This window comes from Eleutherodactylus coqui, chromosome 12, assembly GCF_035609145.1.
Source record: "Eleutherodactylus coqui strain aEleCoq1 chromosome 12, aEleCoq1.hap1, whole genome shotgun sequence".
NCBI lineage: Eukaryota > Metazoa > Chordata > Amphibia > Anura > Eleutherodactylidae > Eleutherodactylus > Eleutherodactylus coqui.
The window spans coordinates 71,264,701-71,384,850 of record NC_089848.1 but is presented as its reverse complement, the minus strand read 5'-3'; the positions used below and the strand labels follow the sequence as shown (position 1 = coordinate 71,384,850).

The window sequence follows — 120,150 nt, the reverse complement described above, 5'->3', positions numbered from 1 at the left end:
TTGCAACTCCCAGCATGCCCTGACTATTGCAGACCAATAGCATGCTAGGAGTTGTAGTAGGCTGAACTCCACCAGTAGCATTTAACCCCCTAATCATCCCTCCTCCTCTGATGTTACCCCCCTTCACCCCTATATGTGATGCTGGAGGCAGCTATACCGGCTCCTCTCTTACCTCCACCGCAGACTGCTGAGGGTTTACATGATGAAGGACCTGTGATGGTCATGTGACTGATGTCACTGCAGCTCCTTCATCCACTGTAGCCTCCTGTCTGCACTGACAGTAGAGGGCAGTATTATCAGTGCAGTTTATACTGTGTAGTGATGGCCGGCGGATTATCAGTCGAGGCCTAGTATATGGTTGAGGAGGTGGGCGAAGGGCGGGAAATGCTTCCTCCTGCCTGGTACTGCAGGTCAACGTTCCAAAACCAAGGCTGTCCTATAAAACCTGGGATGGTTGGGAGGCCACATAAACCTGCAGCCAGACCTAATACACAGTAATAATATCCAATGAGTGGGTCTTCTCTGCTCAGAACCCGTTAGCTCTTCCATCTCCGCCATACTGCATTACATCCGGCAGCACCAGATGGAATGATTCTGCTGGGTGTGGAGGGTGCAGCAAACGGTGCAAGAGGCGTTGCGGGTTCAACACGAAGACAAGACTTGTGCAGCTCCTCAATGCACCAACAGCAGAATAGTGGCAGTTGGACAACTTTTTATAATGTGGCAGAAGATTACACCTTTAGTGGAGTCTGCCATCAGGTTCATGCTGCCCGAAACACGGGGCATCCCTGTCCCGGGTTCATGCTACCCTTGGTTCGGGCACCATGAATCCGATGACAGAATTCCTTTGGGGTACGTTTCTAAGTAGCAGAAATGTTGCAGAATTTCACTACTGGTGCAGGTTTTGTCTCAAAATCAGATGTGTATCCCCAGCAGATTCCAGAAGATACTGCGCTCCCCTTACCTCCGAAGTCTTCTCGCTGTCAGCATTCCCTGGTACCCGGCAGCCTCAATTGAGCACAGTGCCGCTGGTCAGGTGATGTGGAAGTGGCATCACTTGACCAGGGGCTCACTAGATGCCGCCGGGTACCGGGGAACGCTGACAGCCCGTAGACTTCAGAAGTGAGAGGAGTGTGGTATCTTCTGGAATCAGCTGGGGATACGCAGCTGATTTTGAATCAAAATCCACGCTAATGGTGCAGATTTTGATTCTGTTTTGGATGCGGAAATGCTACGGAATTTGATGCAGAATTTTCAGCATTTCCGCTATTAAAGTTCCATGCCAACTAAAAATCAAGATGATGGAGCTTTAGTGGAGCCGGGTAAGTTGAGACTAACGTGTTATGTCCCCTGTTGTCCGTACTGGTGGTAGGATGGAGTGAGGCTCGTTCTCATGACACAAGGATGATGATGAAGAAGCCACCAGCATCAAAACGGCAACATTTTACAGTATCAGGTGTGCGGATGGGGTTTTCAAACCTTAAGATCTCAACCTAGCTCCAAGGTTAAATCTGTACCAGGGCCACCACCTACCATGTGCCATTTATAATACCGCTGTCTTATGTGGTACCGGGTTCTTTGGGACCCTTTGACACATGAGTGCTACCACTTCCCGCCTAAAAGCTACACTGTTGTGGCTTCCTACGTCATGTATATTGGTTTTAGGTGACCACCGCTTCACTCAGTGGAGTTCACATATTTTTAGGTTGGGATGTGCAGACATTTCTACATCCTACTGTCAGAAGCTGGTGAGGTCGGCAGGATATGAGGGATTCGACCTTCTCACTTGGCTCCGTTACAGCCATTCTCATAGTGATCAGGAGACAATGGCCAGTTGGTGGGAACATCAATGATGTGAGGAAACCCAGTGCTAGAATAACAAGCCAGCAGCTTACTACGCTGCTTCCCGACCCCTGACCCTATTGTATGACAATGTATGGAGGGCTCTCCACTCTCGAACACCTGAACAGCACAACATGGTTTCCAAGACCATCATCTCCTGATCTCACAGGAAACAGTGTGATACCTGCTAAGCCCTCATCCAGGCAGATGAGCTTCATTACCGGTCGGGTGGTCACCGGGATCAGATGATCCTCATCCATCTACATAGGCCGTAGCTATGGATCAGAGGAAATCAAGTGCCTCTGTGGACGGAATAACACATGACTGGGGTGTGGGAAATGGGCATGAGAGGGTAATGTTATGGGATTGGGTTTAACAGGGTTGGGGGTGCCCTTATAAGGAGGGGTGGGACCGTGGAGCGCCATTTTCATTGAACCTGTGGTAGTAGCTTCCTTCCCCGGGTGGAGGCTTTGTGGGCACAGGTACCTGCAGCCGCTACTGGCTATGGCCTTGCCTGGCTACAATTGCAGATTGAGCACCTTATGAGGGGTGGGTAGGGGAAACCCGCTGGGCATAGCCGTGATGGGAGGATTGCAGGTCAATGAGGTGGAGCAGTTGTAAGATGGGTTGCTGTTCTGGTTGCCGAGGTCTAAGGCTGATCAGGTAGGTCGTTTCCAGTGGCCTGTCTGTTTTTTTTACTATGATTTGTTCTGTCATGGTGGACTGTGGTGCAGGGTTCTTTGTTGGTACGATTTTTAGGTGGCTTTATCCCGTTTTTAATTAGTGTTTTGGGCCTGCCGGTGAGGAGGCCGGGTCATTTAATATGCATTTGTTTTGGATTGGGTCTGCTCGGTGGGGTTTGGGTCCGGTGGTGGTTCATCGGGTAGGGTGTTGGGAGTCTGACTATTACAAATTGTATGTACGTCCTCACCTGCTTTCAGCTGTTGATGTTTACGGTTGTTTTGTTTTCTCAGCTTTGTTTCAGAGCGGCGGATTTGCCTTGTCTGTATTATGAGGTACTCGCCCGTGTATAGGGGAGCGTTGTGGGCGGATGTCTGGCAGTTGGGTAGGCAAATGGGTTTACGCAGGAATGAGGCAAGTATTTGATGGTTAAAGAGCCTCATGTGGCGCAGAGTGTTAAGGCAGCAGAAATGCAATCCTAAACTCTCGCTCATGACCTGAAGGTCGTGTGTTCAATCCCCATTTGGGTAAAGTAAGCCGGCTCAAGGTTGACTCAGCCTTCCATCCTCCTGAGGTCAATAAAATGAGTACCAAACCTGCTGTGGGGGTAAAGATGACTGGGAAAGGCAATGGCAAAGCGCCCCGCAAAAACAGCCACAATGTGACATCAGAGTCAGTCATTACTCTGTGCTTGCACCAGGGGCTTTAGCTTTAACCTAGGGATTCGGGGAGTGGAGCAAGCTATTACTAGAGTTTTAACCCTTTCCAATCCACTGTCAGACCTCTGAAGACATAATGATTTAAGGCTGTACAGCTCCGATGTTGGAAGACGTCCGTCGGTGTTCTCTTACTGTATATTGCCAGCCTCTCTGCTGTTGGAGCCTATCCAACGTGTCACCTCATGCAGTACTGGCTTTAGCCAGCAGATAGCACTGTTGTATAACAGCAGAAAAATAGTAAGCCCCCTAGGAAAACCAGGATACAAATTGGATTGGAAAGCGTTAAGCCCCATTTACGGGGCAAGTGTCGGGCAAACGATACTACAGAGCTGCACTCACTATTCTGCTGGTGGAGTTACAGTGTACATGTATTACATTACTTATCCTGTACTGATCCTGAGTTACATCCTGTATTATGCTCTTGAGCTGCACGCACTATTCTGCGGCTTCAGTGTGAAAATCTCCCAGCATTCTTTGCTTGTTTAGCATTTGCATGCTCAATCTGGTCATTTAAATTTTGGGAAGTGTCATCTTTCCACTGGACTCTGTACAATTATATGATGTAGGCAAAGCAACCCCCCCAACCCCCTTCCCCCATATTATAGCAACAAGTTTTTAGGGGTTGTCAATTTAGGAGCAGCAGGATAGTGAGCGCATTTTTCCATTAGGGCTTCTTCAGATGAGCGTATGTGCAAAAATAGTCACCTGAGTGCAACATATCTGCGCAGTGAACAACGTTGATTTGCACGCATGTCTGCACATAGCACTGTACATTTTTGCACAAGCAGGCTCTTTTCATATGCGCGCAATACACCTCCATCCTGATTTAAAAGGCTATTTAGCCTAACGAGGTCCAGATGGAGAATCGCACAGTGTAGTGCGGATCTGCGCACCTCCCATAGACTTTATGGGACCTTAGCTGGACAAATACGCAGAAGGGTAGAGCAAGTCCTATTTTTTTGCGCACAACCGAAATGCACGCAAATAAATAATTCATGTGAAAGAAGCCATTGACATCAATGGGTTCTATCCTCTGCATATTGCACACGCAAATATGTCCGCCTAAAGAAGCCGTTGTTCGCAGATACTACATTGCGTCGTTTGGTGCTGTCACTACTTACTAGGACTATCAGCTTCATCACGTCCACAAATGGGTTTTGGTCCTTCAGAAACAAGACATATCTGGGTCCCCCTGGAGGCGTCCGTGTAGACCCCGCCGTCTCCCCCCCATCCCCGTTTCTCAGCATTGCTCTGTGGGATCTGCGCTCCTTCTTTCATCTGTTATTGTATATTTGACCTTATTTGCTTTTTCTCTACCGGGAATCTTGAAATTATATCAGATGAGATTAAATTTTTTCCTTGCATTTTCCAATTCTTCGGTCACATCCGGAATTCGTCATTTTCAATTAAGTTGTGCATTCCGTTCGTGGGAGGGCCTGGTGCCACCTTCGCTTGATGGAAGCGCCACTCTTCCCGGCCGCCGCAGATGAGGGTAATTCTGCCCAGCATTTATTTTCCCACTTCCTCTCAGTTTTCGATGGTGACTTTAGTATTTTCCTTTCCATCCTGACTTCCTGCGAGCGCTGATAGGGGGTCACAGGTTGATGCTTTTGGCTCCGTTCACCTCATTATGAATCCGTCCGTAATGGCTTCTTCCTTTCAGTGGAAATGGAGGGTGTCACCTGGATGGACTTGAAACAACGAGGTGACCTACGGCAGCTAAGAGGTTAACACGAATTCAGCTCTGACAGAATAATAATCAGCAGAGACACAAATCGCAGGAGGCGCACATTCAACCCGAAAGGTAGGTTCAACCATCATGGCAAATTCGGCGCCAAAATTCATGTGAACCAACACACAGCCCCAGTAAACGCTAGGCTGGGTGCATATAGCAGTGGGTAGTGTGCCACGTGGCAAAGTGGGGGCAGATCACTGAAAATTGTTGCAGCTTCACAGCAAGCGCAGGTGAAACACGTGTTTTTATGCCAGTACTAAAAATGAGAGAATACGGGCGCAGCTTGAATTTAAAAAAATACCCAAAAAGTAGGTGCTGCAAGGCATCACACCGGAAACACAGGCTGCTTTCACATCTGCGTCGGGGTTCCGTTTTCCTGCTTTATTTGGGGGTAACATAACATAGTTTGTTAGGCCGAATGAAGACAATGTCCATCTAGTCCAGCCTGTCTACCCTCCTGTGTTGATCCAACCAAACAACCTTGAACGGACACGATCGATTATAAGACTGTGATGTGCACTGATCGTGGCGTGTATGGGGTTAACAGCGGGGATCGTAGTTATGAACGATCCCCGCTGTTGCAGTGGGAGGCCGGCTATCAGTCACAGTCGGCTCGCTTACGTCATCTTGTGTTAGGTACCGTACGCTCAGGACGTAAACTTACGTCCTGCAGCGTTAAGGGGTTAATAAAGTTTGTTATAGTGACCTTCTTCGGGTTACATTCATATTGGCGCGCTGAGGTTTTTATATACATACTGGTTACTCTCTTTTTTTGTCTGCCACGTGTTTTTATCCCGGCAGTCTCCACAAAACCGCGGTGATTCACAGTAAACCACAAGCGGCACTGCTGATCTACACGTGTAACCCAGCTTGAAGGCATGAGCACATGAGCTATTACGCTCACCGCTACGGAGCTTATTGGCGCATTCACGGGGGGAATGACTATTAAAACTCCGCACTGTTGCATGTGCGTTTGAAGTTAAAAACAGGAAAATAGGTCAAAAAAACTATGTGCGAGAAAGACAGGGCAAGTTGGATCTTTTCTTGTGCGTAATATTAACGTCTGAGAATTCTGATCCTGAAAACGAAATTACTGAAATCAATAGTTTTGTTTTGTCCTGTTATATTGCCGTGATTTTCACAGCTGCATAACGGGACAAAAACACGCCCTTCTGTTTAAGCCCTCAGATGGCAAAATAAATGTGTGCGAGTGCGCTATGCATTACTTGGCTGGACTGCAAGACAGATGGGCTCTCATAATATAATCAAAATGTGCGCTGAGGACCTCACAGTTCCATACACTGTAAATATGGCAGCAATGCATGCAGTCAGTGTTGGCATATTACTTGGCACTTGGAGCGTGCTGCTGCATCCAGAGCTGCACTCACAATTCTGCTGCTGCATTACGTCTCTCGCTGTAGTCATATTCAGCTACCTGCTGTGTGGCTCCTATTAGGGCTCCTTCACACGGGCAAAATTTATGAGCGCAATAAGCTGAGAATAAACCCCACTGATTCCAATGGGTTAGTTCACATTTCTGTATTTAGTGCATGTATTTCGGACACGCAAAAAAAAGCAGCTGCTTTACTCTTCTGCACATCTGTGCACCAAGCTTCTCATAGAAGTCAATGGGGGATGCGCAAGATAGGAGGTGCCCCTTAACTGTGCTGGTTAGTAAGGGTCACAGGATCCATCCTAAGTAATATCCATATATTTAACTCCTTATGGCTCATGTCCACAAGCAAAATTGAATTGCGGTGCCCCACGCGGATGTTCCGCAGTTCAAGAAGTCCATAGAGATGAATGAGGCGTCCGCACTTAATTAAACACCTGCAGATTTGATTTGCGGATGGCACGCTCGGAAAAGAAATCGCAGCATGCTCCACTTTACCGCGGATGACGTGTGGATGGGCTCCATTCATCTCTATGGGAGCGATTGATCCGCAGTGCATCTGCAAATACAATTGCGGATGCACTGCTGATTTGAAGGTTAAATTCAATTAGGAAGGTGGGGAAAAGGCTGGGAGGTTAAAAAAAAACGCGATCACCCGTAAGCAATCAAAAATCAGTTTAACGATGACTCGCAGTGCATCCGCTGCGGAAATCTGCAGGAACAATTCGTTCTGCCTTCACACGTGCAATCGCGATATTGTTGCGTTTTTTTTAACGCAAATGTCATTAGCACTTTGTAATGTTAAAAACACATCGCATAAAAATCGCAAAGCATAAACTTGCGATTTTTGTGCAATGCGCTTTTAACATTAGAAAGTCCTATTGACATTTGCCTTACAAAAAACACAGTGATAGCGCGACTGCAAGTGTGAAGGCGCCTTGGCTGGCTCCACGCGGATTATAAAATCACGCGGTTTTTGCACGATTTTCGCAGGCTGCTATAGTCAGTAAAAAAAGCAGAATAGGAAACCAATGATTTACAATGGTTTCCTTCCCACTGCGATGTTTTCACTCATGCGATGTTGAGAGAACAAAAAATCGCGTCTGCCCTATCTTTCTGCGATGTGTGGTTTGTTTTTGTTTTTTTTGTTTTTTTTTAAATCTCCCATGTATTCCTATAGAGCCTTCTTTTTATGGCATCGCAACGCTACAAACACGCGATGTGATGCGATTTTAACATTACAAAGTCCCATTGACTTATGCAATAAAAAATTGCGCAAATTTATCTATTTATTGTCATGCGATATGATCGCTGGCGGCAAGGATGCAAGATTATTCTCCAAAAAAAGCATTGCTGATGCTCACAAATGGTAGTGAATAAAGATGCGATTTTGCCACAATTTTCTGGCGGCAAATCCGCGATCACCCATGTGGAGCAAGCCTTTTTTGGTGATCCTTTTTTTCAATTTTTGTTTTTTCCTCCCCATTTTAAAAAAAAATCGTAGCTCTTATTCATCCACTGACGTCACTGTATGAGGGCTTGCTGTTTGCGGGACGAGTTGTATTTTTCAATGATGTATGTAATATACCATATAATGGACTGAAAAACTTGTAAAAATTTTGAAGCGGAGTAAAATTTAAAAAAAACCTCACAATTCTGCCATCTTTGGGGGCGGGGTGTCTTGTTTCTACGCTATACGCACTGCATTTTTTATTAGAATTATAGTAACAGGGCAGGGGTACATTTTTATTACCTTTCAGGCCTCCTTCACACGGGCAGATTTGCATTGCGGAATCCGCGGCGGGCGTCCACACCAGAGATCCATAGCGCAGAATGTTAATAGCATGCTATGGGAAATCGCTTCTTCCTGCACACCAGCGGATATCAACTGTGATTTTCCGCTCAAAGAGGAAAAATTGCAGACTGCTCTATTTTTGTGCGGTGCCCGCACGGACGGCCTGCGTTGAAGTCAATGGAAGCCGTCTGAACCGCGGACCTTCCATAATTGGCGTTGCAGAAAAGTCGCGGGTAACAGGAAACATTTTATTTAAAAAATCTGTACTGCACATGCCCAACGGCGACCAGCCGCAGTACAGAAAATGAAGAAGAGAAGCAGGTACACAGGGTCGCCGGCTGGGGTCAGAGACGGGTTCCGCTGCGGGCTCCGGCATGTGGACTCCGGCTCCGCCATGTGCAGGCGGCCTAAATTATCCCAATAATAATAAAACTTTGTAAGACTGACTTTTCCATTTCTTCGTAGTCCCTACAGACGACTTGAACTTCTGACTGACTAGTGCACAGCTATCAGCAACATTCCTTTTTAAATGAACAGAGGCGGTGCTGCGCACACATGACCGCCGCTCACTGCATTTGGTCATTCAACCCTACAGATATCTGTTCCCTATTTTGGAGATGAGAGAAGTACTTGTCTTAGTAAACCGCTTTACCCCCTTATAAGACAGGTGGACATAGCTGTTCTCTGATGACCCCGTTCTCATATGTATATATGGGCCCTGCAGAGAACTACTTCTCATATGTATATATGGGCCATGCACAGCACTACGTCTGATATGTATATATGGGCCCTGCACAGTACTACTTCTCATATGTATATATGGGCCATGCACAGTACTACTTCTCATATGTATATATGGGCCCTGCACAGTACTACTTCTCATATGTATATATGGGCCATGCACAGTACTACTTCTCATATGTATATATGGGCCCTGCACAGTACTACTTCTCATATGTATATATGGGCCCTGCACAGTACTACTTCTCATATGTATATATGGGCCCTGCAGAGTACTACTTCTCATATGTATATATGGGCCCTGCACAGTACTACTTCTCATATGTATATATGGGCCATGCACAGCACTACGTCTGATATGTATATATGGGCCCTGCACAGTACTACTTATCATATTAATATATGGGCCATGCACAGTACTACTTCTCATATGTATATATGGGCCCTGCACAGTACTACTTCTCATATGTATATATGGGCCCTGCATAGCACTACTTCTCATATGTATATATGAGCCATGCACAGCACTACTTCTCACATGTATATATGTGCCCTGCACAGCACTACTTCTCGTATGTATATATGGGCCCTGCATAGCACTACTTCTCGTATGTATATATGGGCCATGCACAGCACTACGTCTGATATGTATATATGGGCCCTGCACAGTACTACTTATCATATGTATATATGGGCCCTGCACAGTACTACTTCTCATATGTATATATGGGCCCTGCACAGTACTACTTCTCATATGTATATATGGGCCATGCACAGTACTACTTCTCATATGTATATATGGGCCCTGCACAGTACTACTTCTCATATGTATATATGGGCCCTGCACAGTACTACTTCTCATATGTATATATGGGCCCTGCACAGTACTACTTCTCATATGTATATATGGGCCCTGCACAGTACTACTTCTCATATGTATATATGGGCCATGCACAGCACTACGTCTGATATGTATATATGGGCCCTGCACAGTACTACTTATCATATTAATATATGGGCCATGCACAGTACTACTTCTCATATGTATATATGGGCCCTGCACAGTACTACTTCTCATATGTATATATGGGCCCTGCATAGCACTACTTCTCATATGTATATATGAGCCATGCACAGCACTACTTCTCACATGTATATATGTGCCCTGCACAGCACTACTTCTCGTATGTATATATGGGCCCTGCATAGCACTACTTCTCGTATGTATATATGGGCCCTGCACAGTACTACTTCTCATATGTATATATGGGCCCTGCACAGTACTACTTCTCATATGTATATATGGGCCATGCACAGCACTACGTCTGATATGTATATATGGGCCCTGCACAGTACTACTTATCATATTAATATATGGGCCATGCACAGTACTACTTCTCATATGTATATATGGGCCCTGCACAGTACTACTTCTCATATGTATATATGGGCCCTGCATAGCACTACTTCTCATATGTATATATGAGCCATGCACAGCACTACTTCTCACATGTATATATGTGCCCTGCACAGCACTACTTCTCGTATGTATATATGGGCCCTGCATAGCACTACTTCTCGTATGTATATATGGGCCCTGCACAGTACTACTTCTCATATGTATATATGGGCCCTGCACAGTACTACTTATCATATGTATATATGGGCCATGCACAGCACTACGACTTATATGTATATATAGGCCCTGCACAGTACTACTTCTCATATGTATATATGGGCCATGCACAGCACTACGTCTTATATGTATATGTGGGCCCTGCAGAGTACTACTTATCATATGTATATATGGGCCATGCACAGCACTACGTCTTATATGTATATATAGGCCCTGCACAGTACTACTTCTCATATGTATATATGGGCCCTGCACAGTACTACTTATCATATTAATATATGGGCCATGCACAGTACTACTTCTCATATGTATATATGGGCCCTGCACAGTACTACTTCTCATATGTATATATGGGCCCTGCATAGCACTACTTCTCATATGTATATATGAGCCATGCACAGCACTACTTCTCACATGTATATATGTGCCCTGCACAGCACTACTTCTCGTATGTATATATGTGCCCTGCATAGCACTACTTCTCGTATGTATATATGGGCCCTGCACAGTACTACTTCTCATATGTATATATGGGCCCTGCACAGTACTACTTCTCATATGTATATATGGGCCATGCACAGCACTACGTCTTATATGTATATATGGGCCCTGCAGAGTACTACTTATCATATGTATATATGGGCCATGCACAGCACTACGACTTATATGTATATATGGGCCCTGCAGAGTACTACTTCTCATATGTATATATGGGCCATGCACAGCACTACGTCTTATATGTATATATGGGCCCTGCAGAGTACTACTTATCATATGTATATATGGGCCATGCACAGCACTACGACTTATATGTATATATGGGCCCTGCAGAGTACTACTTATCATATGTATATATGGGCCCTGCACAGTACTACTTCTCATATGTATATATGGGCCCTGCACAGTACTACTTATCATATGTATATATGGGCCATGCACAGCACTACGACTTATATGTATATATAGGCCCTGCACAGTACTACTTCTCATATGTATATATGGGCCATGCACAGCACTACGTCTTATATGTATATGTGGGCCCTGCAGAGTACTACTTATCATATGTATATATGGGCCATGCACAGCACTACGTCTTATATGTATATATAGGCCCTGCACAGTACTACTCATATGTATATATGGGCCCTGCACAGTACTACTTCTCATATGTATATATGGGCCATGCACAGCACTACGTCTTATATGTATATATGGGCCCTGCAGAGTACTACTTATCATATGTATATATGGGCCATGCACAGCACTACGACTTATATGTATATATGGGCCCTGCAGAGTACTACTTCTCATATGTATATATGGGCCATGCACAGCACTACGTCTTATATGTATATATGGGCCCTGCAGAGTACTACTTATCATATGTATATATGGGCCATGCACAGCACTACGACTTATATGTATATATGGGCCCTGCAGAGTACTACTTATCATATGTATATATGGGCCCTGCACAGTACTACTTCTCATATGTATATATGGGCCCTGCACAGCACTACGTCTTATATGTATATATGGGCCCTGCAGAGTACTACTTCTCATATGTATATATGGGCCATGCACAGCACTACGTCTGATATGTATATATGGGCCCTGCACAGTACTACTTATCATATGTATATATGGGCCATGCACAGTACTACTTCTCATATGTATATATGGGCCCTGCACAGTACTACTTCTCATATGTATATATGGGCCATGCACAGTACTACTTCTCATATGTATATATGGGCCCTGCACAGTACTACTTCTCATATGTATATATGGGCCCTGCACAGTACTACTTCTCATATGTATATATGGGCCCTGCACAGTACTACTTCTCATATGTATATATGGGCCCTGCACAGTACTACTTCTCATATGTATATATGGGCCATGCACAGCACTACGTCTGATATGTATATATGGGCCCTGCACAGTACTACTTATCATATTAATATATGGGCCATGCACAGTACTACTTCTCATATGTATATATGGGCCCTGCACAGTACTACTTCTCATATGTATATATGGGCCCTGCATAGCACTACTTCTCATATGTATATATGAGCCATGCACAGCACTACTTCTCACATGTATATATGTGCCCTGCACAGCACTACTTCTCGTATGTATATATGTGCCCTGCATAGCACTACTTCTCGTATGTATATATGGGCCCTGCACAGTACTACTTCTCATATGTATATATGGGCCCTGCACAGTACTACTTATCATATGTATATATGGGCCATGCACAGCACTACGTCTTATATGTATATATGGGCCCTGCAAAGTACTACTTATCATATGTATATATGGGCCATGCACAGCACTACGACTTATATGTATATATGGGCCCTGCAGAGTACTACTTCTCATATGTATATATGGGCCATGCACAGCACTACGTCTTATATGTATATATGGGCCCTGCAGAGTACTACTTATCATATGTATATATGGGCCATGCACAGCACTACGACTTATATGTATATATGGGCCCTGCAGAGTACTACTTATCATATGTATATATGGGCCCTGCACAGTACTACTTCTCATATGTATATATGGGCCCTGCACAGCACTACGTCTTATATGTATATATGGGCCCTGCAGAGTACTACTTCTCATATGTATATATGGGCCATGCACAGCAATACGTCTTATATGTATATATGGGCCCTGCATAGCACTACTTCTCATATGTATGTATGGGCCCTGCATAGCACTACTTCTCATATGTATGTATGGGCCCTGCATAGCACTACTTCTCATATGTATTTATGGGCCATGCACAGCACTACGTCTTATATGTATGTATGGGCCCTGCACAGCACTACTTCTCAGATGTATATATGGGCCCTGCAGAGTACTACTTCTCATATGTATATATGGGCCCTGCATAGCACTACTTCTCATATGTATATATGAGCCATGCACAGCACTACTTCTCACATGTATATATGTGCCCTACACAGCACTACTTCTCGTGTGTATATATAGGCCCTGCATAGCACTACTTCTTGTATGTATATATGGGTCCTGCACAGTACTACTTCTCGTATGTATATATGGGCCCTGCACAGTACTACTTCTCATATGTATATATGGGCCCTGCACAGTACTACTTATCATATGTATATATGGGCCATGCACAGCACTACGTCTGATATGTATATATGGGCCCTGCACAGCACTACGTCTTATATGTATATATGGGCCCTGCAGAGTACTACTTATCATATGTATATATGGGCCATGCACAGCACTACGTCTTATATGTATATATGGGCCCTGCACAGTACTACTTCCCATATGTATATATGGGCCCTGCACAGTACTACTTCTAATAGGTATATATGGGCCATGCACAGCACTACGTCTTATATGTATATATGGGCCCTGCACAGTACTACTTCTCATATGTATATATGGGCCCTGCACAGTACTACGTCTTATATGTATATATGGGCCCTGCACAGTACTACTTCTCATATGTATATATGGGCCCTGCACAGCACTACGTCTTATATGTATATATGGGCCCTGCAGAGTACTACTTCTCATATGTATATATGCGCCATGCACAGCACTACGTCTGATATGTATATATGGGCCCTGCACAGTACTACTTCTCATATGTATATATGGGCCCTGCACAGTACTACTTCTCATATGTATATATGGGCCATGCACAGCACTACGTCTTTTATGTATATATGGGCCCTGCAGAGTACTACTTATCATATGTATATATGGGCCATGCACAGCACTACGTCTTTTATGTATATATGGGCCCTGCAGAGTACTACTTATCATATGTATATATGGGCCATGCACAGCACTACGTCTTATATGTATATATAGGCCCTGCACAGTACTACTTATCATATGTATATATGGGCCATGCACAGCACTACGTCTTATATGTATATATAGGCCCTGCACAGCACTACTCATATGTATGTATGGGCCCTGCAGAGTACTACTTCTCATATGTATGTATGGGCCCTGAACAGCACTACTTCTCATATGTGTATATGTGCCCTGAACAGCACTTCTTCTCATATGTATGTATGGGCCCTGCACAGCACTACTTCTCACATGTATATATGGGCCCTGAACAGCACTACTTCTCATATGTATATATGGGCCCTGCATAGCACTACTTCTCATATGTATATATGGGCCCTGCACAGTACTACGTCTCATATGTATATATTGGCACTGCATAGCACTACTTCTCATATGTATATATGGGCCCTGCACAGCACTACTTCTCACATGTATATATGTGCCCTGCACAGCACTACTTCTCATATGTATATATGGGCCCTGCACAGTACTACGTCTCATATGTATATATTGGCACTGCGCAGCACTACTTCTCATATGTATATATGGGCCCTGCACAGTACTACTTCTCATATTTATATACTAGCTGATATACCCGGCTTTGCCTGTGTTAATTCGGTAGAGGAAAATTTTCATAAAGCCATGATTACTTCAGAGGAACCGAGGAATAAATATGTATCACATAAAGGAGCGTTAGATTCTCCTCGGACTGCATGTACCGACGTCCCTCTGCAGAATGTGCCACCCCTCCCACTCTCCTCATTTGTGCCAAATTTCATGCTTGCACGACACTGGAAAGTTACATTACATCGGGCTGCACTTACTATTGCAATTAGCATTTGAATAATCACATTGTGACCCCTTTACTTTTCCTATTTAAGACCTAAAAAATGCTCTTAACAAATTTCAGCCTTGTACGACACCAGGAAGTTAGGGTCCATTTACATGGGACAAATGTCAGGCAAACGATGCCCGACACTCGTCCCTGTGTGTCCTCGCTTCCGTACTCCAGGAGCTAGTAGTGTTGGCTCACTCACAGAGCGTCCAGCATGGGGCAGGGAGGTTGCAGGAAATTTCTCTCCTCACGCGACCCCTGCCCCTCTCCACTGAATTAACATATCAGGCATTCAGTACTGATTGTTTAAGCAGCATAAACGATGGACGATGAGCCAATCACTCATTGTTCAGTGTAAATAGCAGCCGTTCAGTACTGATTGGCCACTATGTTAACTCAATGGAGAGGGGCAGGGGAGCACGTGGAGAGAAATCTCCTACAGCCTTCCCACTGAGAGGAAATGATACTAGCTCCCGTACAGGAGCATGGGAGCTAGTATGTGCGGGGACAAGTGTTGGGCATCGTTTGCCCTACATTCTTCCTGTCTAAAAGGGCCTTTACATTACATAGGGGTGCACTTACTTTTGCAATTCGCAATGTCCTTCAGCCAAGTACCTGGAAATAGTTCTGACAGTCACACTGGTGTAACGATGATGCTACCTGACTCTGTAAGGTGGACAACTAAGCAGTTGGAGACGATTGTGTAATGGCCCAGTTAATAGGGCCCCTCCATAATGTTCGATGTCTGTCTTAGGTCAGTGTCTTGTTTGTAGAGTGCATCAAGTTATGTGTATTGCATGGCTGAATGGGTTAATGTCTGGTATGTTTGGCCCTGTCTGAAAATGTATCCTTTAGTATGTGTCATGTGACGTTGTATATATGTGTTGTGCAAGAATGCAAGGAAGAAAGAACAGAAGCAAAAAGGAGAGCAAGAGAAATGGAAGAGACAGAGAGGTGGTCTGCTGTTCCCGCCAGGGCCTGGCTCCGCAAAGAGACTACTTATGGCTCCCATGTGTAGAGAGAGAGAGAGAGCCCGGACATGATGGAAACGTGTGGGTGTGCAGCATCGGTAACGCATCGGAACATGTATATATGACAGGAGAGAGTGAGATTGCTGGGAGAGAAATCTCACAGATAACTTAGACTGTGGATACAAATGCCCTGAGGATCCTCCCTGCTGCACCATGGTTATCGTCTACTGTACAATGACTGTTGTATTGGAATGTAAGTTCAAGTGTTGAAGTAAACGAACAGAATCGACCGTTCCTGGTTCTTATTCAGAAAATACCCTGTGTGTGGACTACTTTATTGCATCTGTGAGATCCGCCGCAGAGGATGGAACGGTGGCGTCACGAGTGATAATTGGACTACAGGTAACCTCTGTTACTATCCCCTTGATCTCCCCCAGCGGCACCAAGCTACCCCCAGGGAAGGAAATGGTAGAGCCCCAAGGCAAGGCCTTTCTCTACCCTGCTATCTCCTCGGCTGTGGGCCCACTCCTCGGATGCTGCACTTGTGATGGTCAGATAATCAGACGATTCTCTCTACTGGTGGTCTGTCATAGAGGCGTATAGTGGTCAACAAGCTCTACACAAGCGGAAAAATAGGTCAATACACACAAGGAGCTTCTAAGAACCTTCTTATAGGCCAAGGGTGGAACCGCTTTTAGGGCCTCAGGTGGCAAGACCGTTCATCTAATCACATCTCACCTCTAATCATTTGGATACCTAACTGAGATGTAACTGCATGTCGTGTTTTTCAGCAAAATTACTTCTAGGTGCTTGATTTTGTTTTTTACAAAGAGAATGTATGCATGAATGCTGAGTAGTACCATTTTCAGATGTATGGACACAGCACAGTACTACTTCTTATATGTATGGCCACTGCTTAGTACCACTTCTTATATTTATGTACCCTGCACAGTACCATTTCTCATATGTATGTATTGGCACTGCTCAGTATAACTTGTGTGTAAGTTCAGTGAGTCCATCTGCTGAGCTGTGTATTTAATCCTAGCATGTGTGATACTGTCTGGGTGAACCACACATAGCCATCATGTATTGTTGGAGATGTTTGGGATTTCTGCTCCCACCTGCAGACCATTATTTCTGGTGTTGCACTGGTTGTGGCATGTGGTGGGTGCCCATTACGGTTCCTATTCTCACAGGTTTACTCTCCACTCCTGCTGAGTCTCTTGAGCAGGTAGTAGATCATGTGACCAGTGCTATGTATGTAGCTCATCTTAGGGTCTTTTCAGGGAGACCTGTCGTTAGTCCTGATGTCATAAAACATGTTAACCCCTGACATCCCAGGAATGAGAAGAGGTGTCGGGAAGTTTCACAGATTTTTTTTTCTTATAAAAACAGAAATAAATTGAACAAATAAACGTTACAATTAGAAACATAATAACAATCAGAACATTTCCCAGTCTGTACCCCAATAATGTGCAAATGTGAACCGGGGTCTCCACCACTCATCTGCTGATTAGAGATCTAGTCCATAGAAAAAGCTCAGAACCCCCAAGGGATCCATTATCCCACCTCCTGATATAAGGAAAATATTGTTTTCTTCTGGTTAGAAATGTAGATATGTAATAAGATAGATTAGATAAGAATCTGTTAGGTTGTGTTCAGCAATGAGCGGAGGAGCCTGTACTGACTTCAGAGCATGTTCCAGGTTATATCCAAACAGAAGTCTTCCCATCTTTGCTGCTGGTGCTGCCTTTATCTGAACCAGCCTTAGGCCTTGCTCCTTCCTTTTCATGAGCGGTATTGACCCGGTTCTGCTCCACTACTGTCCCCCCGGATGCTGGGCTGCTGGTCCGAGACGTTTGGCCATTGACCTGAGAGTTATAGGATTGGAAGGCTATATCCAACTGCTCCTGGGCCACCCTCAAATGTTTATGTAAAGAGTTGAGGTCTGTGGGCAGGTTGTCATCGGGGCTTGTACATTGGTGCTCTTGAGCCACATTGGCCAAGTTCTGCTCATGGGCCATAACGCTGTTCGGGAGTTTGGTGGACTTTTCTGATTTAACCACCATATTGTACTCTGGGGGACACGTTATGTTTTTTGGGTATGAGTAATTATAGGGCGGTTGTCTGGCGGTCTTAGTCCTCCTACTACGAATGGCATCTTTTATGGTGCCGAAGCCAAGGTGGAACATCTCACAGATATTTAGCACCAGGCACAGGCAGCTGACCACGTACATGATGAGGAGAAAGATGGTTTTTTCTGTGGGTCTGGAGACAAAGCAGTCCACAGTGTAAGGACAAGGTGATGTGCTGCACTGAAAGGAAGGTAGAACCCGGAATCCATATAAGAAATATTGTCCAGTCAGGAAGGCAACTTCAAAAATGGCCCGGGAAAGTAGCTGGAAGACGTAGATCTTCATCAGGCCTTCTTCCTTTATTCGTTTGCGTCCGTCGTGCTTCTTATTCTCCTTTTCTTTACTCTCCACCTTCTCCGTCTCTTCTGCACCCTCATAGATCATAGGCTCCTCTTCTTCATTCTCCGGATCTTCTACGTTCTCACCCGTTCTCCATCTTGAGAAGGATTTCTTCTTCTTTTTGAGGTCGTGTTTCCTTCTGTCGTCCTCAGATATGCGGGCAATTCTATGAATGGCATAGCCAAGATACATGACGGATGGAGCTGATATCATGATGATCTGGAAAACCCAGAAGCGCACGTGCGAGAGCGGAGCGAAGGAGTCATAGCAGACGTTATCGCAGCCCGGCTGCTTCGTGTTGCACATGAATTTACTTTGTTCATCTGAGTAGATGGATTCTCCACCCACTGCGGTCAGAACTATCCGGAAGACGATGAGGACGGTGAGCCATACCTTCCCCACAAAGGTGGAGTGATTGTGAATTTCTTCTAGGAGACGGGTTAAGAAACTCCAGCTCATATTGGGCATAAGGGCTGTTCATTTATAACCTGCAAAAATACAAAAATAACCTGATGAGACGAGCATCCGGACAATGATGACATCATCATCATCATCAATTATCATCGTCAATCAATTAATTTCATCATCTATGTTCATCGTTACGGTAATCATCAATCAAGGGCTCCTTTTAGGTGTAGGAAGACTTAAAAGGCCATGCAATGCTCTACTTGGAGATTTAATAAGCAAGTGGAAGATGGTGCAATGCCTCAAGAGCGCCACCTATTAGAAGGCAGCATTTCTGCAAGTCAATGTCAGATCTTTTAAGAAGACTTGCAACATGACTGGGAATGTAAACGAAAGCCAGAGTCTTCTCCAGAAGGAAGGATTACCATGTGCGGACAGGCTTTATGCGTATCAGCAGTGTGCAGTAGGTTGCTGGCTGGGGCAGAGATGTATGATTTGGGCAGGAAGGGTAAACGTTCTCTCTGCTAAGACCACCTAGTAGGTGTGAGGAAACTTATTTGTTATCTTTTCCTTCTGAAGAAGACTTTTGGCTTATATTCACAGTCATTGTTCCAAGGCTGGTTAAAAGGTCAGATATTCACTTGCAGGACTGCTGCCTTCCAATAGGTGGCGCTGTAGAGGAATAGTTCCATCTCCCATACGCATATATAATCATCATCATCATCAATCATCCATAGATGTGGCATACTGTGGCCTCTGCTGATAAACATGGAGTAGGTAGTCATTATAGAGGCTGTTCAGGATAAGAAAAGCAAGGCTGTTTTCTTTCAGGAAGAGCGCCACATCTGTCCACAGGTCATGTGTAGTATTACAGTCCAGACTTTTTTACTTCAGTGGAGCTGAGTTGCAATACAAGACACAAGTTTGTGGCGCTGTTTCTGGAAGAAAGCAGCCATGTTTTTCTAACCCTCTTTAACTCGTTTAGGGACTTTTCACACAAGCCAATATTTAGGCACCGCAACACGAAGTGACCGCTGCAGCCGGCTGCGCCAAAATCCACATGGCTACCTGTAGATTTTGATTCGGAATCGCCAGCAGAATTCGGCCACTTTCACACGACCGACAAAATCGTGCAAGATTTGTGATCCCCCATACTGCATCTCCTGATTGTATTGTCTTCTACTCCACTTACATCCAGAGCTGCAACCTAAGATCTCAGGCAAACAGAGCGGTCAGTATTCTCTAGCGCACTACACCTCCCACAACACTCCACAAAGTGTATATTTTTATGGACACTGATCCCGCAGAGATATGAAATTCTGAGAATTAACAGGAATGAAGCAGAATTGTGACTGCAGCTCTGGATGTGACCAGAGTAGAATATATAATTCAACAGTACAATAGTGAATACAGCCTCTGGGTGTGACTGGAGTATAAAACATAATATAACAGGAGACTGGTGACTACAACTCTGGATCTGACTGGAGTAGACAACATGATGTAACTGCAGACTTGTGCCTACTGCTCTGGAAGTGACTGGAGTGTAAGACGTGATGTAACTGATGACTACAGCTCTGGATGTGACTAGAGTAGACAACATGATGTAACTGCAGACTTGTGACTACAGCACTGGATGTGCCTGGAGTATAAAACATAATATAACAGGAAACTGGTGACTACAGCTCTGGATGTGACTGGAGTATAAAACATAATATAACAGGAAACTGGTGACTACAGCTCTGGATGTTACTGGAGTATAAGACGTGATGTAACTGATGACAACAGCTCTAGATGTGACTGAAGTATATAACATGATGTAACTGATGACTACAGCTCTGGATGTGACTGGGGTATGTAACATGATGTAACAGAAGACTGGTGACTACAGCTCTGGATGTTAGTTGAGTATACAACATGATGTAACAGGAGACTGGGGACTAGAGCTCTGGATGTGAATGGAGTATACAACATGATGTAACAGGAGACTGGTGACTACAGCTCTGGATGTGAATGGAGTATATAACATGATGTAACAGGAGACTGGTAAATACAGCTCTAGATGTGAATGGAGTATACAACATGATGTAACAGGAGACTGGTGACTACAGCTCTGGATGTGAATGGAGTATACAACATGCTGTAACCCATGACTACAGCTCTGGATGTGACTGGAGTATGTAACATGATGTAACAGAAGACTGGTGACTACAGCTCTGGATGTGAATGGAGCATACAATATGATGTAACAGGAGACTGGTGACTACAGCTCTGGATGTGAATGGAGCATACAATATGATGTAACAGGAGACTGGTGACTACAGCTCTGCATGTGAATGGAGTATACAACATGATGTAACAGGAGACTGGTAAATACAGCTCTAGATGTGAATGGAGTATACAACATGATGTAACAGGAGACTGGTGACTACAGCTCTGGATGTGATTGGAGTATACAACATGATGTAACAGGAGACTGGTGACTACAGCTCTGGATGTGAATGGAGTATACAACATGATGTAACAGGAGACTGGTGACTACAGCTCTAGATGTGAATGGAGTATACAACATGATGTAACAGAAGACTGGTGACTACAGCTCTGGATGTGAGTTGAGTATACAACATGATGTAACAGGAGACTGGTGACTACAGCTCTGGATGTGAATGGAGTATACAACATGATGTAACAGGAGACTGGTGACTACAGCTCTGGATGTGATTGGAATATAAGGCTGCGGTCACATGGGGTGTAAATCCTGCGGAAATCTCACGGAATGACAGCAGTGGTACCGCACGGAAATACCGCAAGATTTCAACGGCAGAAGTGCAGCTTCAAAACTCGCGCCATTCTGCCGCAGCCATCTCTTCCCATAGAAAGGAAAGATGGCCGCAGTGGAGATGGCGATAAAGTTGTCATGCCACAGCTATCAGTTCCACGCGGCCGGTCAGTCTCATTGCGGCTCGGCCACAACAGCTTCTCCGCAGCGTGCGGATGAGACTATTACAACTCTGGTCCAGCTTGCTGCTTTATCCCAGGATAAAAACTGCTGGTGGAAAGTCTGCACAGAAATGCCACGGCAATTCCTCCCCGTGGGAACCCAGCCTCATACTTAATGTAACTGGTAACTGCAGCTCTGGAAGGGACTGGATCATAAGACATGTGAGCGCAGCTCTGGATGTGAATGGAGTATAAAAGAATGTAACTAGTGACTACAGCTCTGGATGTGACTGGAGTATACACCATGATGTAACTGATGACTACAGCTCTGGATGTGACTGGAGTATACACCATGATGTAACTGCAGACCTGTCACTACAGCTCTGGGTGTGACTGGAGTGTACAACATGATGTGACTGAAGACTTGTGACTACAGCTCTGGATGTGACTGGAGTAGACGACATGATGTAACTGCAGACTTTTGACTACAGCTCTGGATGTGACTGCAGTACATAACATGATGTAACTGTAGACTTGTGACTACAGCTCTGGATGTGACTGGAGTATACGGCATGATGTAACTGTAGACTTGTGACTACAGCTCTGGATGTGACTGGAGTATACCACATGATGTAACTGATGACTACAGCTCTGGATGTGACTGGAGTATACAACATGATGTAACTGCAGACCTGTGACTACAGCTCTGGATGTGACTGCAGTATACAACATGATGTAACTGCAGATTTCTGACTACAGCACTGGATGTGACTGGAGTATACACCATGATGTAACTGTAGACTTGTGACTACAGCTCTGGATGTGACTGGAGTATACAACATGATGTAACTGTAGACTACAGCTCTAGATGTGACTGGAGTATACAACATGATGTAACTGCAGACTTGTGACTACAGCTCTGGATGTGACTGTAGTATACACCATGATGTAACTCAGTATCAGTACCGGATTAGGTCGCCTCCACCGATTACATGCTACGATTTATCCCTGTGCCACATTGCTTCTTACAGTTTGCGCTGTGACTAGTGGCGGATCGCAATGTGGAATCTCGGGGCTTTGATATGAGAGGATTTCCCCTCCGTGTTTTCCTTGGCGCTGACTCTGCACTGAACATCTATGCTCTAAATTCTGGGATTTCTCCAAATCAAGCTGTCAGAAACGTGGAGGCTCGAGAGCGGCGCCTGCGACAACGCTGAATCCACGGTGCACATATAAGGGAATCATGTCTCAAGCTGGAAGAGAAATAACCCCTTCAGTGCTGCAGACCTTACACCAGGAGGAACTGAGCCTGTCTATATACAAGGACTCTATACCTTCTATATACCAACACGCGTATATACAGTACACTTCACTATATGCAGGACTTCATATATACATAGACTCACCGTCACACACACCATACACATATAATATATACCCAGTGTGTATGCAGAACTCTACACTCTATGTAATATTATATATATTGTATGTACATATCTACTCAGCTAACTTTGGCGGTCCCATAGAAGTGCATTGAGTTGTGGTGCGTATGCACGGCCACCACTGCCGTACACTTCAGGGAGAGCTGCAGTTGGGCTATCACCATGACAAGGTAAACCTGGCGTGAGACGAACCCTTTAAGGAACCAACCAAGCCAACATTCTGGCATATCTTACTCTCGCTTGTTCACAGGCTCAGGCTGCTCTTCTGTCCTCCTTAATGCTTTACACTGCAGCTCTGCTCGGTTAAGGCACAGCTGTGATTACCATCTCCAGCATTACGTACATTGTCTATAGGAGTCTATGGATAGTCTGACATCCAGCTCCTGAGGCTCACGCTGCTGCTATGTCCCATCCCCATGCTTTACACTGCAGTTCAATTTAAAGGCAGAACATTTAAAGACTTATCATTTTTACCCTCGCTGTAATATAATTAACTGCAAGGAACTGAACCGGAAATAAGATTTTCAGGTGGCCACCACGAATAGACTAAGGGAGCCTCAATAGGGAAGAGGGGCATGGAGAGATGGTTTAATCATCATATAATGAAAAATGTATTCAGATTGCACCTAAAGGGATTGTTCAGTTGTAAGGGCGCCCACCCACTGGCGTTTTTTTTTTCAGTCCGTTGCAATTTTTAACATAGGAACTGTCAGTTGCATATGTGTCCTTATTTTTCTCTTAATGCACCCATGAATGTCAATGTAAATTAACGGAAAAAGCCGCGAAAAAGCCGCGGAAAAGCCGCGGAAAACGCTGCGTTTTTCACGCACGAAAATCGCAAACGCCAGTGGGTGGGCGCCCTAAAGATGAACTATCCTCAGCATAGGTCATCAATAGTAGATCGGTGGGAGTCTGACTCCTGAGACCCCTGCTGATCAGCTGTTCGCCAGGCCGGAATAGTTTTGTACTGAGAAGGTTTCTGGAGGAAGCAGATAGCTCTGTTCTTACTGCAGTGGTCACACTTGGTATTGCAGGCCAAGTTCCCATTGAAATAAATAAGAACCTTACCTGCAATACCAAGCATGACCTCTGCAATAAGAACAGAGCTATCTGCTTCCTGCAGAATTCAGCTCATTGCACAAATACAGCAGCCCGGTGAACAGTTTATTGGTGGGGCTCTGGGCGACAGACCCCCGCTCATCTAATATTGATGATCTGTGCTGAGGATTGTCCATCAATAGTTTACAACTGGGCAACCTCCTTAAAGGGGTTTTCTGGGCAAATACTATTGAGCAGCAGAGAATCAGCTGATGGGGCAACCACTCTCAGTGCCACAACACACAGGAGTATGGAGTGAAAGTGTACTGGTGCAATATGTCTCCACCGGAACTAGGGGTGGAGACGTGGGTTAGCCTGGATCAATGATCCAGGCCAACGTCACGCCCCCAGATGTGGATTGGCTAGTGGCGCTGTGTTCAGCTTCGGACTTTGTGAAGCTGCTGCTCCGACCACCGGTCCGAATCTGTGGTTGCGGCTGTGGTTCTGGCCGTTTCCTGTCAGTGATCCAGGCCAACCCATGTCTCCACCCCTAGTTCTGGTGAAGACATAGTGCCCCAGTACCGAGCGGAAGAAGTTAGGTTGACCCTATGTACTGACTGGGGCTCATAATTGTAGGCACAGCTGTCATTAAAATCATGGAGAGCTATGCCCGCAATTACCTGCGCTGGTCACTACACAGGGGTCAGAGCTATCTGCTTCCACTCCATATCTGTGTGCTGTGGCACTGGAGACCTCACGTCTTATAAATTCCCTGGAAGGCTATTAGCCGCCACCTTGTGAACCGCGGGTTCCTCTTTACATGAAAGCGTTTCCTTCACTGGAGCGAATGACATCTGGAGAACATAATAACTAACCGCTAATAATACTGGATGTCAGCAGGGTCAGCGGAGGAAGCCACACCGCGCCATGCCACAACCAGGAGAGCGGAAGAGCGACCTGCGACAAAACCACCGTGTGTGTATATATGAGTGCATACGTACAGTATATGTAGGCGATCACACGGTGCGGTCCGCTAAACCTCTGTATCTACAGGTGCTTTCAGACGGAACGATTATCATTCAAACAAGCGAAAGTGAACTATAATCGTTTGGTCTAAATTAATGACGAATGAATCGTTCACTTTTCATTTTTCATTCACTTTATGCAGTATAAAACCCATGGTTTGAACGATGACTGAATGAGCCGATTAAACAACAATCGTTCGGTCGTTCTCAGTCACTGATACAGCGAATGTGAGCAACTGAGCGATTTCTGGCTTAAACAAGTCGATGATTTATCCGCCTGTATTATCGGACTACACGAGAGCCAACGAGCCAGCGGTGACGTCATTCGCTCATTCAAATGAGAATTGGCTCATCTAAAGGACCCCAATATTACCATATGTGATTATGTCTGCTGTATCTAATCCTTTCATGCATAATTCTGTCTGCTGAGCTGCTTTATCTAATCCTATCATGTGTGATACTGACTGCTGATCCATGTATATATCTAGTCCTATGATATGTGATACTGTCTGCTGATCCATGTATATATCTAATCCTATCATGTGTGATACTGTCTGCTGATCCATGTCTGTATCTCATGCAATCATGTGTGATATTGTCTGCTGATCCGTGTATATATCTAATGCTATCATGGGTGATATTGTCTGCTGATCCATGTATATATCTAGTCCTATGATATGTGATACTGTCTGCTGATCCATGTATATATCTAATCCTATCATGTGTGATACTGTCTGTGATCCATGTCTGTATCTCATGCAATCATGTGTGATATTGTCTGCTGATCCGTGTATATATCTAATGCTATCATGGGTGATATTGTTTGCTGATCCATGTTTATATCTAATCCTATCATGTGTGATACTGTCTGCTGATCTATGTATATATCCAGTCCTATCATGTGTGATACTGTCTGCTGATCCATGTTTATATCTAATCCTATCATGTGTGATACTGTCTGCTGATCCATATTTATATTTAATTCTATCATGTGTGATACTGTCTGCTGATCCATGTCTGTATCTAATGCTATCATGTGTGATACTGTCTGCTGATCCATGTATATATCTAGTCCTATGATATGTGATACAGTCTGCTGATCCATGTTTATATCTAATCCTATCATGTGTGATACTGTCTGCTGATCCATGTCTGTATCTAATGCTATCGTGTGTGATATTGTCTGCTGATCCGTGTATATATTTAATCCCATCGTGTGTGATACAGTCTGCTGATCCATGTATATATCCAGTCCTATCATGTGTGATACTGTCTGCTGATCCATGTATATATCTAATCCTATCATGTGTGGATACTGTCTGCTGATCCATGTTTATATCTAATCCTATCATGTGTGGATACGGTCTGCTGATCCATGTTTATATCTAATCCTATCATGTGTGATACTGTCTGCTGATCCATGTATATATCCAGTCCTATCATGTGTGATACTGTCTGCTGATCCATATTTATATTTAATTCTATCATGTGTGATACTGTCTGCTGATCCATGTCTGTATTTAATGCTATCATGTGTGATATTGTCTGCTGATCCATGTTTATATCTAATCCTATCATGTGTAATACTGTCTGCTGATCCATGTTTATATCTAATCCTATCATGTGTGATACTGTCTGCTGATCCATGTATATATCCAGTACTATCATGTGTGATACTGTCTGCTGATCCATGTTTATATCTAATCCTATCATGTGTGATACTGTCTGCTGATCCATATTTATATTTAATTCTATCATGTGTGATACTGTCTGCTGATCCATGTCTGTATCTAATGCTATCATGTGTGATACTGTCTGCTGATCCATGTATATATCTAGTCCTATGATATGTGATACAGTCTGCTGATCCATGTTTATATCTAATCCTATCATGTGTGATACTGTCTGCTGATCCATGTCTGTATCTAATGCTATCGTGTGTGATATTGTCTGCTGATCCGTGTATATATTTAATCCCATCGTGTGTGATACAGTCTGCTAATCCATGTATAGATCTAATCCCATTGTGTGTGATACAGTCTGCTGATCCATGTATATATCCAGTCCTATCATGTGTGATACTGTCTGCTGATCCATGTATGTATCTAATCACATCATGTGTGATACTGTCTGCTAATCCATGTATATATCTAATCCTATCATGTGTGATACTGTCTTCTGATCCATGTATATATAATCCTATCATGTGCTATACGGTCTGCTGATACATGCATGTATCTAAGCACACCATGTGTGATACTGTCTGCTGATCCATGTATATATCTAATCCCAACATGTGTGATACAGTCTACTGATCCATGTATGTATCTAGTCCTATCATGTGTGATACTGTCTGCTGATCCATATATGTATCTAATCCCATCATGTGTGATACTGTCTGCTGATCCATGTGTATATCTAATCCTATCATGTGTGATACAGTCTCCTGATCCATGTATATATCTAATCCCAATATGTGTGATATTGTCTGCTAATCCATGCGTGTATCTAATCACATCATGTGTGATACTGTCTGCTGATCCATGTATGTATCTAATCCCATTATGTGTGATACGGTCTGCTGCTCCATGTATATATCTAATCCCATCATGTGTGATACTGTCTGCTGATCCATGTATAGATCTAATCCCATTGTGTGTGATACAGTCTGCTGATCCATGTATATATCCCGTCCTATCATGTGTGATATTGTCTGCTGATCCATGTATGTATCTAATCACATCATGTGTGATACTGTCTGCTGATCCATGTATGCATCCAATGCTATCATATGTGATACTGTCTGCTAATCCATGTATGTATCTAATCCTATCATGTGTGATATTGTCTTCTGATCCATGTATATATAATCCTATCATGTGTGATATGGTCTGCTGATACATGCATGTATCTAAGCACACCATGTGTGATACTGTCTGCTGATCCATGTATATATCTAATCCCAACATGTGTGATACAGTCTACTGATCCATGTATGTATCTAGTCCTATCATGTGTGATACTGTCTGCTGATCTATGTATGTATCTAACCCCATTATCTGTGATACTGTCTGCTGATCCATGTGTATATCTAATCCTATCATGTGTGATACAGTCTCCTGATCCATGTATATATCTAATCCTAATATGTGTGATATTGTCTGCTAATCCATGTATGTATCTAATCCCATTATGTGTGATACGGTCTGCTGCTCCATGTATATATCTAATCCTATCATGTGTGGATACTGTCTGCTGCTCCATGTATGTATCTCATCCCATTATGTGTGATACGGTCTGCTGCTCCATGTATAGATCTAATCCCATCATGTGTGATACAGTCTGCTGATCCATGTATATATCTAATCCCATTATGTGTGATACTGTCTGCTGATCCATGTATGTATCTAATCCCATTATGTGTGATACTGTCTGCTACTCCATGTATATATCTAACCCTATCATGTGTGATACAGTCTGCTGATCCATGTATGTATCTAATCCCATTATGTGTGATACTGTCTGCTAATCCATGTATATATCTAATCCTATCATGTGTGATAATGTCTGCTGATCCATGTATGTATCTAATCCCATTATGTGTGATACTGTCTGCTGATCCATGTATATATCTAATCCTATCATGTGTGATAATGTCCGCTGTATCTAATCCTATTGTGATACTGCTTGCTGAGCTGCTGTATCTAATCCTATCATGTATAACTGGTGTGTCTAAGTATCTCAAATTGATTCTGTGTATAACATAATTTCCTAGAGTCTCCTTTCCGCTCCGCACAGAGATCCGCCTGCTGGGACAGGAACCTCTGCCCCCTGTGCTGAGAGTGTATCTAACCTTTCACTTACAGCTCAGCAGTGCAGCTGAGATAGAGTCAGGAGGTTAGATACACTGTGGTGAGATTACTGGTTTGTACACCCATGATGTATTAGCTGCTCCCCCCGCCATACAGTGTATAATGTTACACTGCGTCCTCAAACAAGATATGTGATACCATATATGTCCCGGGACAAATCCTCCTGTCACTGCTTCTGCCAGGAAGACCTATCCAAGCTATTCTTCACAGGAAGAGGAAGCTGCACCTGTACCACTGACCGGCTGCTTACATGTAAATCACTGCTTTAGGGCTTAGACAGATGAGCGCATTCGCAAATACGCCTGCCGCTATGGAGCGGGTTTGCGCATAAACAAGTCATTGAAATCAATGGGTTTGTTTTAGCATGTTTTGCAGACGTGTTTTTCACAGGCGAAAAACGTGACAAAATCACCTTAGTCTGTTTAAGGCCTTAGTCACAGGAAAGGATACTGAAGACATCACCGTTATGGAGGCGCTGTGGATGTCACCAGGGAGGTCCACACAGCGTTATTGTACACGCTACCTCATATAACTACGCTCCGGGGTTCCGTAATGGCTGCTAAAAACAGCGCTATGATAGAATCCCTGGACGGAAAAAAAGGGGGCCATTCACTGCTATTGTGAAGCGGCGCCTCTTACATGCAGATACGATATTCATGTGAGCGCAATGTCATTTTTTTTTTTTTTGCATATTAGGCACAAGAAAATCGCTTGTGCAGCAATGCGAATCGTATTTCTCGCAAAACGCATCACACCTGCAGAGAAAATAGCAGGTTAACGAGCGCCATATTGGACAGAGTTTCTCAGATCGATATCGCGCTCACCTGTGTGAATACATCCTTATGGACTACTGTGGTGGCATTGTTATGGGGGTGCTGTGGATTCTTGCCCTGAGGAAGGACCCTGAGTGGTTGGAAAGCTCTCTATAACATCATGTATTTTTGTTAGCCATTAAAAGGTATCCTATCTACGAGATAACTTGGTTTCTCCTGCTGGGAACATTCACATGGATGTGACTGTTATAGGGGGGCACTATGACGGTCACTGTTATGGGGACACATCTGATGGAACTTTCTGTGGCTAGTTTGTTAGGAGGCTCTAGGCATCTGAAGGGTCACGCGTACCACAGTTGGCATTGCGTCTTTCTTGTCTCTTAAAGTTGGGTATTATGACTAATCGGCGTTGCGGACTCAAGACATTCATAACCCTCGTTCTTAGGAGAGACCCCCTACGTCGGGAAGAGGGATCATGTTCATATCTGTCATATGTCTGGTGGGTCTGGAAACACTTTAGGATAGTTAGAAAACTAACGTATAGCTGAACAAACTTTGGGTCTACGTAAGTGAGAAGATGATGATGGTGGAGTCAATGTTGGGGAGATATTTGCCTGATGTGTGCTTCCCTATGGGGCTACACTGGATGAATGGATGGTGACTGGCCGATGTGCTCTCTGGGTGGCCGTCATCTCTCGCCATGGCCTCTTCCTCGGGACTGTGGTGTTAGCAGCTCAGGCCTGGTGTCTACAGAGGATGTAGTGAAGGCGATGATATCTTCAAGTTACAGAACTCACACTCCTTGTTTACAGTCTCTTTACAGATATAAGCCCTACAGATCTGAGGTTCCGGGGTCCCCGTGTAGAAGAAGCCCCCATATTCTAGTATGTGCAGGTCAACAGCAACAACCCTATCTGAATAGAACGTTGCGAGTGACACTTTTCTGCAGTCTTCCAAACTCAAGATGGAAGGGGGAGACGACACAGAACTGGATATTTCACCTTAACTAGCAGTTTTTGTTATATTTTTAGCTCATTTTTCCAAATTATACGCTTTATATAACCAAAACATTCACGGCTCTTAAAAAAAACTTCTGCAGCCGACTCAACACTTTGATGTCCGTGTGGGAAACGAGTCATTTCTCTGCCACTAATTTCCATGTGTTAAACATCAACCATGAGAAAAGCGTTCAATGTCTGCTGAGTCTTATCCGACTTTCTGTCCCCCCCCCCCCCCCCCCGAATCCCAAACCATTTCCCTTCCAGAAGAAAAACCCAATTACTCACCTCACCGGACACCGTCATGAAAAATCGTTCACTCCTCGCCGTGTCCCAGCGAAGTTTCCATCCGGAGATTCAAAAAGAAACAAAAAAGAAAAATTTCAAAAATATCTGTAGAACATAACGGTGGAAGCGAGAAGAAGAAGTGAGCGTGTGAGCGGAGCCTGGGAGTGAGTGTTGTACATCCTGCCTGTCACCCGTCTCCATACATCCTGCCCCAGCACATTTACATTCTTCCTGTACGGCCGCTATATAAAAGTAACGTTCCATGGAGCCCGAGGAAGATCCATCCCTGCACCCCAAAACAGCCACACTGACAGCGGGAATGAAGGGCGAAGGAACCGAGAGACAAGTTCTGGAATCTGCTGCCTTATCCCTCCTTCCTTTCTTCTTCGTCTTCCCCCTGAGAGTAAACAAATGATCCGAGCGCAGGGAGCAGCTAATAAGAACCATGCACAGGAAGGGAGCGCGCTCCACGTGTCAGGCACAACTCTGTGGCCTCAAGCCTCCCAAAAAAGAGCAAAAAAACTTGGCCAAAAATGGAAGCTGGAAGAAGAGAAGTTCAGGTTATTAATGTCTACGGTGCATCGTCTCCTGACGCACTGGATACATCATTGTGGAATAAGATAAACTTCACGTCATCTTCTGATATTATTCGGCTCAGTTTAATGGAGTTAATGGTTTCCTAAAAAAAACTAATTTCTCATCTTTTTGGAATTGACCGTAGACTGGGATGTACTGGGGCAGATTTATCAATGTCAAGATCGGTATAAGGGGTCCGGAAATGTGACCACACACAGTGGGCTCTGTGGTATCACAGCATATATTCAGGATACGATGCAGACGAAGGAGTTACAAAAATACACAGTATTTATTTACCAGCAAAAGAATGAAAATGAATTGCAGTAATAACAAATAAGCAATTAAATGGTTACCGTAGAATCTCCTATCGCTAGCTAAATCCAGGATCAATAGCGTTCTGTGCACAATATGAAGTAATGCAGGCTCAACGAGATTACTAATACAGTACATGGAGTAAGCTTGTGGAACAGAAAGACAAGCGATGTAACGTAATGCACAGTTCGTATTTAAGGGAACAACATTTCATGTTTCACAGTTTGAAAAATCTGAAATGCAACTTAGACTAATGCTAATAACAATGTCTCTGCGATTTCAGGCCCGACTCTGTTTAATGTCACTCCCTCAGTCCACTTGAGCCCAGAATAGGTAATGGCCGTTCAAGTTACAAGTGTCATATGCTCACTAAAGTTCTCCTATCACTGATTGCAGCAGGTCTACTGACTAACTATTCACTTTCTAGTAGTGTGCAAACTTAATGCCTTTACTGAGGTCGGTCTCACTTACAACTCAGTGCTAACGGACTCCAAAGTATCCTCCTTGGATTCTGATCTATGTGTGCTATAATGCAGTCCTGTACTCTCTCTGTTTCCAGGACAGTGGCCAAGCTCCAGTCTCTCAATGCAATCCCTACTATCCTCCAGGCACTCTCCCTCTCCGAATCTCAACTCTTACAGTCCTTACCCTTGGCTCAGTGGCGTAGCAAGGTCAGGTGGTACCCGGTGCGGAAATTTTTTTTGTCACCCTCCCCCCTTATGCATTGACTATGAAGCACAGGACGCTTTGTCTGTGGACTCGCAGCCTGGATAGAGCAAAGCCGGCTGCAGTGGGTACAGAGCCTGCACACGCCCCTGCTGCCCCATGAGCCACCGTAACCTGCAGGCATGAGGATCTCCTGGTCCAGATCAGCTCCACAGAAGGACATGAAGCACCGCCTGCTGCGCCTGGCTGGGGACTAAGCCAGTGGCGCAGCAAGGTTAGGTGGTACCTAGTGTGGAAAAAATTTTTTGTCACCCCCTCCCCACCACCACCACCTCAGTGATAGCACCAGGGTGGCCTACCTTCCTACGCCACTGAGCTGAACAACAAGCCCTAGACCCGCTGGGTGTTAAGCACTGTGGACCTTCCCTTGCTGGTAGCGCACAGACTGCAGGACATGTGCTAAGTGATGTCGCCTTACAACCAATCAGTGAGGAGTCCGGCAGAACCATGCGTGCCTATTGGTGACAGCTGTGTCGGTGCTGATCGGTTCCCATGCTGGCAAAATCCTCTCAGCGCACCGGAGGGGACATATAGATTAAGTTTTTTTTGTCACCCCCTCAGTCATAGCACCCAGGGATGCCTGCACCTGCCGCACCACCCTTCCTACTCTACTGCCTTGCCTGTTTCTCAGCAGCAGTAGTTTTACTTTTTATAACTGTTCCTGTGCTCTGTCTTTTGCTGGTGCAATGGTAAATCTTTGTATATCGTGTATGAGGCACCAAGAAGTTTCAAGCTCTCCAGGAAGTGGGGCTAACTTTAGCGCTTACAGCGCTATAAATCTTCTGGCACTTCTTGCGCCTAAAACTCACTGCTGCGCATCTACTTCTGGTGCACAGTGGTCTTTTCACTCCTCCATTTCCCCCTGCCATCCCAGCCAGAGCTGCCACAAGCCGCTATAAGAAGATGGAAGAGCGGTCAGCACGTCCCTACTTACACCATACAGCAGCTTCCGTTATAAGCTACCGGATATTGTACAGCGGATAACCCCACTACTTGTAGACCTCATTGAATTACTATAGGGGCTCCTGAGGTTCCATCATGGTGTCCTCCATTTCATGGGAACTTTAATGGTGCATTCAAATCTGATGGAACTCACAGCAGGGGCTCTAACCCAAGGCAAAAGTACATAGGGGTTCCAACTACATTGCCCCAGTGTAAATCTGCTGAGGAATCCCAAAGTATTGATGACATCCTATCATTGGTCGCATTAAAGGATGTTGGTATTAACATCATACATGCGGCTGAGGAAATGTCTCTGGGAAGGTAGAGACGGATCATTTGGCCCCAGTCACATCTACGGATACTTTGTTTTCAACCCTCTGGAATTTGTTCCATCTGATGGAAAGTTCCTCATTATTGTTACATTTGTAATTGACTTGTTCCCACGCGTTTCAGAGTAAACCCCCATCCTCAGAAGTCAACACAAATAGATGACCAACGACCCTGTGACCTAAATTTCCACAGTTACATTTAATAGGCCCCAGAAGAAAAGAACTTCCTTTCGGATCTTCAGCAACTTCTGATTACTGCCCCTCCAATCGGCCAACATGTAAAAATATTTGCATAATAGATAAGTCCTGTGCTCTGTCCAGATCCATTCAGATGTACAATGTTGTGCCAAAAGTCATGGGATTACAGTATGTAAATTGATTAATTAAGTGGTACCTTAGATGACACTTGGGAATGCCGACAACTGTATACGTTGGGAGGTGGTATCTTGTGAGTGAGGTTGAACAATGGCCAGCAGGCAAGGCAATTATCGGAATTCGAGTGAGACATGATAGTTGGTGGAGGAAAGATGGGACATTCCATTTCTAAAGTTGTAGACATTTAACATTCCTTGATCCACAGTGATACGTGTGTACTGGGAGAATATCATAGAAGGTATTACCACCCACAGTGGACAGCGCACTGGTCACCCACACATGCTTAATGATCATGACCAGCGTCATCTAGCTAGATTTGCCTAATGGACCCTAGAGGACTAGTAACATGTGGCAAAGTCCCATAAGTCACAAAACCATAATGGAAGGGTTTGTGTGTGGCGCAGACCCCATGAAGACATGGACCCAAGTTGTCAAGAAGGGGCTGTGCAGGCCAGTGGTGGCTGGTGTAGAGTGTGTTCTCCTGGAATGGGTTGGGTCCACCTAAACAGGTCATTGGCTGGTGCCCGCTATGTTTCACTGTTTAGTGACCATTTGCAGCCCTTCATGGACTTCATGGACCCCCACAATGCTGGGATACTCCAGCAGGATAATGTACCATGCCATTGGGGCACAATTATCTAGGAGCATTCTAGAGAGCTCCTACGAATGGGGTGACCTGCAAGTTTGCCCAACATAAGCTCAATCAAGCCTTTATGGAATGTGGTGAAAAGGTCCATTCATCCCCAGGATCCTTCACCTCCAAAAAGCACAGAACTGTGGGTGGCAATGTAGCTGGCACGGCTCTACATCCCTCCAGACGTCTTCTGTCCACTTGTTGAACCAATCCAGTTGCTGCACTTCCCTGAGTTTGAGGGGTCCTACACAATATCAGTTCCCATCTCATGACTTTTTGCATGCTAGTGTAAACTAATATGGACATGTTTCCTTATGACTAGTGAGGATTCCTAGATACTGCTGACCAAGTCATGTGACTGCTGCGGCCTATCATTGGCTATAGTAAGTCACTGCTGTGACCTGTTCTACTTTTTTGCGCATTAAAGGTCTCCATAAAAGTTAATGGAGGGTGTGCATATGCACGTGCAATATGCTAACAGATGCATAACACGCTGCGTAATTCAGCTGGAAAAAACACATCTGGAAATCATTTGCCAAAATAGCCATTTCAAGCGGTACGTCTTTGTCGCGCGCAAATGAACATGTCCTGCGGGCGAAAAAAGTACGCTAATATATGCTAATGCACGCACAAAAGTATTGTTTGTTCCACAAATACGTTGTGCTGAGGCGTGCGCAAACGCACATAAACTCGTGTGCAGGACCCGTAACTGCGACTTTTGGTGCAGAACGTACGCCATTTTCAATCCTGCATCAACACCCGCAGGATCATGGTGCTGAATGTGCCGTGTGTTGAGGTGCGTCTCTCGGGGTCTCGTGTGAAAGGTCCCTTAAGGAGCTCCAGAGACTGTTTATGGGAGGATGATGGGCACCGGTGACCTTGAGTAATCCCCACTGTCATCAACGTGTGAACGAGCCGAGACTTTGTTACACATCAGTGGGAATCTGTGGGAAGTTCTTCTCCCATCTAAGAATAAAGTGACAGAATATTCATGGAAAGTTACAAAATGAGTTTTGTGATCGACCATGAAGCCGCTGTTACCAGCCAGCCTGAGCTAGTATTCTGCCAGACGGTGTAATATGTGGCTGATATCACCCAGACGCTGCGCTGTGACAGTGATCGAAATACTGCAATACAGAACATCCTCTGTATACTCAGCGCAAATGTCAACATGACGACCTCAGCCCCACATTATAAACAGCGCAGACCGCTGCCTCCCCCTATATAGTCACTGCTCCCTTATATATGACCACTGCAAAATGGAATGTGGGCACTAAACTATATACAAGTCCAGGTCTGCAGGAGCATCCCAACAATTGTCAGGAAAGTGCAAGTACTAGCGGACATGGCTACTGCTTTGTGATAGCAGTCTAATGATGAACTTATTGCTCCCAATGTGCAGATGTGGCAGAGCTCAATACTCTAAATGTAGCAGAGCTCATACTCTTTATGTAGCAGAGCTCATACTCCATGCTAGACAATCCCCGGACAGCGGGAGAACCGCCCTGATGTGTGTGATGACAGATGTACCCTCTGACTACACCTTGCACCTGTTCATCAGACTAATGGGGGTAATGGAGCTACAACTCCTGTCCTGCGGAGTAACCCTGTCCTCGGGGCACAGGAGACCACTGCTCAGCGCTTCCTGTACGTGGGGGGTAAAACAGAAGTGATTAATGGGCTCCTTCCTTTGTACACACGAGCCCCTCCTTTGTCCAGTGATACAATGTTGCAACTCTGTTAGGGATCTTTTACACAGAACGACTTGTTGGGTGCAGATGCCCAATCATCGCTAGTGAATTAAGGCGAATCGGACCGGGTATCGTTGCGGCCCACCCAACCCCATTCACAGTAACCAGGCAGTCGCTTATAAGTGAGCCCTAATTCAGGATTTGTGGAGTCTATATCCACATTGCAGGGCACAGACCCATCATATCATGTGCAGTGGTCTGGATTCAGACCCTCAGTCATTGACTATGGAGTTGGATTTTTGCTGCGGAATCTGCGGCGGGCGTCTGCATCACGGATCCGCAGCAAATGGCGTCCATAGCATGCTATGAAAAAACGCTTGTTCCTGCACACTTGCGGAAACCAACTGCGGTTTCCTCAAGTGGAAGAAAAATCATTGCATGCTCCATTTTTACGTGGATTCCGTGCGGATGGCTTCCATTAAAATCAATGGAAGCCGTCTGGCCCATGGTCCTTCTGCAATTAACATTGCGGACAGGTCCTGGATTCTGTCTCATCGCCTAGCGAAAGCACGGGAAAGAAAATTGAAAAAAAAAATCTGTACTGCGCATGTCCGACAACTAGTCGCCGTGTCCAACCGCAGTACAGATAAAAGACGGGAAATGACAGGTCCTATTTTTATTATGGGCTATGAGATCAGTGGTTCCATTGTCTGTGCAGCGCACGCGCAAATACGTCTATGTGAAGCCACCTTTATGTGGACCCTGTGATTATTAGGGCAAAGTAGCATTCATACAGGGAGATTGCTATTGACAAGGATGTTTTTTTTCATCAGCGCCAAAGATCTGGTTAGCCGACAAATTAATGTTTGTTTGTGGGATGATCACATGGGAACTGACTGGGTATTTTAAACTCAAGATCCAAATGTTCCGTGTAATGCAAATCACTGCCGATTTCATACATTGCAATACAATCAGTGAATTGCACAGGAAGGATCTGCACCAAAATCCACAGATTCTGGTGCGGCTTTACTCCATGAAGGGTGATCATACCCAAATAATCAAATATCAGATTAAAGGGGTTGTACCAAGAGTTTCCTTGATCACTTATACAGGATAAATGATAACAGTTTGATTGTTTGAGGTCTCACCACTGAGACCCTCACCAATCCTGAGTATCGGGGTCCTGTGTTCACCTTCCTCCCTGCAACTACACCCCCCCCCCCCCCCCACCGAAGGCTTGCTTCAGATTGACGCATTTGCATGTATTGCTACCTTAAAACACAGAGCATAGAACTCATCGATTTCAATGGGTCTATTCTCACTTCCCTTTTTTGCGCACATGCCAAAAAAAAAAATGGGACCTGCTCTATTTTCCTGTGTATTTGCTCACCCCATAGAAGTCTATGGGAGGTATGCAATTGTATGTGCAAGGCGCAAGAACATGTGCAATATGCTGCCCAGTTTTGAGAAAAAGGGAACACATCTGGACCTCTTTAGGCTTTTGATTCAGGCCGGGGGGGGGGGGGGGGGGCATTGCACGCACATGTGAACAGGCCATGCGTTCGCAAAATGTACAGTCCGCACGCAAATCAATCTCATTCACTGCGCAAATAGTTTTCTCTAAAGTGAGCACATTTGCACATACCCTCGTCTGAAGCCGCCCTAAGGGGGAAATTGAACAAAGCGTCAAACACACATGGACTGCTGGAGATATCTGAGCGTTTGTACTCAACTATTTCCGTCACCCCCATTGAAATGAATGGAGAGGCACCAAGCATGTGTGACCACTGCTCCATTCAATCTAGGTGGGCGGGTGGCTGCAGCAAGCCCGCAGTAACAAAAGAGAGGAGCAAGGGACTCCCATTTTGGGGATCGGTGAGAGTCTCCGTGGTGAGACCCCCAACAATCAGACTTTTATTACCTACGCTGTGGATAGATGAGAAAAGTTAATCCAAAATGAGATTATTCTGATCATTTATGAAAAAAGTAGAAATGGAGAAAAGCACCTAATTTCCAACTATAAATCGACACCCCTGTCCGCTTACACCATAGTGATGATTATATGACAACTGTCTAAGTCTAGTGATAGTCACTCCATAAAGTGTCTGTCCTGTCAGACTTCATTGTCATCATGCAAAGGCAGGAAGTGTTGTCAGGAGGACACAGGTAGAGCTTCTCTTCTCACATACGGTCCAGAATTCCAACTAGAGGGCTGTATCATTAATAAACGTATAATGGAAAGGTTGATATATATATTTGTGCGGTTATAAGCGGCGTCTCTGTGGGAGAGGAGAGAAGTTACTACGGAATAAAGGATTCTTCATAAAACTTTTTATCCCCTCTCCACAGGAAATCTAATGACCCCTCATAAGTGTATATGCAGAGGCTGACGCATTTCACAGCCCCGTTCACTCCACACAGGAGATAACGAGAAATAAATGGATGTTACCATGCGGCTGCAGCACACAGCGCCTCGTCAGGCGGAGTTATGGGAGGAATGTGACATTAATATCCCCTCAGGTGACTGCAGACACTGGAATGTGCTGGGATCTCAGTATTTACCTTCCAGGAGTTCCTCTCATCTCCATCTTGAGATTTATATTACATTTGTGTAAATAATCCGCGGACCCCACCAGTCTAGCTGGTCACACACATTAGCTGTCAACCAACAGCAATCACTCTTAACTTTCCAATACACATGCATGCCCTGTCGTCCTTCAGACCCCTCTGTCTCCTCCGGACCCCTCTGTCCCCTCCGCCAGACTCATCTATCCACCTTCAGGCACCTGTGTCCCATCTTCCAGACACCTCTGTCCTCTCTGTACCCCTCTGGCCCTTTCAGACCTTCTGGCCCTTTTTCGGACTTCTCTGTCCCTCCAACAGACCCCTCTGTCTTACTCCAGGTTCCTATGTCCCATCCTTCAGACACCTATTTCCTCCTCTGTACCAGTACCAAACTCATCTGCCCATTCTCCAGACTTCTCTGTTCCTCCAACAGACCCCTCTGTCCCAACCTTCAGACACCTATGTCCTCCTCTGTACCACTTCCAGACTCATCTGCCCGTTCTCCAGGCTTCTCTGTTTCTCCTGCAGACTCTTGTCTTCCTCCACACTCTTCTGTCCCTCCTCCAGACCCCTCTGTCTCTTCTTCAAACCCTTCCATTTTTTTTCAGAACCCTCTTTCCTCCTCCAGACTCTTCTATCTCTTTTCCAGATTCCTTTGCCCCTCCTTTGTCCCTCTGTATCACTCCAAGCCCTTCTGTCTCTCCTCCAAATCTCTTTGTCACATCTTCCAGACACCTGTCTTCTCTGGACCCATGTGTCCTCCTCTATACCCCTCTGTCCCTCTTCCAGACTCCTTTGTTCCTCCTTCAAATCTCCTTATCTTCCTCCACCTCTGTTCCCACTTGCAGACTCCTGTCCCTTCTCCGGAACCCCTTAATGTGTTTGTGTCCTCCTCTATATCCCTCTGTCCCTCTTCCTGACTCCTTTGTTCCACCTTCCAATCTCTTTATCCTCCAGACACCTTTGCCCTCTCTGAACCCCTCTGTCCTCCTCCGGACTCTTCTGGTCCCACTTCTAGAGTTTTCTGGTCCTACTTGTAGAATCCCCTGGTCCCACTTCTAGACTCCTCTGGTCCCTTATATATACACTGTATATCTACACCTGATGTGGCAGCTGAGGAGGGTGAAGCATCGTAAAATTGATCCAGTAGAGTGTTACCAGTTTTTTCTTAAAGCATCATGAGACACTCCTGCATGTCACTCCAAGTATGTGTCACCTACTCACCGGTCCTTAGACTTGACAAAACAGGGAAGACCCTTGAATGAGTCTATAGGTGTCATGTAGTCCATCAAGATGGGCTAGTAGAGAACTGAGCATCAGGACTAATTTGTATATAGCACATACTAGACTGCAATGCCCTGGTGGTATAGTTGGGGCAGTTTAGGGGGTGACATTAGCTTACTATTACATCATATGATTGTACTATTATAGGATGTCCAGCCTGGTGAAAGCTCTTAGGCTTGGTGTACTCTAGCCATAACCGCAAGTTGTGCCGAGAGACTCTGGCACAACTTGCATTGGAAAGCAGCAGTCCATGTGCTGTCCGATATACGCAGACACTACATGTTGCCATGCACTGGCATGTACTGTTCATTGTCCATGAAACAGGCAGCAATTGGACATGCCAAGAGATTTCTCACGCAGACCATCAGACTACATGTAAAAGCATTCATGCGTATAGCCCCATAGGCTATAATGGGGGCCGTGTGCTTTTCGGGGAATTACACAGACGTCACACAGTCCTAAAATGCGTTAGTGTGCCAGAGCCATTAAAGGAATTAACATCGGATAGTTAAGTGCAACATTTATAACATTTCTTCTCATCTCAGTTGTCTCAGTCTGGCTTCCGACCCCAACACTCTACAGAAACTGCCCTTACAAGGGTATCAAACGACCTACTATCAGCCAAATCGAGGGGTGACTACTCCCTACTGATCCTCCTCGACCTCTCCGCAGCATTTGACACTGTTGACCACAAACTCCTCATCAGGATGCTTCGCTCCATCGGCCTAAAGGACACTGCTCTCTCCTGGTTCTCCTCCTACCTATCTGACCGCTCTTTCAGTGTCTCCTTTGCTGGCTCTACCTCTCCTCCTATTCCCCTTGCTGTTGGGGTCCCCCAGGGCTCGGTCCTTGGCCCCCTCCTTTTCTCTATCTACACAGCCCCTGTTGGACAAACCATCAGGAGCTTTGGCCTCCATTACCACCTCTATGCTGATGACACCCAGCTATACACCTCTTCCCGTGACATCTCTGCACCTTTCCTCCAAAACATCACCAACTGTCTGTCTGCTGTCTCTAACACTATGTCCTCTCTCTACCTAAAACTAAACCTCTCTAAAACTGACTTACAGGTGTTTCTTCCTTCCACTAACCGACCTCATCCCGACATCTCCATCTCAGTGTGTGGCGCCACCATAACTCCCAAACAATATGCCCGCTGCCTTGGGGTCATATTCGACTCAGATCTCTCATTTACCCCCTACATCCAATCAGTAGCCCGAACCTGTCAGCTGCACCTCAAGAACATCTCAAGAATCCGCTCTTTTCTCACCATAGACACGCTGAAAACGCTTATTGTTGCCCTCATCCACTCACGGCTCGACTATTGCAACTCGTTGCTGATCGGCCTCCCCTGCACCAGACACTACCCTCTCCAATCAATCCTGAATGCGGCAGCCAGGCTCATATTCCTGTCCAGCCGCTACTCGGACGCCTCTGCCCTGTGCCGGTCACTGCACTGGCTGCCCGTTAAATATAGAATTCAATTTAAACTCACTACCTTCATCCACAAAGCCCTCCACAGTGCAGCGCCCCCCTATATTGCCTCCCTCATCTCCATCCATCACCCAGCCCGGGCTCTCCGCTCGGCAAACGAAACTAGACTGCACACCCCTCTAATTCGAACTTCTCACTCCCGCCTCCAAGACTTCTCCAGAGCAGCACTAGTCCTCTGGAATGCACTACCAAAGAACATTCGGGCAATCCAGGACTCGAAAAACTTCAGGCGTGCTCTAAAAACGCACCTCTTCAGGGATGCATACCGCATTCTCTAAACAAACTCCTCTATACACTGCCTGATAACATGCTCCCTGACCTACTGACCACAATCCCTGCTAGCCATCATAAACCGCTCCTGTAGTCATATTGATCCTGCCGTCGCGTAGCTAAATGTCTGACTGTTGTCTGTATATAGCATCCCTCACTCTCCATCACGCGATACTGTGCACACCTCCAGCCATTTTACCTTCTGTATCACCCCATTACTTGTAGTATGTAAGCTCGTTGGAGCAGGACCCTCACCCCTATTGTTTTCACCAACTGATTACGATTGTAACTGTGGTTCTGTAATGTTTGTACTTTTGTCTTTCTGTATCCCCCCTGTCTATGTAAGCGCTGCGGAATATGTTGGCGCTATACAAATAAAGATTATTATTATTATTACATAGACTTAATACATCATTCTGCTTCCGCCACTCAGGGGGTAGACTGCATATACACTTATACATGTACACAATGTAACTACCAGGCCATTTATTTAACGCCAGTGTTTTACACTCTGGCTTCAGCTAAATGCTGCTGGAGTTGCAAATGTATTAAGAGCGCCAAATTTAATAAGAGGTACAAGCCCCTTAATGCATTTGTTGCATCTTGAGCCCCCCGCTCGGCTCGTTCTGAAACCTACACTACGTAAATCCTGGTGTAGAGCTCTGCTATAATGTGACAGACCACTAGCAGCCCTGTCTGATACGCCAAGCCCTGGCCACTTCTTACGAAACTAGCAAGGGTGTCAAAAATGCCGAAAAGTCTGAAATTTTTGCGGAAGTAGGACTTTCACAAAAAATGTCCATCTTTTTCCACCAGAATTCCAGCATAAACACATTTATGACTTCATCCCAACGTCTTTACGTAATATCCAGAGCTGCAATCACAATTGTATTATTACTCCTAACACCAGTCACATCCAGATCAGCAGTCACATGCAGGCACCCCAGCTGACGTCCTGATAATGTGTGCTTTGGGATCAAGCCGTGCTTTAACCCTCTGGATATACGTTAACAAGAATGTTCCCTTTGACTGGCAGTCAGCGGTGATCCTGAAATGTGGAGGAATGGAAAGATAAAGACTATTAGGAAGTTGCAAAACTTTTAATTATACCACTGGCCCTTTAAATTCTAAAATGATGGTAATGACCAGTGAGAGTTAATCCCTCTGAGTCAGAGAACACGTATGAGGATGGCGGCTGTGCCAGGCAGAGCAGGAAGGATGGAAAATCAGGGTAACAGCGAACAACGCTAACGGGTCAAAACTTTGTATCTGGCAGATCGCAGCGTTAAGATGTATCCGGAGGCTTGTACGCCCCAGAGCAGCCCGAACCCCCAACGCGTGAACCTCCTGACACTTCTCAGCATTCCACATATCCCAAAATCCCTGCCATCTGCCCCAGCCGGGTCCTTCCATGTAAGGAGAAGAACAATCACTGCAGGAGGTATGAGGTTCCGTCATACCTCGCACCTTTCCCCAGTATACCCCCAACTGTTCCAACTGTGACCGAGTTTATTGCAAGTCCAAGTGCGTTTTATATCAATTTTCGCATTTTTAACGTGCAAGTGTTATCAGAATATTATCCAATTTTCGCACGCAACAAAAAATAGAAGTTGGCCCAATTGATAGACTTTAAAACTCCCATTGAAGTCAATGGGTGTATGAAAAAAATGAAACGTAAAATGTATGTCATGCGAGAACGTTCCATTTTTTAATTGCACCCATTGAGTTTAATGGGTGATTCTGGTGCACGAATCGCACTGGAATGGGACATTCTGTGATTTTTTTTTTTACGAGCACCATCAGCCAATGATAAATGGTACATGCGAATAAACACACTGGGGAAAACTTACTAAGCCCGGCATTTCCAACGCTGGTCTTAGTATAATTTTCCCTGGCGCACAATGCGCCTAACACAGAATTGTAAGCCACGTCCGACCTGGCGTACATTTTTGGCACAATTTATAGCATAAATTACGACATAATCTCCTGGCGTAAATTACTGTAAGTTACACATAAATCTGTCGGTTCGGAGCGGCCACGCTGCCTCCTGACAAGGTTGCCAACTTTCTACAAAAGTGGTAAGGCCGGCAGAAACAGCAGAAAAGTCACAAAAAAGTCACACACTCCTATGCCAGAAACTGCTGTAAAAGACTTTATGAACGTCCCCACCCCTTTAATGGGTCCGAGTTCTGTTCCAGCTGTGTCAGCTTCACACTCAGACGATAAAATCGCTCATGTGACAAAAGGTACCCCTTGGACAAGCCTTCCCAGCAACTAGCACTCTTGTGCTTTTACACAGCGGAACACCGATAAATTAGTTACTTGTAACTCAGTCTCTTGGCGGCCACTTGTGTACAGGATGGACAGATTCACCTGAATTTGCTGTTTCCAGCAATAATTTGGACGATAATCATCTTATGTTAAGGTAATGTAAGCATTATACTTCAGTAACAGCTATTCATCTATTACTCCTGACAACCAGCCTCTATATCATGTCTGAGAGGTAGTCACAGCCCCGCCCCCTGTTACTGACATCACTGGTATAATATAATTACACTGTGATCAGACATGAGATCCACACACCTTATACTACAGTAACAGCTATTCATCTATCACTGCTGACAACCATCCTCTATATCATGTCTGAGAGGTAGTCACAGCCCCGCCCCCATTACTGACATCACTGATATAATATAATTACATTGTGATCAGACATGAGATCCACACACCTTATACTACAGTAACAGCTATTCATCTATTACTGCTGACAACCAGCCTCTATATCATGTCTGAGAGGTAGTCACAGCCCCGCCCCCTGTTACTGACATCACTGATATAATATAATTACATTGTGGTCAGACATGAGATCCACACACCTTATACTACAGTAACAGCTATTCATCTATTACTGCTGACAACCAGCCTCTATATCATGTCTGAGAGGTAGTCACAGCCCCGCCCCCTATTACTGACATCACTGATATAATATAATTACATTGTGATCAGACATGAGATCCACACACCTTATACTACAGTAACAGCTATTCATCTATTACTGCTGACAACCAGCCTCTATATCATGTCTGAGAGGTAGTCACAGCCCCGCCTCCTGTTACTGACATCACTGATATAATTACATTGTGGTCAGACATGAGATCCACACACCTTATACTTTAGTAATGGCTATTCATCTATTACTGCTGATAACCAGCCTCTATATCATGTCTGAGAGGTAGTCACAGCCCCGCCTCCTGTTACTGACATCACTGATATAATTACATTGTGGTCAGACATGAGATCCACACACCTTATACTTTAGTAATGGCTATTCATCTATTACTACTGACAACCAGCCTTTATATTATGTCTGAGAGGTAGTCACAGCCCCGCCCCCTGTTACTGACATCACTGATATAATTACATTGTGATCAGACATGAGATCCACACACCTTATACTACAGTAACAGCTATTCATCTATTACTGCTGACAACCAGCCTCTATATCATGTCTGAGAGGTAGTCACAGCCCCGCCCCCTGTTACTGACATCACTGATATAATTACACTGTGATCAGACATGAGATCCACACACCTTATAGTACAGTAACAGCTATACATCTATTACTGCTGACAACCAGCCTCTATATCATATCTGAGAGGTAGTCACAGTCCCGCCCCCTGTTACTGACATCACTGATATAATATAATTACAGAGTGATCAGACATGAGATCCACACACCTTATACTACAGTAACAGCTATTCATCTATTACTGCTGACAACCAGCCTCTATATCATGTCTGAGAGGTAGTCACAGCCCCGCCCCCTGTTACTGACATCACTGATATAATATAATTACATTGTGATCAGACATGAGATCCACACACCTTATACTACAGTAACGGCTATTCATCTATTACTGCTGACAACCAGCCTCTATATCATGTCTGAGAGGTAGTCACAGCCCCGCCCCCTGTTACTGACATCACTGATATAATATAATTACACTGTGATCAGACATGAGATCCACACACCTTATACTACAGTAACAGCTAATCATATATTATTACTGACAACAATAAAGTGCTGGCAGTGACTACCCTGTGTTTCGGGTCTGGAAGGACACGTAATGCTGCTGCTCTCTCAGATGGCCGCAGGAAGGGAGATTGACGTCCATTGTCCGGCACAGGAAACGCTTCATGGTAAAGTGAGGAGTGCGACAGACAATGGGCGGCAAATCTGTGACCCCCATATTTATTTCTATGTGAGGGACCCGCCTGTCAGCTATCTTGGTACAGACAATGACCTTCTCAAGAGTCTAGAAGCAGCCACAGCCCTGGGTACAACTATCTGCCCTTAAAGGGGAGTTCCTCTTTCCAATCCTCTTAAAGGGTCAGTGCAGTCCTATGTAAATAAAGCTTGATCACTGTTTAATACAGAATTCTGCAACTTTCTAATAAACATTGGGTGAGATTTAAGAAAACAGCTGCATGGGCTTATTTACACGAACGCATTTGTGCTGCGTATTGCGCACAATGTGTGGTGATTAGAACCCGCTGATTTTAGTGGGTTTGGTCATGTGCAATTTTTGCAGCAGGTCTTATTTTGGTGCATAATTCGCACTATTAGCCCATATTTAACTTAATTGGCCATTGAAATCCAAGCCTCCATGCTGGCCACATCGCAGTTGAAAAATGCCTTAATGGGAAAAAGCAGCAATCAAGTCAAGGCCAAAATTCACGTTTTTTTAGACCATTCACATAAGTGGCTGGGGTGTATATACGCCGCAGCGCGGAAAACCTTTGGTCAGCATAAATTCTTGGCTTGGCTTCTAAGGGTTAACTAGAGCCAGCTGTAATGTTTTTCGCAGCGTTGGACGCTGCTAAACTCCCTCCCCTCCCCTTTTTTTGCAGCTCCCATAGGAGTCTATGGGAGCTTCCAGTGTATATCAGCCAAAAGATAGGGCAAGACCTATCTTTTCCAGAAATGGAAAAGCGTTTTTTTCCTGCCCATGAGCGGAAATCAAATGCAATTTTCCGCTCATGGGGGAAAAAAAAAATAAAAATCACATGCTCTATTTTGAGGCGGATTCCGCGTGGACGGCTTCCATTGAAGTCAATGGAAGTTGTCTGACCCGCGGCCCTTCCGCAATCATCATTGCAGAAAAGCCGCGGGATCCACGTCATTGTCTAGCGACAGCGTGGCATAATCGGCACAGGGGCGGATTCCGCTGTGGCATCCTCATGCAGAATCCGATCCGGCCGTGTGCATCCCGCCTAAATCAGAGAAAGAAATCAAATGCAGCTATGAGCTGGCACAGATGTGCGCTATAATTCACGCCAGTTTCTGCCGTAAATTACAGTAAATCTGTCCGGCAGGCGATGGAAGCCCTCGTTTTCTTCCATTAAACTCCGCCCATTCGTTTGCAAAGTGGCGACAGCAGTGCAGAACAGAGAGAAAGTTGCCATTTTTTGTGCAAAAAAATATGTGCACCAAAATGTTTACTTTTTTAACACCAGAAAATTGGTGCAAACTGCATAATAAATTCCCCCCTACTGGGATTCGGTTCCTCACCATTAAGGTCTCTGCTTGCTGTCATTGAATAGTAACATTCAAAGGCTCTGAACCCTTCTCTCAGCTGAGGGTTAGCTACAATGTATCAGTGTAGTATAGTTCCCAATAACTGAATTCCCAGTGTATATACCCATACTAGTCAGGTATGGTGGTGGGGAGCTCCTGTGGCTGGGGGGCGATGCAGGATCCGGGGTCTCATACGAGTCTCTGTCCTTGTCTCTTTTTATTGGGAATCATTTCGTGCATGGTTCCCGCGGTGGTGAAGGTCAGACCGCGCCAGCAGCTCCGTGTGACTGTCTGCTGATGGTACTGAGCTCAGGGCGATGCTTGGCTACTGGTACGGTCATATGCCCAGGACAGATATATATACAGAGAGGAGCAGCTTAACCCCTCAGCTCCCAGGAGGCCTACATCTGTAGAAGGCCGACCATAAAAGGGGCAGCAACTTCAGGATAACCATCTGTGTGTCCTATTAGAGCATATAAAAGGGGGTCCCTATCCAGAATCCCTACAGTGGCTGAAAAGAGGGGATCGTATCGAAAGTTTGATTCTGAGAGGAGAGACACCCCTGAAAATCACCTCGTTACTATTTTATATGGCAATACAATAATGGGGGGATGCAGCACTACACCCCAACATTATGGAGTAGATCACATCTAGATTGAATCACCATATAACATCTCTGCAGCCTTCACTGATCCTGTAGTAATCAGGATCCATTACATCTTATACTCCAATCACCTCCAGAGCTGCAATCACAATTCTACTGTTACATCATGTCTTGCAAAGGTGAGATTTTAGCTTGCACTGTAAATGCAAAATCCGCTGCGAGAATGCTGCAGCATTTATGCTGTGTGTGAGGCTGCCCTTAGTTTTGATAGCATGCATTCTTGATAGGGTATCAGCAATAGAATGCAGCTCTGGTTAGGACTGGAGGATTGGTCATAATGGTTGAACCCTTGCAGCAATGTCAGCAGACAGGACCTCGCACCTCCCAGGTCTCTCCCTGTTCTGCTCACTGGTCATTGTGATTTTCGAGTCTCTACACCTGGCAGCGGCAGACAGGAAGACCCCTCCCAGGCTGCACTGTTACCCGCAGCAGGATCACCATTGTTTCTCGTGCCCTCCTGACAATGGGATGAGCTGTGAGTACATGAGCCGCCATTCCTGCTTATCTCTCAGCACTTGCGGTATACAATAGGACAGCATTAGGATGGGCTAATGGTTTCCTTGGGGTGACACGTGTAATAAGTGCATTATGTAACTGCGGTCCGGGTCTGTTTATAAATCCAGCATTCCAGGAAAAGTCCAAGAAAACATCTCCACACCGGCTGCTGCTCATCTTCCAGGGAAAACAAGAAGGATTAGGAGGGGAGAGTCCAGAATAACAAAATGCTGAAAGGGGGATGTGACCCATGCAAAGGAATGGCTGCAGAGGGAGAATGAGACCTCATATAATGGACCTGACACAAGGGAAATAAGACTCCATACAGGGGACTGGCCATGGAGGAAAATTAGATCCCAAACACTGGACTGGTCAAGGAAAATAGTCCTTGTACAATAAACTGGCATTGGGTGAAAATTAGCATCACATAGGTGACTGTCTCAAGCATGCAAAATTAGGCCCTATATAGTGGACTGGCCATGGGTGAAAAGTAGACCCCATAGATTGGAAGGGGCAAAGAGGAAAATGAGACTCTGTGCAGCAGACTGGACATGGGGGTAATGAAACCTTAAATAGTGACTTCATACAAAAGACTAGCTGGGGAACAGGGGGAATGAGGCCTCAAAATGGACTGAACACAAGGGACATAAGACTCAATACAGGGGACTGGTCATGGGGAAAATTAAACTCCAAAAAGTGGACTGGACATAGGGAAAAACAGACCCCATACAATGGACTGGCAATGGGCAAGAAGTAGACATGACACAGTTGCCTAATTTTACACTCCTTGGACAGTCCTCATATAGTGGACTGGCCATGGGTGAAAATTAGATCCCATAAATTAGACTGGGCATGGGGTAAAATGAGACTACATGCAATGGACCTGCCATGGTGATAAGGAAACCAGGGCCAGGGGAAAGGGGACCTGATATAATGGACTGGACGCAAGTGAAATAAGACTCCATTCAGAGGATTGGCCAAGCAGGAAAATTAGAGTCTATACAGTGGACTGGTCATGGGGGGAAAACAGACCCCATAAAATGGACTGGCAGTGGGTGATAATGAGACATCATATACAGTATTTGGCTGTCTAAGGGGTGTAAAATTAGACCTCAATACTGGACTGTCCATGGGTGAAAACTAGACCCCATAGATTAGTCTGGGCATAGGGAAAAATTAGACCCCATGCAATAAACTGGGAATGGGGGCAATGAAACCTCAAAGTTGGACAGTAAGGAGCAGAATTTGACACCATACAATGAACTGACCAGAGGCAATATGAGACCCTATATACTAGACTCCCCATTGGGGATATTGTGATTTCATAGAGTGGAAAAGGAACAACATGACGCCAAACAGTAAACTCACTGGAAAAAGGTCATGAGACCCCATAAAACATGATAGATCTATGAAGGTAAAGAGAGGATCTTCCAAGGCAAAAGTTAGGCCACGCCCATTTACATAGCTCCTCCCCATCTCACCACGACAGCCACGTCTATAGAATTTCCATACAGTGGAACAGAACACAAGCCGGGTGCTGAGCCTCTGCGTCATCTGAAACTTAATTTCTCCCGGATTATCCCATCTATCCTTAAAAGGAAAAACCTAGAAAACGAGAAATGAGGAAACTTCTGTCTCCGCTGCACGTCTTCCTTGTCACGCAACACTACATTGTGGCCACGACGCCAACCCCACTGCGGACATCACCCTCCTACATCATTTACCATCGGAATCGCTCACAGTATTCAGACCAATGCCAGAAATAATCACCGTCTTATGCTTTAAGATCTCTGCTTGCCCTCATTGAATAGAATCATTCTTCCTCCAGATCTAATACTTCTCACAGCTGAGAGTTTGTTATAATGTTTCAGTGTTGACAATCCTCTGTGAGCCAAACACAACAGCAACATAAATCTTTCTCCTGTACTGCTTGTTACAATGTATCAGTTTGGTGTCCAGGCTGTTTATCTAACAGAGGATTGCCTAGACTGGATACAACTATAGCAAACCCTCAGCTGCCAGAACTAAATTTTCTGAATGTAGATTAAACAGTTCTCATTCACTGATGGCAAGCAGAGATCTTGAAAACGCAGAGGATTTAAAAGATGAAGTGTTCTAGAGATTTTTGTGGTACGGCGATGATGTTTCATTTCCATATAGCAGTTCTAATCTTTAATGTGAACAGTCGTTGTGGAATTACTACTCCAGCGATTGTCTCTATCTAGTGGAATTACTACTCCAGCGATTGTCTCTATCTGGTGGAATTACTACTCCAGCGATTGTCTCTATCTAGTGGAATTACTACTCCAGCGATTGTCTCTATCTACTAAGTTCTCCTTCACACAGCCGATCACGATTTTGTCCTGAGAAAATCTTGGCAAAATTGCGTCTTTCTTACGATTTTTGAGTGTCAGCGGAGCTTCTTCCTGAGAATACTCTTGTATCACATTGCCGCCTGCGATTTTCTCACGCGAAAGTCAGTAGGAGCTTCTAATGTTAAAATTACATTGCGAGTTCGTGCGTTGTGATAAAAAGGAGTCTCCGTAGGGAAACATGGGAGCTAAAAAAGCAAAATGCAGGAAGATAGGAGATGGCGCAGTTTTTTTTAACTTCATACTGCATCAGTGAAAACATCGCAAATTAGAATGAAACTATTGAAAATCACTGACCTCATAATTCAACGTTTTCACTCACTCTCGCATCGCGCATTTTTATTTCCAGTGTGAAATTCAGGCTGGGTTCACACAGCGCAGGTTTGCCGCAGAAATTCTGTCTAAAATTTTGCCGCAACAAATCCGCCTGCGGCCGCTAGTCCGGGTGTTAGCCGGCCATGTGGACAAGATTTTTTAGAAATCTCGTCCACACGGGATGGCAAATCCGTCGCAGCAAACCCGCAGAAGCCGGCGCTGCGGCGGGAATTCGCGTGCCGCAGCATGTCCTTTTTTTTTAAAACTCCGCTGCCGTCGCGCTTTAAGGGAGCGCCGGCCACAATGGAAAAGCGAGCAGCCAAAACCCACGATTAAGTGCAACGGATTTTGAAGCAGCGCTTTCCCGGTGGAAATGTTACATTTTTTCGCTGTGGCCCAACCGCGAGATTTCCACCAGGACTCCGGCATGTGAGAACCCAGCCTTAATATGCAGACACCGGAACAAATGTTCTCTATGAGCGAGACCAGAAGACCTATAGACCCGGGTCAACACCGTATGCCAACAAGATTGTATGGAATGTTGTATGGATGTAAATGACACAAATGTAGATTTATGTAGGCAGATCCTATGAATGTAGATTGTACTGATATAGATTGTATGAATGCAGATCGTATGAATGTAGATTGTACTGATATAGATTGTATGAACATAAATTGTTAGATAATGTAAATTTAGATTAATCCTTTCCACTCCACAGTCTGACGTCTGAAGATATTCTGATTGAAGCCTGTACAGCTTCGATGTCAGAAGACGTCCGGCAGGGTATTCTTACTGTATATTACTGGCTGCTCTGTTGTTGGGGGCCTCTCCAGCATGTCCCATACTGCAGTACTGGCTCTAGCCAGCAGATGGCGCCATTATATAAGGGCCTGAATCCAAAATTGGATTGCAAAGGGTTAAACTGATGAACAGCAGATTTTATGAAGGTAGAATGTACTGATGCAGATTGTATAAGTGCAAATTGTACTTATGTGGATTGTATGAATACACATTGTATGTAGGCAGATCCTATGAAGGAACAGTCATACAATCTACATTCACATGATCTGCCTCCATATGAATTGCATTAGTACAATCTACTTTTGTACAGTTTGCTTACATACAATTTACATTCGTACAATCTACATTCATATGATCCACCTAAATAAATCTGTATTTGGATAATTTACATGCATTGGACCACTGTATATTATACTGAGGTCGATTGTATGAATATAGATTGCTAGATTGTACGAATTAGGGCCGCATAACGGGGTGAAACAAAACCATTTATTTCAATAGTTTCATTTTGACTAGCGGGACTCTCACCCGAAAAAAAGAGAAAACCCTGTTCATGCGCAACTACTCTCCATAACGGGAAGCGTATCTTCGCATACAGCTATGTGAAGCCACCCTCAGATTGTGTAGATTGTGCAACTGTATATTGTATGGATGCAGATTGTTAGAGATTGTAGGAATTTAGATTGCAATGATGTACAGTAGACTGTATGAAGGAAGATTGTAAGAAGGCAAATAGTACAATTTACATTCATGCTAACGTATGTTCTACTGATGTAGATTGTAGGAATGTAGATTGTATGAATGTAGACTGCACAGATGTAGATTGTATGAATATAGATTGTATGAATGTAGACTGAACAGATGTAGATTGTATGAATATAGATTGTATGAATGTAGACTGCACAGATGTAGATTGTATGAATCTAGATTGTATGAATGTAGACTGAACAGATGTAGATTGTATGAATATAGATTGTATGAATGTAGACTGCACGGATGTAGATTGTATTGATGTAGATTATAAGAGTTTTTATTGTATGGATCTGAATTGTATGAATGAGAATTGTACCAATTTAGACCTTATGAATGTATGGATATTGTTTGTTCCCATATACTTGGTCTTTAAAGACACCATAAGTGTAACAATATACAATTGACAATCGATCTGATGATAAAATTAGACAAGGACCAATACCTCCACAAACAAAGCAATATATAACTGCACATAAGATTATTGACCCCAAATAACGCCCTCCTGGTGAAATATCATTAACAAGCCCAGATACACGGAGCATGAGTCACACAGACCAGGAGTTATTACAGACCAGAGACATTATAAGTGTACATACTCAAAAGTCGCCTTCCATGGCTCCTGCAGCCTTCTTCCAGGTCACAGACCTCCAGATCCTCACAATGTCCACAGGCTGAAGAGTAAAGTCTTGAGGAGTTTCCTCTGATCTATGGATTTCCTCTGGACGCCCCTCGTAGGGTGAGGGACGGGGAATCTGAGTCACTGTTTCTACCCTCCCCAACTGCTGAATCACATCTTTATTTTACAATCGTTCTCTTCAAAGGAAGCACAATAATCTACAAGGAGACGTCTTATTTAAGGTCTGCGGTGGAGAAGTCTCCAGGAAACGCCACCAAACAAGTAGCCAGAGTAATGAATGTTGTGGGGCAGTGAAATCCCCAGAGAGATGACCACTGTATAGACTCATCCCAGAAATATGGGCTACAGACCTGTCAGTCCTATGTAAATGAGGCTTCATCATCATCATCATCATCATCATATAATGAGAAGTTCAGAAACTTTCTTGTAGACTTTATATCTTACCATTTTCAAAACCTCTGCTTCCCGCCAGTGAATTGGTCTCACTGATTAGATGCCTCACAGTCAGCTGTATTTTGGGAAAGTATGGTAGCTGACAGCCAGTGATCAATCCTCCTGCAGTGCCTCCACAGGATAGATTAAGCATTACATGGCTTCGTTAAAAATCAGTGTTTTTTCTGAATAATGTACAGACTTTCCAGGTGCTTCGGAAAGAAGAATGCGCTCTCCATTCCAGATAATAGATGAGGGTCCTGAACAGGAAACCCCCCTCATTAACTCCCTAATTAATGGGTCCAAACCAAAAACAGTAACACCACCAGTTTCATCCAAGTATTGTATCTATGTACAATAAATTTATTCTCTGTCCCGGACTCAACCAGAAATGAACCTGACTGAAAACTGGCAGATTGTGCAACCCATTCAACTCTCTATTATATTATACACAGGTGGCAATATTATAGTAGTTATATTCTTGTACATAGAGGGCAGTATTATAGTAGTTATATTCTTGTACATAGAGGCAGTATTATAGTAGTTATATTCTTGTTCATGGGGGGCAGTATTATAGTAGTTATATTCTTGTACATAGAGGCAGTATTATAGTAGTTATATTCTTGTACATAGGGGTCAGTATTATAGTAGTTATATTCTTGCACATAGGAGGCAGTATTATAATAGTTATATTCCTGTACATAGGGGGCAGTATTATAGTAGTTATATTCTTGTACATAGAGGCAGTATTATAGTAGTTATATTCTTGTTCATGGGGGGCAGTATTATAGTAGTTATATTCTTGTACATAGGGGGCAGTATTATAGTAGTTATATTCTTGTATATAGGGGGCAGTATTATAGTAGTTATATTCTTGTACATAGGGGGCAGTATTATAGTAGTTATATTCTTGTACCTAGGGGGCAGTATTATAGTAGTTATATTCTTGTACATAGGGGCAGTATTATAGTAGTTATATTCTTGTACATAGGGGGCAGTATTATAGTAGTTATATTCTTGTACATAGGGGGCAGTATTATAGTAGTTATATTCTTGTACCTAGGGGGCAGTATTATAGTAGTTATATTCTTGTACATAGGGGCAGTATTATAGTAGTTATATTCTTGTACATAGTGGGCAGTATTATAGTAGTTATATTCTTGTAAATAGGAGGCAGTATTATAGTAGTTATATGATTGTACATAAGAGAGGAGTATTATAGCAGTTATATTCTTGTACATAGAGGCAGTATTATAGTAGTTATATTCTTGTATATAGAGGCAGTATTATAGTAGTTATATTCTTGTTCATAGGGGGCAGTATTATAGTAGTTATATTCTTGTACATAGGGGGCAGTATTATAGGAGTTATATTCCTGTACATAGGGGGCAGTATTATAGTAGTTATATTCTTGTACATAAGAGGCAGTATTATAGTAGTTATATTCTTGTACATAGGGGGCAGTATTATAGTAGTTATATTCTTGTACATAGGAGCAGTATTATAGTAGTTATATTCTTGCACATAGAGGCAGTATTATAGTAGTTATATTCTTGTGCATAGAGGCAGTATTATAGTAGTTATATTCTTGTACATAAGAGGCAGTATTATAGTAGTTATATTCTTGTACATAGGAGCAGTATTATAGTAGTTATATTCTTGTACATAGGAGCAGTATTATAGTAGTTATATTCTTGTACATAGGGGGCAGTATTATAGTAGTTATATTCTTGTACATAGGAGGCAGTATTATAGTAGTTATATTCTTGCACATAGAGGCAGTATTATAGTAGTTATATTCTTGTGCATAGAGGCAGTATTATAGTAGTTATATTCTTGTTCATAGGGGGCAGTATTATAGTAGTTATATTCTTGTACATAGGAGCAGTATTATAGTAGTTATATTCTTGTACATAGGGGGCAGTATTATAGTAGTTATATTCTTGTACATAGGGGGCAGTATTATAGTAGTTATATTCATGTACATAGGGAGCAGTATTATAGTAGTTATATTCTTGTACATAGGGGGCAGTATTATAGTAGTTATATTCTTGTACATAGGGGGCAGTATTATAGTAGTTATATTCCTGTACATAGAGGGCAGTATTATAGTAGTTATATTCTTGTTCATAGGGGGCAGTATTATAGTAGTTATATTCTTGTACATAGGGGGCAGTATTATAGGAGTTATATTCCTGTACATAGGGGGCAGTATTATAGTAGTTATATTCTTGTACATAAGAGGCAGTATTATAGTAGTTATATTCTTGTACTTAGGGGGCAGTATTATAGTAGTTATATTCTTGTTCATAGGAGCAGTATTATAGTAGTTATATTCTTGTACATAGAGGCAGTATTATAGTAGTTATATTCTTGTACATAGAGGCAGTATTATAGTAGTTATATTCTTGTGCATAAAGGCAGTATTATAGTAGTTATATTCTTGTTCATAGGGGGCAGTATTATAGTAGTTATATTCTTGTACATAGGAGCAGTATTATAGTAGTTATATTCTTGTACATAGGAGCAGTATTATAGTAGTTATATTCTTGTACATAGGGGGCAGTATTATAGTAGTTATATTCTTGTACATAAGAGGCAGTATTATAGTAGTTATATTCTTGTACATAGGGGGCAGTATTATAGTAGTTATATTCTTGTACATAGGAGCAGTATTATAGTAGTTATATTCTTGTGCATAGAGGCAGTATTATAGTAGTTATATTCTTGTACATAGGAGCAGTATTATAGTAGTTATATTCTTGTACATAGGGGGCAGTATTATAGGAGTTATATTCCTGTACATAGGGGGCAGTATTATAGTAGTTATATTCTTGTACATAGGAGCAGTATTATAGTAGTTATATTCTTGTACATAGGAGGCAGTATTATAGTAGTTATATTCTTGTACATAGGAGCAGTATTATAGTAGTTATATTCTTGTACATAGGAGCAGTATTATAGTAGTTGTATTCTTGTACATAGGGGGCAGTATTATAGTAGTTATATTCTTGTACATAGGGGCAATATTATAGTAGTTATATTCTTGTACATATGGGGACAGTATTATAGTAGTTATATTCTTGTACATAGGAGGCAGTATTATAGTAGGTATATTCTTGTACATAGGGGAAAGTATTATAGTAGTCATATTCTTGTACATAGGAAGCAGTATTATAGTATTTATATTCTTGTACATAGGGGGCAGTATTATAGTGGAGATATTCTTGTACATAGGGGTCAGTATTATAGTAGTTATATTCTTTTACATAGGGGGCAGTATTATAGTAGTGTTATTCTTGTACATAATGATAATTATTCTTACGCAGCCGTCTTGAAGTCTGGGAATACCGCATAGAGGTACACCCATTTGTTTTCACATGCAGCCATCTTGAAGTCTGGGATTACCAAGTGGACGTACTCTCAAGTCTGCTTCTTTACCTGCACTGCCAATTTGGTGTAAATTGTACCATCATCTGGAACTTGTGTTCAGTAAAGTTTTGCCAGGCCCTGACTGTTCGCAGGTATGTTACTGTTGTCTGCGGCTCCATTATTAACGCCAAGGGTTATACCAGTGGGTAACAGAACGGTGGAGTCACCCGTGACATCTACTATCCCTGTCCTACAGTTTATTAGGCATCCCAATCCCTGAGGGTGTCCGGAAGAGTCCCAGGGCTGCTCTGGCAGAGGCTACATATGTCCCTTCGGGAGGAAGCGTGGTAAGTGCCACAGTGACAAGTGACCACTCTTCCCTCCCAGCTCCTCAACGTGTGCCTTGTGTCTGGGGTCACACTACGGGACGCTGCACTTGCATAGTGTTATTACCAGTAGATTACTATGTATAAAGCTGTTATATGGTCATTGTATGTCGGTATTACTTGAGCAGTAATGTTGTATTTACATTGCTAGCACTGCTATTTAAGCATTGTGCAGGATATTTTTTTGCGCTGCATGGAACTTGTGGCAGAGTATAGCATTGTTTTTCAGAGCTGTATGGAAGTATTATTTGCACAACATACAGTATCGCACTACTATTTAAGCAGTATACTGTATGGCACCTACAATTAAGGTTCTTTGAGATGGGATGATTGTCATCCTAGTGGTTGTCGCTCCGATGCTTTCACACACAAGCGATAATCGTTCAGTGAATGGAGGCGACGCGGGCTGGAGATCTCTTCCAGCTTCCCACCTCCATTCACAGTAAGCAGGCAGTCGTTCATAGATCAATGACTGCCTGTTCACGCAGGCTGATCGTCGTTTGATTTTTATGCCTGCCAAAACGAAACACCGAAAGATAAGCAAACAAATCATTCGTTATTGAGTCGCTGGCAGGTTTACATTAAATGATTATTTTTCAGATTTGCACGATCCAACGATAATCACTCCGTGTAAAAGGGCCCTTAGACACTGTTTTTTATAGCCAGTTATGCCCTACACAGCAGTATACTATAGTAGAGGAGTGCCTGCATACAGCACTTGAATGGATGTAAAGGCACACCCCGGTGTATCTGATGGTGACCACACTTGTCTGGAAGCTACGTGAGGACCTGTATTCTTGGAACTGGTAATAGTGGTGCACATAGAACAAAGGGGCCTCCAGCAACCACATACTCTTCTCTGTGGCATGTATGCCCATGGGCACATTGCTGAATCTGCAGTTATGTATGTACAAGGTATTTTTACTGGCACTTGGACCATGTCGCAGCACTTGCCGCCTCCACATGTACTATGAAATCATGAAGATGCAGCAGGATTTTCAGACAGGAATTAATCCAAAGAACTCACTGTGGTGAACCTAATAAGATGCATCCTGCCACTTATTTTCTTTCTGCAGAGCTTTATCCCCCCACCCTTTTCAGTTGATGAGGGCGTTTCCGAGGAAGCACCTCAGGTTAGTAAACTCCAGCTGCGGCTCCGTCACCGCATAAGGGCCTCCAGGACCGCGGCTTGTTGCTAAAGACAGAAGAACTTGTTGTCCTTGGCTACAGGGGATTGGCTCTGTTGTCCATCTCATAACTTATCCCCCTTCCCTGACTTTCCCCAGGAGTCTGTATAAGTTAAATATAGTTCTTGTCTCTATATATAGCGCAGAATAACAGGAAGGCCCCTTATCCTATTGATCTGTGATCTGTATCAAAATCCGGAACCTCCTGGAGATTACTTTATATCACGGTAAGATCGTAGCCTGTGATGAGATGTAGGAGGAGAAAAGGAACAGCCCTAAAAGAAGTGTAAGAGGAGCAGGGGCAGCCGAGAGAGGCACGAGGGGAGCAGAGGCAGCCGAGAGACGCACGCGGGGGGCAGAGGCAGCCGAGAGACGCACGCGGGGAGCAGAGGCAGCCGAGAGACGTACGCGGGGGGCAGAGGCAGCCGAGAGACGCACGCGGGGGGCAGAGGCACCCGAGAGACGCACGAGGGGGGCAGAGGCAGCCGAGAGACGCACGAGGGGGGCAGAGGCAGCCGAGAGACGCACGAGGGGGGCAGAGGCAGCCGAGAGACGCACGAGGGGGGCAGAGGCAGCCGAGAGACGCACGAGGGGGGCAGAGGCAGCCGAGAGACGCACGAGGGGGGCAGAGGCAGCCGAGAGACGCACGAGGGGGGCAGAGGCAGCCGAGAGACGCACGAGGGGGGCAGAGGCAGCCGAGAGACGCACGAGGGGGGCAGAGGCAGCCGAGAGACGCACGAGGGGGGCAGAGGCAGCCGAGAGACGCACGAGGGGGGCAGAGGCAGCCGAGAGACGCACGAGGGGGGCAGAGGCAGCCGAGAGACGCACGAGGGGGGCAGAGGCAGCCGAGAGACGCACGCGGGGGGCAGAGGCAGACGAGAGACGCACGCGGGGGGCAGAGGCAGACGAGAGACGCACGCGGGGAGCAGAGGCAGACGAGAGACGCACGCGGGGAGCAGAGGCAGACGAGAGACGCACGCGGGGAGCAGAGGCAGACGAGAGACGCACGCGGGGAGCAGAGGCAGACGAGAGACGCACGCGGGGAGCAGAGACAGCCGAGAGACTACGCGGGGAGCAGAGACAGCCGAGAGACTACGCGGGGAGCAGGGACAGCCGAGAGACTACGCGGGGAGCAGGGACAGCCGAGAGACTACGCGGGGAGCAGGGACAGCCGAGAGACTACGCGGGGAGCAGGGACAGCCGAGAGACTACGCGGGGAGCAGAGACAGCCGAGAGACGTACGCGGGGAGCAGAGACAGCCGAGAGACGTACGAGAGGAGCAGAGAAAGCCCACAGACATACGAGGGGAGCAGAGACAGCCGAGACATAAGTAAGACCTCATTTACGTGGGTGGAGGGGATTTTGCGGTCGATTTGAGTGCAGTGAAATCTGCAGTACTTAAGCATTCTATTGAAAGCTGTGCAAAACTGAACCTTAGTTCATATAGCGTGATTTTTTTGTACATAAACTTTAAAATTTTCCATTGCGAAAAACAAAAATTGAAGTTTCATTTCTTGAAGCAATTCCCACACAAAAACCACATATGGTGGCCACACTTGTCTGGATCCACGTAAAAATTCTCACCGGAACTCAGAAGCTCGGCCTCACAGTCCTGCCACGGATTGAACTGTCAGATCCACATCAGAAAAATCTAACAAGGATCTGGTAGTTATATGTGAACATGCCCTAGGGGGAGCAGAGATAGCAGAGAGAAGCAGAGACAGTGTGAGAAGTTGGGGGGGGGGGGGGGGGCAGAAACAGCGGAGAGAAATGTTTAAGAAGTGTAGGGCTGGGTTCACACAGCGTAGAAATCCCACGGAAATCTTGTGGAATGTCCGCAGTGGGACCGCACAAAAATTCTGCGAGGTTTCCGCAACAGAAAAGTAGCTTCAAAGCATGCGCTGTTCTGCGCCAGTTTGAAGCGTCTTGTCCACTTGTATTCTACTGTGGCCATCTCTCCCCATAGAGAGAAGAGAGCCCACAGCGGAAGCGGCGATGCAATTGGAATTCAAAGCTGCAGCATGTCCGTTTCAACAACAGACTGTCCACAGTGTGTGGACAACATTTTTGCAGATCTCATCCACTAACTCTTAGGCTTAAGATTGTCCGCAGGGAAATTCCGCCCTGTGTGAACCCAGCCTAAGAGGAACAGAGACGGCAGAGAGAACTGTGAGGGGAGCAGAGACGCAACAATCAGTAAGGATGACTCTGGGGTCCACGTGAATAATCCTGCCAGTAACACATTATATATATATATATATATATATATATATATATATATATATATATATATATATCCTTGTATACTGTGCAGTTCTACAACTCTTAAATATGCTTTATGTTTCAATTTTGCACTATTTTCAAGACGCTGCTTGTTGTCAGCAAATGGAGATATTTAGGCTGGGTTCACACGGGGCGGATTTGCCGCAGAAATTCCGTCCGGAATTTCGCCGCCGCAAATGCGCCTGCCGCCGCTAATCCCGGGATTGGCCAGCCATGTGGATGAGATTTCTCAGAAATCTCGTCCACACGGGAAGGCAAATCCACCGTGGCAAAGCCGGCACTAAGGCGCGGATTAGCCGGTCGCAGTATGCTCATTCTTTTTCTCCCTCCGCTGCGGCCGCGCTCCCCTCTATGGGAGCGCCGGCCGCAGCAGAAGAGCGAGCTAAGTGCCGTGGGTTTTGAAGCAGCGCTTCTCCCGGCGGAAATCTCGTGGTTTTTCGCTGCGGCCAAACTGCGGAATTTCCGCCGGGAATCCGGCGTGTGAGAACCCAGGCTAAATGTTTCAATCATGAATACTGAAAACCCATCCTGACCTAATACTTCTCACAGCTGAGGGCGTGTTACAATGTATCAGGGCAGGTAACATTTTTTCAGCCTGGAGTCCAGTACAGAGACGTGTGCTTCAGCTGTGTATATCCCACAGAGGATTATCTGAGCTGATAGATGGTAGCAAGTCCAGCAGAGATGTTACCATATGCTGGGAACCAGCGGTAATCCCACAATTCGTGAGCTGTGGGTTGTTTTAGATTTTTCTGTTCACACCAACAATGATAACTTCCAATCTGACTGATAGACCACCTCCAACACTATTATTGGGGGCTCTTCATACCACTTAAAAGGAGTCCCCCGACGTATAACAGAGTTACCAGCAGCAACCACACAAATATACATGGCTTGGGTGCAACTCACATTGGACAGCACACAGACATCCCTTCCGTGTGCCGTCCCATGTACAGAACATTGCACATTCTTGTCCGAGACTCGGACGTGCTGCGATTCTTTTTGCTTGGATTATCACTATTTCTACAATAGTGCTTAACCCTTTGAGGACCAAGGAACATATTTGTCCCATAGTTTTAAACTACCCCCAAATTCGATTGAATCGATTATGGTCCTGAAAGGGTTAAACAGGTGTTCACAGGAACAAGCCCTTAATACTGTACTTCCTGGGAATAACATCAGGTCAAGTACATTTATCTACTGTGATGTAGACGTATAGATTCACAGACTTAGGCCGCCTTCACACGGGCGTATTTGCATGCACAATATGCAGATAATAGAACCCAATGAGTTCTTTCACATTACTGTTTTTTGGTTGCGCAAAAAAAAAAAAAAATAGAACATGATCTGTTTTTCTGTGGATTTTTGCACCCAAAGGTCCCCATAGAAGTCAATGGTGGGGGGAAGGGGTGGGTGCAAAAATGCGTGTGCAATATGCAAGGATATGCATGAAAAACTGCGCAATTCTGGTGGGAAAAGAAAAGATCTGGAGTTAATGAGCATTTCAATTGGTGCGTCTTTCTTTGCTGCGGATAGAAAACATGCCTTGAGGGCGCAAAAGGTACAGTAAAATATGCCGATGCGCATGCATAAAGCATTGTTTATTCTGCAAGTACGTAGCGCTCAGCAAATCTGCTTCTGCTCGTGTGAAGGCGGCTTTAAGGTATATGTTATATTACAGATTTTGCCTACATTACCTTGTCTTATGCAGAAAGTGTCAGAGTCTATTGACCCCCGGACCTCCTCAGCATCCCAGGGACGCTCACAGCTTCTTCTCCTCCTGAGGTGACTGGCGCTGCGGGACAAGAAGACAATTCATCATTCAGTATGGAGAAAGTTCTCAATGCGCTCATTGTAGCAGAGCCGGGAGCATTGTATCAGCGGAGCGTTGTACTGATGATTGTGTCAGCCCCCCCTCCCCAAGTGCCGAATCCTGTACCTGACACCAAATATCAGCAGTCACTCATCACCAATCAGTAATATCAGGAGGCGATGCTGGGGGTGTAATTACTAATGGTCAAAACACAAGGTGCAAACTTCTGGGAGGTAATCCTGGGGCAAATGCAGAGCTGTAACATCATCACTGAGGACAGTCTACCTCCATGATGACAGTCATGATGTCATAACTGAGGTTTATACCACTATATACAAGATGTCCAGGTTATAGCATCTGTAGATACTGCATATAATTACATACAGAAGATACCCAGCAAGGTCTATATCACTATATACAAGAAGATGTATAACCTATACCAGCTATACATATATAATTATATGCAGAACATGCCCAGGTTATACCAGCATGCCCCATATCACTGTATACACCGGAGATGTATAACTTATACCAGCTGTACATATATAATTATATACAGAAGATGCCCAAGTTATACCAGCATGCTCCATATCACTATATACACTGGAGATGTATAACTTATACCAGCTGTACATATATAATTATATACAGAAGATACCCAGGTTATACCAGCATGCTCCATATTGCTATATACAGGTTGCGTAACTTATACCAGCTATACATATATAATTATATACAGGAGATACCCAGGTTATACCAGCATGCTCCATATCACTATATACACTGGAGATGTATAACTTATACCAGCTGTACATATATAATTATATACAGAAGATGCCCAAGTTATACCAGCATGCTCCATATCACTATATACACTGGAGATGTATAACTTATACCAGCTGTACATATATAATTATATACAGAAGATACCCAGGTTATACCAGCATGCTCCATATCGCTATATACAGGTTGCGTAACTTATACCAGCTATACATATATAATTATATACAGGAGATATCCGGGTTATACCAGTATGCTCCAGATACTATGTCCCTGAGTTGTAGAATTTATACCAGCTGTAGATATATAATTATATGCAGAAGATGCCCAGGTTATACCAGAACGCCCCATTTAACTATAGTTGGCATATAGGTTACAGCAGCTGTGATGTGATTGGATGACTTCTGCTGTGTAGGATTTTATACTCGAGCACAGTTGGTTTCCACGTACTATTACAATGCATTAGGGCCCAGAAAGTGATTACTCCATGAACCATGTGACTCTGAAGTCATGAGCCACATTTAGGTATTTGGGGTCAGTAAACAGCTATTTATATATTTGGATGGGGGGTGGCATCCTTTGATCTGATGCGCTTTTGCATTCATCTTGTTACCAGTTACTTAAATCCTGAGAAAATATTTAGCAGTCACATTCAGATTATGCATAGAAATCCCTGGTGACTGAGGTTAATGAGCGCTGCCCTCCGTCCCCGTGACTAATGGGAAGAGAGGGGTCCCTATGGAAAACTGTGCCTCCTGGACATTGGGACAAAGTTCTCATGACGGGGCCAATCCTAGAGAGAGGATGGAGGAAACACTGCAAGATTAACGCAGAGGTCATGAAATATGGATGTACGGATTGATGGGTGGAAGCATGGATGAAGGGGTGGATGGAGGGAAGGATGGAGTTATAGATAGATGTAGGGATGGATGGGTGGAAACATGGATGAAGGGGTGGATGGAGGGAAGGATGGAGTTATAGATAGATGTACGGATGGATGGGTGGAAACATGGATGAAGGGGTGGATGGAGGGAAGGATGAAGTTATAGATAGATGTAGGGATGGATGGGTGGAAACATGGATGAAGGGGTGGATGGAGGGAAGGATGGAGTTAAAAATAGATGTAGGGATGGATGAAGGTATAAATGGAAGTAGAGATGGCGTTGTGGATGGATGAAAGTATAGATGAGGTATGATGAAAGAAGGCATGAATGGAGTGACCAGCATCATCTCCTCTATCTGCATCTCTATCATTTAGTATTCTGTTACCTTTCATAGTTATTAGAATATGTACTAATACAATAATAATAACGTCCCCTGACTGTCAGTGACTCCCTGCAGCAGGGATTCCTCATGGAGTCAGAGCTTATAAACCTAATTAGTTTTAAACCAAGCACATCACACATGGCAGATGATTGTCTGCATAGAGACAAATGATGAGTGATATAATCGTTCCCCCTATACAGTCATCATCGGTCCGCTGTACATCCCCCCATTCACACAGGGAGTTGTGCTGCCGGCCACTGAGAATTCGTATGCTTACTAAAAAGGCACGATCGGCTGATGTTTCTCGCTTCTACTTGGCCCGATGATCAGGCAGACGAACGTTCGGGCAAACATATGTGCCCAATGGGTGGCCATTTGAAAAAAAAATGAGTCCATGAGTTCCAGAACATACTGTATATTAATGGTCCAGTCAGAGTTCCAGCTGGCATATTGTAAGAGTTGAGGTGCCATGGCTTATGGACAGCAGTGATGTCATTTCTTCTTTCGGTGTCATTCAATGCTGAGCGCTACCTCTGATTGGCTGAGCACTGTGACCAATCAGAGGCAGTGCTTCAGGAGGCAGGGATTTTCAATCCCCAGCCAGAAGAGGAGCAGAAGAAGATGCACCGGAGATATCAGCACTTCCTAGTTCATGTATTCTTTTTTTTCTACAGATATTATTTTTTTGCAGGGGTTATATTTCAACCTCCCTTGAAAATTCTCGTCGCGGAGAGTCCCCTGCCACTGCTGTCACACAGCAGTGGCAGAGGATTGCGATCCTCATCCATTGATTTCAATGGGGTTGGTGCTGCTGCCGCCAGACCCATTGGAAATATTGAGCGAGTTTGCAAAAATAATGGACATGCCGCGATTTTGTTTTAATGCTGCATCGCAAATGTGCATAGAACCATTGGAGGCCATTGGCTTTATAATTTTGCGATTTCACAGCACTTGGAAATCGTGCAAATCCCTTGCAAGTGTGAAGCCACCCTAGAGAGGTTGTACCAGAATAGCAAGTTATTCCTTATCCATAGGACAGAGAATAACTTGCTGTTTGTCAAGCGTCTCTCTCATTAAAATTAATGGAGCATTGACCGCATACCCAATGTCATGCCACATCCAGGGAGCTTATCACCCTGAGTGATCCTGCCACGGTAGCGGGTGGTCAAGACAGGTACCTCCAAAAATGGAGCAGAGAGACCAAAACCTTTAACTGCCCTAACGCAGGTGTGAAAGCAACCTTAAAATTTTTTGCACTTTTATTTAGTCTCCTTAGGAAACTTGCAATCACCTGATCGCTTGTACCATATACTGCAATACTGAATACGTTTTTTTTTATGTTGCCTATGAAGACCTTCCATGGGCGGAGCTTGATGGGCATCTATGCATGGCAGCTCTGGAAGCCTTCAGTAGGCTCTGGGCTGACATGCTAGCCCATCAGCACCCCGAAATCGCATTACAGAGGGTGCAGACGGGGCATGGGAAGGGGTTTACCCCGTCCTGAAAAACATACTTAGAAGTTTGAGTCGGAGCTCTGGAGTCATAGAGAACAGCGCCTGCACCATCAAGACTGGCATACCTATCCCTCTATCAGTCTTCATGATGCATGCGGGCAGGAAGAGTCTGACACGTCTTGACTCTTTGACTCCAGAGTTCTGAGAGCTCCAAATTAAACTTCTAAGTATGTTTTTTCTGAAATGCAGCTGAGTTTCAGAATTTACCAGACATTGGCCAAATCGGCATATCTGTCTTGGGTTCATGCTGCCCGTGGTTTGGGGAACATGACCCTGATGACAGGTTCACTTGTGGGAAGGTGTGTGCACGCACCCTACAGGCAGAAGCTAGGGGCTGGGAAGCTTGCAGCATCTACCGCATGGAGAGGAGTGTGAATAGCAACCACCCGCAGCAACAAGAGCAGGTGAGCGAAGAGGGCGACCCTGACGGTACGCCATGACGACTTGAAGTTTCTAATTGTTGGTGTGTTTGGCCATTGCTTATTTAAAATCAGAGCACTAGTCATCCGTTACGGTTTACGAATCTTTTGTGCCAGAGAGAAAATGCTGTCAGTGGAGCAGCTAAACATCTCACCATCAATGGGAGAGAACTGGCATCGGCTGAGCTGTCAGCTGCCAAGTGTAAGAGCTGACGTTCTGGCATTTGGACTGCTATTAAAAAAAACAACCATGAAAATCAGGCAGAGGCTGCGGTGGGATGCGTGGTCGATGGCCGGTTCCAGACTGTGATTCACCAGGAATGTCTGTACCCGAGTCTCCACATGCAGCCCTCCTATTTCCATATGATGCATACAGCTGGGGCCAAGAAGTCAACGTGTCCCTGGCCCTGTCCCACAATTCCGTACCTGAGCTGAGCGATGTGTTGTGAGCCGTGAAAGTGCCAAGAAAGCCGAAACTGGTCACATGCGGACATGTATGGAATTATGTGACTCCCCCACCATTGTGAAGGATACAAATATTAGACGTATCCATGGAGTTCTGTGGATTATAACACCCAACATGGAACAAGATCATCAGAAAGGGGAATGCATACAGTATGACATATTACTCTTTATAATGCTGCAATGGCAGAAGAAGCATCATGTCAGTCATGTACCTTGTATGTCACGTGACCTTGTTTTATATATATGTGTTTGCAAGGTGCATGAGAGGAGCTTTTCAGTCTCTTCTTTGAGTGGAGTTGGGAAGAGGAGAGTCTGCCTGCACTCAGACACCTTCAGTCTGTGTGTGGAGAAGATGGAAGAGGCCGAGCAATTGTCGTGTGTGTGTCCTCGACCCAATCTACCCAGGCCTCTATGCTAAAGACTTGGACAACGACAACTATGCAAGAGCCCACCGTGCAGCGCTAAGTGCCCCTTCTTAAGTGTGAGTGTTGACTGGGAGAGACAGACAGAGAGAGAGAGAGACAGAGAGGCAGAGAGAGAACACAACCCCACAGATAACTGGGACTGTGGATTCGTCTGTCATCCCGTGATTCCTCCCTGTCACACCACTGATTCGCCTGCGCCAGAGTCCTGACGGTGGATGTAATTTCTTGTGGACTGTTACAAGTTATACTCAAGTAAATGGGTTTTACCGACCGTTCCCGGTTCAGCTCTGAAACATTAACTGTGTGTGTGTGTATTCTTTATTCACAACTGATGGATTCAGCGCAGAGGACGGAATGGTGGCATGGACTTAAGGTAAACCACAGGTTGGGTTACCCTTTGAATGGCCTGCCCTGGGTTCCTTAGATGGGTCCTGTGTTACCCTCAGGGTGGGAGATGGTGACAAGGCCCAAACTCTACCCCACTGTCTCCTAGGATGGGGCCCGCTCCTCGGACGCTGCATGGTCGTATGTAGGTGACTGTCTTGTGGTTATGGTATAAAGGTACCTGTATGTGGAGGCTCCTAAGATAATTTCCGAACCATATGAGTACCAAGAAGATACAGAAATACTGCTAAGAACTTTGTTACAAGGTTACTGAAAAATATCAGTCAGAAGATGCAGAATATCCAAGTCGGCGGATATCCCTCGGAGTACAGTAAATTCATTGGATAGGGTACAGTAAATAAAAGAAGGAAGAACATTGCTGAACATTAATATACATGCGTTGGCTGAAGGGATACAGAAAAAAACAAAACTATTGTTACACCAAGTAGGAACAATATCATCTGGTGGCAAGTTTGTAGCACAAGTCTTCAAGGCCCGACCACATATAGGCTAGGTGCACTCTACCGTATTTGGGGCAAAGTGCTATATGTGTTAATCAACAGTCAGCACACAGCCCCGATATAGGCCTATGAGTATATATAGATTAATGTTTTTTCATGTGGACCGATGGTCCGTGTGAAAGACTCAAAGTATGTCCTATTCTTAGAAATAGAACATGCTAATGCACATCAGTGCGTTGCATCCATGTAAACCGGACAGCACACAGACTGGTGTCCGTGTATTGACGATGTGAGTTGGGCCAAACTTACACCCAAGCAGGGGCGTAACTATGGGGGATGCAGGGGATGCGGTTGCACCCGGGCCCAGGAGCCTTAGGGGGCCCATAAGGCCTCTCTTCTCCATATAGGGAGCCCAGTACTATGAATAAAGCATTATAGTTGGGGGCCCTGTTACAAGTTTTGCATTGGGGCCCGGGAGCTTCAAGTTACGCCTCTGCACCCAAGGCTTGTTTGGCAGGGGCCCGTAGACCTATATTCTCACCTTACACTTTGGGAGCACACAGTGGAAGCATCAGGGACCATTCACATGGGATTGAATATTCCGCAACAGCGTTTCGGAATATGACGTCCCTGAATTCCACACCAAAATCCATATTGCTAACTGCAAATTTTGATGCAGAATTGCTGGCAGGATTCTGCTATTTTCACTTTGGCAACAAAATCTTCCCATCAATAGAGCAGGTTTTGGAACTAAATATTCCGTAGGAGGACATATTCTGGAACGCTGTTGCGGAATATTCCATCCTGCGTAAAAGGTCCCTTAAGGCCGGATTCACACCAACGTATTTGTGAGAAGGATTTGCACTCGCAATATGCAGAAAATAGAACACATTGATTTTAATGGGTTCGTTCAAATGCGCTTATTTGGCGAGTACAATTCCGCCGCGAAAAAAACCCTGCAACATGCTCTATTCTCCTGAGCATTTGCGCAGGGACAGGACACATCTTAAACTCATTAAAGTTATTGGCCATTTCAATGGCTGTGAGCATCGGTGCATGTTTTTTGGCGGTTACATGCGAAAATGCGTAATGCACAAAAATGCAGCATGAATACGCATATGCTCCTGTGAATCCAGCCGTAGGCCGCTCTCACGATGGTGTTTGTAAAAACGCTGAGTTTTTTAATGCAGAGCAGCGGTTTACTACAATTTTGTGTGTTTGGCCGCATGACACCACAATGCGTGAAACAAATCGCAGTATCTTCTGTGATCTCGTATCGCAGTGTCCATTGTTTCCAATGGGGCTGGCGGCAGCAGCGCACCACATGCTAGGTGCACGCTGTGCAATGCAAGGTCTCCCATTGAGAACAATGGGAGAAACTCTGTGATCCTGACAGCCGCAGCAAAGGATTGCTTCTTCCCCAAAGTGATGGGAGGCTGTTATGACATGAAAAAGCCTCGTATCCTCGGGGAACTCACATGGTGGGTAGCGGAATATTGGGGGCTAGATTCATGACCACATATCATGCTCGCCAGTGTGAAGTTAGCCTCAGGGTAATAAACAGCACAGAACTGACTTAAGAGGTTATCCAGAATTAGAAAACATGGCTACTTCCTTCCAAACACAGCGCCACCCTTGTCCATGGGTTGGCTCTGCTATTGCAGCTCAGCTCCCATTCACTTCTATGGAACTGAGTTGCAAAACCACACACAACCCTATGGACAAGGATGATGCTGTGCTTGGAAGAAAGCAGCCATCTTTTTTTTTACTTTGGACAACCCTTGTAACTGCATCTATGGGACTAAAAATACTGGAGTCAGTAATGAGTTAAGTGATAATAACCCCTGCAGTACCACTGGTGGCCACAAGAGCGCACTCACATTTCCTTTATACACAGCCATGCTGTGAGCAGAGGTAGGAATGGTTTTTGCTCTAATACACGTGTTCTAATGTCTCGGAACGTTTTTATCATCTAGCATAATATTCTGGAACGCCTGAACTTATATCTGCGATTTCCCCGTAATTCTGTTACCTTGGTATAAGAATGCAAGGGTCTCAGCAAGTGCTGGACTTATTGCTACGTACGCACACAAAGGCAGGGAGGGTGCACTTTATTAAAAAAAAGAAACATTATGGATTTTTGGAATATATATATATATATATAAATCTTGTCATTATTCCACAGCACTTTCAGGTAGTTTTTTTTTTTCTCCTCAGGGAGAGCACCTAGACTTATATACATGAGGCTTATATACACTCACACACACAAGGTTAACTAGTGGGGGAGCGGGTCGGGATTTTAATATCCAGGAGACAGAACTGGAGAAAAATGCAAATTTGTCGCAATTACAATTTTTTTAGGAAGTTTTGGGAAACTGCGGTGGGAGGTGACGAGACCTCACATACCAGATTCTCCGTATGAAGGAGTTGGGGAAGCTCCGTCTACAGTAATAATATGTATGAGATCTGTAAAGTTAGGGTTGGTTACATGGGGCGACTATCGTCTGAATAGTCGTTGGAAATAGTCCCTAAAGGCAGTTGTTTGTGCGTTTAAACAAAGCGAAGGTTCCTTCTCACATTTGCTGAAGCGCGCAGATTCCTCCATGGCTATTGGCTAGTTGTTGAAAGAGAAACAATTGCCTATTTACACCGGACGATATTTAATGAACCAGCGACTATTTTTAGGTGAGCTGAAATGAAGAAACTCGTGAATGAAATCTCTCTTGTCACCCATGTTTACACGGAACAACTGTCGCTTAGGGCATTTTTTTGCGAGTGTAATGTGCAGCGAATAGAACCCATTAATATTTTGGACATGCTCTATTTTCCTACGCAATCGTTCAGTAAAGGTCCCCATAGAAGTCTATGGAAGGTGTGCAAATGTGCAATACACTACGCAATTCTGTGGGGAAAAAAAAGGGCAGGGATGTGTTGCGCACACATATGTACAGGCACTGCATGCGCAAAAAAGTACAGTACAAGATGCAGACAAGCGCACAAAATAACCTCGTTCATAGCGCAAATACGTTGCGCTGAAGCATGCACATTTGCGCATACGCCCGTGTGAAGGAGCCCTTCATTCACTCTATTAAGTGACTATATGGAGGATAGCTGTCCCATATGAAGCCACCCTTAGGCCTAATTCACTCAGGCGAATTTTAGATCAAAGTTCTATCTGAGTTTGTAACCGAATAAACCTGGATAGAACTCGGACCCATAAACTCAATGGGGCTATTCAGAGAAGTACATTTATGTTTCACAGACAAATGATCCGTATAAAAATATCGCAGCGCGTCCCATTCTAGTGCATTTTATGTACCAGAATCCCTTGTTCAAGTCAATAGGTGTGTGCAAAAAAAAAATGGGACACAATCGCACGGCATACAAGTGCATGCAGTTTTGTTTCACCCACCCATTGACTTCAATGGAAGTTTCAAATTACATCAATTGGTGCCACCTTCAGTTTTTTTCACACGTCTTAAAACTGGGTGATCCTCACAAGACCTCCATGCTTAAGAAACGCACAAATGCAAGAACTACGGATATAAAACGCACAGACACTCGCAGGGAGATCCGCACAATCGCACTCGCCCATGTGCATGTAGCTTTAGGGCATATATGCTGTATATTTACTGTTTTGTCCGCAAGCAAGGCAGGTGTATTTGCACGCGCCAAAAAAAGCACCAACAATTGCCTAATTAGCCTAATGCATTCAAGAGGTTTTGATTTTTCAGATGGGCATATGCAAGTTATTCCACAGACTCTTGGGCGCAAGTCACATCGGACAACACAGGGACGCCGCGGTGGCAGTGGACACAGTCTGTCATCCTCTCTGTGCAGAATCGGACATGCAACAATTTTTTTCATGCAGGAAAGCGCTCATGTGAATAACCTAATTGGCTATAATGGGTCTGTACGTGGTCTATGAAATACACAGACAGAATACACATCCGTCTGAATGGCCCCTTACGGTGCACAATTAATCTGCAAGACAAAGCCAACGACGCAACTTAATTTCTGCTCCACAGTCCACATATATATATGCAGACTTTGGTGCAGAATGTCCTGCGTCTTGCGAAATAATTGGGCACTGTGTGAACGCTCCTTTACATCTCTGCTAGAAACACTATGTTTAAATGTCAGTGCAAGAATAAACTCCAGCCGCGCCGCTGATCATGGGCCGCCAACTCCCAAAACTCCAACATATGCAGAAAAGATCACAGTCCGGAGGAATACCGTAATCCCAGATATACAGAAACTGCCAGTACAGTCATACATAGAATGCAGATATTTGTAGCTTTTCTCTACCTACATTGGTTGCACAACAGATGTAGCAGCGCCAAACAGGATCCGTAGCGCAAACCGCCCGGTGCCCTTCGCCTACGCTAATTGCTAGTGAATCATAGTGACTCATTAACAGACTAGCGCACTAATGCAGAATGCGATCTGTAGATCATTAGCAATTAAGTGTCCAGACAACCTGGTATATACAGGGTTACAGTAAGTTTATAGTCAAGTAGTTTATATTCCAGTAATCCCAGATAAACTTCATGCATCTGGGACTCCTTGAGTAAATGTGTAATACCCCCTGGAGCTCCTCCAGGACACTCGGAGGCTTTTTACAGTTCCGCTATATAGATGACATTTTCCATGTTTGGCAGCTTCATTAGCAGGTCTGGATATCGGTGACCGTCATCTTGTGGACCCCTCGACCCCCAAGGGGATCTTCGGTGCTGCAGTCAGTAGCGACTAGTATTTAAGGAGTGTAACACAGTTGCAGGTACCCCGCTCAGTCAAATCATTGGATTGCAGGGTGCCCATCGGTCCCTAATAGAGATGAGCGAGTATACTCACTAAGGCAAATTACTCGAGCGAGTAGTGCCTTAGCCGAGTATCTCCCCGCTCGTCTCTAAAGATTCGGAGGGCGGCACGGGTGACAGGTGAGTTGCGGCGGGGAGCGGGGGGAGGGAGAGATCTCCCCTCCGTTCCTCCCGGCTCTCCCCCACCGCTTCTCGCCCCCCCGCTGGCCCCCAGAGACGAGCGGGGAGATACTCGGCTAAGGCACTACTCGCTCGAGTAATGTGCCTTAGCGAGTATACTCGCTCATCTCTAGTCCCTAACAAAGCCCCAAGGTCTATACGCATTTACTGTTAGTAACAGACTGACAGACAACAAGGTTTTGGATTATCAAGGATGCAAACTATTATAGAAGAGATCGCAGCTTCAAATCCCCTCACGGCACAAAAGAATAAAGGAAATAAAAATTGAACATTTCATACAATTAAAAGTCGTGTGCCCTAAAAAAAAACTAAACGTTTTTCGTTAAAAAGGATAAAAAATAAAAATCTCCATATATTTCGTATGGCCACAATTGTAACAACCCTTAGGCTGGGTTCACACAGAGCGGATTTGCCGCGGTTTTGCCGCAGCAGATCCACCCGCGGCAAAACCGCCTGCGGCCGCTAATCTCGGGGTTGACCAGTCATGTGGACGAGATTTCTCAGAAACCTCATCCACACGCGTTACGGCTAATCCGCTGCGGTAAGTCCGTCTGGAACCGCGGCTGCGGCCGCCGCAGCTGCAGTTTCAGAATATGCAGCATGTCCATTCTTTTTTTCATTCCGCTGCGGCCGCGCTCTCCTATGGGAGCGCCGGCCGCAATGGAAAAGCAAGCGGCCGGGCCGCTTCAAAGCCGTTTAAGCCGCGGCGGTTCTCCCGGCGGAAATCTCACGGTTTTTGCTGCGACCAAACCGCGAGATTTCCGACGGGAATCCGCCCTGTGTGAACCCAGCCTTACAATAAAGTCATTACAATATTTCTACTGCACAGAGCACAGCAGATTTAGGGCTCCTTCACCTGACCGTGTTGGTACAGTGTATTCTGCGTTTGGGTTTTGTGCGTGGAATACGCTGTACCAATCTGCCGTAGGCTCCAATGCTGCCGATCACACATATTACATGAAATACAGATTGTAGCATGTTCTGCCTTGGTGCGTGTTACGTGCTCATACACACCAAGATAGCACGTGGCAATTGGCAGCCCACAGCGAGTACACAATGCATGCTTGTATGCCACGCGGCTGTCACCTGTGAGCGGAAAGCAACAAATTACGCTCGTGTGCAGCCACCCTAACCATTGTTTCTTCATTCCACCACCCAAAAAATGTATAGACGTTAATGAATAACTAATTAACTATCAGTACATTTTATGTTCTCCAAAATGATGCTAATGGAAACTACAACACACAAAAAAAGCCAATGCAGCATTCTCTATTTTCCTGCACATATAAGTCAATAGGGATGCACAAATGCACGCACAATACGCTAGGAGATGTGTGAAACACTGCGTAATTGCGCAGGGAAATGAACACATCTGGAACCCATCAAATCGATGCATATTTTGAACATGCCTTGCGGGCGCAAAAAGTACAGTAAAATACGCAAAAAGAATAGTTCATTCACAAATACGCAGCACTCAGGCACACGCACATATGCATAGGCTTGCGTGAAGGGGGCTTCAGAACGCAGTCCATAAGACCCAAGTCAAGTCTTTTAGGGGTTAAAAGGAAATGAGCGCTGTGGGCACAGAGATACCCGCAACAAGCTGCCCAATGGCGCTATGTATACAGACGTTACAGCCATGCCTCTGGGCCCAAGAGCTTACAATCACAGGGCAGCAGCCTGGGAGCCACGCGTTCACCAAGTAGAATATCCTGACCCTGTGTCTGACCCCATGCAGATCTAGCGGGCACACATAGTGATCCTGACACCAGATCCAGTAGACATCTCAGACATGACGTCTATTAGATCTCCCTCTATCATATAAACCCTCCGAGAACATCTCAAATATTAATTACTATTTCAAGGTTTTGGGGGGGGGGGGGGAAATCAGAAGCCAAAACCAAAGCCATGCGATCTGTGCCGACTCTATGACACACACACCCCCTCGCCCCGTACAGTGTCACCTGCCCCTCATGTTCACATAATCTCACTGAGACCCCCTATGTGAGGAGTAGCTGGGCACATGGGGAGTATATACATAGGGTACGTGAATACACAAATGGCCTCCATAGGCGGCAAAAATTCATCAAATTAAAAAATACTCCCAAACGATCCCAACAAGGAAGGTAAGTAAATAAATGACCCCTCCAGCCGAGACCCCTTCATCAGAGAGAACCCGTTAGTCCTGATAAGTGTAAGGCTGTATTTACACACGTGTTCTGTACGATTGCGAGAAGCACAGAACTCGCTTGTGAAAAGAACTCATAATTTTCACATTCTTTGCACATACCGAAAGCGTAAGATCAAAAAATCACAGCATGGCCTATTTTGGGGTAATTCCATTGTGAGAATCGCACTCTTTTCTATGGCGGGGGGGGGGGGGGGGGGGGGGGGGGGGGGAGTCAGCCATGCAACTTGAATGTTAGTGCGATTTATTTTTTCCCCCATTTCAGGTATTGCAACAATATGCGCTTATTCATGTGTGGGAAAAACGCATAGTACAGCAATGTGAATAGTGCGTTTTTAAAGTGGAAACGCATAGCAGAAGGTTTACATAGGTCCGATTATCCTACTGTATATCACACTCGCCCGTGTAAATACAGCCTAATGAAAATATCCTGAGGTGGAGAAAAGAATAAAATCCAGAAAACCTCCAGCCACAGAGTAGAACCAAAACCAGTAAAAAGAGAGCCAGAAAAGATCAGGCATGAAGGGGTTAAATCCGTAGTACCTGAGATGTCAGTATGTCCCCAGACCCCGAAGTGATCTCAATGATCTCCCCAACAACACCTGCACCTCCATAATCATAACACCAGAAAAATGGAGGCAACCGATAAGAAACTGTCACAGCGAGAAGAAGATAGAGAGAAGCGATCTGACCCAAAGAGCTTACACTCTACATGAGAGCGTGGAGACAGCAAAATCATCATCTCCACTCTCATCATCCACATTACTAGACTCATCCTCACCCCCATCAGAGGGAGCAGACATCATACACCCAGCACCTACAAGCTCCTGACAACCCAGTGCCCCCCTATGATGGAGCCCTGATGCCCCCCAGTTTCCATGCCCCAGGAGTGGGCAGGGGTTACGCACCGCTCTGGGCTCCTGGCTGTGAGTTCCTGGAGTTGTGTGTGAGGAAGACAGGATGGAGAGGAGGATGGAGAGCGGTCAGAGGAGGAGGATGTGCGGGGAGCGGCCAGCTGATGGTCCTGGGCTCGGGGTGATTGACATGAGGGGGGCAGTGACAGTCCTGGGGCAACTGAGTAGTCATTGCTCCATCATGCAGGGAGATTGCTGTCTCTGTCCTGGCATCAGATGGCACATCTACTAATTAGTATGGAAGTTATGTATCACACTGAGGAGTAGTGGATGCCTGGAGCTGCCTCCTGGCTGATGTGTCCGGAGATGACATCGCTGATTTACAATGATGGGCCTGAAATATTAGTCGCTAATGATAGAGATTCAGTGCAGACCAGAAGTAGGAGCTAGTCACACAACACAGAGCTGCCATCAAGCTATCGCCGCCGTATCACATACATCATCATTGAGATACCACCACACTACCGCTGCTGTGCTCCATCAACCTACCTGTGTAAGGGGTAAAGGATTCAAATGTTGCCATGGTGATGGACAGTAAGATGCACCAAAAATTGTGCCAAAATTACCACGTGCACCAAAATTTGCACCATATTTCGGTGTTACAAAAAAGAGCATGCTCAAAGGATACTGGCAGAAGTTCCCAGATAAAAGGGGCCATAAGAGAGCCCAATGTGATCTGACTGGAGCTGGAGGTGCTACCGGGCCGCTGGAAATAGCAAAAACTCAGAGAAGGTGAGAGGAGCTGCTGACTGCGAGGAAAGGAGAAAGCAGCAGCATAGAGCTTGGATGTGGAAGTGCTACTTGGGGAGTACAGGGAGCGCTGAGTGAAGGAACCAGAGGTGGCTTGCTGCAAGGCAGAGAAAGCAGATGCACTACCACCCCAAACTGTTGGAGGCCGCTGGAGTACAATAAGGGACAGAGGATAAAAGCGTGGTAGAGTCACGTTCCTGACCTCGGAGAAGCCGGATCAGTAGCAGCTGTAATTCTCACCCAATGAAACTGTAAGTGATGACGGCCTCAAACCAGATTCTAGGCGTGCACACCCTTAGGACGCAGTTAGTAACCAGCGCCTGTTATAGGGTGCAAGTGTTACATTTGTGTGGGCAAATAAGCACAATGCCCACATGAACGTGCCCAAAGATGGGGATATCACAAACACAGGGACCTAAAACGGATTTCAGACTGGATGTGCTGACAGTACCACCAACTGGACAGAGAACTGCATACTGCGGACTGGACTGATGGACAGCCATAACCTAGGACAAACGTCCAACACTTTCGCCAAAAATCCCCGCACGCTAAAGCAGATGGAATAGCTGAAATATAAATACGAGGGATTTGTTCATCAATTGGCCAAGACACTTAAGCAGTGAGCCCCGCGATCAAGGGTCCTCGTGTCTCACGGTCGCTACTCTAACAAGACACATGATCCAGCAGCAGCGAGCACAGTTCACACAGCAAGCAGCAACAGCACAGACAACAGGAAACAAGTCACACAGCAAGCTGCAACACAGACATAACAGGATACAAGTCACACAGCAAGCTGCAAGACAGAAGGTAATCTGACTGCTCACCCTGGACGCCAAACAGACACTGGCAGGAGCTAGGTATATATGTGAGCAAAGACCTGAGGAATTGGCTCGAAGGAGATCACCACACACAGTCAGCACAATCATGCCACACCTGTGGAAATGTGCTGCTAGAAACCATAGTACTACAGGTCCCAGCAGCACAACCTAACAGCAAGTTCATGCAAGGGACACATGTCAACTAGAGTTTGAATGCTGTGTTTCCAATAGACCATATTGATAATAAAGACAAGCTGTGTGTTACATTGCTGTCACATCCAATCAGGACACGCTGAATCCAAAAACCTGAAAGACTCATGTGCTGTGAACAAACAGCCCACAAGTGCTCACAAAACAGTGGTAAACAATAAACAAAGCAGACACCAGGGAAACACTGTCCCTAAAAACCCAGTACCCAGGTAAGGGACCTGTCTATACGCAGATAACTCGCCCTAACAAGGGCGAACCTGACCACATATCTAGGCCACTAGCAGACCCTACATGGGAGAGGAGAAAACCACAGAGTACAAGATATCAACAATAGTAACTTCAGGACTTAGCTTCGTGAAGAATCAGGAAAACAGGAGATCCAGCACCAACCTCTAAATTCCACCGCAGTCAGAGGGAGACCGAATTAAACAGTAATGAGCTAAGCACAAGGCCAGGTTAAATAATCTTCCCAAATTACCCACAGGTAAAACCAAGCAAGTCTCACCTAAATCCACTCCCACCAGACCAGCAGATGAAGAGAACCCAATACAAGACCTGAACAGATTACTAGAAAGGAACAGATCCCAGACCTGCCGCAACAATTGCGAGATCTGTATTTCTGGTCACCAGAAAGGATGGCGCCATAATGGAACCTTTGAGTGGCACCATTTTGTCTGAACCTCAGTGAGGCTATGTGCAGGAGGCTCTACCTCCAATAATGACGCAAGTAGTGACTCGTGTAGTGCATCATCGCTCAAAAGACTCAGCCTCTATGATAGGAGATAATGGAGAGCTGATGTCCGCCCCTCCTGAATTAAGCCCTGGAATTTCTGGCGCCATAAGCACCCAGTAGAAAGGGTCTGGGAACTGCGCCACAGCCCCAGACGGGCAGACAGAGAGCAGCCCAGAAGCACCGTTTTTTATGTTCACATGTGAGGAAACCTGCACATGTGATGAGAGTCTGTGAGAGACCACCGGCTGTCATTATTAAGTACGGCACACAAGTTCTGAAGTGTGGTGGAATTTAGGACAGGTGTGACTGAGTGCGGTGGAACGTAGGGGGAGTGATGGAGTGTGGCACAGTACAGGTACCTCTGGGCTGAGGAGTGGGCACGGCTGGGGTCTGCTTTGTTGGCCACACCAGATATCGGAGCAAATTTACTATTGAAAATTCTATGGATTTCTGGTGCAAATTGTGCAAGATAACATGCTTTGAACCACATTAAGGTCAGATGCAAACCCGCGTATGCTGTTTTATGCATGCAGTGACATATTTTACTATACTTTTTACACCCACAAGGAAAATTCATTTGTGCAAGGCAAACAAATATACTTACGCGGTAAATACACAGCGCTTGGTCCTGGGCTTTAATCCCAGCCAATAGGAGAAGTATGGTGCCGTATTAAAGCCTCTGCTCATGCAATCTAGCAGAAGCAGGTCAGGTCTTCAGCTGTCAGACACAGCCGAGGACCCAGAGAAGAAGGGAGAAGCGGTTTTGAGCCCTATGTACTAAAGAGTGAAAGTAGAAGTATTACTTCCACTATGCGACCCGGCAGGTGCCCCCTGTTACAGCAGAGCTGCAGGGTCCTAGCAGACCATGATCAGCTCTGATTGTGACTGATGTCACTATAAGGAAATAGTTACAAAAATAAGTTTTAAAAAATTACTGAATAAAATAAAAATATCTAAATAAAAAAGAGAATGATCGACCGTCGAAGCCATCCGAAACCATCGCTATATGCGCCCTGTAATTCACAATTATACAGATCAAAACGTCAAAAACAAAGTGAGGAACCCATTCTCTTACTTTATTTTAGCATGATTTTACTAATATACTAATTTTAAAAATAAACAACTATAAATTTTTAAAAAATCCTTTTTTTAGCTTTTTACCCCCAATAAAGCTAAAAAACAGGGAAAAAAAGCCAGTAAAAAAAAGATATTAAAAAATAGACTTATATGTCACGGAAAAACAAAAATAGGGCAGCAAAACCACTACATGGTTGAAATCCCTAAAAAAGTATCTGCACCTTTTGGACCAAAACACTCTGGTCCTTAAGGGGTTAAATAAAGTATCAATGTAGATATGCTGGCATTGTGGAAGTTCTTAAGGACATCTAAAGGGTCAAAGACAGCCAACATCTGCTAGTTCTAATGCAGGCTCGGCTCTCGAGCTCACTCTATAAAATCAGACCCGGCATCTACTGGACATAAATGGTAGATTATAGAAAGGGGTAATCAAAATGGTCAATATTGCCTATTGCAGAAGCCGTTCGGCTTTGTGTTTTGGTCTACTAAAGGGTGGTGTATTAGATTAGAAAACTGCTTACTTCTAAAAAGAGCGCCACTCATGTCCATGGGTTGTGAATGGTACTGCAGCGCCAGCTTATATGTTTGAATGGGGCTGTACTGCAGTACCAGACACGGCCAATGGAGAGGAGTGGTGCTGTTGAGTCTAATACATCTCCTTTAGGCCTCTTTCACACGGCTTGAAATATAAGCCCTACCCCGAAAATAAACACTAGCTACATAAAAAAAAAAAAAACAATACATTACCTAACAGGCGCTGTCTGCTCTGCCGCACTTCTCTGGCAGTTCTGCAGCACTTGTTTGTAGTCTACAGCCACTGCTTCCTGGTCAGGGGGTTCAAAAATTCCGCCTCCAGAAAGAGCTGGGTCTGATTGGTTCTCGAGCACTACGGCTTAGCCAATCACTGCAGCACCCGATAAACCAAGCACAGCCATCGCATGGAATGGCTGTGATTGGCTGAGCCGTGGCGCTCGAGAACCAATCAGAGCCAGCGCTTCTTGGATGCGGGATTTTTGAACTCCCTGACCAGGAAACGGTGGCTGAAGACTACAAACAAGTGCCGCGAAACTGCCGGAGGAGAGGTATGTATCATCAGGAAACCTATGCTGGGTCTTGGTATATTGCCAACTTGAGAAGTCGTCCTGTGTGACCATCGCCAAATGCTGAGTAGGAGGTGAGCAGCGAACACTATGCAGTTAACCCCCTGAACCTAGGCTTCCCCTTCCTGATACCCTGGGGTTCTACAATGCTCATGTTTATGGACAAGCTACCCAGGATTTGCAAAACATTGTATGTGATCTAACTGATAAAGTGACTCATCTGGAAACTCAAGATCAAGGTGCAGCTCCAACTGTCCCACAAACCCTCAGATCCCGCTATGGATACTACGAATATTTAGCCATGTCTTTTGGACTTTGTAATCCTGCAACATTCCCACATTTTGTTAATGACATTTTCAGAGACTTGTTAGATCTTGTTTGTGGTCAGAAGAACATCAGAATCACGTGAGAAGTGTACTGGAGCATCTGAGAGCGCAAGAACTCCTTATCAAGTTGGAGAAATGCAAATTCCATCAAACAGCAGTCTCCGGTGGCAAGGACGAGAAGTGCAGCGCAATACATTAAAATGTGAAACAGCGGCCACTAGTGGTTGATTTCTAGAATGACAATAGATGCCTGATGAGTAGGTTCACACATAGAGGTTGAAGTGTGGGTGAAAACTGATGCAGTTTTGCAATGCCATAAATATTTCACACACCTCCTTGCGTATTGTGCACGCATTTGCGCACCCCCCATCGACTTTTATGAGGACCTTTGGTGCACAAATATGCAGAAAAATAGAACACATTCTATTTTTTATATACCTGAACCAAAATGCCTGAGCAAAATACAGAAATGTGAACAAACCCATTGTAATCAATGGGTTCTATTCTCTGCGTATTGGGTGCGCAAATTTTGCATGTGCAAATATGTCCGTGGGACATCAGACTAAGACTTTGTAATGATTTGCTAATTTCTAAGACTTTGTCCACCATGACTGGACATTATAACTTTCTTTGTTGTATTTAAGCTATTAAAGGCTTATTCACAAGGGCGAGAATCTTGCGCAGGTTTTGTGTGTTACGGGACGCACAAAATTCAAACGCATATGAACTCCATTCTTTTGAATGGACTATTTCACATAAGCAATTTTTTTCCCTTGCAGCGACGCTGCGAGTATAATAGTAGCACCATGTTCTATCTTTGAGCATTCCTGTGGACTGCCTCACCCATTGTTTTGAATGGGACCTTTAGGCCTCATGTCCACGGGGAAAATAAGAATTAAAATCCGCAGCGGATTTTAACTCTTCTCCCGCGCGCGGATCCGCACCCCATAGGGATGCATTGACCACCCGCGGGTAGATAAATACCCGCGGATCGTCAATAAAAGGGATTTTAAAAAAAATGGAGCATGAAAAAATCTGGACCATGCTCCATTTTCATGCGGGTCTCCCGCGGGGACGGCTCCCGCGGGCTTCTATTGAAGCCTATGGAAGCCGTCCGGATCCGCGGGACACAAAAATCAGAGTTTACTCACACGCTCCGGTTCTTCTCTTCGCAGCGGCGCCATCTTCTCTCAGTCGCGGCCGGATCATTTTGCTTCGGCCCGGCGCATGCGCGGGGCACGTCACCGACGTCATCATGCACATCCGCCGAGCCGAAGAATGAAGATCCGGCCGCGACGAGAGAAGATGACGCCGCCGCGAAGAGAAGAAACGGAGCGGATGGGAGGTGAGTTTATTCTCATTTATTGTTATTTTCAGCACTCATGTCCGCGGGGCAGGAGGGACCCGCTGCAGATTCTACATGTAGAATCCGTAGCGGATCTGATTTTCCCCGTGGACATGAAGAATCTGCAGCGGGTCCCTCCTGCCCCGCGGACATGAGCGCTGAAAATAACAATAAATGAGAATAAACTCACCTCCCATCCGCTCCGTTTCTTCTCTTCGCGGCGGCGTCATCTTTTCTCGTCGCGGCCGGATCTTCATTCTTCGGCTCGGCGGATGTGCATGATGACGTCGGTGACGTGCCCCGCGCATGCGCCGGGCCGAAGCAAAATGATCCGGCCGCGACTGAGAGAAGATGGCGCCGCTGCGAAGAGAAGAACCGGAGCGTGTGAGTAAACTCTGATTTTTGTGTCCCGCGGATCCGGACGGCTTCCATAGGCTTCAATAGAAGCCCGTGGGAGCCGTCCCCGCGGGAGACCCGCATAAAAATGGAGCATGGTCCAGATTTTTTCATGCTCCATTTTTTTTTAAATCACTTTTATTGACGATCCGCGGGTATTTATCTACCCGCGGGTGGTCAATGCATCCCTATGGGATGCGGATCCGCGCGCGGGAGAAGAGTTAACATCCGCTGCGGATTTTAATTCTTATTTTCCCCGTGGACATGAGGCCTAAAAGACATTGCATGGCACTCGCATGCACATCGCACGGTGCTATGCAATGTTTCCCATTGAAATCAATGGCAAAGACTTGCGACCCTCTAACACGGGTGAAGCACGCGTCCGAGTATCGCTATTTCACAGAAGTGATGCGAGGCATTTTTGAATGAAATATTGGGTCAACTTTCACGGCCTGATATTGCATTTGGGTGTCTGGATGTAGCCTACTAAAGATAAAACTGGGCTGGTCTCCTCAGGAAGAGCACAGTGGTGACTTCACACAGTTGTTCTTTATGTTACATGAGAGAACTCAGATCCCAATAGCCTTATTGCCCATTCTAAATGTAAAGGAGTACTCCAACACCCTCATAGAGTACTTACCACATAGAAACCATACTTACCTGCAGAAGAAAGCTACATCATTTATACCAACTTTTTACCATTCCTGCACACAAAACATTTTGTAAAGTTTCTTGGTATATTATATGGTACTTTAAAATGTACCATAAAAAAATGCCACTCGTCTCACAAAAACAAGCTCTCTAGAATACGATTAGACAGTGCCCCCTGGTGTCCGTTCAATGCTATCATTGCTGTATTCTCCCCAGTTCCTGGATTTCCTGTTGTATTTTATGTTATTCTTGTCAGTTGTCATCCGCTCCATGTCCAGTCATACATCAGTTCAGAACTAAGGACTCCAGAAATCTCTGCAGAGCAGTCCTCGGTGTACACTGCAAAACAGGGGAAGGCACTGATTGCAGACATCTGTGCAAAATAGTTTTTTTTTTCTGATGCCACTAAATTCCCAGTGACATAACAGATGGTTCCCATGACTACACAGTGCACCCTTAGTACTTGTCCTAATATATAGGGGGGCGAGACATGGCTACACAGTGCACCCTTAGTACTTGTCCTAATATATAGAGGACCCAGACATGACTACACGGTGCACCCTTAGTACTTGTTCTCCTAATACCGGTATAAAGGGGGGCCCAGACATGACTACACAGTGCACCCTTAGTACGTGTCCTAATATATAGGGGGCCCAGACATGGCTACACAGTGCACCCTTAGTACATGTCCTAATATATAGGGGGCCCAGACATGGCTACACAGTGCACCCTTAGTACGTGTCCTAATATATAGGGGGCCCAGACATGACTACACAGTGCACCCTTAGTACATGTCCTAATATATAGGGGGCCCAGACATGACTACACAGTGCACCCTTAGTACTTGTCCTAATATATAGGGGGCCCAGACATGACTACACAGTGCACCCTTAGTACATGTCCTAATATATAGGGGGCCCAGACATGGCTACACAGTGCACCATTAGTACTTGTCCTAATATATAGGGGGCCCAGACATGACTACACGGTGCACCCTTAGTACTTGTTCTCCTAATACCGGTATAAAGGGGGGCCCAGACATGACTACACAGTGCACCCTTAGTACTTGTCCTAATATATAGGGGGCCCAGACATGACTACACAGTGCACCCTTAGTACTTGTCCTCCTAATACCGGTATATAGGGGGGCCCAGACACGACTACACAGTGCACCCTTAGTACGTGTCCTAATATATAGGGGGCCCAGACATGGCTACACAGTGCACCCTTAGTACTTGTCCTAATATATAGAGGACCCAGACATCGCTACACAGTGCACCCTTAGCACTTGTCCTAATATATAGGGGGCCCAGACATGGCTACACAGTGCACCATTAGTACTTGTCCTAATATATAGGGGGCCCAGACATGGCTACACAATGCACCCTTAGTACTTGTCCTAATATATAGGGGGGCGAGACATGGCTACACAGTGCACCCTTAGTACTTGTCCTAATGTATAGGGGACCCAGACATGGCTACACAGTGCACCCTTAGTACTTGTCTTAATATAAAGGGGACCCAGACATGACTACACAGGGCACCCTTAGTACTTGTCTTAATATAAAGGGGACTCAGACATGGCTACACAGTGCACTCTTAGTACTTGTCCTAATATATAGGTACCCAGACATGACTACACACTGCACCCTTAGTACTTGTCTTAATATAAAAGGGACTCAGACATGGCTACACAGTGCACCCTTAGTACTTCTCCTAATATATAGGGACCCAGACATGGCTACACAGTGCACCCTTAGTACTTGTCCAATATGTATGGGACGCAGACATGAGCACACAGTGCACCCTTAGTAATTGTTTAATATATAGGGGACCCAGACATGACTATACAGTGCACCCTTAGTACTCGTCCTAATATATAGGGGATCCAGACATAACTAGACAGTGTACCCTTAGTATTTGCCCTAATATATAGGGGACCCAGACATGGCTACACAGTGCACCATTAGTACTTGTCCTAATATATAGGGGACCCAGACATGGCTACACAGTGCACCCTTAGTATTTGCCCTAATATATAGGGGACCCAGACATGGCTACACAGTGCACCTTTAGTACTTGTCCTAATATATAGGGGACCCAGACATGGCTACACAGTGCACCCTTAGTATTTGCCCTAATATATAGGGGACCCAGACATGGCTACACAGTGCACCTTTAGTACTTGTCCTAAAACATAGGGACCCAAAAATGTCTACACAGCGCACCCTTAGTACATATCTATATATATAAAGATGAAAGCCCTCACTCACTGACTGACTCGCCAAAAGTTCTCCAACTTCCCGATGTCGTAGAAACATGAATTTTGGCACAAGCATAGATTATCTCCAAAATAGGAAAAGTAATTGGGTCCCAACTCGATTATTCAATTCTAGCGCAAAAGAATTGGCGTCAAAATTTAACGTATATAATCTAAATCTCTCACTTCCCAATGTCATAGAAACTTAAAATTTGGCACGCACATTGAATATGTCATAAATAGGAAAAGTTATTGTGTCCCAACTTGATTATTCAATTCTATGCGCAAAAGAATTAGCGTCCAAATTTTGTGTACGGAATCTAATTCTCTCACTTCCCGGTGTCATAGAAACTCGAAATTTGGCAGGAGCATTGATTATGTCATAAATAGGAAAAGCTAATGGGTCCCAACTAGAGATGAGCGAACGTACTCGTTTCGAGTAATTTCTCGTCCAAGTACCGCCATTTTCGAGTACTTCAGTACTCGGGTGAAAAGATTCGGGGGGCGCCGGGGGGCGGGGAGAGGCGTGGCGGTGCGGGGGGTAGCAGCGGGGAACAGGGGGGAGCCCTCTCTCTCTCCCTCTCCCCCCCACTCCCCATTGCTACCCCCCGTGCCGCCACGGCGCCCCCCGAATTTTTTCGCCCGAGTACGGAAGTACTCGAAAATCGCGGTATTCGGGCGAAAAAGGGGCGTGGCCGAGCACGTTCGCTCATAAGGCCTCTCTTCCCCATATAGGGAGCCCAGTACTATTAATAAAACATTATAATTAGGGTCCCCGCAACACATTTTGCATTGGGGCCCAGGAGCTTTAAGTTACGCCTCTGCTCCAAACACAAAGAAAACAGAAGACTCGTCCAAATTAGGTTTATTGTATACATAATAACATTGTAATTACATCCCATGGTTCATGGAGAGAGAAGAGACAGAAGAGAAGCATGAACATGATGCAGTTCCAGCAAAAATCAATCAATCTTACAAATCGGTATAATATGGACCTGTGCAGTGCCAGACGTAGGTTAGATGGCACCCCATGCGGAATCTTTTGGCACCCCACCCCGCTCACCCGCCATAAGAAAAAACAACATATATTGTATTGATAGGCAGTCTGTCTGCATTCTGCTTGCAATTTAAAAGCAAACCAACACAGAAAAGCTCAATGAATAAATATTTCACCAGAACCAAGCTCAGTACGTAAATACAGCACCATAACCAAGCTCATTCTCAGTGTTGATGGGGTGACAGTGGTGCGTCTGAAGGCAGGAGACAGAGCCAGGAGGAGGATGGTTAATATAACACTACAAGACCCCACCACACCATGGAAGAAGATCCTCTGGTCAGGCGGACCTAAGGGGTAGGATCATCCGTAGCCTACATCTGCCTAGTGCCCCCCTACAACCTGATGGCTGACTCACAGGTCGCATGCAGCTATGGCCGGCCATGAACCCACATTGCTCCCCTCAATGTAGAAAATGAAATAAAGCAGAATGTGCTGAGAATGGTACATGCCATAATTTGTGACTTTTTGCACCAACTTCTGCAACTTTTCTAAAAGTGGGAGGGATGGGGCAAAAAGTGGGCAGAGCTGCATGTAGCCCCTTAGATTTACTATAATTTATACCAGAAGTTGGTGTAAATTATAGCTGAAGCCTATACCAGCTTGAAGCTGGCATATGTTTCAGTGTAGTGCACAGATGTGCTGCCAGATGTGACAAATTTATTAAGAGGCTTGTGTCCCTTAACCCATTTAGTCACAGTCACAGCTGAGAATCCTCAAGGAGAAGGCAGGAGGAGTTTTTAACCCTTTCTTCCTTCTCCTTTCTTTAATACACAGCGCTCAATGAGCGCTATGTACTAATAAGTGAAAGTGGAATTGATGCTCCCACTACGGGAGACGGCAATCACATAACCACCGGGATTCCCTGAGACAGCAAAGCTGCAGGGTCCTTAACCCCTTAATGACATGGCCTATTTTGGGCTTTAGAACGCAATGATTTTTGGCAGATTTTCTTCTCCATTTATCAAAAGTCATAACTTTTTTTATTTTTCCATCGACGCAGCCGTATAAGGGCTTGTTTTTTGCGTGGTGAACTGTAGTTTTTATCGGTGCCACTTTTGGGTACATTTGACTATATTGTAAAACTTTTATTTATTTTTTTATGATAGCAGGGAGAAAAAGCGCATCAATTCTGCCATAGATTTTTTTTACAGCGTTAATCATGCAGCATAAATGACACAATCCATTTTTTCCACGGGTCGATACGGTTACAACAATAGCAAAATTCTTACATTTTTTTTAGTTTTTTCCACTTTTCTGCAATAAAAACCCTTTTTTTGGAAATCTTTTTTTTTTCTAAATCGCTGCATTCAAAGTACTGTAACTTTTTTATTATTTTATGTATGGAACTCTGTGAGGGCTTATTATTTGCGAGACGAGCTGTAGTTTTTGGGTACATACGACTTTTTTGATCACTTTTATTGCATTTTTAGGGAAGAAAAATGCTAAAAATTAGCATTTTGCCTCAGTTTTTAAGCTTTTTTTTTACGCTTTTTTCCGTGCACACTCAAAAGCATGTGCAGCTTATTGTACGTGTCGTTACGGATGCAACAATGCTTTTTTTTTACATTTTTTTTTTTTATTCATTTTTTTTATCTTTTTTTTTTTTTACACAACTTATGTCCCCCTGGGGAACTTTGACCACAGTACTGCCCATCGCTGTGATAAGGCATGGCAGGGCTACTGCCCTGCCTTATTGCTTATACAGCGATAATAGGCATTGGCAATACAGGACGCCAGTGTCTGGCATCCTGTTGCCATGGCGACAGGCCGGGCTCAGCGCGTTCTCTCTGTGAACTCTTTCCCTGCCGCGATCTACTTAGATCGTGGCAGGGGAGGGGTTAACAGCGGGGGGCGGATCTCCGATGCCCCCCACCCACTGTTGCGCGGGATGCCGGCTGTGACTGCCAGCCGGCTACCGCTGCGGGATAGCGCGAGATCCCCAGGACGTAAGTTTACGCCCTGTTGCGGGAAGGGGCTAAAGACCCTGATCAGCTCTGCCAGTGACTATTGTCACAACAGAGGGATATTTTCTCCTGTAACTGGCTCCTATGGATGCTCCAGCTACAGTGGAAAAGTGTGTAATGAAAAAAAGCAAAAAACATGTGAATGTTCCCCAGAGGTCTTATAAGATGTCATGGGGGACATAGTAAAAAAAAAATAATTACATAAATAAATAAAACAAAATTACAGAATAAAATAAAAATATATACATAAAAAAGAAAATAACCCAAAGCCGACGCCAACCATATGTCGTCATATGCTCCCTGTAATCCGGAACCATACATATTACATATCAAAACGTTTGAAACATAAATATACTAATTTTAAAAAAAAACTATAAATGTTAAAAAAGTCATGTTTTCAGCCTTTTACCCCCAGTAAAACAAAAAAGAAAAAGAAAAAAAAAATAGTGAAAAAGATATTTAAAAAATCGCCCTATATGTCACGGAAAAAAAAAAAACACAGCAAAAATAATTTTGGTAGCTGAAGTAAAAAAAATTAGGGCAGTTAAATCCCCACACGGGTAAAATTGCTAAAATGTGTCTGGTCCTTAACCCCTTAATGACATAGCCTATTTTGGCGTTGGGGACCAAGCGATTTTTTGGTATTTTCCCATCTCCATTTTTCAAAAGCCATAACGTTTTTATTTTTCCGTGGACGCGGCCGTATAAGGGCTTGTTTTTTGTGTGGCGATCTGTAGTTTTTATCGGTGCCACTTTTGGGTATATAGACAATATCGTAAATTTTTTTTTTTTTTAATGATAACAGGGAGAGAAAACGCATCAATTCTGCCATAGATTTTTTTTTTTTTTCTACAGCGTTAATCATGCAGCATAAATGACACACTAAATTTTTTCTGTGGGTCGGTACGGTAACAACGATACCAAAATTATTATATTTTTTTTAGGTTTTTACACTTTTTTGCAATAAAACCCCCTTTTTTTGGAAATCTTTTTTTTTTCTCTATAGCTGCATTCAAAGTCATGTAATTTTTTTTATTTTTCTATGTACGGAGCTCTTTAAGGGCTTATTTTTTGCGAGACGAGCTGTAGTTTTTATTGGTACCATTTTGGGAAATGTACGGCTTTTTTGATCACTTTTATTGCATTTTTTGTGAGGCAAAATGCTAAAATTTAGCATTTTGCCTCTGTTTTTTAGCGGTTTTTTTTACGCTTTTTGTCGTACAAAATAAAAAGCGTATTCAACTTTTTGTACACGTCGTTACGGACGCGTCAATATCCAATATGTGGGGTTTTAGTTTTTTTTCCCTTTTTTTATGCTAATATTAGAAAAAGCATAAAAAAGGGGTTTTTTACATTTTTTTTTTTTACATTTTTCTTTTTTTTACACTTTTCTTTTCTTTTTTTTATACTATTTGAGTCCCTCTGAGGGACTTACATCACTGTGCCTATGATCGCTGTCATAAGGCATGGCAAAGCTACTGCTCTGCCATGCCTTATCGCTTGTACAGCGATTATAGGCACAGGCAATACAAGACGCCAGTGTCTGGCGTCCTGTTGCCATGGTGACAGGCCGGGCTCTCGCGATAACATCGCGAGTTCCGGCCGGAGACACACAGGGATCGCGATCCCTCTGTGAACTCTTTCCCTGCCGCGATCTACTTAGATCGCGGCAGGGAAGGGGTTAACAGCGGCGGGCGCATCTCCGATGTCCCCCCGCTGTTGGAGCGGGACGCCGGCTGTGACTGACAGCCGGCTCCCGCTGCGGGATAGCGCGGGATCTTATGTGATCCCGTGCTATCTCCAGGACGTATCCCGCTACCATGACGTACCAGGTACGTCCAGGAGCGGGAAGGGGTTAAAGGGGTTGTCTCGTGAAATCAAGTGGGGTTCAGCACTTCTGTATGGCCATATTAATGCACTTTGTAATGTACATCATGCATTAATTATGAGCCATACAGAAGTTATTCACTTACCTGCTCCGTTGCTAGCGTCCCCGTCGCCATGGATCCGTCTAATTTCGCCGTCTTCTGGCGATTTTAGACGTGCTTGCGCTGTGCGGTTTTCTCCGTGGTGAATGGAGCCGCTCGTGCCGGAGAGCTGGTCCCGCGTCGTCATCGTAGCTCCGCCCCGTCACGTGTGCCGATTCCAGCCAATCAGGAGGCTGGAATCGGCAATGGACCGCACAGAGCCCACGGTGCACCATGGGAGAAGACCCGCGGTGCATCGTGGGTGAAGATCCCGGTGGCCATCTTGGTAAGGGAAGAAAGAAGTCGCCGCAGAGCGGGGATTCGGGTAAGTAATAAACTTTTTTTTTTTTAACCCATCCCTTGGGTTTGTCTCGCGCTGAACGGGGGGCCTATTGAAAAAAAAAAAACCCGTTTCGGCGTGAGACAACCCCTTTAAGGTACAAAACAGCCTGGTCCTTAAGGGGTTAATACATTTGTCATATTTGTGCCAATGCATAGTTTATTTAAACTGCCATATGAAACACCGGTGTTACTAAATATGCCCCAATATGTGCTATGCTAACATCTCAAATGTTTTGGTATTTACTGCACACTGCTACATGTTAGACAATGTGAGGGAAAAGATACATAAATTTAACACCAAATATTATAAAAACATATTTCTACCCATTGCTTTTGCTCAGGACCCTTCTTCAGGAAAGATACCCCTTGCATAACTGTGCACTCTGGGGTTTCTGAGGAGTATTAGAATTATCAGTTGGAGAATGTTGCAGTGGTTCTCTTTATTTGTAGGTTGGCGGGCGCTTGAGCAGCTACTAACGTAATCGGTATTTGAACTGGATGTCATGGGTGGGCTGCATGATGCCAAATCCCCACCGGTTTTGATCAATGCCTGGAATTTCTTCTTTAGGATTGACAAGCTTAAATTCAAAATAACTCAGCATCAAGAAGATAAACTGTTTGACTTCGTTGACGGCAAAAAAGCGTCCAGGACATATGGTGGTGCCGGCCCCCCAAGGCATCGTGAAAAACTTGAGCAGCTTCCCATTCTTGAAAAAGTCAGTCTTTTTGGTTCCATCTTTTTTCAGGAATCGATTGTATTTGAACTTCTTTGGTTCTGGATAAATGTCTTGATCCATATGAAGAGCAGTGTAGGGGAAAAGAGCAATAAGATCTCCTTGGCGAATGGCATATTTCTTTCCATTTGACATTTTGAGGATCATGTCATCCTTGACAGATCTGGTCAGCATCGGGGCAGCGGTCAGCCTTAAGGTTTCTTCTATAGCACTGTCCATGATGGGTGTCTTCAGTAGCATATCTCTGGTAAGGTTGATAAGGGGACCTCCTGCTTTTACCTGTTGACCAGTTTCCTTAAGAACATTTTCGACTTCTCCTCGGACAGCCTCTATGGCATCTGGATGTTTCATTAAGTAGAGAAGAAGCCAGAAACAAGCAGGTCCGGTGTTACCCTGGGATGCCCACAGGAGCAGGAACATGAATCTGTCTTGCATATATTCTGGCATCCCATTCTCTGCTTTGTACTGGGACTGGTCTGTAATCCAACCACTGATATTTTCTTTCTGTAGGGTTCTCTTTACGGACAACATGGTCCAGAAAAGCCTCTTAAGTCTCTCAGCCTCCATTTTGTCTTTTGGTGGGAGGACGGCATAGGCCAGGCGTGGGAACAGTTTATCATACTTTCTAAACTCACCAAACAGCTCATCGGAGTGGTCCTGGTCAAATTTCTTGGCCTTTTTTAAGCTTTCTTGATTTTTAGCAGGCTCATTTCCGAATAAGGCGAGATAACCAGCCCTGAAGACTATGTTGTAGCTGTAGTGGAATAGCCCATCCTGCTGCCACTTTTTCTGACCATCTCCAATATTGTGAAGCATCAAGTTTTGAAGATTCTTCATCATTGCTTTAGTAATAACCACTAGACCATCCCCCTTAAGATGCTTTTTACTTGCCTTTTCCAGCAATTTGTGATCATCTGTTCGAGAATGGTAACCAAATACTCTGGCAACCAAGTGTATAGCAAAATCGTCAAAGTCTAGCTTCGCCCTGAATTCTTTGACAATGGAACCAAATGATAACGGGTCAGTGATGAAGGTGATGTAATAGCCTGCAAGCTGAACAGTGAAGATGTCTCCATGTTTTTTTTGCATCTTTTCCAAAAATGCATAAGTGTTTTTCCTGAATTCAATACCATATCCCAGCCACGGAATGGTGCCTTTCTCTAGAGGGGGTTCATTGGGCCTTCTTTTCCGGAACACCCCCAACATGTAGAGACCTCCGAAAACTAAAGCCAACAAGGCCAGGAGTATTGCCAGCAACATTTCCGATGCTAGAAAGAAGAGCAAATAAAATTATAAAGATTTATTTAAGAAGCTGCTGTAAACATGCATAAAACTAAACAATAAAGCGACCCTCCGGTCTTGGGGACAAACAGAGGGGTATGTCATTCTTGCTCCCAGTTCTGCCAATGTTCGTCTTCTTTCTGGGGCTCCTCTTCATTCTTCCAACATGGCCGTGGAACTTGTATCGCTACTCAATGCACACTTTACATCGGTAGTCATACACTGAATGCTGTGTTCGGACTGGCTAGTGCCGTTCACATGAGCAGCACCGGCCAATTAAAGTCGCCTGTAAAGTCTTAAACTACAGATGTACCACCAGCGCTCAGTGTGCATCAGTCTGATGATTACTTCGACCATGTTGAAAGAATAAAGAGGAGCCCCAGAAGGCAGCAATTGGTGCAGGTCATATAATACCACCCAACCCCCACCCCCCTCTTTTGGTCCTTGAAAAAATGTTGTCCCGGGACAGGAGGGATGGTTTAAATCTCCATACAGTGCATGTTCTTCTTTAGTTACTGCATACAGACCCAGAGTCAGGGGCATAACTATAGAGGGTGCAGGGGATGCGGTTGCACCCGGGCCCAGGAGCCTTAGGGGGCCCATAAGGCCTCTTTTCTCCATATAGGGAGCCCAGTACTATGAATAAAGCATTATAGTTGGGGGCCCTGTTACAAGTTTTGCATTGGGGCCCAGAAGCTTCAACTTATGTCTCTGTGCAGCACGGTTTAGGTATGGGTACAGGTACAGATACAGATAGAGGGGGGCCCCAGCTCTCGTTTTGCATCAGGGCCCCTGAGCCTTTAGTTACGCCCCTGCCCAGAGTTACATCATGTCTTACACTCCAGTGACATTCAAAGCTGCATTCAGTTCCTGATGTGACCAGAGAATCACATTATGTGAACGCATAGGGCCGGGCTCACACAACTGGTCCAGATTCTGCATGCCGGAGACCCGCAGCGGATTCCGGCAGTGAGTCCGGCCGGTAACCCTTTACTGCACTTTACTGTATTGCACATGACTGCGGAGACAGTACAGTTTTTAATTTTTTTTTATTTCCCATGCCATTGCTTAGTGATGACACGGGTATCCTGCAGGTCAGACGCTTCTATTGACATCAACGGAGGCCGTCCACGCGGTTTCCACGGTAAACTAGAGCATGATGCGATTTTTCTTCCGCTCGCAATTCGCATCTGTGAGTGTGGAGAAAAATTTGAAAATGCATGGCTTGTAATGCCCACGGGAAAGTCTGAGCAGACGCTGATCGCGGAATCTGCAATACAAATCCGGTTGTGTGAGACCAGCCTATTTGTGACTGCATTTCTGGATGTCACTGCTACATATAGAAAATTATAGCTGCGACTGCAAGGACTATACGACATGGTGTAACTATAAAGGGAGTGCAGCTTTCCTCTACAGTAGAATTTTCCTTTTTTGTTTCTTTTGGAAACAGGACAGAACAGCTCCGCAACCGTCACCCGAATGCCAGATCTCCATTACATAACAATATGCTTCGAAATCGCGGTAAATTGCGATTTTGCGCGATCACGATTTTAACATTACAAGTCCCATAGACCCCTGCAGAAGAAAAAATGTTGCGAATTTCGCAGTAAAAAAAAAAATGTAGTGGGTAGTCACCCTTCTACTGTGGTTAAATGTTTGAAGGACTTCTACAGAATGCCATACTGGAAGACCTCAATGGAATGAATTGTATAACTCCATATCAGCATGGGTTTATGAGAGATCTCTCCTGTCAAACCAACCTGATCAGCTTCTACAAGGAGGTAAGTTCTAGTCTGGATCGGGGAGAGTCCCTGGATCTTGTGTATCTGGAGTTTTCCAAAGCGTTTGATACTGTGCTGCATGAAAGGTTGGCATATAAAATGAGAATGCTAGGCTTAGGTGAGAATGTGTGTAAGTGGGTAAGTAACTGGCTCAGGGGTAGAATGCAGAGGGGGGTTATAAATGGTGCATACTCTGATTGGGTCACCGTTACTAGTGGGGTACCACAGGGGTTGGTTTTGTGCCATCTATATTTTTATATATTTATTAATGACCTGGTAGAAGGATTGCACAGTAAAATATCTCTTACATAACTATGTAAAGTAATTAACACGAGAGGACCGTATTGCAAATGGATCTGGATAAGTTGGGGGCAGAAAAGTGGCAAATGAGGTTTAACACTGATAAATGTAAGGTTCTGCACATGGGCAGAGGAAATACATGTTACCATTACACACTAAATGGGAAACCACCGGGAAATACTGACATGGGAAAGGACTTGGGGATTTTAGTTAACCGTAAGCTTAAGGCCTCATGTCCACTGGGTAATTATATTTAGTAAATCCGCGTGGGTGACCCACGCCCATAGCGGTGCACTGGACACCCGCAGGTAAGTAAATACCTGCGGGTGTCCTTTTTCCCTGCCGCGCGGATCGCACGTGTGAGAAATCACCCGCAGCATGCTCCATTTTCTGCGGGTTTCCCGCATGAACGGCTCCCGCAGGCTTCCATTGAAGCCTATGGAAGCCGTCTGTATCTGTGCCACACCCGCAGCTGAATTTCTGCTCTGCTGCGGGAGAGCAGGAGTTAAAAAAAAAAAGAGTGCACAGCGTATACGCGTGGCATGCTGCTGGCGTGCTGAGCACATCCGCAGGGTAGAAGTAAAGAAGATCTGGCCGCAACAGAGTGGAGACCCGCAGCATACGGACAGGTAGGTAAAATCAATTTATAGGCCTCATGTCTGTCAAGTATTTGCCAGCACACCTTTGTTTCTGTGGGTTCTCTCTTGACTAGCCAGGGTTAACCTATCCTGTGCTTACTAGTCTAGGCTGCTCTGTAATCCTTCCCACTGTGATCTCTATCTAGTAAACGGGGCTTTGAATTTCCCCACCTACAGCAAGTAAGTGCTGTGATTGGATCGAGTGCCAGCCAATCACAGCCGGCGCTCGATCATTCATAGCCATTCAGTGAATGCCATCACTGAATGGCTGTGATTGGTTCATCCAGTGCAGGCTGTGATTGCGCACCCCCTGAAAATAAGACACCATGCCTCTTTTGGGGCAAAATGTAATATAAGACAGTGTCTTATTTTGGGGGAAAACACAGTAGTTTTCATGTCCGTTCTGGCTGCCCTTGTACCAGATTCGTGTTGGCAGTCCAGGACATACATAAACAATCTGTTTATACCCAGGACTGTGACTGTATCTGTAAGGTTGCTACTCATGTCTGATGCCCTCATGCGGTTCTGGGCAGCTGCAAGCGTCTCTGCTCTCCCTGTCTGCTTTCATCCAGCACTGAGAGGGTTAACCAGCTCTCTGGCTCTCAGCTCACCTGTGGGGTTAATTAGGCTTTACTCCTCTATTTGAGCTGAGCTGTGGCACTTCCCCTTAGCATCAGAATTGGTGTGTCTTAGGTTCTGACACTCTGCTATCTTTAGTCACCTACTTCTGTCTATGCCATCTCAGTTCCATCCTGGTCTCGGAGTTCTGTGTTTGCAGTCTGAGTTCTGTCTGTATTCCTGAGTTTGTGTCTGAATTCTGTTTCTACTTTCTGAGCTCTGCATCTGTCTATATAATTGTTTTCTGTCAGTTCCCATTCCTGTCTATGGTTTGCCCTTGCTCTGTCCTGCATCTGTGTGCTCCTCTGTCTGCTGCCTGTTCCTATGTTTGCTACCCAATAAGGGAGAATCAGACCCGAAGTTCCAGCACAGGGCTGCCCTTATTGGGTTGATCGCCTTGTTTGTAGTTATGGGTCTGCCATTCCCTCTGCAGCCAAGGGTTAGTCTCCCTTTTCCTGGCAACAGTCCCATATCTGAGGAGTTAGCTGCCAACCATTTCAGGACACAACTAGGCTTGGTTGGTTAGTCCAGTGCATCCACAATCCATATTAGTATCAAGGGGGCGCCTTCTACATCTAGAGGAAAGAAGGTTTCTACAACCACATAGAAGGGGGTTCTTTACTGTAAGAGCAGAGACAATATGGACCTCTTGGCCTGAGGACGTGGTGATGGCAAATTCGATAAAAGTGTTCAAAGGGGGCTGGATGCCTTCCTTGAGCATTACAATATTATATGTTACAATCTTTAATAACTTCAAGGGTAATTGATCCAGGGATTATTCCAATTGCCAGATTGGAGTCAGAAAGAAATTTTTTCTCCTAAATGAAGAAAATTGGCTTCTACCTGTTTTTTTTCTTGCCTTCCTCTTGATCAATATTGGCGGTAATAGTCTAAACTGGATGGGCATATGTCTTTTTTCAGCCTAATGAAAAAATCTCTGTACCATGTTAGCTAGTAGAGTAAAATGTGATTGTTACCAGCAAGAGAAACCAAGTAATCTTGAGCTGTCCCTCTGCAGTTACAATGTGTCTGTCCCAGTCTGGAGATGAGCTGTCCCTCTATAGTTACAATGTGTCAGTCCCAGTCTGGAGATGAGCTGTTCCTCTATTGTTACAATGTGTCAGTCCCAGTCTGGAGATGAGCTGTCCCTCTATAGTTACAATGTGTCAGTCCCAGTCTGGAGATGAGCTGTCCCTCTGCAGTTACAATGTGTCAGTCCCAGTCTGGAGATGAGCTGTCCCTCTATTGTTACAATGTGTCAGTCCCAGTCTGGAGATGAGCTGTCCCTCTGCAGTTACAATGTATCAGTCCCAGTCTGGAGATGAGCTGTCCCTCTATAGTTACAATGTGTCAGTCCCAGTCTGGAGATGAGCTGTCCCTCTATAGTTACAATGTGTCAGTCCCAGTCTGGAGATGAGCTGTCCGTCTGTAGTTACAATGTGTCAGTCCCAGTCTGGAGATGAGCTGTCCCTCTGTAGTTACAATGTGTCAGTCCCAGTGAGGGGATGAGCTGCCCCTCTGTAGTTACAATGTGTCAGCCCCAGTCTGGAGATAAGCTGTCCCTCTGTAGTTACAATGTGTCAGTCCCAGTCTGGAGATGAGCTGTCCCTCTGTAGTTACAATGTGTCAGTCCCAGTCTGGAGAGGAGTTATCCCTCTGCACTTACAATGTGTCAGTCCCAGTCTGGAGATGAGCTGTCCCTCTGCAGTTACAATGTGTCAGTCCCAGTCTGGAGATGAGCTGTCCCTCTATAGTTACAATGTGTCAGTCCTGGTCTGGAGATGAGCTGTCCCTCTGTAGTTACAATGTGTCAGTCCCAGTCTGGAGATGAGCTGTCCCTTTGCAGTTACAATGTGTAAGTCCCAGTCTGGAGATGAGCTGTCCCTCTACAGTTACAATGTGTCAGTCCCAGTCTGGAGATGAGCTGTCCCTCTGTAGTTACAATGTCCCAGTTCCAGTGTGGAGATGAGCTGTCCCTCTGCAGTTACAATGTGTCAGTCCCAGTCTGGAGATGAGCTGTCCCTCTACAGTTACAATGTGTCAGTCCCAGTCTGGAGATCAGCTGTCCCTCTGCAGTTACAATGTGTCAGTTCCAGTCTGGAGATGAGCTGTCCCTCTGCAGTTACAATGTGTCAGTCCCATTCTGGAGGTAAGCTGTCTTTTCGTAGTTACAACTGTCAGTCCCAGTCTGGAGATGAGCTGTCCCTCTGCAGTTACAATGTGTCAGTCCCAGTCTGGAGATGAGCTGTCCCTCTGCAGTTACAATGTGTCAGTCCCAGTCTGGAGATGAGCTGTCCCTCTGTAGTTACAATGTGTCAGTCCCAGTCTGGAGATGAGCTGTCCCTCTGTAGTTACAATGTGTCAGTCCCAGTGTGGAAATGAGCTGTCCCTCTGCAGTTACAATGTGTCAGTCCCAGTCTGGAGATGAGCTGTCCCTCTGCAGTTACAATGTGTCAGTCCCAGTCTGGAGATGAGCTGTCCCTCTATAGTTACAATGTGTCAGTCCCAGTCTGGAGATGAGCTGTCCCTCTGCAGTTAGAATGTATCAGTCCCAGTCTGGAGATGAGCTGTCCCTCTATAGTTACAATGTGTCAGTCCCAGTCTGGAGATGAGCTGTCCCTCTATAGTTACAATGTGTCAGTCCCAGTCTGGAGATGAGTTGTCCGTCTGCAGTTACAATGTGTCAGTCCCAGTCTGGAGATGAGCTGTCCCTCTGTAGTTACAATGTGTCAGTCCCAGTGAGGGGATGAGCTGCCCCTCTGTAGTTACAATGTGTCAGCCCCAGTCTGGAGATAAGCTGTCCCTCTGTAGTTACAATGTGTCAGTCCCAGTCTGGAGATGAGCTGTCCCTCTGTAGTTACAATGTGTCAGTCCCAGTCTGGAGAGGAGTTATCCCTCTGCACTTACAATGTGTCAGTCCCAGTCTGGAGATGAGCTGTCCCTCTGCAGTTACAATGTGTCAGTCCCAGTCTGGAGATGAGCTGTCCCTCTGCACTTACAATGTGTCAGTCCCAGTCTGGAGATGAGCTGTCCCTCTATAGTTAGACTGTGTCAGTCCCAGTCTGGAGATGAGCTTTCCCTCTGTAGTTACAATGTGTCAGTCCTGGTCTGGAGATGAGCTGTCCCTCTGTAGTTACAATGTGTAGGTCCCAGTCTGGAGAGGAGCTATCCCTCTGCACTTACAATGTGTCAGTCCCAGTCTGGAGATGAGCTGTCCCTCTATAGTTACAATATGTCAGTCCCAGTCTGGAGATGAGCTGTCCGTCTGTAGTTACAAAGTGTCAGTCCCAGTCTGCAGGTAAGCTGTCTCTCTGTAGTTACAACTGTCAGTCCCAGCCTGGAGATGAGCTGTCCCTCTATAGTTACAATGTGTGAGTCCCAGTCTGGAGATGAGCTGTCCCTCTGCAGTTACAGTGTGTCAGTCCCAGTCTGGAGATAAGCTGCTTCTCTGCAGGTACAATGTGTCAGTCCCAGTCTGGAGATGAGCTGATTCTCTACAGATACAATGTGTCAGTCCCAGTCTGGAGATGGGCTGTCCCTCTGTAGTTACAATGTGTGAGTCCCAGTCTAGAGATGAGCTGTTTCTCTACAGTTACAATGTGTCAGTCCCAGTGTGGAGATGAGCTGTCTCTCTGTAGTTACAAGTGTCAGTCCCAGCCTGGAGATGAGCTGTCCCTCTACAGTTACAATGTGTGAGTCCCAGTCTGGAGATGAGCTGTCCCTCTGCAGTTACAATGTGTCAGTCCCAGTATGGAGATGAGCTGTCCCTCCGTAGTTTCAATGTGTTAGTCCCAGTCTGGAGATGAGCTGTTTCTCTGCCGTTACAATGTGTCAGGCCCAGTCTAGAGATGAGCTGTCCCTCTGTAGTTACAATGTGTCAGTCCCAGTCTGGAGATAAGCTGTCTCTCTGTAGTTACAAGTGTCGGTCCCAGCGTGGAGATGAGCTGTCCCTCTGCACTTACAATGTGTCAGTCCCAGTCTGGAGATGAGCTGTCCCTCTATAGTTACAATATGTCAGTCCCAGTCTGGAGATGAGCTGTCCGTTTGTAGTTACAAAGTGTCAGTCCCAGTCTGCAGGTAAGCTGTCTCTCTGTAGTTACAACTGTCAGTCCCAGCCTGGAGATGAGCTGTCCCTCTATAGTTACAATGTGTGAGTCCCAGTCTGGAGATGAGCTGTCCCTCTGCAGTTACAGTGTGTCAGTCCCAGTCTGGAGATAAGCTGCTTCTCTGCAGGTACAATGTGTCAGTCCCAGTCTGGAGATGAGCTGTTTCTCTACAGATACAATGTGTCAGTCCCAGTCTGGAGATGGGCTGTCCCTCTGTAGTTACAATGTGTGAGTCCCAGTCTGGAGATGAGCTGTTTCTCTACAGTTACAATGTGTCAGTCCCAGTGTGGAGATGAGCTGTCTCTCTGTAGTTACAAGTGTCAGTCCCAGCCTGGAGATGAGCTGTCCCTCTACAGTTACAATGTGTGAGTCCCAGTCTGGAGATGAGCTGTCCCTCTGCAGTTACAATGTGTCAGTCCCAGTATGGAGATGAGATGTCCCTCCGTAGTTTCAATGTGTTAGTCCCAGTCTGGAGATGAGCTGTTTCTCTGCCGTTACAATGTGTCAGGCCCAGTCTAGAGATGAGCTGTCCCTCTGTAGTTACAATGTGTCAGTCCCAGTCTGGAGATAAGCTGTCTCTCTGTAGTTACAAGTGTCGGTCCCAGCGTGGAGATGAGCTGTCCCTCTGCAGTTACAACGTGTCAGTCCCAGTCTGGAGATGAGCAGTCCCTCTGCAGTTACAATGTGTCAGTCCCAGTGTGGAGATGAGCTGTCCCTCTGCAGTTACAATGTGTCAGTCCCAGTCTGGAGATGAGCTGTCCCTCTATAGTTACAATGTGTCAGTCCCAGTCTGGAGATGAACTGTCCCTCTGTAGTTACAATGTGTCAGTCCCAGTCTGGAGGTAAGCTGTCTTTTCGTAGTTACAACTGTCAGTCCCAGTCTGGAGATGAGCTGTCCCTCTGCAGTTACAATGTGTCAGTCCCAGTCTGGAGATGAGCTGTCCCTTTGCAGTTACAATGTGTCAGTCCCAGTCTGGAGATGAGCTGTCCCTCTACAGTTACAATGTGTCAGTCCCAGTCTGGAGATGAGCTGTCCCTCTGTAGTTACAATGTCCCAGTTCCAGTGTGGAGATGAGCTGTCCCTCTGCAGTTACAATGTGTCAGTCCCAGTCTGGAGATGAGCTGTCCCTCTACAGTTACAATGTCTCAGTCCCAGTCTGGAGATCAGCTGTCCCTCTGCAGTTACAATGTGTCAGTTCCAGTCTGGAGATGAGCTGTCCCTCTGCAGTTACAATGTGTCAGTCCCAGTCTGGAGGTAAGCTGTCTTTTCGTAGTTACAACTGTCAGTCCCAGTCTGGAGATGAGCTGTCCTTCTGCAGTTACAATGTGTCAGTCCCAGTCTGGAGATGAGCTGTCCCTCTGCAGTTACAATGTGTCAGTCCCAGTCTGGAGATCAGCTGTCCCTCTGTAGTTACAATGTGTCAGTCCCAGTCTGGAGATGAGCTGTCCCTCTGTAGTTACAATGTGTCAGTCCCAGTGTGGAAATGAGCTGTCCCTCTGCAGTTACAATGTGTCAGTCCCAGTCTGGAGATGAGCTGTCCCTCTGCAGTTACAATGTGTCAGTCCCAGGCTGGAGATGAGCTGTCCCTCTACAGTTACAATGTGTCAGTCCCAGTCTGGAGATGAGCTGTCCCTCTGCAGTTACAATGTGTCAGTCTCAGTCTGGAGATGAGCTGTCCCTCTACAGTTACAATGTGTCAGTCCCAGTCTGGAGATGAGCTGTCCCTCTGTAGTTACAATGTGTCAGTCCCAGTCTGGAGATGAGCTGTCCCTCTGTAGTTACAATGTGTCAGTCCCAGTCTGGAGATGAGCTGTCCCTCTGCACTTGCTCCTTACCTGCTGCTTGTGACTCTTCAGCTACATTGAGTCTCTTAGTTTCCAGCTTTTGTTATTCAGGTGACACTAGGGTTGCCACCTTTTTTCACCCAAAAATACTGGCCACAGTAAAAGTGGGCGTGGTTTGAGGTGGTGCTTAACACTATGCGTGACTTTTAGTCCCAGTCTGGAGATGAGCTGTCCCTCCGTAGTTACAATATGCACCTGACGTATGAATAAACTGACAACTTGCTGTTACCATTCTTAGATTAGGGCTCTATACTTTAAAGGGGTGGTCTCGCGAAAGCAAGTGGGTCTATACACTTCTGTATGGCCATATTAATGCACTTTGTAATATACATCGTGCATTAAATATGAGCCATACAGAAGTTATTCACTTACCTGCTCCGTTGCTAGCGTCCCCGTCGCCATGGTTCCGTCTAATTTCGGTGTCTTCTTGCCTTTTTAGACGCGCTTGCGCAGATCCGTCTTCTCCCTTCTTCTCCCTTCGGCTCCGCTCGGCAGCATCGGCATTTTGGCTCCGCCCCCTTGTACGCATCATCGCGTAGCTCCGCCCCATGACGTGTGCCGGTTCCAGCCTCCTGATTGGCTGGAATCGGCACATGACGGGGGCGGAGCTACGCGATGACGCGAAAAGGGGGCGGAGCCAAAACTCTGATGCTTCCAAGACCAGCCGAAGGGAGAAGATGCATCTGCGCAAGCGCGTCTAAAAAAGCAAGAAGACACCGAAGTTAGACGGAACCATGGCAACGGGGACGCTAGCAACGGAGCAGGTAAGTGAATAACGTCTGTATGGCTCATATTTAATGCACGATGTATATTACAAAGTGCATTAATATGGCCATACAGAAGTGTATAGACCCACTTGCTTTCGCGAGACCACCCCTTTAAGGTCCCTTGTACTAAGGTGCCAGCCACCAATGCCTCTTGTATTTTGTCACAAATTAGCAATGGCCCTATATGAAACCCCAGCCACCAATATTAGGGCGCTAGCCACTGACTCCTTCATAAAAATGTAGGAGTTGGTCAGGAGCTACTGTTTGTCTTAAATTCATAAGTTTTTGTAAAATTGTTGTAAAGTTTGTGTTGTATTTGTCAGTTATCCTAACTTTATATTTTCTTAAGCTGTAATTATTCCTCTATAGAATAAATGCTGCAGAATTCAAACAAAATAATTTACAGAAAAGTGACAATGTAGCCAGACTATTATGGAAAAGGGCTAGTATATATTCTATAAGCCAACTTATAGAAGACTAGAAGCAGAGGAGAAGATTGGTACTGTTGTGAAAACGAATCACCGATGCTGGCTGTAATAAAAAGTCTGAATACATATTAAGATGCATGAGCAAATATCAGAAGTACAACACATGCCTAAAAAACAAACATGCATAAAAAAACAGAAACTGCTACTAGAATCTATATCCATATATAAAAATGCATCTGGACATGGTAAAAAAAACTATCTTTAATTGTGCGATCAACAATGAAATATTTAGTCAATATACAGCCCTTACTTACATTATTACAATCTTAAAATGGTATAGAAAGTATATTATAAGTTACATGACAAATGGATAGTAATTAGCAAATCGAAACAGTCAAACCCTGTTTTGGATCGAACTTTGCTAAAAGTGTGGTTCAGTGCAAACTCAAACCTCAGGCAGTTCATCTCGACCAAACCCACTAAAATCTCCGGTTTTAGGGCTTTTACCCACAAGCTTTTTTTTAATATTAGTATGTATCAATAGAGGGTCAAGGGAGAGAAAAAAAACACAGTTAGGCCTCATGTCCACGGGCGGGTCGGATTCCGCATGCGACCCTGCATACCTGTGTCTGCAGACGATGGCATCCGTGCAGATCTCTCTTCTTCTGGGATATCTGTATGGTCCACACGGTTCGCCGTCAGACATGTGCAGTACAGATTTAATTTTTTTTTTAAATCTCCTGCTCTTCCCGCGGAATCAACGGCCTTTCCACAGTGTCAACTGCGGACGGGCTGCAGATCGAACGGCTTGCATTGACTGCAATGGAAGCCGTCCGTGCGGGAACCGCAGTGAAATTAAGCATGCTGTGATTTTGCTTTCTGCATCAATAGCTCCGCAAAACAGATCTGCATGCTCTAATTCAGGTGCAGATGCCAATGCTTCTCAATGGGCGGATCTTCCGCAAATCAAATCCGCCCATGGACATTGGGCATAATAATAAGAAGCAATCCTATTATAATTACTTTTTTTTCTCTCGCTTGAGCCTCTATTGATACATGCTGATATTATTACTAGATTTATTATTATGAATATACTTTCTACTGAAGTCTCTCTTTTTTTATGCATTTTTTTTAATGAATGTTTTATATTTTTAATATTTGCTCATTCATCTTAAGGGCGAAGTCAGACGAACGTTTTTTGTGCGCGCATATTTGCGCAAAAAAAGTGCGTCTGATAGAGCCATTAGTTCCCTATGTAGTGTTCAGATGTCCGTCTTTTACAGGCGCAGAATACTCACACCTGCAAAAGATGGGACATCCGTGTTACGGCAAGGTCCGTGCTGCACATAAAATATCCCCGCAGGGCGTCCCCTCATCACTGAACACTGTGACAGCACTAAATTCAATGAATGGCTGAGCGTTGCCTGTGATTGGCTGAGCGCTGTGACCAATCACAGGCAGCGCTCAGCTATCAATCAATGAATGGCAGTGCCGGCTGTAGCGCTGGCTCCATTGAAAGCAATGGGCACCAAGCATTTTGTACATCCATGCAGTGCATTTTATGGCGCATCACAGACGTGTCTAAATACACGTTCGTCTGACTAAGTCCTAAAGAGGTAAATAAGCCCCAGATATAGTTATATATTTTATTAGGTCCTCCCTTACCTGGCTTTTTGCTAAACTAAGCAACTTCTGATCTCTCTGGGCGCTGCATGTAAAATATGGCGGTTCTATGAAGTCCGTCAGCAGACAGTCATGGGGTTTATATCAGAACTATCCTATATACAGCTAGGGTTCTCAGCCAATCACAATCCATGCAACCTCCATACACACTGTAGCATGGCGGCAGTACAGAGTGTGACCGGGGCTCCATCAGCGTCACCATCATCTGCTGAGATCACACGGCTCTCTGTGTATTTACCCCCCAGGCTCTAGTAAAGGTTCCCACATTACACTGTGACCTGAAGAAATATATCACCTGTCACGTCACTGGATGACTAATAAGAGACTCCAACCCCCGGCATGTATGACTCCATCTGCAGACAGGACTTATTAGTATAAGGTGAGAGAGGAGCTGAGCACAGGAGCTGACAGTCAGGAGGGCTGCGGGGTGAACTGACCACAAGAGATCAGCAGCCGCTGTCTACATGCTACATCCTATTACAGAGATATAGTGATATAGACTATTCTCTATTCACCTGTTCCAATTAGCAGTGCAGACATATTGGTATCATCAGTATCTCACCAGGCAAGAGGCACAAACTACAGTGCTCAAAAAATTAGGGGAACCCTTAACCCTTTCCGATCCACTGTCTGACCTCTGAAGACATTCTGATTAAAGCCTGTACAGCTCCGATGTCGAAAGACATCTGGTTGGGTATTCTTACTGTATATTACTGGCCGCTCTGTTGTCGGGGGCCTCTCCAGCATGTCCCATACCACAGTACTGGCTCTAGCCAGCAGATGGCGCCATCGTATAATGGCAGAAAGAGAGAGCCCCCTAGGAAACCCTAAATACGTGCACTAAATTACGCCGTCCTAGCTTCATTTGTTTACGCACAAAAAATTATGGTTGGATACTTTTTGAACACACCTCGTATAAACTCTCTGGCAATGGTCACACCACACTACCAGGAACCCCCTGCAGTAGAAGGAAAAAATAAACAAAGATGGGGAAATTTCCCTAAAAGGAACAAGAGGGTGACAACCCCTGCCTACTCCTGGACTGTCTGCCCTGATAAAGACGCATCCACCCTCATGCCTGTGCCACTCACTAAACCTGATAAAAGACAAAGGAAAAACCACCATAAGACTAAACTAAAACCTCAAAGTAATAAATCTCTGAACTTATTTGAAAAGCCGCTAAAAGAACCACAGAAAACAGGTCCTCATTCCGTAGCAGAAAGAAACTGAACTGAAATTAACCAGCACAGAACCCAGGCCAGGAGGGAACTAAAAACCCTCTCTAAATGCCCCCAGGTGCATACCAACAGCTGACAAACCATCAGAGTCAAAGAAGACTAAATGCACAGTCAAACTCAAACTTGACACAACATCACCTTTTGCCTTCAAAACAGCATAAATTCTTCTAGGTACACTTGCACACAATTTTTGAAGAAACTCTGCAGGTAGGTTGTTCTAAACTTTTTGGAGAACTATAAAAAGCAAGAAGAAAAAGGATACAGCTCATCGGATAGAAATGTCAGAATCCATCCACATATTTAGCTGAACTGCTGGAGTCGGTAGAGAATGCACGGAAACCACCGCCGGGCTGAATCACAGGAACACAGGGGTGATACAAAGATATATGACTGTGTTCCAGCACTTAACCTGTTTAGGACCAGCCACAGTAAATTTACGGTGGTGTTCTAAGTCTCCTGCCTCTGCAATCAGTCAGAGGGAGGAACGGGTTATCAGCTGATAACCCGGAGCAGAAGGCAGGAGGGGTTTTTAACCCTTCCTGCCTTCTGCTTCCCCGTTATACAGTGCTCAATGAGTACTGCACGGGGAAAGTGAAAGTAAGATGTACTTTCACTACAGGAGCCTCGGGGGTCATGTGACCTCCCGGGATTCCCTGCTACTGCAGAGCTGGAGGGTCAGACTAGACCCTGGCAGCTCTGCAAGTGACTAATGTTACCACAGGGGTTGCTTTCCCCTGTAACTGGGGCTCCTATGGACGCCCTAACTACAGTGGGAAAGTGTCAAACAAAGGGAAAAAAAATGTGAATGTCCCCCAGAGGTCTTATATGACGTCATGGGGGACATAGATAGTAAAATACACAATTACATACATCAGTAAGACAAAATAACAGAATAAAACAACAATACATACATAAGAAAGAGAATAACACAAAGCAGACGCCAACAAAAACCATCGCTGTATGCGCCCTGTAAACCAAAACCATACATATTATATATCAAAATGTCCGAAATAAATAGAGGAACCCATTCCCATACTTTATTTTTTTTAAAATTATAAATGTTAAAAAAACGATTTTTTTTTTTTAGCTTTTTACCTTCAATAAAACTAAAAAACAGGAAAAAAGTCAGTGAAAAAGATATTAAAAAATAGTCCTATATGTCACGGAAAAAAAATGCAGCAAAAATAATTTTGGTAGCTAAAGGAAAAAAAATAGAGCAGTAAAACCGCCACATGGGTAAAATCCCTAAAAAGGGTCTGGTCCTTAAGGGGTTAAACCAAAAATAGTCTTTATTAAATTTACATTAAATCCATAAAAACATGTTACGCATTTCGGCCAGAGCTAGCCTTAGGGCTCCCACACGCTTGCGCTTTTTTTAATGCTGCATGTTTTTAATGCGAATGTCAATGGGACTTTCAAATGTATAAAACACATTGCGAGGTTGTGCTTTGCGATTTTTGTGTGATGCGATTTTAACGTAAGAAAGTCCCGATAATATTTGCGTTTCAAAAATGCAACGTTAACGCAGCGTTAAAAAAACACAAGTGTGTGGGAGCCCTAACTCGTAGTATAGTAGCCCTGACACTGCAAACATATTTAAAGGGAACGCGCATTTAAGCAAAGTTGCTAAATAGAGATGAGCGAACGTACTCGTTTCGAGTAATTACTCGATCGAGCACCGCGATTTTCCAGTACTTCAGTACTCTGGTGCAAAGATTCGGGGGGTGCCGGGGGGCGGGGGGAGGCGTGACGGAGCGGGGGGTAGCAGCGGGGAACAGGGGGGAGGCCTCTCTCCTTCTCCCCCCCACTCCCCGCTGCAACCCCCCACTCACCCACGGGGCCCCCCGAATCTTTTCGCCTGAGTACGGAAGTACTCGAAAATCGCGGCACTCGTGCGAAAAAGGGGCGTGGCCGAGTAGGTTCGCTCATCTCTACTGCTAAACTGTTCTCAGATGAACCTAAATGAGGAGTTATATGATAACTTGATAATTTTAATGCACACCCTGGAAAAGTACAAATACGTATTAGGTGGCCTGTCACCACTCCTGAGCAATTTATCTAAAAAAATTGATTTCTCAGGGGCTATGTTTGAAGAAAAAAAAAAGCCTACATTTGAATATTCTGAACTCTTTCTCACACAATGGAACAACATTTTCGCTTGATTTAACCCTTTCCAATCCCCTGTCTGACGTCCAAGGACATTCTGATTGAAGGCTGTACAGCTCCAATGTTAGAAGATGTCCGGCAGGGTATTCTTACTGTATATTACTGGCCTCTCCGTTGTCGGGGGCCTCTCCAGCATGTCCCATACCGCAGTCCTGGCTCTAGCCAGCAGATGGCACCATTGTATAATGGCTGAAAGAGAAAGCCCCCTAGGGAACCCTGAATCCAAAATTGGATTGCAAAGGGTTAATGCAGTTAATTGTTTCCTTTTAAGGGTGCCCACCCACTAGCGTTTTTTTACTGCGAAATTCGCAGCGTTTTTTTTTTTCTGCAGGGGTCTTTGGGCTACGGGACATGCAAAGCTAAAATCGCGATCGCGCAAAATCGCGATATCGCGGTAAATCGCGATTTTGCGCGATCGCGATTTTTACATTACAAGTCCCATAGACCCCCTGCAGAAAAAAAAAACCTGCGAATTTCGCAGTGAAAAAAAACGCCAGTGGGTGGGCACCCTAAATGGAAACACATAAGTTTGGAAAACAATATCAAGGAAACAGAAATTGACGTGGGCGATATCAGGTTGCGATCAATGGCTTGATATCACCTTCGCAGTCCTTCTGAAAACTCCTGGATGCGCATCCGTGCGGGGGTTCCTTTCCTCTTCGCCACAGCAGTCACAGCCGCGGCAGGAGATCACGATTCTCTCCGATTGTTTTCAATAGGGCTGGTGCTGCTGCCATGGCCCCATTGAAAGCAATAGACAATATTGCAAAAAGAAAAAACATGATGCAATTTCTTTTTCTCACGCAACATCGTAAATGAGAATGAAACCATTGAAATTCATTGGTTTTACCATCACGTGTTTTAACTCACTCACACATCGCAAGAAAATCGTGCGATTTTTTTTCACCAGTGTGAAGGAGCCCTTATGGTCTTTTGAAATGATGTCCAATGAACTGATTTTATCACAAGTAATTCCAATCAGGGTGTAGAAACATCTCAAGGATAGTTAAGAGAAAGGACCAAAGGGTCTGAATACTTATGTCAATGCAAAATGTTAGTTTCTGGTTTTACAAATTTTGAACCAATCACAACACTGAACCAATCACAGCCATTCATGGAGTGCTGGCTGTGATTGGCTGATGCTTAGCCAATCATAGCCAGCACTCAATGAATGGCTGTGATTGGTTCAATCACTGCCATTCATCGAGCGCTGGCTGTGATTGGCTAAGTGTCAGCCAATCACAGCCAGCACTTCCAGAAGGCGGGGATTTTTGAATCCCCGGCCAGAAGAGGAGAAGATCACTGCTGGGGACCCGGGGAGAAGATGCGGCCAGGCTGACAGTGCGGGACAGGTGATGTATGTGTGTTTTGTTTTTTTTTTTGTTATTCAGCTATGGCTTATTTTGGGGGAAGGGCTTATGTATTTCAAGCCTCCCCCGAAAAACCTGGCATGTGGTGCTACAAAGTCGCGCAACTTTGTAGCGCTACAAAGTCGTGGTATCATAAGTCACGGTGATATCGTACGGACCAGAGATGTGATATCGCTGCAATTTTTTGGCAGCGATGCCATGTCGACTGTGTGAACGAGGCCTTAAAGCCGTACAGTGTGCATGGACATTTAATGAAAATCTGTCTAAGAACTGTGCTGCTGATAATGTGTGGCAGAAAACATTCACTAATCCTGAAGGGTCATGTGTGGGGGAATATGGGATGTTTTCTCTAAATGACATGCCTGGAATGTGTGGTAATTAGTGTAGTACTGTTCCTCAGATGAATTCAGAATGTGAACAGATTGCTACAGGGAGTGCAGACAACACCCATGCGGGAGTGAATTCAAATATGCCTCCAGTGTAAGGCCTCGGTCAGACGGGCGTTTTTTGCCGCAATTTACGGATTGCATGACGGATGCGCATCCGCAAATCGCGTGACCGGGGCCGAAAAATCGCCGGAAAAATCTGCTCCTAGACGCATTTCCTTTGAAACGGGCCCGAGCACAGGAGCGCTGTCCAGCCCATTGAATTCAATGGAGCCGGCAATACAGCCGGCTCCATTGAAAGCAATGGGCTGCCGGCGAGCGCAGGATGAATTTTCGGGAAGGGCTTAAAAATATAAGCCCTTCCCGAAAAATCATCCAAAAATGTGTAAAAATAAAAAAAATATATATACTCACCTTGTCCCTGCAGACGGAGTTCAGCCGCGGCCGGCCGGCAGTTCTTCTGAACTGCTCTGAGTAGTATTCAGCAGTAGTATTTAAAATCCCCGCCTGCTGAATGGGCTGCCTCTGATTGGTCACAGCCCTCACCAATCAGAGGCAGCTCTCACTCAACCATTCATGAATTCATAAATGGGTGAGTGAGTGCTGCCTCTGATTGGCTCAGCGCAAGGACCAATCAGGGGCAGCTCTCAGCTATTGAATGACAGCTGAGAGCTGCCCCTGATTGGTCCCTGCACTGAGCCAATCAGAGGCAGCACTCACTCACCCATTTATGAATTCATGAATGGGTGAGTGAGAGCTGCCTCTGATTGGTGAGGGCTGTGACCAATCAGAGGCAGCCCATTCAGCAGGCGGGGATTTTAAATCCCCGCCTGCTGAATACTACTCCGAGCAGTTTAGGAGAACTGCCGGCCGGCCGCGGCTGAACTCCGTCTGCAGGGACAAGTTGAGTATATATTTTGTTTTATTTTTACACATTTTTGGATGATTTTCAGGGAAGGGCGCATATAGAGAACACAAGGAATTGCAAATCGCACATAGGCGCGATCTGCGATTTCTTGTGTCCTATAATTTATCGGACAAGCGCATAAAAAGCGCCCATGTGTCCGATACCATTGCAAAGCAATGGTTCTATAATATCGCAGATCGCATGCGCAAATTGAGCGAAACATCGCCCGTGTGACCGAGGCCTCAGAGAGGAGAAATAGTGAGGATAGTGCTGCTTTAAATGTGCTTATCTGTTCCCTCCTATGTGCTTCTCCTGAGTCTGCCACATTTCTTTGTGTAACTTTTCCTGTATTGACTGTCGCTGGCTGCAAGGTCTTAGACTGCCACTTTTATGGTATGTCCAAATGTGTTCATGAGTATTCTATATGTGATGACAAAGTTTTGTGTGTACAGAGATTCCCTTTGACTGAGGGAATAAGACCTTTCAAGCATTACATAGACTGACAATACAGAAGGGAACAGCCTGCAGAAATATATGTACATGTCACGTGCACGCTATATAATGACCCAGATGACAAGACTAACTTGACCGTTATATGTGACACAACTTAACCCCTTAACGACCAGCCCATAGTGTTTTTACGTCCTCCCGAAGTGGGCTCTATTCTCTGAGGACGTAAAAACATGCTTCCTGCAGAGAATAATGCCCCTCGGGCTGTGGACGTGACAGCTCCATGCTGTCGGTGTCCGCAGGTAGCTGACAGCATGGAGCTGTCATCCCGGGCTGTTCGGACACCCCCCCCCCCCCCCGGCATTGCGATCGGCGCTATGCAATGGATAGCGCCGATCGCAAAAAAAGTAAATAAAAGTACACAAAAGTTAAAGATTCAGCTGCTCTGATGGATCGGATCCATCGGAGCAGCTGAAATTACTCACCGAGGTCTGGCACGCTGCTCCCCGCTCTCCTGCCGCTCCGGGGCCCGAAGCCGGTCTTCTGCGCATGCGCGCCAGGCGGCATTACGTCAGGCGCATGCGCAGAAGGCCCGGCGGCGCGGGAGATTTAAAATCTCCTGGCTCCCGGCTCCTGTAGGTAGCCGGGAGGCAGGAGATGTCAGCGGGGACTGCGGTGAGCGGTCCCCGGTACCGCGATCGCCGTTATCCAATGGTTAGCGGCGATCGCGAAAAAGTTAAAAAAAAGTTTTAAAAAAGTCAGTTTCACCTCCCCTCATGGATCGGATCCATGAGGGGAGGTGAAAATACTCACCCCCAGTCCTCAGCGGTGTCCCGATGTCCCGGGACCCGAATCCCCATCTGCGCATGCGCGGCCGATGATTGACATCGGGCGCGTGCACAGACGGGCTCGAGCCCCGGGGAATTTAAAATCCCTCTGCTCTTGGCTGCCATGTGTAGCTAGGAGCAGAGATTATACCGGGGACATGATCACTGTCATCCAATGGATGACAGTGATCATGTAAAGTGAAAAAAAAGTGTAAAAAAGTAAAAAAAAAAAAAAAAGTAAAAAAAAGTTTTTAAAAGTTTAAAAAGCGTACGTTTCATCTCCCCTCATGGATCATATCCGTGAGGGAGGATGAAAGTACGTACCTAAGGCCCCCAGATTTATCCGCGGACCTTACCACAGCTTCTGCACCCACGCCCGTCGCCAAAATGGCAGGCGCATGCGTAAAAGCTGTGGATTGCCAGGATAATTTAAATTCTCCCTGCTCCTGGCTACAAAACGTAGCCAAGAGCATGGAGATTTAATGGGGGTCCGCGGTGAGCGGTTCCTGGTCACGTGTTCGCCATTATCCAATAATGCCGATCACGTAAAAGTTAAAAAAAAAAATTTGAAGTTTCATCTCCCCTCACTGATGCGATCGGTGAGAGGAGATGAAACTTTTTACCGGAGGCCTCCGTATTTGAACCCCGGCGCGATCTTCCTCCGTGGACCTTCCAGGATTCTGCACATGCGATTGCCGGCAAAAAGCCGGACACATGCGCAGGAGTCAGGGAGCCCAGGAAACTTAAAATCTCCTTGCTCCCAGCGACCAACGGTCACAGAGAGCCTGGAGCAGTGACGGGTGGCCTCGTTGAGCGGTCCCCGGTCACGTGATAAAAAGGTAGCGATCTACCTTAGGCCAGTCATTTGTGGGGGTTCTATATGGTTTTGGGCGCTCAAGAACTCTACAAGTGGGCAATGGGGCCTAAAAGGACTTCAAGCAAAATCTATGTTCTGAAAGCCACCGATTACTCCTTTTATTTTGGGCCCCGTTGTGCATGCGGACATAAGATTAGGGCCACAATGGGTATATTTCTGAAAACAGCACAAACAGGGGTATCCATTTTGGGGTGTAAGTCTTCCTTCATATGTGTGCTGTACAAAAAAAGCTGTTTTTAAAATGACAGAATTGCCAAAAAAACAAAAATCCAAATTTTTTCCTTTTGCTTTGCTTGAATTTATTCAAAAACTGTGGGGTCAAAATACGCAGTACACCCCTAGATAAATTCGTTAAGGAGTCTAGTTTTCAAAATGGGGTCATTTGTGGGGGTTCTCTATGGTTTTGGGCGCTCAAGAACTCTACAAGTGGGCAATGGGGCCTAAAAGGACTTCAAGCAAAATTTGTGTTCCGAAAGCCACCGGTCGCTCCTTTCATTTTGGGCTCCGTTGTGTATCCAGACATAAGATTAGGGCCACAATGGGTATGTCTCTGAACACGGGACAAACAGGGGTATCCATTTTTGGGTGCAAGTCTTCCTTCATATGTGTGCTGTACAAAAAAAAGCTGTTTTTAAAATGACAGAATTGCCGAAAAAACGAAAATCACAATTTTTTCCTTTTGCTTGGTTTGAATTCATTCAAAAACTGTGGGGTCAAAATATGCAGTACACCCCTAGATAAATTCCTTAAGGGGTCTAGTTTTCAAAATGGGGTCATTTGTGGGGGTTTTCTATGGTTTTGGGCGCTCAAGAACTCTACATGTGTGCTATGGGGCCTAAAAGGACTTCAAGCAAAATTTCTGTTTTGAAAGACACTGACTACTCCTTTCATTTTGGGCCCCGTTGTGGACTCAGATATAACAATAGGGCCACAATGGGTATATTTCTGAACACGGGAGAAATAGGGGTATCCATTTTGGGGTGTAAATCCTGATTTTCATGTAAACTATAGGAAAAAAATATGTCTTTAAAATGACAGATTTGCAAAAATATGAAATTTTACTTTTTCTCCTCTAAATTGAATTAATTCCTGAAAAAAAACTGTGGGGTCAAAATACTCATGACACCCCTCAGTGAATACATTAAGGGGTGTAGTTTTTAAAACGAGGTCATTTGGGGGGGTATCTATTATTCTGACACTCATGAGCCTTTCCAATCTCGGCTTGGTATAGGAAAACAAAGTGTTCCTCAAAATGCTAAAAAGTAATGTTAAATTTGTACGTCTCCTAAATAGTTTAAAAAAAAACGAAAGTTTTTCCAATGTGCGCCCAAAATAAAGTAAACGGGTGGAAATATAAATCTTAGCAAAAATTTCTATATTATGTTTGCACATATTTAAGATATTGCAGTTGGAAATGTGAAAAAATGACGATTTTTTCAAAATTTTCCCAATTTTGGCACTTTTAATAAATAAACACAATTTCTATCGGTCTATTTTTTCCGCCTAAATGAAGCACAACATGTGGCAAAAAAACAATGTCAGAATCGCTTGGATATGCAAAACCTTTCTGGTGTTTTTCCATGTTAAAGTGACACATGTCAGATTTGCAAAATTTGGCCTGGTCATTAAGGCGCAAACAGGCTTGGTCACTAAGGGGTTAAGATACAGTGCAGTTAAATTAGTTTAAAGACCCTGTTATTCAAATAACTTACTGTTGATGAGTGCGTTCTTGTCAGTTGCAATGAGTTAACTTAACTGCAACCCGTCTGTAGCAGATTACACTAATTTTGTCAGACTGCCAATTGACTTCTTAAAGACAGAATATGTATAGATAAGAGTTTATGGCTGTCACCGCAACTTGGGGAGAATTATATATATATATATTTTACATTATTACTAGAGATGAGCGAGCGTACTTGTTCGAGTATTAGGATACTCGAGATGCTCGTTACTCGAAACGAGTACCACGCGATGTTCGAGTCACTTTCATTTCCTTCCCTGAGAAATTTGCGCGCTTTTCTGGCCAATAGAAAGACGGGGAAGGCATTACGACTTACTCCTGTGACATTCCAGCCCTATACCACCCCCCTGCAGTGAGTGGCTGGGGAGATCAGGTGACACCCGAGTATTAAAATCTGCCCCGCCCGTGGCTCGCCACAGATGCATTCTGACAGAGATCAGGGAAAGTGCTGTCATGCTGTAGCTGCTATAGGGAGAGTGTTAGGTGTTATATTCGTCTTCAAGAACCCCAACGGTCCTTCTTAGGGCCACATCTGATCTTGTGCAGTACTGTTGAGGCTGCTTTTAGCAGTGTTGCACATTTTTTTTTTTTTTGTATATCAGGCGTGCAGAGCATAGCGTCCTCAGTCTGCAGTAATTTTACAGAGTATAGGGGCAGTACTGGTGAGGCAGGCACAGTGGGAAAGGTGAAAGAGATATACTGGCTATATAGGCAGTGGGCTTTTTCCAAAAAATTGTAAAAAAAAATCTTTGGGCTGCCTGTGACCGTCTTCAGTTTACTAAGTGTCTGCTGGGGGTAGTAGTCGCTAACTATTACCCAGCTAGGTGTTACTGCAGCCTTGCGCATAATTTTTTCTGGCTGCACTGTGCTTTCAATAACCACAGTCATCCTCCAACAGGGAAATCCATATACAGGCTACCGTATATACCGGCGTATAAGACGACTTTTGAACCCCGAAAAATCTGCTCTGCAGTCGGGGGTCGTCTTATGCGCCGGTAATACAAAAAAAAAAAAAGTGTAAAAAAAAAAAATTTATTACTCACCTCCCACGGCGTTCTGTCGCGCTCCGGCAGGATGTCGCTCGCTCCTCGTCCCCGGCGCAGCATAGCTTTCTGAATGCGGGGCTTGAAATCCCCGCTTCCAGAAAGCTAATACACACGCCGGCAGCCATGACAGCATTGAATGGCTGTGATTGGCTAAAGCACACGTGGCTTCAGCCAATCACACTATTCAATGACATCATTGAATGGCTGTGATTGGCTGAAGGCGCACGTGTTAGCAATCACACCCATTCAATGATGTCATTGAATAGTGTGATTGGCTGAAGCCACGTGTGCTTTAGCCAATCACAGCCATTCAATGATGTCATGGCTGCCGGCGTGTGTATTAGCTTTCTGGAAGCGGGGATTTCAAGCCCCGCATTCAGAAAGCTATGCTGCGCCAGGAACGAGGAGCGAGCGACAGCCTGCCGGAGCGAGCGACATCCTGCCGGAGCGCGACAGAACGCCGTGGGAGGTGAGTAATGAATTTATTTTTTTTTCTCCACTGTATACCGGCGTATAAGGTGACAGTTGGGGGGTCGTCTTATACGCCCCGTCGCCTTATACGCCGGTATATACGGTATATCACAGGCAGTGGGCTTTTTCCCAAAAATTGGTAAAAAAATACTATATTTGGGCTGCCTGTGACCGTCTTCAGTTTACTAAGTGTCTGCTGGGGGTAGTAGTCGCTAATTAATAGCCAGCCTTGCGCATAATGTTTTCTGGCTGCACTGTGCTTTCAATAACCACAGTCATCCTCCAACAGGGAAATCCTTATACAGGCTATATCATAGGCAGTGGGCTTTTTCCCAAAAATTGGTAAAAAGATACTATATTTGGGCTGTCTGTGACCGTCTTCAGTTTACGGCGTGTGTGCTGGGGGTAGTAGTCGCTGATTAATACCCAGCCTTGCGCATAATTTTTTCTGGCTGCACTGTGCTTTCAATAACCACAGTCATCCTCCAACAGGGAAATCCATATACAGGCTATATAGGCAGTGGGTTTTTTCACAAAAATTGGTAAAAAAATACTATATTTGGGCTGCCTGTGACCGTCTACAGTTTACGGCGTGTGTGCTGGGGGTAGTAGTCGCTGATTAATACCCAGCCTTGCGCATAATTTTTTTTGGCTGCACTGTGCTTTCAATAACCACAGTCATCCTCCAACAGGAAAATCCTTATACAGGCTATATAGGCAGTGGGCTTTTTCACAAAAATTGGTAAAAAAATACTATATTTGGGCTGCCTGTGACCGTCTTCAGTTTACTAAGTGTCTGCTGGGGGTAGTAGTCGCTGATTAATACCCAGCCTTGCGCATAATATTTTCTGGCTGCATTGTGCTTTCAATAACCACAGTCATCCTCCAACAGGGAAATCCATATACAGGCTATATAGGCAGTGGGCTTTTTCCCAAAAATTGGTAAAAAAATACTATATTTGGGCTGCCTGTGACCGTCTTCAGTTTACTAAGTGTCTGCTGGGGGTAGTAGTCGCTGATTAATACCCAGCCTTGCGCATAATTTTTTCTGGCTGCACTGTGCTTTCAATAACCACAGTCATCCTCCAACAGGGAAATCCTTATAAAGGCTATATAGGCAGTGGGCTTTTTCCCAAAAATTGGTAAAAAAATACTATATTTGACCTGCCTGTGACCGTCTTCAGTTTACGGCGTGTGTGCTGGGGGTAGTAGTCGCTGATTAATACCCAGCCTTGCGCATAATTTTTTCTGGCTGCACTGTGCTTTCAATAACCACAGTCATCCTCCAACAGGGAAATCCATATACAGGCTATATCACAGGCAGTGGGCTTTATCACAAAAATTGGTAAAAAAATACTATATTTGGGCTGCCTGTGACCGTCTTCAGTTTACTAAGTGTCTGCTGGGGGTAGTAGTCGCTGATTAATACCCAGCCTTGCGCATAATTTTTTCTGGCTGCACTGTGCTTTCAATAACCACAGTCATCCTCCAACAGGGAAATCCATATACAGGCTATATCACAGGCAGTGGGCTTTTTCCCAAAAAATGGTAAAAAAATACTATATTTGGGCTGCCTGTGACCGTCTTCAGTTTACTAAGTGTCTGCTGGGGGTAGTAGTCGCTAACTATTACCCAGCTATGTGTTACTGCAGCCTTGCGCATAATGTTTTCTGGCTGCACTGTGCTTTCAATAACCACAATCATCCTCCAACAGGGAAATCCTTATACAGGCTATATAGGCAGTGGGCTTTTTCCCAAAAATTGGTAAAAAAATACTATATTTAGGCTGCCTGTGACCGTCTTCAGTTTACGGCGTGTGTGCTGGGGGTAGTAGTCGCTGATTAATACCCAGCCTTGCGCATAATTTTTTCTGGCTGCACTGTGCTTTCAATAACCACAGTCATCCTCCAACAGGGAAATCCAT

General features: G+C 45.1%; 2 protein-coding genes across 5 annotated transcripts; both read right to left on the bottom strand.

The window, feature by feature from the left end:
- Positions 1–17,575: 17,575 nt before the first annotated feature.
- Positions 17,576–77,596, bottom strand: GJC2 (gap junction protein gamma 2). 3 transcript variants are annotated; one of them, XM_066584864.1, is made up of 3 exons: positions 77,565–77,596; positions 63,639–63,736; positions 17,576–19,177 (listed from the first exon to the last, which is right to left on the bottom strand). In XM_066584864.1, the coding sequence occupies exon 3, from the start codon at positions 19,155–19,157 to the stop codon at positions 17,922–17,924; it is 1,236 nt and encodes a 411-aa protein (XP_066440961.1). In that variant the 5' UTR covers positions 19,158–19,177; positions 63,639–63,736; positions 77,565–77,596; the 3' UTR covers positions 17,576–17,921. The 3 variants fall into 3 exon arrangements, with proteins under 3 accessions (XP_066440961.1, XP_066440960.1, XP_066440958.1); XM_066584863.1 differs by lacking the exons at positions 63,639–63,736; positions 77,565–77,596 and adding an exon at positions 54,241–54,391; XM_066584861.1 differs by lacking the exons at positions 63,639–63,736; positions 77,565–77,596 and adding an exon at positions 31,468–31,891.
- A 14,378-nt stretch (positions 77,597–91,974) lies between these two features.
- On the bottom strand, positions 91,975–108,250 carry LOC136586404 (7-alpha-hydroxycholest-4-en-3-one 12-alpha-hydroxylase-like). Of its 2 annotated transcripts, none has more exons than XM_066584470.1 (2): positions 108,124–108,250; positions 91,975–94,568 (listed from the first exon to the last, which is right to left on the bottom strand). In XM_066584470.1, exon 2 carries the CDS (start codon positions 94,558–94,560, stop codon positions 93,040–93,042), a length of 1,521 nt encoding a protein of 506 aa, XP_066440567.1. In that variant the 5' UTR covers positions 94,561–94,568; positions 108,124–108,250; the 3' UTR covers positions 91,975–93,039. The 2 variants fall into 2 exon arrangements, with proteins under 2 accessions (XP_066440567.1, XP_066440566.1); XM_066584469.1 differs by lacking the exon at positions 108,124–108,250 and adding an exon at positions 103,861–103,905.
- Between the last annotated feature and the right edge of the window lie 11,900 nt (positions 108,251–120,150).

Bases quoted from the DNA above. Each gene is read 5' to 3' on its own strand.
- GJC2 (XM_066584864.1), bottom strand. From the start codon at position 19,157: ATGCCCAATATGAGCTGGAGTTTCTTAACCCGTCTCCTAGAAGAAATT.
- LOC136586404 (XM_066584470.1), bottom strand. From the start codon at position 94,560: ATGTTGCTGGCAATACTCCTGGCCTTGTTGGCTTTAGTTTTCGGAGGT.